Source organism: Theropithecus gelada, chromosome 1 (assembly GCF_003255815.1).
Source record: "Theropithecus gelada isolate Dixy chromosome 1, Tgel_1.0, whole genome shotgun sequence".
Lineage (NCBI taxonomy): Eukaryota > Metazoa > Chordata > Mammalia > Primates > Cercopithecidae > Theropithecus > Theropithecus gelada.
In genome coordinates, this window is record NC_037668.1 from 137,677,688 (window position 1) to 137,821,866 (window position 144,179).

The 144,179-nt window shown below is 46.0% G+C and overlaps 2 protein-coding genes across 5 annotated transcripts; one reads left to right on the forward strand and one right to left on the reverse strand.

Annotated features, from left to right (window-relative positions):
* Positions 1 to 4,032: 4,032 nt before the first annotated feature.
* Positions 4,033 to 56,295, reverse strand: SNAP47 (synaptosome associated protein 47). 2 transcript variants are annotated; one of them, XM_025385969.1, is made up of 5 exons: positions 56,044 to 56,295; positions 36,950 to 37,491; positions 25,598 to 26,088; positions 18,035 to 18,159; positions 4,033 to 4,738 (listed from the first exon to the last, which is right to left on the reverse strand). In XM_025385969.1, the coding sequence occupies exons 2-5, from the start codon at positions 37,444 to 37,446 to the stop codon at positions 4,592 to 4,594; spliced, it is 1,260 nt and encodes a 419-aa protein (XP_025241754.1). In that variant the 5' UTR covers positions 37,447 to 37,491; positions 56,044 to 56,295; the 3' UTR covers positions 4,033 to 4,591. The 2 variants fall into 2 exon arrangements, with proteins under 2 accessions (XP_025241754.1, XP_025241745.1); XM_025385960.1 differs by lacking the exons at positions 4,033 to 4,738; positions 56,044 to 56,295 and adding an exon at positions 48,948 to 49,084 and having other exon boundaries at positions 17,673 to 18,159.
* Positions 48,869 to 53,349, forward strand: JMJD4 (jumonji domain containing 4). Of its 3 annotated transcripts, none has more exons than XM_025385980.1 (6): positions 48,869 to 49,435; positions 49,634 to 49,799; positions 50,417 to 50,542; positions 50,761 to 51,028; positions 51,410 to 51,556; positions 51,862 to 53,349. In XM_025385980.1, the coding sequence occupies exons 1-6, from the start codon at positions 49,036 to 49,038 to the stop codon at positions 52,144 to 52,146; spliced, it is 1,392 nt and encodes a 463-aa protein (XP_025241765.1). In that variant the 5' UTR covers positions 48,869 to 49,035; the 3' UTR covers positions 52,147 to 53,349. The 3 variants fall into 3 exon arrangements, with proteins under 3 accessions (XP_025241765.1, XP_025241774.1, XP_025241782.1); XM_025385989.1 differs by having other exon boundaries at positions 51,410 to 51,508; XM_025385997.1 differs by having other exon boundaries at positions 51,482 to 51,556.
* Positions 56,296 to 144,179: the final 87,884 nt, after the last annotated feature.

Here is a 144,179-nt window from a genome sequence, read left to right on the forward strand (position 1 = left end):
TCCCCCTCCAATGCCTGACAACCACTGATCTTTTCACTGTCTCCATAGTTCAGCCTTTTCCGGTGTGTCCCCTAATTCTCACATTGGCTTCTTTCACTTAGCAATATGCATTCACGTTTCTTCCATTTCCTTTCATGACCTGATGGCTCATTTATTTTGAGCACTGAATAATACCATTGTCTGGATGGGCCACAGTTGATTCATTCACCTGCTGAAGCCCATCTTGGCTGCTTCCATGTTTGGACAATTATGAATAAAGCTGCTATAAACATTCATGTGCAGGTTTCTGTGTGAACATGTTTTTAATTTATGTGGGTAAATACCAGGGAGCATGATTGCTGAATCATATGGTAAACTGCCAAACTGTCTTCCAAAGTGGCTGCACCATTTTGCATTTCCACCAGCAATGGATGAGAGTTCCTGTTGCTCCACGTCCTCCCCAGCAACTGCTGGTGTTAGTGTTTTGGATTCTGGCCATTCTAGCAGGTGTGTAGTTGCACCTCCTTGTTTTAATTTGCAGTTCCCTAATGGCATGCAATGTGAAACATCTCTTCAGATGCTTATTTGCTTATATCTTTTTGGTGAGGTGTTTGTTATGGTCTTTGGTACCATTTTTACTTGGGTTTTTTTTGCTAAGTTTTAAGAGTTCAAAATTTTTTTTTTTTTTTTTTTTTTTTTTAGATTTTAGCATTGTTATTAGAGATGGGGTCTGGCTTGGTTGCCCAGGTTGGTCTCAAACTTACGGTCTCAAAGGATCCTCCCCTGTCTCAGCCCCCTGAGTTATTGGGAGTCATGCCTGGCTTCAAGAGTTCTTTTTCTATTTTGGATGAAGTCCTGTGTCAGACGTCTTTTGCAAATATTTCTCCCAGTCTGTGGTTTGTCATTTCATTCTCTTGACAGTGTCATTTGCAGAGCATTAAGTTTTACATTTTAATAAAGTCTAGCTTGTCAATTTATTGTTTCATGGATCATGGCTTTGGTATTATGCTATATCTAAAAAGCCATCACCAAGGGAATGTAAATTAGCCATCAATTAACCACTAGGGAAAACAGTTTAACAATAAATGAGTGAAAAAAAATTTATAAGCCATCACCGTACCCAAGATAACCTACATTTTCTCCTATGATATATTCCAGGACATTTGTAGTTTGCATTTTACTTTTAGGTCTATGATCCCCTTTAGTAATTTTTTTTTTTTGAGACGGAATCTCACTCTGTCACCGACTGGAGTGCAGTGACGCGATCTTGGCTCACTGCAACCTCCGCCTCCCAGGGTCAAGCAATTCTCCCGCCTCAGCCTCCTGAGTAGCTGGTATCACAGGTGCTTGCCAGCAAATTTTGTATCTTTAGTACAGACAGAGTTTCACCATGTTGGCCAGGCTTGTCTTGAACTCCTGACCTCAACTGATCCACCTGCCTTGGCTTCCCCAAATTCTTGGATTACAGGCATGAGCCACAGCGCCCAGGTCCTTTTCATTAATTTCTGTTTAGGGTGTAGGGTCTGTGTTTGATTTCTTTTGCACATGTGTATGTCTAGTTGTCCCAGCACCATTGTTGAAAAGACTGTCTTTTCTGCATTGTGCATCTTAGAAAATGAGTTGACTATATTTATATGGGTCTATTTCTGGGTCCTCTAATCTGTTCTATTATTTGTCTCTCCTTTTACCAGTAACACACTGGTTTGGTAACTGCAGCTTTCTAAGTCTTCTAGTCAGTCTAAGTCTAGTGTCAGTCCTCCAACTCTGCTCCTCTCCTTCAGTATTGAATTGATTATTCTGGGTCTTTTGCCTCTCCACATATACTTTAGAATCGTTTGTTAATATACACAAAATAACTTGCAGGGATTTTGATTGCAATTGCATTGAATCTATAGATCAAGCTGGAAAGAACATGTTGAAAATACTGAGTCTTCTTATCCATAAATGTGGAATTTTTCTCTATTTGTTTCTTCTTTTTTCATCAGGGTTTTGTAGTTTTTCTCATATATATAGAAAGAGTACACATTTTTTTAGACTTGTATGTAAGTATTTTATTGTTTGGGGGTGCTAATGTAGAAGTATTTTGTTTTTAACTTCAAATCCACTCATCCATTGTCGGTATACAGGAAAGTGATTAACTTTTGTATATTTTGAAATCTTGAATAGTTGTTCATTATTCTAGGGGGTTTTCTTGATCCCTTTTTACACTTTCTACCTGAAAAATGTCATTTATGAACAAAGAGAGTTTGTTTCTTCTTTCAGTATCATTAAACTTTAACTTCCTTTTCTTGCCTTGTTCCATCTGTTAGAACTTAAAGTGCTGAAAGGAGGTGGTGAGAGCGGACGTACGGACCTTGGTCGTGATTTTAGTGGGAAAGTTTCTACATTCTTACTACAGTATATCATGTTAGTTTTGAGGTCCAGTGGACAAGGAATGGCCAAGTGACACAAAAGGCCTCAACTGATATTGCAAAGACTTGCTGACAGTGAGAGGTTAGAAACACGGAAGACCCCACCCACACTGTGAGGTCCTGAGAACAGCGAGGGGTCAGGGACAGGGGAGACCCCACCCACACTGTGAGGTCCTGATGAGAGCGAGGGGTCAGGGACAGGGGAGACCCCACCCACACTGTGAGGTCCTGATGAGAGTGAGGGGTCAGGGACAGGGGAGACCCCACGCACACTGTGAGGTCCTGAGGACAGGGCACAGCCTCCTCCAGGCTTGATGGGGGTGCACACGGTGGCTGCAGGCATGGTGAGCTCTTGCTGCCGGCTCTCAGCACTGAGAGGAGGGAGGGGCCATGGTGTCCGCATGCCTTGGGCTGGGCTTGGGGGCCAACACTGGCCTCCTTGGGGTGCCCAGGCTGGGAGCACTCACTCACCTGTGGCCTTAGTGTAAAAACCCCAGAGGGCAAGGTCTCCTTTTGCAGGCTGCTAAGTATAAATCAAATAAGAAAAAGAGAGCAGAAAACAATTTCCCAAATCAAAAAAGAACATCAGAGTGCTGGGCACAGTGGCTCACGCCTGTAATCCCAACACTTTGGGAGGCCGAGGTGGGCGGATCACCTGAGGTTGAGAGGTTGAGACCAGCCTGACCAACATGGAGAAACCCCATCTCTACTAAAAATACAAAATTAGCCAGGTGTGGTGGCGCATGCCTATTGTAATCCCAGCTACTCGGGAGACTGAGGCAGGAGAATCACTTGAACCTGGGAGGTGGAGGTTGTGGTGAGCCAAGATCCAGCCATTGCATTCCAGCCTGGACAACAAGAGGGAAATTCCGTCTCAAAAAAACAAACAAAAAAGATCAGAGCTCCCTGGGCTGTGGCTTTCTAGAGAGGCTGCTTCCCAGTTTTCCTGCCAGGCACCTGCACTGGCTCTGGCAGCTGGCACTGCAGCCCCTAGTCCAGCTACAGCCTCAGAGCAAGACCTCCTGTGGAACTGGGGTCTTGGCAGACATCCTCAGTGAGTGACATCAAGACCAGGCCATCCTGGATTAGGGTGGGCCCTGGACCTGTGGCAGGTGACCCTCTAAGAGAAAGGGGAGGGGGACTTGAGGTGCACACATCGGGAACTGGCCATAAGAGGATGGGCAGAGACTGGAGTGTGCAGCCACGCGCCCAAGGCGCCTGAGCCACCAGGAGCTGAAGGAGGCCGTGCGGGGTGCAGGGTCCTCCCCAGAACCTTTGGAGAGAGCACACCTGGGATACCTCAATGTGGGGCTTCTGGCTGCAGAGCTGCGAGGGTGTGTGAGGCTCACTGAGCAGCCTGGGAAGGCAGCACCACTGGGCATTGGGTGCACCAGCATGGAGGCCCCACAGGCTGGGCCATGGCACCATCCTGGGCCTCACCTCCCATGTGCCCACACCCTTCCTTGCAGCCCTGCATGAGGCATCTGGAAGCAGCATGGCAAAGGGGCACCACCCGTAATGTGACGCGCAGTCCCGCCAGAGGCCATACTCACCTCCCCCAGGGCCTCTGAGGGAGTGGCCGCTGACCCAGACACAAGGCATCAGGTAGAAACATTGGCACCCACCTTCAAAAACCACTCTAAAGCCAGCATTTCCCTTTATTTCTGGATGGAAATGGGGCCATAAAAGCAGAAATCAGTATTTCTGTTTGAAAGGTGCAGTCATGCTAATTTCACTTTTGGCTAAAACCGAGACGATAAAAGAACAGTTGGGTGTTTATAGGATGCCCTCAAAGTGAGCTGGCTCAGTGAGCTGGGTTCTAACTTCACTCACAAATTCATAGTACAGCTAAGAAGGCCAGTCTGTCCATGAAAGGGAGCCAAGACAAGACGAGGGCGGCGCATTGGCCTCTTCCAGGCCTGTGCCAAGTGTCCTTGGGGTCCCGCCATGGTCCACACTTCTGCGGCATCTGCAGAACATGTGGCCGGGTCCTGTCCAGCAACAGGGAGAGCTGAGTGGGGGGCAGGCATAGCGCACACCTATGGAGGCCCCTAGTGTGGAGGTGGCCCCACAGTAGCAGCCCCATCCAGAGGAAGACCACACCGGAGGGCCACAGGCCTCTGCAGCCCTGGCACCGACCCTCAGTCCTCCATCTCAGGGGGATGTGCAGGCAGAGACAGGAATGCAGGGACACTCTGCCCCTAGGTCAGCCTCTTCATCCGCCTGTTGTGCTTGTCGATGGTTAAGGTTGCTCTGTCCACAGCTGCTGCGACGCCATCCAGGGCTTCGTCTTGTCTCTCTAGCTCACTCTCAGCCTCCAGGGCCAGCCCCTTCATCCTCCTCAGGATCTGGGGAGAAGCACAAAATCACAGCAGAGGCTGCCATCTCTGCAAACCCTAGCAGAGACAACATCTCCCTGTCTCACACATCCAAGAGCCTTTGCGTGACCACCTGGGTGATGCCATCTGAGAGCCAGCGGGAGGGAGCCAGCAGCCCAGCACCAGGGTCAGGTCATGGCTCTGCCTCTGCCAGTACAGGCCTGGTGAGATGAGATGCCCACCCCACCTCCTGCCTGGTGCAGTGGCCACACTCTGGCCTGCCATCTCCAGGCTGCGGAGTGCTCTGTTTGGCTGACCCTGTGGGAGCATTGCATGTGGGTGTGGAATTCCTGCCCACAGCAGGGCAGCTGGGGACCTGGGCAGGCAGCTCAGATTTGAGTCCCAGCTCTCGCCTGGCCACTGTGCTCATGACCTGTCTGCACGTGGGTCCTTAACTGCAGATGGAGTGGGAAAGTAGGATTAAAAAGAAACACAAACCCTTTCTCTTGTCTCTAAGTGTGAGATGTTTCATGCACACTGCAAATGATAGAACGAAACTCTCCACACGGTGGAGGGCAGCCAGCACCGTGGGGGTGTGGAAGACAGTCCCCGGCCCATCAGGTGCAGAAGCTGGAGGCACGCATGGCCAGGCAGGTGTCGATGGTGAAGGCTGGATGGGTGGGCCACCCCAGGAACGACAGCACAGAGATGTGTCCCCTGGGTGCAGCGGGGGCGATAAGCTGAGGGCTGAGCTGGTGCTGTGTCTGTGGCTTAACCGGCTGTGTTCTATGAGGAATCTAGGAAGGTGAACCACACTGTAAAGCACTGCTTTACGCACTCAGCCTAGCTCTAGAAGCCTCATACCACCACCTGACAACGGAGAAGAATACACCGGAAAGGAAACTTGAGTGACCCACCACTTGCAATAAATGTCCATGTCCTCTTTCAGGGAAAGTTCTGGATCACTGTTTAAGACAGGAGAAGGAACCCTCAGTGTTCTGTGTCCCCACCAGTTGGACGGCAGTGACCGCCCAGGGTCCAGGGGGTGGTGATTTTGAGGGGAGTCCCTACAGCTCCTCTGGTTGCCTCTAGGAACAGCACACCTGAGCCCTCGGGGAGCGGCCTCCCCATGCTCCGCCCAGTGACATGGCGGGACGCTCAGCGTCCTGCAGGGTTGGGCGACCAGGGCAGGGGATTCAGTGCTCCCCAGCAGCAGGGCGGCCAGCGGTGGAACACATGCAGCTCGGGATTCAGGGTCACAAGCAATGCCCCCGCCCATGGTCCGGCCTTCATCTGACCCATGAGAAACAGTATGGAGGCGGCCAGGACAGAGGGCCAGTCAGTCAGATCCAGCTCCTTCCACGGAACAGTGTGGCTCACATGAGATCACAAATGCGAACAAGCTGTGAAAACCGGAAAGGGCCCAGCCAGGGTCGCTGCTGCGCTGCAGAAGGAGCCCTTTCCCAGCCGAGTGCCCAGCCCCTCTCTGCGGACGGCACAGGGAGTTGAGGGCTGAGGTCACTCACAGGCACACAGCAGAGGTGAAATGAGCCACATGTCCCTTTCCAAATGCAGCCTTCCTGCTGAGATCTTTGTCATAAGACAGATGAATAAATGCCTGACTAGAGCCCCAGCTCTAGACAGCAGGGCTTCTGCACCCTCAGGAGCTGGCAGAAACTCCATCTGTTGAGTCATGACTTAGATCGCTGGATGGGGCTCTGGAAAGTATATGGTGGGGTCAGTGGCTCCAGGAGGACGGGCAGATGACCTCACACAGGAGGTCTTTTCCACCGCCTGGCCCATGATGTCACGTGGCCCACGCCCAAATTGTGCCATGAGAGGGAAGAAAGCTTCAGCCCACCCCTCGCTGGCTCTGCTAACCCGCTCCCTTCTCACCTGCCACTGCTCTCAGTGTGATCCTGAGGACACTGCTGGAACCAGCAGGCACAGTCCTTGGAAAGGATGGCCGGGCTACACACTCACACCGTCCCTGTGCCTACATCCCGTGAGGAGGCCTCCCGGAAGCCAGGGATATGGATCCGCTCGGGCTCTGGTCTCAGTCCCTATGTCTCTCGTCAACCATGCTAAAATGTGATTTAAGTGTATTTAGAATTTAAATGTCCTTCAGGGCCACAGGGCTCCTGTAAGCTGACAGCTGGGGAGATGGCCCAAGCCCCTGCCAGGACCCACAGCTCTAAGGCCTCCCACCAGCCCCTGCGTCAGCCCTGCCCTCTCCACAACCACGGTGTGGAGTGCTATCAGGAGACACCACTATTTGTCTTTTCTGTTAATAACTGCATGTAGAAAACCAGGAAACAAGAGAGAAGTTAAGGAAGAAAACAAAATCTGTCCATAATCCAGACCACTGTTAGACTGGCACCATCAGTGACACGAGTACACTCCCATCTGGCTTTTTTCCCCATTGCTATGTCCATACACTCTTGCGAATAACTCAAATTTGAGATTAAACTACACACACAACTTTGTCTTCTGTTTTTACCATCCCATAGCTATCCTGAATGAAAGCTGAGTTATCGGATATGCAATGTAAGCTGACATTGTTCTAAAAACGTGGCACATTTTACCTCTGTTTCACAGACAGGGAGACCTGCCCCTGGTCCGGAGGATACACTCATTGCACATAGAGATGCTGTGCGGCATGACCCAGGTCACATCCCAGGTCACTGCCAGAAGTCCCATAGCCCTTACAGGTGGTGGCAGGGCCCTGGGACATCCAAGGGAGGCTGGGCCAGGACCTGCTGTGGCTCTCAGACTGGAGTGTCTTCGGCAGGATGACACTAAGGGTAGCGGAATAAGCCGTGTTAATCTGTCTAACCCTGACCCAGATGTTCGAAGGTAAAAATGATAGGGAAAACAAATAAAATCCTGTACTGAACCCAACAGACACAGAGTACCATTTGACATACATCAATGCCAATAATTATTAAACATACATCATATTCTTCTTTTAAACATAGTCCTAGCAAGCCGCCATGAAGGTTATACTACCCACGGCAAGGCCCAGAAGAGACCAGCAACAACTCAGGGATCAGGAGCCACATGGAGACCAGGACCACAGGGAGGCGTGAAGCCCATCCACCTGGGGCCACCTCCACACAGACCCTGAGAGCCCCACACTCCTGTTCACTATCTTCCCCACATGACGCCTGTCCCCCCGGGTCATCTCCAACAGACCCAGGCAGGCCAGCACTCATGTCTGCCACCTTCCCTGCAAGGCTGAGTGGTGTATGCCCTAAAGATGTCTATGACATCTCCCCAGAATATAAAGAAGAAAATAACCTTTTTTTAAAAAAGACACCAAATTCATGCCTTTTTCTAGTGCATAAGAAAGCAGTGGAAATAGCAAAAATTTCCATAGTTTAGGTTTTTGCCTAATAAGCACAGTAATAATATGCACATTTAATTTGTGACCAAGACCAGCTGATCTGCCTACAGAAGTGGAATATTTTATTGTGTACACAGACAAAATAAAGGCTGGCTCCTACTGTACTTTTTGATTTGAAAATGTCTCACCACGTTAAAGGCCTTAAAAGAGAACTCATTCCAAATAGCCTGTTGAGACCCTTGGCCTGCCTGCCAAAATTGCACTTGAAGTTAATTAATAATGCAAACACACAAGAGCGATCTGTACAGCTGCTAGGTCTGCAGACAAAGAACATTCCTGAGCGAACCTTCAAACTGCCAGTGTCCTGGAGTGCGGGTCCAGATTCTTTTTCCTTTAAGAAGGGACTGAAGTAATTATATGGCATCGTGTGCATTCCACATAACAGGGATGGAAAGAATGGAGAATGTGAAGTCTGGCCAAACCCTAGAAACAGTTGTTCCTCTGCGGCCTGGGGTGACAAGCCATCTAGCCATTGTGTAGGATGCTGTCAGCTCCAGGGCAGCCAGTGGCCTCACGGAGGAACCCTCATGGGCTCTGAGTCAGAGGCCAGGTGCAAATCAGACTTCCTTGAGTCCTTGCTACATAAGTAAAGAAACTCAGGAACCGGCCTTCCTTCCAGCCAGTTCGACCTCCATAGAAACCACCTGATTAAAAGTGCTTTGGGTTTTGGGGGAAACAAACTTTTATAAACTTCAAAGAAATAGAGCAGGGAGTGCTTGAAGGACAGTATAATCCAGGTAGGCCCTGGGGCATGCCTGCGAGCCGGACCTGAGAGAAGTGTTCCTAAGAGAAGCTGCGGCTTAGAGCGTCAGTGGATGCCTGGCCAGACCTAGGCCCAGACTCTGTGGTCCTGAGCGGCTTGTGGGACCCGCTGAGGGCGTCAGAGCCAGGAAGGGGAGCAGCCCTAGGTGACTTAGGCAGGCAGCAGGAGGCACAACCTGAACAAAGAAACACAACTGAGTGTGGCCGACACTGCCAGCTTACGGCCTAGGATAGCACCAAAGCCACTTTCCTTCAACACGTCTGTGAGGAGGATGCCCTGGGTGCTGCGGGCCTGGCCGGCTCCCTCGTGCCCTTAAGCAAAGGCTGTTCCGGAAGAAAAGCTTCTGCTTGCTGCCCCGCTAGGAAAGCCTCTGTCTCCATGAAGCTCCTGCAGACTCAGAGCAAAGCATCACCAACACTGTCTGGGTTGACAGTGACATAGGCCAGAAGCCCTGCACAACAAAGACAAGAGCGTTTAGCATTCTCACCATTTCCATTTTGTTTATAAAGACAAAAAATAAATATGGAAAAATAGCCTAATGAAGTAGGGTGGGCCCACCTACCAAGCAGCTGTGTGTCCATGCGCGCACCATTAGGGCAAGGCTGAGTGCCGGGTGCCTGAAGACGTCCTGGGCTTGTGCTTTCGCTGCCACCAGCAGCCCGGGAAGACGCTGCTCCAGAGGCATGCAGGGCCTTGAGCCTCCAAACTCTGCGGGACATCGGCTCTTGTGTCCCACGCGATATGTCTGCTCTGGCTCGCCTTGCAATGCCAGAGTGTGGCACATCACTGCACAAAGCCAAGCATCGATAGCAGTCTGCTGTTAGCTGTGCTGCCCTGGCCGTGTCATTAAGCTGACTCACTGAGGAACTGTGAATTTTCTTGCAGTGAGAAATTAGCAACCATTTAAGAACAGAGCTGGGATAAATCAAGCTGTCTACAACTCAAAATAGTTCTACCAGTTGGGGCCATTAATATGCTGCAGAGAATGTAAAGGGGGAAAATTGGCTCTCACCACAGCCAAGCTCTGGAGGCTGTAAAGAACACTCTCTGCTGCGATCTGTCACACTCGGCACTCGCAGACCACCCTGAGGCCCGCCCGAGTCCCCTCTGCTGCATTCCTGGAGGCCAAGGTGGTCTGTGCACTAGCAGGGGGGCAGGCGCAGGGCCCCCCTCCTCAGGATGCCCCCGTGGCGGTGGGTTGAGGCAATGAGCACGGAGGCCTTGCTGCTCAGAGGGGACTTTCAGTCAGCCGGGCCAGCTGAGCTCATTCCAGGCGCGCACAGGAAACGCTGTGCAGAGCAAGGAGCCGGGCCTGGACTAAATTGTCCTGCCCAAGAGCGCTCCCTGCTCCTAGACCACAGATGGAGATTCCCATTAAGAGAGCCAAGTGCTTGAGGGACGATGAATCCTCACTAAAGTGTTCAGTGAATGTGAACTGAGTGCCACTGAAGGTGCATCTGACACGTGGAAGAACCTCAGTGGTACCCTCAAAATAGGAAACAAACTGAAAACGCACTAAAATGTGGCTCTTCCAAGGGGTCGGCCACAGCCCCACAAAACCCACTTCCCAGCCTGAACCAAAACGGCCAGAGCTGTGGCCAATGAATCTGCTCCCAACTTGCCAGGCACCTCATGCTCTGCCCTGTGCGCTGCGGCCCTGTCCCCCTTGCCTCTCATCTGCACCTTGAGGCGGGACGCTGCTGTGCAGAGGGGACAGGAACAGGGCCCAACACTCAGGGCTGTGACACACAGCTCAGAAGCAACCACAGTGCTGACCCCTGCCATCCAGGGCCACTCTGCAGCCTCACTCTCCCAGTGGGTGATGCCTGGCCCAGTGAACCTGCCTCTGGCATTGCTCTCTCATCCTTCAACACATGGTGTCAACAGCTGCACAAACCTACTTCCCAGCCTGAACCAAGACTGCATAATACCTGCTGACCACATTTAAAGGCTAGCAAATGTATCAAAATGAACAGAACAGCTAGGCAGAGGACCCATACAGAAACAGGCAGCCTGCACAGCACTATAAACCCATGGCCCAGGAGACCTGTGCAGAGCGCTCCACCCACAACCGCAGGAGCCCATTCTCCTCTGCACCAGATGCCTCCATGGGCCACAGGCTGGGAGGTGGGCCACGGACTGGGAGGCAGCCCTCAACAAGCCTAGAGAGACGGATCCACAGCAGGTGTCTCCTCCAACCACAGCAGAGGGAAGCTAGCAACACGGCAAACTGCAGTGTTCACAAATTAAACAACCAACAGGTGATGGAAGGGAAATCAGTAAATTCTTTGAGATGAATGAAAACAAAAGCATGATATACTAAAATAGTCATGTGTTACGTAATGATGTGGATGCATCCTGAGGAACCATGGCTCAGGGTCTCATCGTGGGACAATGTTAGAGCACACATACACACACCAAGGGGGCAGGGCCTGTGGTGCCTGGCTGCGTAGTGGGGCACATCCCCGCAGGCTGCAGGCCTGCACGGCACACCACAGCACCAAGCAGCACAAGTAGCTGGAGCACCACGGTAACCACCTGCACATCTAAATGTGAAGAAGGTACAGTAAACGTGCAGCATAAAGATACGAAATGGCACGCAGTATAGGGCGCTTCCCGTGAGCAGGGCTGGCAGGACTGGACGCAGCCCTGGGTGTGTGGTGAGTGACCGTGAAGGCTTAGGTTTGACTGAACACTACTGTGGACTTTATCAACACTGTGCACTAAGGCTCCACTAAATTTATTTTAAACAGTCTTTCTTCAGTAATAAGTGAGCCTTAGCTTCCTATAACTTTTGTGTATTACAAACTGCAATTTTTTTTAACTCTGACTCTTCTGTAATAAAACTTCATACACCAACACTATATAGCCGTGCCAGAATAATTTTTCTTTATATTGTTATCCTATATGCTGTTTTCTCTTTTTAATTTATTTTATTTTTTACTTTTAAAACTTTTTTTTGGCCAGCGCAGTGGCTCATGCCCATAATCTCAGCACTTTGGGAGGCTGAGGATGGAAGGTTGCTTGAGCCCAAGAGTTCAAGACCAGCCTGGGCAACATAGGGAGACTCCATGTCTACAAAAAAATAAAAAAACAACTTAGGTGGACATGGTGGTACACACCTATAGTCCCAACTACTTGGGAGGCTGAGGTGGGAGAATCATCTGAGCCCGGGAGGCGGAGGTTGCAGTGAACAGAGATCATGCCACTGCACTCCAGCCTGGGAGATAGAGTGAGACCCTGTCTCAAAATAAAAAGTACAAAAAACCTTACTACAAACCTACAGTAATCAAAACAGCGACACTAGACCACAGAATGGAATTAAGTGAGAAACCAGAGATAAACTCATATATCTATGGCTAACGGATTTTCAACAAGGGTGTCAATACCATTCAATGGGGAAAGAATGGCTGGCTTACCAAATGGTATCGGGAAAACTCGATCTGGACACACAGAATAAATCTGGGTCCTCACCTCACTCTGCACACAAACATTAACTCAGAATGGGTTCACAACCTAAAGAGGAAACCAAAACCACAGAACTCCTAAGAAAACATGGGGGTAAAGCTTTATGACCTGGGGGTCTTAGAGCATTTTCCTTAATAAGGGGGATCACTGTGTACCCTAAAGACTTGAGAGCAGGACCTCAAACAGACGCTCACATGTGAACACTTACAGCAGCATTCTCCATAGCAGCCTAAAGGAGGAAAGAGCTCGCACATCCACCAACAGAGGGGTTTTCAGGGCATGGGTCCTGAAAACCACATGCCAAGTGAAATAAACCAGGCACAAAAGGACAAGGGCTGCGTTACTCCCCTGCTGTAAGGAACCCAGAGTGGCAGGCTAGCAGACATGGAAGGCAGAGTGGTGGGTGGGGAGCTGGGGCAGAAACGTGGGTTTGCGTCTCAAGAGAAAGTTTCTGTGCAGGACGATGGTGGTGAATTTCATTAACCCCACTAAATCGTACACTTAAAAATGGTTAAAATGGCAAAATTTGTGTTTATATATTTCACCAATTTTTAAAAAGTGAATAATGAGAAACTCCCCACTGCTATAACACATATTACCTTCCACAGCCAGGGCCTCCACGACACCCAGCACTTGCCCCACACACCTGGCCTTCATTAACGTGACAACTGGGAGGACAGGAAAGGCTCCAGGTGGGGCGAGTCCTCCAAGACTGAAGTCCCACTCAGCACTCGGTCTCTGCTTGACCTATTCAGCTGGTACAGCCTGGGAGCGGCCTTGGGAGGGCTTGTCAGGTGCTGGCCTCCAGCCCTCAGCACGGGTCCTGCACTCTATCCTGCCAGGCCCCTTGCACCGGCAGTTTCCCAGGTGGTTTCTGGGTACCGGTTGGTGTGAGTATCTGGGACCCCAAAGGCTGTGCCTGGTAAGGCCTCCTGCCCCCATCGCTCTGAAGCCACGGGCCCTGCTCAGCCCAGGGTCCTGGGTCCTCCGCAGTCATGCCCAGTGCAATGGGAGTTTGGGGGACATAGGCACAGGAGTGGCTCACCTGCAAAAGCAGAGGGTGTGGGTGGGGGTGGACAGGGTGTACAGAGGTGGGTGAGCAGGCGCTCACTGTCATGAACCCATTAGCCAAAGAGCATACAGGTTAAAAGGGAAGGCGTGGTGTTTCCCTGTGATGCTGCCTGCACCCAGCTGCCATAGGTCTGAGTTACAGGGCACCCTCAAGCCACATGCATGCAGGGCCCCCACACCTGGTCCAGGGTGCCCATGGGACATGGCCTCCTGCTGTGTGGATGTCGGGCTGTAGGACACACTGTCCCCATTCCCAGCCTCTTCTTACGGATCAGCATTTAGAAAGTGCATGCAATGTGGTATCAGGAGCATGATTAATAGGAACTCACAGTGAAGGCACAGATCCCCAAACACACGGCTCAGCTCAGCTCTCCTATCTGACTGGTATCAAGGCCATAAATAAAAACAGCATCACAAAACCTCACAGCCCCCCAAAATCGACCTCCTACCTACGTTGTGGTTAACACATGACATGAACAGCCTCAAAAAGCAGGAAGGCATGGGATGCTGAGAGCCTGAGTGGAAGAGGAGCCTGGCCTCCCCACCCCTCCTCACTCACAAGCAAGGTCCACTTCTGCCTGGCTAGTCTCGGAGGGTGGGTGCTGCATCCAGTGCCCCTGCAGAGCCCAGTCACCTTGGGGGTGGCCAGTCTCATCATCCCCTCTGCCCATAACCTGCTCTCCAACTCGCCTGCTTCACACACTCCCACTGGGGCCAGGCAGGAGAGCGACACTTGTGTCAGGTGCACTCAGGACAGAGCACGGTGTCCATGCAGCTTCTCCTGCCCCCAGGGACTGCGGAGCCCCAAAGTCACATGGGGCTTTTGGCCCCCGACGTGGTCGATGAGCTCAAAGAAGCCAGGGCAGTCATGCACTGATCAATACCCTTACTCCAAGTAGTAGGGAGACACTCTGTGAAAATCATTATCTTACGTTCATTAGGTATGCAGGAAACCATTGATTTTTTTCCCCCGACTAGGAGAGGACACAGATTAATTGAGGGAAGTTTAGATTAGAGACATCAGGGACAGGGAAGTGAGGGAAGCCAGACCAGGAACGGGGGTCCTGAGGAAGATGCAATGCGTTCTCCAGTTCCTAAAAAAGAGAAACATAAAAGGAAAGAAAGAGATGTTACCTTCTGAAGATAGTTTCATAGAAGGCAAGGAGCCCCAGAATGACTTTGGAATGTTCCAGCAAATCACCAGAACTGGTCCACATGGGACATGACGCCGTGGAGTGGGCAGAGGGTTTCTGCCAGACAAAGATGCGAGGACAGAAACACCTGGGTCCCCATATGCCCAGATGCTGCCATCCCACACCCCCACGTGAGCCCTATCTGGGCCCCATGTGAGCCTGGCCACACCCTCAGACTCACCCCCATCCCAGCACTAGGCTTGGCTTCCTGGGAACCCTTTGACTTTGAACGGAATGAGTTGCATGGCTTTCCTGTTACCATGTGCGTTTGCATTTGCTGTTTATGGAGACGTCACAGGCAGTGGCACGCTGGTCGCCCCATGCCATTAGGCAGGAGGCTGAGGTGTCACCCAAGCATCCCCTGGGACCTGTGCCCATTGGGACCGGCCATGGCACATCCGTTCCTATCAGGAACCACGGCAGCAGTGCAGCAGGCTTCTTTCCCACTATCAGGCGCCAGCGAGGCTCCCACCCACTCTCCCGCCAGACCCAGTGTCTGTCTACACTGAGTGTCTACCTCATTCTTCCCTCGGGACAGAGGGACATGGACACAGCAACCCCAAAGCAGGACAAGACAGATGCATGAAATGGAGTGTCCCAGGGAACTGCCCGACACCACCTCCAGTTCTACTGTGTCCAGGCCCCATGTCCATGGCATGGGCTGCAATGGATTCCACAGCCACAAAGAGGAGTAGACAACAGAAGCAAGTCGGGGGCTCTGCCAAATCCACCTCCTACAGCCCCCGGCCCTCCACCCTCCACAGCCACAGTGACACAGTGGCCAGGGCCCCACAGACAGCAAGGCTCGCTGTGCCATCCGTGCCTGTCCTGTGTGATCACAGCCACCCTCTCCTGAGCAACCCCATTTGCAACCCACACTACTGGGACACGTTTCAGCATGATGGCTTTAATAGCATCTGCAACAAAAACCACAGCTAAATGAAGGGGGGTTTCGTGCATTTTTATTTTCCCCAGAAATGTAACTCACTCTGGCTTCTGCTTGAGCTTCGACTGTGCACTAGGAATTATCTAAATAGGAAACACATGTATTGCCTCAAAAAGACAGTCTCCTGTGAAACTAGGCTCCTCCTGCAAGGAAGGGAGCCCACATCTGACCAACGTGCTGCCCGTGCCCCCCAGGCACGCCAGGCCTTCCTAGGCCCTCCCAACCCCATACCTCAGGTGACTGCTTCCTCCCACTCTGCCACTGGCCTTGATGCCCGAGTCCTGAATGTGGAGACTGTTCCTCCCCGTGTTGAGCCACTAGGCTTGCTGGATCTCTAATGATGGCTGCACCCATGCAGCCCCAGGGGAGATGCAGCCTGGACGGCTGGTGGGGAGTGCCACTCACCCTCAGCTCTCTGCAGTCACCTAACCACCTCCCCATCGCTCCCAGGCTTTGAGGTGAAGAACACGCCACACATGGCAGGAGAGTCTGATGTGTGGACACTTGAGGGCCTCTCCAACTACATGACCGCCATTGCAATTAACAGGTAAAATTCCTACTTTTTCATCTTAAAGCTTTGTTCCTACTTCAGTCTAAACACAACCGTGGGTTACAGCGAGCGTCTCGGATGTGGACACCTTTGCGGGGTGTGGGAGTGGGGTATGCTCAGATCCTGCCAGTCTCAGCCATGTGCCCTGAGGCACTCAGGAGGATGGCTAGGGAAGAATCAGGTAAGTCTGTCTTTATAGTATTGGGCTTTCTCAAAAACCCCGAGACCCCTGGGTCTCAAAAACGAGACCCAGGCCAAGAATCTCACTTCTGGAGGCAGTGAGTATATCTGAAGGTGACTAGGAACCTGCAGAGTGAGCTGGCTACACCTACCAGGCAGTGCTGTGTGTGCCATTACCAGAAATGACTAAGTGAGGCCGAGAGGAAAAAGTGACAAGCCGCGTCCACTTGAATTACCCCAGAGCAAAGATCAACACATTTTTCCCCAAATAAGCTGGCCTCAAAAGAGTTTATGCCTACACAGACACATAAAGTAAGAATTGGTTTTTAAAAACAGGCTTAAGAGACAGAGCATCTTTATCCACTTCCTTTTTTTTGTGGCAGCCACCCACAAAACACTCCCTACAAAAACAGGGCCAGGCCTGACAGAGCCCTAGACCCACCTGCCGACTCAGAGGCTCAGGGACAGGGAGCCCACGCCCTGCGTGGACACAGAACTGCAAGATCCAAAGTGCACAGTCTCAGCCCAACAGACAGCTTCGCTTTTTCAAGGAATCAACTGCAAGGGAAGATGAGACGGAAGCTGCACCTGGAGATGAGCTGTGTGCGCGCCACACACCCTGTGGGACACACTCTTCAGTAAGGGCTCAGCAGGTTGGAGCACTGCCTGGATACTGGATGGTGCTGAGGAATGACTTCCTGTTTCCTAAGGCAATAGTGGCAGTATGGTTCTTTCTGAATGGCTCTTATCCTTTAATGATACATATGGAGATATTTACAAACGAAGTGATATGATGACTGGGTACAGCTTCAAAAATTGCTTGGAAAGCCAGCATATTAGCCAGCAACCTTGGGACAAGACAGGAGTATTTACACTGAACATTAAAATTCCAGCCTCCCAGGCACAAAGTGCTGAGCCTTCTTAAGAACCAGTGCTCAGCACAGGAGGGTTGAGTGAGCTATGCACCTGACTGTGCATGCACTCATACAGTGCACACACATAACACGTAACACACAGCAGGCATGTACCTGCATGCACGCACAGTATACAGAGTACACATGCATGCACATGCACAGCACACACAGACACAGAGTACACATCATGTACAGGTATAGTGCCTGCACGCTCCACACACAAGACATACACATACACACATGCCCATGCACAGTACACACAAGGTACACATACAGCACATATACATGCACAGTACATGCAACACATACACCGCATGCACAGCACACACACGTGCATACACATACAACAAACAAGGCACACAGGTACTCACAGTGCAAGTATACACACATGCACATGGACATATACGCAGTATAAGTACATGCATAACATATGTACACATAGCACACATAGTACATATAAATGCACAATATGTGTACAGTACATGCAGACTACACACAGCATGCACATGTACATGCACAGTAAACATACACACCTGTGCACACACACACAGACACGTACAATGGGTGCAGGTGGTAGCCAAGGCAGCTATGTGTGCATACAAATACAAATGTGTCTGAATGTGGTGCATGTTGTGTTCCAGGAAGTGTGTGGACCTGGGACAGACACTGCCCTTCCTCCCTCCCTGCAGCTGCCGAGTGGAGGCCAGCAGCTCCTCCTGGGTGCAAGGCCAATATGGATGACCCAGAGCTTGTTTGTGGTCAGAAGGGTGAGGGGAGCAGCCTGTGGGAAGACTGGGACACAGCGCTGGCTGGCATGGCATTGGGGACATCTTACCTGGGTTAGTTCCTGGGTATCTGCCTCGGAAAGGGCTGGCAGGCTTGTCTGCAGGTGCAGTGCTGTGCCCTCCTGGTCTACTATGGGTGGCTCATGGTGCAGGGTACGGCCCACCAGCCCAGATGCTGCAAGGAGAGCAGATGGTCAGCGGTGAAATCTCTTGGAGGTGCAACAACCCTTGTGTGCTCTGGATGGCGGAGCGTGGTCTTTGAGGCGGTGTTCCTCCTGCCACCACACGCGGGACTGCTTCCTCTCTCGACCTCTGCAAGCCTTGCCTTGCCACCCGGCCCCGAAGGATCAGGATCTGCAACACTGCAAACACATGGTGGCCACTCTGTACCTCTCAGAGTAAAAGCCCTACATCCCAAGTGGGTTTGTTTTGTTTTGGTTTTGTTTTGATAAAGGCTTAAGATTTGTAGTATAAAACACAAGAATCATTGAACTCTGGTGAAATGCACGTCACACACGACTGGGAAACTGCAGTGACATCTGAGCTACTCTGCAGAAGGCTGCGGTTCCGGAGAGCACAGGAAGTGGCCCACAGCCCGGGCCAAGCACAGCCACACGTCTGCGCCACCGAGGTGGGAGGTGAGTCAGAGCTGCCCATGGTCAGGCTCAGAGAGGACCTGGGTGTTTCCACCCTGCAGTGAGCCTCGGGGCTCCAGGCTACCTGCCAGAGGCAGTCTCGCTCCACAGAAGGTGACCCAGTGTGCCTCCTGCAGAGGCCACCTGCCCTTTATTTACAGAGCAGCTTCAACAGCAGCCTTGACACCCTGGGGCCCAGATAAGGGCGCAATGTTGTTTGCTCTTCTGCAGCACAGGCAGCTCCCCCACATCTGGTGTAGCCGTCATTTAGGAGGATGCCAGGAAACAGGCAGGGAGAGTGCAGTTGCAGTGCCAGCTCCCGATGGGGCAGGAAGGCAGGTGGGCGGCCTCAGCATCCCTCCCAGGGTCCTACCTCAGGCAGCAGAGCCTATGCCCTCCTCACTCCTGATGAATGTGGCAGCCCGGGAGCAGTGGCCGAGCACGCCCTCAGAAAAGGAGAGGAAAGGGGGGATATCTGGGAGTGCACTCTTGCTGGGGCTGAGGGCACATCCCCTCTAGCCTATCACCCCCTAAATGATCCTTATAAGCTCACCTTCCAACTCTACCCTCCACAGGAGAGATGCCACTTCCAACACGCCACCCCCGCCAGCCTATCACCCCCCAAATGATCCTGACAAGCTCACCACCCCTGATAGCACCCGGCTGAGCAGAGAAGGAACAGCCTTGCCCAGGGCCACAAGGGACTGAGCACAGAAATGGCCCTAAAGAGGGAGCGGCTCCAGGCCCAGCAGATGGGTGCAGGTGCGAGTGGGGAAGTTGGGTGAGACTCAGGTGGGAAGTGAGGGGCTCCTTTCACAGACAGTACCAGCGGGACAGATCGCCCAGAAGGCTGTTTTCCTGTCCCACTCTTCAGAAACAGAATCTGGTTGCAACCAACCACAACAATTTTACAACGTAGGTTTGCAACACACAAGCTGTATATGGGTGCTCTCTGGGGAGCTGCGGCCCACTACTGTGCTTCTCTGAATTTGTACATTACCCGTGGGAGCCCGCAGGCCCTGACATGAAGCTGCTCACTGAGGAGCCCTCTGAAACGCTGAGCCATAGTGCACAGGCCAAGCTAGGCTGGAAGACACAGCCACAAACTCAAGAGGATGCGTGCCCCTGGTGACCTGAGATCACAGGGTGGCCCCCATCCACCTCGCAGCACCAGCACAGCCTAGGCCACAGGAATGGAGGAGCATAAACTGCCCAGCCTGTGCTGCACCAGTGCCCCCTTCCTCCAAGAGTCCCACACCCCACTCTGCCCTGCCCAAGGCTCTCGTAGTCTGGTCTGCAGTGTGCTGCCTGCAGTGTGCTGTGTGATGGTCTACAAGACTGCTACGTGCTCGTGCCCCGGATCTGACTTGCTGGGTGTTGGGAGCTGAAGGACCATGTGCTTTCCTCAGCATCTTCTTGAGCTGCAATTCCCTGGCTACGACATCGACTTTAAAAAAACAAAACAAAACAAAACAAAAGCTATTTATTTTGTAGAGATAGCATGTCCCCAGGTTGGTATCAAACTCCTGGCTCAAGTGATCCTCTTGCCTCCACCTCCCGAGTAGCTGAGACCACAGGCATGCAGCACTACAACCTGCTAACTTTTGTGTTTCTGTTTGTTTTGAAATGGAGTCTTGCTCTGTTGCCCAGGCTGGAGTGCAGTGGTGCGATCTCAGCTCACCACAACCTCCGCCTCCCAGGTTCAAAGGATTCTCCTGCCTCAGCCTCCCAAGTAGCTGGGACTACAGGCGCACATCACCACACCCGGCTAATTTTTTTATTTTTTGTAGACACAGGGTTTCACCATATTGGTCAGGCCGGTCTTGAATTCCTGACCTCGTGATTCCGCCTCTGCCTCCCCAACTGCTGGGATTACAGGTATAAGCCACGGCGCCTGGCCTAATTTTTGTATTTTTTTATAGAGACAGGGGCTTGCTATGTTACCCAGGTGATCCTGTCTTCTGCACCCAAGTGATCCTCCCACATTGGCTTCCCAAAATGCTGGGCTGCAGGCATGAACCACCGTGTCCAGCCCACACAGGCTCTTAAGGGCAGAGCCCCTAGGCCTCCCTACCTAGGACATGGCTTTCATTTCAGCACCTGAGGCTGCGTGACAGGGACACTCAGGCCGTTCTGGAATTTTAACAAAAAGGACTTTGCTTAAACACTCAGAAGGCTGGACAAAGCGCTTAAGCGTCAAGCCACAATGTTTCTGTTGGGTGTGGCGGCTGGGGTCCTGGTGAGGCTGCATCCCGCCATCTCCAGAGCCACAGTGCTCGTGGAGCTGCTGAGTCACGCTTTTAACATTTCTTCCAGGAAAGCTTAATGTGGTTCTGTAAGGATGGTGTCTGTCTTGGGGTCATGAGTGACTGCAATTAAACAAAAGCATCACAGGTGGGTTCACAGCAAGAGGGGTGGGGTGACTCGACCGTCTGGGAGTTACCTTGCTGGCCTGGGGGTGTAGGAAGCCAGCCCAGGAAGAGCCCAGGGCACACTGTGGGCTGCAGAATGTCTGAGTCAGCTGGAAAGAGGGTGCCCTGAGGCCAGAGGCCCCTGTGCAAAACACAGCTCCGTCTTCACTGCCAGTGCTGATGAGGGGCTGCCTGCACCTGCCTGGGAGCGGGGATCTTGGCTGCCAGCCTGTCTTTCCCCAGCAAGCCCCTTCCCTCAGTCCTGGCCTCCAACACTCACCTGTCACCCAGGAAAGGCCTCTGCTGGGCCTGGTGGGCCTGTGAAGCTAGCACACAGGTAAGGACAGCATAGGGAGCTGAATGAAGGAGACAGCAGCTTGTGTGCTCCATCTCCCACTCGACTGATACATGCACGCAGGTGGGGGCCGAGCAGCTTCCTCTGATAGGCTCTAGGCCAGCTGACGGAGTAACCCCAGGCTCCCCAGTCAGCCCATCCTGGGCCCGTGGTGCCACGGCAGGCTCCTGGGTGCTTCAGCTCCAGTGGGAACTTCCCTGCCTCAAAAGACGCCTGGCACTAATGACCTGCAGAGTCAACCTCAGCCACCCCGATGCTCTGGTCCTTTACTAACTGCCCACTCCACGTGCCAGCCTCCTGCCCTGTCCTGCTGCTGGTGCTGTTGCGCAGACAGACACATGGACCAGGGAAGCAGAGGTACAGGAAAGGCTGTCATCAGACAGCTGCAAGCCCAGGCAGGCCTTAGCCCCAAGACAGGCAGTGAGTGACAAAGAAAAAACTGAGTAAACAAACAGCCTTCAAATATGCTGTGCACAGCAGGGTGAAGCTCACGCCTGAAATTCTAGCACTCTGGGAGGCTGAGGTGAGAGAATCACTCGAGCCCAGGAGTTCAAGACCAGCCTAGGCAACACAGCAAGACCCCCATCTCAAAAAAAAAAAAAAAAAAAAAAAAAATTAGCTGGGCATGGTGGTATGTGCCTATAGTCCCAGCTACTTGAGAGGCCGAAGTTACAGTGAGCTATGACTGCACCACTGCACTCCAGCCTGGGTGACAGAGTAAGGCCCTGTCTCTAAAAGAAAAAAATAAATAAAAAGAAAAAGAAAATACTGTGCATGTCCCTTGGTAGGATGTGTGGGAAGGAAACCTCACCCTGTGGCCTTCCTCCCAAACCACAGCCCAGGCTGACTGCAAGAAAATTTGAGACGGAGGCTGCTGTGCAAGCCCTGGCCCGGCCTCCAGAAGGCCCAGAGACACGTGAGGAGGGTGATTGTGCGGCCCTGGGTGCTCCTCGAGGCAAGGACGAGTGTCTAGAATAAAATAAAATTTGCGTTCAGCACACAGCCCTGCAGAGGTCTCTGGAAAGGCTCCCTATCCTGGGTGTCCCTCCCTGACAAGCGCCCATCCAGCGTCGTGAGGCTGCCACCCTGTGGCCACATGTGCACCAGCGCTCACCCCAGAGGCAGAGATTTCTAAGACATCCGTCATGGTTTCCACCTCCAGGGAGCCCACAGTTTCCAGCTGAGAGCAGTAAACACAAGGAAGCTGGCACAGATTCCCTGTGCCGACGCATGGACAACAGCAGCAGGCAGCAGGCAGAGGCAAGACCTCAGAGCCGCGAGTGCCCCACACACTACTGAGCTCCCAGCAAATGGGGCGCCGCCTTCTTGCTAACACAGCACCAGGCAGGGCACTGCACGCTCCAACGCCTGCACGGAGCCTCTCCAAGAACACCCTCTGGAGGCACAGCTGCCCCATGAGACCAGCACCTACCTGGACAGGCCAGGTTGCCCATAGGGGTGAAAGTGAGCACGGAGAGGGGGCACAACAGTCCCCCACAGGAGGCATAGTCCATCTCACACATGCGGCAGGTCCCTGTGGGACGATGTGCTGCGTGTGCCACGTGGCAAGATGGCTGCCCCAGGTACTCGAAACACCACGGGCCAGGTGCAGCCGTGCAAGTGAAAAGACGGTGCTCGCTGTGGCTACAACCCGCACTCAGGTGACCTAAACTAAGGGGGCCCTCCTAGCCGAGCAGGAAGGATGACGCCATCAGTCCTGAATCCTGAATGCACATTGAGGCCCCCAGAAAAGGTCATGATTCCCCTCTAACCTCAAACAGCACAGGTTGCAGGAACCCACTTACAAACACCAGCCCGCAGAACACAGGAGTGCTGGCCACCACGGTGCAGCCAGGTTGGCGACATGGCAGGGCCACTAAACACACTGAGTGCTTCTCTACTGGGACCCTGGAGAGTAGTCCTGAACTCCACAGAATGTCACAAACTTCCTGCCTGAAGCCATACCCAGGGATCCCTCTTCAGTCCCCACACCACCAGGACAGTCCCCAACTCCACAGCACGTCACACACCTCCTCCCTGAAGCCATGTGCAGCAGTGCACCTGTGCCATTCACCTTGAATGTGGGTGAAGACCTCTACTTCCTATGCTTCTGTAGCCTGTCTCCCACGAGGACACTCGGGTTCGGGCCTGCACTTCAGTGACAGCAGCTCATGGTGACCTTTGATCTCCCCACCTTGATCAATGGATTTCGTTACATGTCACACCGTGTGCTCCATTCCATAGAGGTCAATGCCTGTCTTTGCAACCCCTGACTTTAAGGCATACACAGGAAGGTGGTAGGTTCTCTGTGATTCAACCACATGCTGCATATCTAAGGTGTGCACCTTTCGTTTTTAGGGTGTGTGTTCAGCCCTGCGGCTCATGGGACTCAATCTGTAATTATGTGTATTTCTTTCTGAAACTTGAAGCCATTTGGAATAGAAAGCAAAACATTTTCGTATTAGAGAAACAGGTTATGGGAACTGAAATCTTTCTCTCAAGAGAAAAATTAGAGAAATTGAAAGGGTAGCAAATATCTCTTCCTTTTAACAGACATCTGGCAATCAAAATCCCTAAGAGCACAGCTTTACATGCTTTACATACAGACACACCTTAGAGTGTGGATGTCCATGTCACATACATGCACAATACATATGCACTGGTACACGTGTACATCATATGCATACATGCATGCGTATTAGCTATAATGCTAATATTAGAAAATGGACTCTTTTATGACATTGAGATTTCTTAATCAGAGCTTGAAGACAAACTGCAGGGGAAAATTCGTGGATTTTACCATAGCAAGATAAAAGATTCCTGTAAGGGAGGAAGAGAGTCTAGAGGAAGTGGCTGCAGCTTCTAAGCCAGCCAAGGCTGATGGTCCAGGATAGTAGGAAAGTCTTGCACATCTGTCAGGGAAGAAAGCATATGAGGAAAGAAGAAAACACAACACGCCATCCATAGAGCAAAACCTGCAGGGCCAAAACAAATACAATGCATCAGAGGCCCCACCTCCTAACCAAAGAAAGGGTAAAGGCAAGAATAACACCAAGGGGCCACCAGCGTCCCATCAGACAGGCAGGACCATGGTGGCTCCTAGCACATGAGCCTCGGTCCTGTGCCAGGGAGGAGGTGGGCCAAACGTGGGGGACATGCCAAGACGCAGGGTGTCTGCCCCTCAGTCCGGCCCCGAGGACAGGACAGCTGAGTGTTCACAATCTACAACGGAGTCTGCAGGAAGGCACCGTGGCCACTCCACACATCTGAGAATGCCACAAACACACAGAACCACACTGCACAGTTCTCAAACACACATATCCTTAATAGCATGTCTGGGCGCCAAGCTGGGAAAACCTAGATTAAACGTCCAGGGAAGCAGGAGTAGGCAAAGTAGGGGTGATGGGAATGGCCCCACCAGGGGAAGTGAGATGGTGCCAGTCACAATCCTGAGGTGCTGGTTCCCACATCAAAACGAGGGGAGATGAGAGAGACAACAGCAGGAGCTTCCTTTTGCTCTGATGCACTCATTCTGAAAGCCCTTACTGTGTCGTAGAAGGTTCTGCATCACCATAACTGAGCACCTGAGACTGGGTAATTTACAAAGAACAGAGCTTTAGTCAGCTGACAGTTCTGTGGGCTGGGAAGTCCAAGGGCATGCCCTGGCTTCCACCAAGGACTCTCGTGTTGTGGCAGAGACACTCAAGAGTGGAAGCAGACATAGGCAAAGAGACAGAATCAGAGGGGCATCCTGCCTCCTAACAACTCACTCTTGGGAACTAATGCATTCCCAGAACTCATCCAGGCTTCCCAGAGGAAGCACTCACTACCACGAGAACATCACTGAGCCACCCAGAGGGCAGAGCCCTTGTGACCAAACACCTCCTAGCCCTGCCACACTAGGGACCAAATTTCCACCTGAACTTCGGTGAGGACAAACTGTATCCGAAGCATGGTACTGACCTGCTTTGGAATCCATACACCTATCAAGTGTATAGTTAACTCTCAGTGATTTCAGATTCACAGATGTCAAGTACAAGAAAAATGGTCTGGAATTGTTTTCATGTATAAACAAACGAGCTGTCTCTAGCAAGCTGGAGGCCAGCAGCTGCTCTAGGTGACGCATCTGTTAGGCATTTCCCACAGGCGTGCTGAGTCTGGCTGTAATTTTAGAAGTCTGTGCACGCGCTCACTGCCTTGTCGGTCACTAACCTGCATGCCAGACTGAGCAGCTCTTCTCTGCGGGGGAAGAGGTTCTTGTGCTTCTGAGCACCAACGCATCTTCTAACAGCTCCATCTTCTTGCTGAATTGCACTTCTAAAATGGGGATAACCTCTGGCATCTTGGCAGATATCAAACGATAGGCCATGTCTGGCTTTCCAATAAACCGCTGGCGGATGCTAATTTCATAAGGTGAGTAGACCTTGATGTCATCCACGTCCTCTCTTTCAAACCTGTGCATGAGCAAAGAACTGGAGTCATGTATTTCCAACCCAGACACAAGGACAGTGAGCCTCCCTGGCTTAACGTGAGACTCTGTTCTGTGGGAAATAATGGCAGGAATTTTTATCAGTATCCTTTCTTTCCCAAAGGGTTCACAACTGGTCACAGGGACACCTTCCCTAGGCTTTGTTTCCGGTGGCGTCTTCCAAAGCTTGGAGCTAAAGGGCCACCAAGCAGGAGATTCCAGTTCTGTCAGCAATCTGAAAAAGCAAACAAAACATGGAAAACTGGATCAATTCATGTTTAAGGAGTAATACCTTTTTTTTTTTTTTTTTTGAAAACTGTTTTAACCTTTGTAAAGCATGTTGCCATTTTACTGTACTTCATTTCCACATGCACTCCATGAAGCAGGAGGCACAGGGACTTTTATCTCCAGTGTGAGAAGAGAAAGCTGGGGGCCAGGGCAGTGAGAACATTCATCCACAGATGCAAAGCCAACCAGCAAAAAAACAGCAAAAATGCACACCTTCTGCCTAGAATATCGCTCTGCCCACACCATGCTGCCTTGACGGGTCATCTTGATTCAAAATAAAACCTGTACTTACTGTCTAGGGAGCTATCTAACAGACCTTTCTGCTGTGATGGAATGTTCTACATCTGCGCTGTCCATACCGTAGGAGGCACATGTGACAACTGAAGCTCTGCCTAACAGGCTCCTTCCCCCAGCCTCGGCCAGACCCAGCATTAGAGTGCTTCCCCACCACCCACACTCTAAACGCCCACTCTCATCCGCATGCTCCAGATTCCTGTTGGTGCCGACTGCACCTCCTCCTCAGAGTACACTTTGTACCCTGTCTTTCAGCCTCTGCTGGAATTGGAGTCTAGTTGAACATCTACAGGTGTGGGGACAGGAGCTGAGGAGAACCCAGCACGTCTTGCAGGATGAATCTACTTAGACTGGGAGGAAGGGCTGCCTCTACTGGCCAGGAAGTTTCTGCAGCCTTCAGGGACTCAGCATCCCCAGCTTCTGCAGGCTGCAGTCACATGTCTGCACTGGGGTTCTCAGGGTCCCGTTCCATCTCGGTCACGCCCTCAATGTCACAACAGATGCCATGCGCAGTTAGAATTCAGCCACCTGCAGCAGGAGACTCCAGATTCTGTTTTCAGAAAGCTCTGTCCTGCAACTACAGGAGCTAAGGGCTTCCCTTGGGGCAGATCCAGAAATGTCCAGGCTGTTCCTGAAGCACCCTGAGCTCATTTGTTTCTTTCCCCATGCTGCCCAGAGGGGTGATTGCGTCAGTCAGGATTCTCCAGATAACAGAATCAGTGGGTATGTCAGGGGGAGGGAAGGATGGGCTTATTTGAAGGAATGGCTCCCATGGTTGTGACACTGCACCTAAGCTAACTGCCATGGGCCAGCCTATTAGAATTATTAGCAAGATTACAGGGGGAAAATCATGGCTACTTTCACTAACTTCCGGTTGAACATGGCATTTCCTTCCATCCTGAATGTAGACAGCTTGAGTATTAGTCGAACCTTTGTCTGTCACCAACAGAAATCTCATCACATTAGTTATTGCAGATCTCAATATATCACATCAACCCCTGCTTTAAAATAACTGCAGTTACTAGACCTGCCGTTGGCTTCAGTATCTCATACATCAATAGGAAGACATCATATGACCTCAGCCTGCACTTATTATAGGCCGTTCTTAGTCAAGATTATGTATTATTATCCAAATTAAAACAAAAGGTGCACAGTGAGTTTGCTCACTGGCATTTGGGATTTTGATGAAGGTAGATGAGTGAGCACTCCGTGGCTTCCTTGCCCTGACTTACCTCTAAGTGACTGTAATATTTGTGGTGCAGTAGATGGATGTGAAATGTCAAAGTGGTAGCTGCACCCAAGATGGTCTGTTTTAGTTGCCAAGAGCAACACTCACACGTTTTCTTTTACAGGGATGACTCCTAGCACTATAGTGAAGGTCTAGGGATGAACACGGAGATTTCTGGTTCCAAAATCATACTATAGACACCAGCTGGCTCCACTCCTCCCACTGAAAACCAGAAACAAAGGCACAGCACCAGCAATATCCCAGAACTCAAATGTGAGAATGGGATGGCCTCTGGGGCCACAGAGAAAGGAACAATTCCGAACAGAGGACTAAGGGAATTGACCTTCCACATCCGAGACACTCCTCACCTGGATAAAGTTCCCCTGACTCACAGTCTCTTATCTGGAAAAAAAGAGATCGAGGTGAACAACCTGCTTCCCTGCCTTCTTGGGCTCCCTGGCAGGAGGCATGCTCCTACCTCAACCCATAGGAAGCACTGCCAAGGAAGAAACGGCCCTAAGCACAGCCAGAAACAGTGGGGCACGGCAGGACCAGGACGCTCAGCCCTGGGTGCTGTGCACAGTAACTGGGCCTAAGGAGACACCTAGAGCAGCTGTTGGGCAGTACTACACCACGGGAGGTGTAATCCCCAGGACCCCATGCAAAGGCCCTCGCCAGCCTCTCCACACGATTGGGACATCCCCTCCTAGACCTACCCCATTTCAGACAGGCAGCGCCCTAACTGTTTGCTGGAAACACACGTGGGCAGAGGCACCACTATCAGGGCACTGCTGAGGATGGTCGGAGGCTTCTGAGCAGACAGAAGGACAGGCAGGAGCCTGATCTAAATGGCTGGGGCCGGGTCCAGAAATATTCTGTGTATCAAAGTGGCACCTGGTCATGCACAGGGGATTTTCTTTTCTTTTTTTTTTTTTTTTTTTGAGACGGAGTCTTGCTCTGTCACCCAGGCTCCAGTGCTGTGGCACGCTCTCAGCTCACTGCAAGCTCCGCCTCCCGAGTTCACGTCATTCTCCTGCCTCAGCCTCCCGAGTAGCTGGGACTACGGGCACCCACCACCATGCCTGGCTAATTTTTTTGTATTTTTAGTAGAGACGGGGTTTCACCATGTTAGCCAGGATGGTCTCGATCTCCTGACTTCGTGATCTGCCTCCCTCGGCCTCCCAAAGTGCTGGGATTACAGGCGTGAGTCACCGCGCCCGGCTGGGATATTCTTAAAGGTGACTAATTTGCAAATTAGATCTTTTTTTTTTTTTTTTTTTTTTTTTTTGAGGCGGAGTCTCGCTCTGTCGCCCAGGCTGGAGTGCAGTGGCCGGATCTCAGCTCACTGCAAGCTCCGCCTCCCAGGGTTACGCCATTCTCCTGCCTCAGCCTCCCGAGTAGCTGGGACTACAGGCGCCCGCCACCTCGCCCGGCTAGATTTTTGTATTTTTTAGTAGAGACGGGGTTTCACCGTGTTAGCCAGGATGGTCTCGATCTCCTGACCTCATGATCCGCCCGTCTCGGCCTCCCAAAGTGCTGGGATTACAGGCTTGAGCCACCGCGCCCGGCCATGCAAATTAGATCTTAAAGGAAACTGATATTGAAAAAGAAGAAGAAAAATCATACTCATACCTAGGAATCTCAAAACTGAAAGGGAACTGAAGGTCCTCTGGGCCAGTGTCCAATGTGAGTCACGTTACACAATCCAACAGAGATGAGAGACGCACTACTCATGTGATAACTTACTAGGCTTTCAACAACTGTATATAGTCAGAAATGTTGCTTTTATTAAGCCAGATTTTCTTTCCTATTATTTTACCACTGTTGATAAAAAACAAAATAAAACAAAAACAAAAAACCCACACTCCGTAATATATTTTAAGAGATTTATTCTGAGCCAAATGTGAGGACCATGACCAGTGACACAGCCTCAGGAGTCCTGTGAACATGTGCCCAAGGTAGTTGGGTTACAGCTTGGGTTTATATGTTTTAGTGGGACATAAGACATCAATCAATGCATTGGTTCAGTCTGGAAAGACGGGACAACTCAAAGCAGAGGCTTACAAGTCACAGGTAGATTCAAAGATTTTCTGATTGGCAATTGGTTAAAAGATGGTTTTCCCCTGGCGTTGGGCCGCTCAGTGGCCCAGGTTCTCCTCCAATTGTCCTAGACAAACTCCATGTCGTTCTGCCAGTTGGTGGCCTGCAGGCGAGCTGGTGCCTGTCGGTGCATTCCTGTCACCTTTAGTTAAGAGTTATTATCTAAAAACCTGGAATCCCAGCATGGGCACAAAGTGAGACTCCATCTCTACAAAAAAATTTAAAAACTAGGCTGGGTACGGTGGCTCACACCTGTAATCCCAGCACTTCAGGAGGCTGAGGTGGATTACTTGAGGCCCAGGAGTTTGAGACCAGCCCGGCCAACACGGCAAAACCCTGTCTCTATCAAAAATTCAAAAATTAGCTGGGCATGGTGGTGTGTGTCTGTTATCCCAGCTACTTAGGAGGCTGAGGTGGGAGAATTGCTTGAACCTGGAAGGCAGATGTTGCAGAGAACCGAGATCACGCCACTGCACTCCTGACTGGGTGACAGAGCAAGACTCCGTCTCAAATAAAAGAAAAAAGAAAAGAAAGAAAAGAAAACTGGCTAGACGTGGTAATGCATGTCTGTGGTCCAGCTATGTGGGAGGCTGAGGTGGGAGGCTCACTTAAGCCCAGGAGTTGGAGGCTGGAGTGAGCTGTGATTGCGCCACTGCACTCCAGCCCAAGTGACAGAGTAAGACCCTGTCTCAAAAAGTAAAATAAATAAAAACCTGGAATCAACTGAAAGGAGTGTCTGGGCTGGAGATAGGGGGAGGCCAAGGTTGTTACGGAGATTAGGTCTTATAGGTGGCTGCACTGAGAGATAACTGATGGCAAGTGTTTCCTATTCCAACCTGCAGGAGGAGGAGGGCATAATGAGGCATGTCTGACCCCCTCCTTCTTTTCATGGTCTGAACTAGTTTTTCAGAATTACTTTGGAATCCCCTTGGACAAGAGGGGATCCATTCAGTCAGCTGGGGTGCTTAGGATTTTACTTTTAGTTTATACAACTAAAGGACCTAGTTTAGCTTTCTAAAGAAAAAGGTCTCAAGTGACAGCCATCAGTTATTTTAGGCAGTCTTGGTCAGCTTTCCTCTCCAGGCAAAATACTTTTGATTCCCTCTCACAGGTTCTGGTTTTAGTCCTCTCAATTTCCTGTGACCCCCTCATTTCCTCAGTGTTCCCCTCAAAGGCCTACAATGCTCCTGTGCCTCCTGAAGGAGCAGGGCAGGCCACCAGCTCTGATCACAGTGCTGTGAGGTGACCTGCCAAACACACAATGACATGGGTACACACACTTTAAAAATCTCTATATCCAGCCACTTCGGAAAAAAGCATGGAGGCTCCTCAAAAAATTAACAAGGAACAGTTTTGGAAGTGCTGGAAAGGGGAGGGCGTGGTCCCTTTAAATGATATGGAAGAGGGGAAGGGAAATGCTGGGTAGAGGAGGGCATGGTCCCTGACTAGGGCTCCATCCTCACGGACAGACAGGCAGGCATTTTTGTTTTCCTGCCCAAATGCATTTCCCAAGACCACCCTGGCCTGCCACACCCCCATCTTGTGCCTATAAACACCCTGAGACCCTAGCAGGCAGACACACAGGTGGCCAGACATCAAGAGGAGCACATCAGCAGAGGGACACAAGGGTGGCTGGATGTTGACAGGAATGCACCAACAGGCATCAGCACAGCTGCAGGCCACCAACGGGCAGAATGATGTAGAGTTTGGCTGGGGCAGTTGGAGGAGAGCCCAGGCCACTGAGTGGCCCAACTCCAGGGGAAAACCATCTCCCTTTGGGCTTCCTCATCTGCTGAGAGCTACTTCCACTCAATAAAACCTTGCACTTATTTTCCAAGCCGACGTGCAATCTCATTCTTCTGGTACACCAAGGCAAGAATCCCAGGATACAGAAAGCCCTTTATCCTTGCAACAGGATAGAGGATCTAATTGAGCTGGTTAACACAAGCCACCTACAGATGGCTAAACTAAAAGAGCACATGGTAGCACACACCCACTGGGGCTCCAGGAGCTGTAAACATCCACCCCTAGATGCTATCGTGGGGTTGGAGACCCACAGCCTGCCCGTCTGTATGCTCCCCTAGAGGTCTGGGCAGCAGGGCACTGAAGAAGCCAGCCACTCCCCCTGTCGAATGCCCTGTGAGGGGGACAAGGGAACCTTTCCTTTTCAGAACCACCATGATTCCGCAATCCTGCTTGTGGGTTTACACCTGTTCCACGGTGGGCAGGCCTGTGTAAAACTGCCTGCGACGTGAGGAAGCTGAGAGGCTGCAGAAAGAAGATGACAGACCCCGTTTCTTAGAAGGAAGCATCTAACAGCGACTTATGGACAGGAAGGCAGGTCTGTGTCTTGGGCAGCGGTGAGATGAGGCAGTGGATCCCACACCATGGCCCCCAGACCCAGGGCTTCTGCACCACAGGGGGCATATGTGTAGGACAGACCCCGTAGGAAAAGAATCCCATATGAACCTGCCCAAGGGCAGGGTATGTGGTAAGTACCTGCCCTTACACAAGGAACAATAAGTGAGGTAGAAATCTTAAGAGGCATCCCCAGAATTGGGGTTAATCAGATGTTAACAAAGCCGATTAGCATCCAAGATAGAGTTGCTTTAGCCTCCACAATAGCCAAAGGAAATAAAACCAGTATCTCAAAGCGACACCGGCACTCCCACGTTCACTGCATTGTGCTTCACTATAGCCAAGGCATGGAAACCACATGTCCATCCACAGACGAATGGATTGAGAAAATGGAACAGTACTGACTCCAACTTAAGAGAAAAGCTTGTTTACTTGAATTTAATTATTGCTTTGCTTGAGTCTGTAGATTATTAAAAATGCCTTGGGAAAACAGGACCTTCAACAGAAATAAAAGAAAATACACCAACCAACAACTCTGGGAACCAACAACTCACTCTGGGACTCAACAACTCTGGGAACCAACAGCTCGGGAACGGGCTGATCAGCCTGATAAGAACAGGCTGATGGTGCCTGCAGAAGGCCACAAAGCATTGACCAAGAAAGCAAGAATTGACTGCCCATCTGAGACTTTGCAGGTTTCACAAGGGTGCTTTAATCATTTCCCCTAATTTCCCTTAAAAACCCCTGATCTGTAGTCACAACTCAGGGAGGTGGTCTTTGAAAACGAGTCTAACACCCAGAGGTTGCTGGCTTCCTTAATAAAGCTAACTTTCCTTTCACCAAAGCTCATCTCTTGGGTTTTGCTTTCAAGCAATGAGTGGCCGAGAACTGAGTTCGGGTACAAAAATATAGTGTCTATACGCCATGGAATTTTATTCAGCCATAAAAAAGAAGGAAATCCTGCCATTTCACCAAGATGGACAGACATGGAGCACATTATGCTGAGTGAAAGGCGCCAGACACAGAGACAAACCCTGCATGACGCATGTGGGACCTCAAGAAGCCAAACTCACAGAAGCAGAGAGAAGGGCAGATGTGGGGCGGGTGGAGAAGCTGGGAGAGGGTGGCCAAGGGCCACCTTTGGTTACAGGATGAACAAGCTCTGGGCAGTAATGACATGGTAGCTGCAGCTCTCCATACTAATAATACACTTGAAATCTGCCAAGAACACAGATCTTAGGTGTTCTCAACACTCTCAAGGAAAAAAAGAAAAAGGGAACAAAATGACAGGCATGTGAGGTGAGAGCTGTGCTCATGGGCATGACTGTGGTGGCGACTTCACAGTGGGTACAAACATCGCAGCACCAAGCCACATGCCTGAAACATACACAGGTTTTCTCAGCAATACCTCAATAAAGCTGCAAAAATTAATTATACTTAAAAACAAAGTCTTTATATAATTGGCCCCAATCTTTCACATTGTTTCTGACCTGCTTTTCAAAATCCTGTGTCAGATTTGTCTTGCTTGTGTCTGTTCTGTTTCTTGCATGTCCTGGAGGCTGGGAGCCCTGCCTGTGGGCCTGGGGAAATGAGCCGGGCACCAAGCGATGGACCTGTCCCTTCTGGAAATGCAGTGGGTTACCCAAAGATGGGCTGAGCCAGAGAAACAAGAGTTCCACCCACAGCACCAGCATCTGACCTAGTACCTGGGCCCCTTTAGTGCTCCCTGACCACTGTGGCCTTGATTGTGAGGTGAAGAGCCTGCCCCGTGTCTCCCACTCTCATGGGACAGGCCGTCCTATGTTCACCTGCGTCGGCCTGCACCACCATGTCTCTCTCCTGCTCAGCAGCTGTCTCCCAGGAGTAGCCCGCCACCCTGCGTCAGCCCCACCACCTGTCCCACCACCCATCCTGGCCACCACAGGCCCCGTTGCCGGCCAGGCGTGCTCTCAGCTGATCCTCGGCACCCCCATTCTCATGTGCCAAGGAGCATGTCAGAGTGAGGCCCTGTGCCTGCCTGCATTCGTGTCTGGTTCGTTCTTAGCGCTAGTGCTCAGAGCTCTTTCCCGCCAGGCAGGAGGACTGAGGTCGTCAGCCTGGCAGGACTGCAGGTCGCTTGCCTTGGCAGCCTCCTCCCAATCTCCCTCTACACAGTCTCTGGGCGCACACAACGCTAGCACGGATGCCAGGTGGCCACGTGGAAACTCGGCTGGGCACAGAAAAAGATGCTCCTTCTCCATGGCATTTGTTTTGTCTGTGACTGGGAGGAGGACGACACCCCAGGAAGAAGGGAAAGCCACACTGTGCACCCACAGCCTCCGCTCCAGGACCACAGCACCCTCACCTATGGCCAGGGCTCAGTCTTCTGCGAGTATCCCCGGACCTCCCCCTGCAGACACTCTCAGGGTCCAGCCCTGGGACACCCCTCAGCAGCGAGTCAGGGCAGGGAGGAGCCAGAGTGGAGGCACCATGGGGAGGGCTCCAGAATCCCACGGGCTGGAGGGCAGAGGGCTGGTCCCAGCTCACCAGGGCAGGGACCTCACCAGGAGGCCGGGACGGTCACATTAGTGTCCACAGAGCAGGGCCACGAGGCCCAGTCGTCAAGTACTACTCTGCACGTGTCTGTGATGGTGTGTGTGTGTGTCCATGAAATTAAATAGAAATTGGTGGACTCCCAGGAAAGCAGCTGGGCCTGTAATGCGGGCAGGCCCTGTGCAACCTGCTGAAGACCTTAAAAGAACAAGAACTGATCCGAGCAACAGAGTCATGGCCTTGGGCCTATGACTGTCCCTGGGGCTCCAGCTGCTGGCCCCCTGCAGACTCTGGCCAGGGTAGAACACACACCTGCCAGCTACACAGAGGAGCTGGGACTGTCGGGGGCTCTGTCATCTTCCGGCTCCAGTCTTGTGCCAGCAAAGCTTTGACTGAAAGGATCTCCTCTTAGTCAAGTAGAAGATGTGACCTCAGTCCAACTAACCCGCATGCTATATTGATGCACCAATATGACCCCACCTTAGGGCTGAAGGACAGTGGCCAATGCTGAGGCGGGGTTCCAGGGACACAGAGGTTCTGCCCACTGCAGCTGTGGGTGCTGGGAGGAAATTCTCACTTTCCTCCAAATAATCACAAAACGAGAAACAACACGCTTCAAAACGACTTTTCAAGAAATAATAAAAATAATTGAAAGCATTTAAAAACCTGAGCTATGTGTACTGAAACACACACACACAGATGACACACACAGACACAAACACACAGACAACACACAGACACACACATAGACACACACAGACGCGCGCGCGTGCACATACACACGTGCTCTCAAAGACGTGTCCTTAAAAAAGGGGCAGAGAGCAATAGAGGACGGCAAACTCAACACACACTTCTCCAAAGACAAAGGAAACAGACAAACACAGTGGCATCCTGACACTGAAAAGGGGGCAGACTGGCAAATCCAGGAAAGCGGACAGTATGACAGCAGTGGGATGCTGAGAGATGACGCAATTAGGATGCCAGAGCCCCATGGGGTGACGAGGAAGGAGTACCAGCACCCTCCCAGCACGGGCAGGAAGAACCAGGAACACGCAGGCAGAAGTCCATGTGGCACTGCACTGGGAGACCCTCGGCTCCCAGATGGACCCACCCAAGTGGGCACCCCTGGGTCCCAGAAGAGGGACTGGACGGAACCTGAGGGCAGAGGGAGTGAACCTTCTACCTGAGCCAGAAAGCAGCCCTCCAAGACTCATGCTCCAGACAGGAGACCCCAGGACGAGGAACTGAGGGTCCCAGTAAAGCGGCCGGGGCTGATACCTCAGCCCCACACACACCATCTCAGGAAAAATGACCGCGACAAAAAAGACAGGCAATAAACAAGCACCTTGAAAACCCAGAAACCATAAGCAAAACAAGACTATTAATAATATCCAAACAGAGAAGATGCTCAGGCCATGATGTAAGACCCAAAGGTTTTTCCAGGAAACTGGAGGACCACGAAAGAGTTCTAAGAAATTACAAGTACAAATGAAAAATGGTAGGAAGATAAAAACCAGAAACATACACTAGAATAGCAACACTAAAAGAAAGCCAAATAAGAAATGAGTACCCAAACAGAAGACAGCAGGACTCAGAAAGCAAAAATGGGACTTGGAAAAAGAAAAGCATTCTTAAACAAACTGAAGAAATTTTCTGGACATACACTAGGATTTTCATACTAAGAAACATAACAGGAGAACATAGCTCATGAACAAATGGCAGACGCTGACAGGAGACACCTCACTCACAGAGACTGTCACCCAGACCGACCTCAATCCACCCTCTGTGACCTCAGAGGCCAGGGCCCATCCCCATTACCACATAGGAGCCACAGACACTGACAGGGGACACCTCACTAACAGAGGCCATCATCAAGATAGACCTCACTCCACCCTCTGTGACCTCAGAGGCCAGGGCCTATCCCCATCACCACATAGAAGCCAGAAACAGGAGTGTATACAGGAGGTCACAGCACAGTCTCTCCTTGCTGGGTGTGGACTCAGCATGGTGCAGTGGAGAGCAGTGGTGCCAGGCACCCAGTGAGCCAGCACTCACTCGGATCTCACTGTGTGTTTCCAGCAGAGCGCACAGTGTATTCACAGCCTCGGTCTCCGAGTGCTGGATCTTACTGTGTGTACCCACTAAGCATGTACAACAGGTGCACAGCCATGATCTCAGAATGCTGGATGTGGGCAAATATGGTGCAGTGGCCTGGAACGGTGCCTGGCACAATGAGCCTCTGCACACGTGCATCTTACTCTGTGTGTGCCCTGCAAAGTGTACACAGCAAGCCCACCTGTCCGCCACCTCTAGGTCTGACTCCATCTTGTCCAGGCCTCTCATGACGCTGTCCAGCTGCTGGCCCTGGTGGTGCAGGACCCTCGCCGTGTCCTCCAGGCGTCTCTGGGATCCGGCCATGAGTCCCGTCAGCTCCTTGCCCCGGGTCCTGGGGCCAGACACGTCTGCCACAGCTCCAGGCTGAGACAGCAGCAGCTCCCTCCAGAAATGCTCAATGATGCTGAAGACCACATTTCGACTTGGCCGCAGGGAGCTGAACCAGTGCTTGGCATGGCCCTTCTCCAGGATGGTGATGGAGCTGAAGATAAAATGAGAAGTCTCCTTCTTGATCTCAACTATGCTGGAGAGGGGGAAGCTGACCAGAATCTCTCCAGTGCTGTCAGTCATGAACGTGAGTGACGGCAACGTTAAGGACAGTTGTCCAGCAATCCATCGCCTCTCGGGCTCCAGGTAGTAGGTGCATGGCCAGGCGTGGATGCAGATGTCCCTGCTCATCTGTTCCTGGGTCTGTCTGCGCCAAGGTCCAGGCCTCTTCTGCCTCTGAAGGAGAAGAGACAGTAACACTGTGCCATCACCCGTGGACTGGAGACACAAGCAACCATGAAAGGATGCCACCTCCCCTGCAGCTCTGGGCTCACACAGGCTGCAGCACATGGCTGACTCTCTATCCACCTATGGCTGCAGGACAAAGCCCTTGTACCCTCTCGGCAGGTGAAGGAGGAGCAGCCAGAGCAGGAGGGCTGGTTTGGAACCAGGACCCCTGAGTCCCAGACTCATGCCCATCCCCCAGGCAGAGGGTTCATACTGTCATCTCCCTCACCACACTCTATGTCCCTGCACCCAGCAAAGCCACACTAATTGGATCAGTGTCCACTGCTGGACGAAACTTGAGGAGGACATCACTGGAGACTTCGCCAGGGCCCTGGGCCTTAGACCTCAGTCCCAGGATGTACTCTCAGACCGTTCCAAGGAGCTCTGTCTTTTGGCCGTGATGTTCCCTTTAGACGCACATTCCCCTTCAGAAACTTCCATTCATCAACTTCATTGCATAGAGAAAACAATCCTGCAGACAAGTGCTTTCCCTTCTCATAACCCCAGCTAACCTTACAGCGTTCTACAGAACTGAGTAGTAACACGTACGTGTACTAACTTATTGTATGTATGTAGTTTTACATAGCTGCAAGCAATGAAGGTGTCCTATCATGTTTTCACATCTACATTTATCAGTACAGTTTGGAAAGTCTTGGATGATAGATTTGAACGAACCCTCATGGAACATGCAGCCCAACTCTCTCATCGTACAGATAATATAAGGTTAAGGGCCTTGTGCAAGTTAATACGAGGGCCTTGTGCGAGATCCAGGCACTAGTGCAGGACTCTGCCAGGGTCAGAGCCAGGCCGGCGATGCCTAGCCAAGGTTCTGACAGCAGAGAGGGGTCCAAGGGTAGAGTGGCATTTCTCCCACTTCTCTAACAGAATTTCACTGTAACATGACTTTACTTATACAAACAGGACAGCCAGCCAGTGTAATTCCCCCAGACATCAAAAAGTGTGGGCTTTCCACGGCACGGCTAGAGGCTGTGGCGTCCTCCACTTTCTGGCAGCACATTCATGAGTCCCACTGTGTGCCAAATGCCCTGCTGGGCACCACCTACCCTGATCTGGTCCCTGGTTCCTGCAGCTCATACAGTTTACACTCTCAAGAGCCAGGTCTTTCATGCAACTGCTGCACTAGACACCATGTCCCCAACACAAGACTAGATAAGACACACTGAAAAGCCACACCTGCATTTGAAGAGACTGCATCAAATGGGACCCTAACTATAGGATATATGAGGACGCAGCCATCTGAGAACACACAATATGCTATCACACGCAGACCACAGGGTGCACAACCACTGCAGGGAAGGAGGTGTGGCTGGACTGTGGTGGCTGCCTGGCTAGTCTCCCCAGTCCACAGCTTGCCCGTGTGGCCACAGGCAGAGCCCCCACCCAGCTTCTCCCACATCCGCCCTCCCTCCAGGGCATGGCACTCAGCACATGGAGAGTGCTGCCTGCTCATCTGGTTGGAAGTTGTGAGGGAGAAGGGCCCCATTTCATTCATTACCCTCCTCAGCAATAACCCATCACTGAGTGAATGGGATGGATGTTTGGGGCTTTAAGATGTCTGTGCAGCTGGGCCCCTGGGACATGGCTGAGGGGGTGGCCTTGACTGAATGCCCTGTGACCAGACAGATTCGGTCCCAATCAGGCTAATCAATGAGAAATCCTGCTGGAAGCCTAGACAGGACGAGACTGGGTGGATATGGATGGGATGCAGCTCTCCTTACATCCCTGTGTGTCCATGGCAGCTTCGGCCCAGACTGTTTTCCAGAATGCCTGCGTGGCAAGCAGCCTGGGGCCGCGACTGGTTTCTCCCTCTTGGCCAGAGAGAGGATGCGAGTTGGGTACTAAGGATGCCGTCTCCTCTGCGGGCAGAAGTAAGCAGGCTTGCCTTGCGGACATGCCCATTACAGCATGAGGGATTTCCTGAACCCGGGGCTCTCCAGCAGGGACGCAGATCTACCACGTGTGTAGCACCCACCTGGGATCCAGGCAGACAGGAAGCCCACTGTGCCGAGACGGCCGAGACCATGAAGGCTGGGGCCCCCTACAGGAAGGTGGAAGCCATCTCAGACCCACTGCAGCCCCTGGGTGATGCGTATGACATCTGCAAGGCCACTCTGCTCCAGGGTGTGGGTCCTTCACACCAGACTGCTCTCTGATGCCAGTAAATATTTAGGCAGCAAACGCCACACACCAACTCTCAGCTCACAACACCCTAAGATGTTTCTATTCGGGGACGTCAAGACTTTGTACAAATTTTATTTCATTTGGAAAGTAAGCATATGAAAAGTTCAACATTAGGAGGTCAGGAAGATGGCTGCACCTGGGGAGAGGGGAAGGCCCTGCAGGGGCCTCTATGGGGCTGCTTCTGTCCACCCGGTGCCCTGGGTGCACTTGTGATTTTGCAGGCTCTGTTTTGATTCGTTGGTATTTCTGTACATAATGGTTCAATAAAAGGCTTACTGGATGTTTATAATAAACAACAGAAAATCACATTAAAATTAATAAACGCATGCATGACAGGGGTACCAGAACTAATTTCAGCTGGGTGCTACAATTCCAAGAGCATTTGAAACCACTGCCTCATGCAAAAGCCCAGGGAGAAGAGCACAGGCCACACAGATCCTGGCACACTTCCTCTCACCAGCAACACAGGTGCAGAGTCAGGGCAACCAGCTCCACCCGAGTCTGCGGGCTCAGGCAAGTGAGTGAGCCCCTCCCTCCTGCCCCTATCCCTGAGCAGGGCTGACAGTTGTGTGGCCCCACAGCCTCATGAGGTCAGGCAGGGCACTCTCAGGTGCTCGGCACAGCATAGCCACTCCCTGAGGCAGGACTATCCCTGTGAGCTCCCAGGAGCACCCACAAGCACTGGCTTGGCCTGGCAGGCAGGAGTGCCTAGAGCCTGCCATTGTCTTGAATCCACCCGTTTCATGACTGCCAGGGCGTTGCCACACCCAGGATCTGCCACTGGTCTCTCTGTTTTTAGTATCTGAACAGAGCTGGCCACAGACAACACCTAACCAAAAAAACTCACACACAGAAGGATGAGGAGGAAGGAGAAGAGGGGGAGAGAGGGAGAAGGGGAAGAGAGGAGGAAGAAACTTTACTCACAATGTGCTCAATATATACAAAAGTAAGGGGTCACATTAAAGTGAAATGACCCAACTCCTTCATAGCACAATGAATCTAACTTCTACACTGATGTGGCTCAAGTGTTCCACAAATATCTCCCAGTACTCCTCTTATATCTCTGTAGAAAGGTCAGGACTGAATTTCCCAGACACTCATACATGCCAACCAGCTGTCGGTGTCCACTCTGTACATTAGTACAGATCGCCAGCTCTCATCGGTCGTGTGAACTAATCACTAATCACCAGTACAGCCAGCCCGCCACATCCTTGGGCTCCACATCCGTGTATTCAGCAACCCACAGGTCAAAAAATACTCAGAAAAAGAGCTGTCCCTGCACTGAACATGCATGGACTGTTTTTCCTATCTTTATTCCCTAAGCAACACAGCACCAACTACCCCCACAGTATGCCACCATGGCAGGCTTGTAAGTGACAGAGATGGCATAAGGCTGACGGCAGAATGTGCAGAGGGGACACGTGATACCACGCCACTTCACCCCAGGGACTTGGGCATCTGCAGGAAGTCCTGGGACCAAACCACAGGTACTGAGGGTTGACTATACCTGAAATTAGGAGAAGCCAAAAAGGAAGCTGCCATATTAAGTAACAGAATTCTATCATCAACACAAAATAAGATACGAGACTTAGAAATAACAAAAATGTCAGGGTTTGAGGGACCCTGTAGGCAGCTTATCATGATGAAAGCTCAAAGAACCCAGGGCACCTTGGCTGACCATGTCTCCCAACTCCAAGAAAGCAGCTCTTAAGGAGGCACAGGACACAGTCCAGGCACCAAGGGAGGTCCAGGGGAGCAGACACATAGAGACATTCAAAGGCCCGCAATGATGACACGGCCTCTGACTGCCACTGAGCAGTGAAGGGAGCAGGTGCCACAGAACCTTCTGGAAGACGCTGCAAGGCCTGGGACTGCCGGGAAGGGGAGGCTTCTGCACTCTCGAGGAACACGCAACGCAGGGATAGCAACAGGCCAAGGCTAGCAGTGACCACAGCACCCAGTCACAGAGGAGAGCCAGGGCTCAGGGAGGCTGGAGCCCACGGGAGACCGAAGCCCACGGGAGACCTTGTGAGAACCTGTCTCAGCCAGACTGCAGGGAATCCCAACATCAACACACACAAAGCACCTCACACCCTCCCTGCCCAGGAAGGCTCTGGGAGATTTAAGACTGGCCTCTTCCTCTGGGGAGGGCCTGACAGGTGGGCTCACAGCACACACCAAGGGCCTGGCACATCAGTGTCTGGCACATACCAAGGCCAAGCAGATCCACGGGTGGGCCAGAGCTGCTCTTCCTAGGCGATACCATCTGTCACCACCAGGTGGAGACCAGAGGGAGCCCTAGGCAGCAGGTATCTCACTGCACCTTCTTCTGCAACAGGGGAACACTCACCTGAGCACCCCACATGGCCCCTCAGGAGACACAGAAGAGGGCGCCAAGACCTTCAGTACCATGGCCAACCGAGCTACACCCCAGCACCCCCCGGGTCACAGCAAGGGCCCAGTGGGCCATACACAGCACCTGCCCCCTCCAGGGCCACCTGTTCCCCACCAGGGCCATGGCGAGGGCCCGGCAGGCCACACACAGGACCCATGATGCTGTTCTGCCACAGCAGCTGCAGGGCCACCCAGCAGGTTCTGGACTATGGGTACACAAAGATGTCTGCTTCTCAGAATTAGGAGGAGGATAAACTATACCAACTCAGTCATGATCCTCAAAGTCAGGCAAGCCAGTACCCACAGGAGGGGCCGTGGCCCTCCCTGCTTAGCCCTGGAGTTGCTGTGCCTGTGCTCCTGGCTGAAGAGGCTGCCCAGACCTCAGCCATACCTGGCCTTCGAGGGGAGGGACCACACCTCTCCACCACCACCTCCATACAGAGAGCTAGACACGGCATGGACAGTGAACGTGTGCTAACCGTTGCTAAGCAGGCATGGTTGGGAGGTATTCCAGGAGTGTGGAGGGAAATTATGCACAAACTTCCTGGAGAAATCCTGTTACTGGTATTGCAGCACAGTTTACAGCTCTGGAAACATCACCTCACCTTCTGGACCTGTTTACCCACTGTTAAAATAACCAGAAGACCTAAGGTCACCAGCTCTAAAATGTCTCAAATTCAAAAAGAAAGCTGGGCATGCTGGTGTGCACCTGTGGTCCCAGCTACTCAGGAGGCTGAGGTAGGAGGATCACTTGAGCCTGGGAGGTCCAGGCTGTGGTGAGTCGTGATTGTACCACTGCACTCCAGCCTGGGCAATAGAGTGAAATTCCGTCTCTTTAAAAAAAGAAAAAAAAGAAAGAAGGTAAAAAGACCAAACAACTAGGACATGAACAACCAAGGCTCTTCTCATTATCACATTTTAAACAATAAATACAAGGAAAGTATTCAAGTTTGACAACAACCCAGGAAGAAGCCAGAAGAGAAACTTGTAGCCATGCTTTTCCAATTGCAGGTTTCCAGGGCTTCGTTCCCAGAAAACCTTAGCCAATGAAGATGCAGTGCAAGGACAGAAGTGAGGACACCCCACGGAACATCAGAAGCAGCCCAATCTTGGACACGACCCCCACGCTGGCCAGCCATTCCCCTACCCGACGACACACCTGGCCCCACACAGAGGCCATGGGAGAACATGGTCCCTGTTCACCTCCAAGGCCAGACCCTCCTCCTGGGGCCCTGATCCCACCCTCTCTCTCTCAGCCCCAAGACCTCTCCGGCCCTCCCATGCCAGGCACTGCACTCTCCGTGAAGGACCATGCATTGTCTCCATCACAACTACACAGCTCTGCTGGGGTGGAATGAAAGTGGCCACACACAAGACACCAACACAGGGTGTGCTGCCTCACGGGACCTCACTTACAAAAACGTGGTAGCTGGACCTGGTCCCTGAGCCGAGGGGCCTTGCTGAGAGTCACTGAACCCTGGTTCCCTGGCCACTACCCTCTCCAGGTCTCCAACCCTACTTCCATGAGCGCCTGCATCCACTCTCCTTGGCCTTGGCCTCCTCATGTACCTGACTGCACAGGGCACAACCTCTCCTCCTTGCACCCTCTTTTTCCAGGTGAGACAACACAGGCCAGAAACTCAACATCACCCACAAGCCACTACCTCCCAAACACCCACTACAGCCAGACTCCCTCACGCTTCAAACTTGGACCTCTGATCACTCACTGATCTGCCCCAACCCCAACGGGCACCCCAACTTCACAGTCCCTCCCCCATCACCCACTGGGCATTTGCCCCCACCCCTAATGGGTACCCCAACTTCACAGCCCCTCCTTCAGCTCCTCCCCTATCACCTGCTGGGCATCTCCTCCCACCCCTAATGGGCACCCCAGTGTAGCAGCACCAGAGTCGGTTCCTCTTTCAGTAAAGGCACCACCGGCCCAGGACTTCTGACTCCTCTCTTCCTCCCCCTCACAAACATGCCATGAGCATGTCCTGGCAGCTGTGTCCCCGCCTTCCACCCCAAGACCACGCCACTGACCTGGCACAGGTATTGTCTGGGCCAACCAGCACAAGCAACACACTTGGGGAAGGAGTCGTAGTCACAGGGACTCACTCATCACACACTGCAATCTGTACAATGGTTCTCTTTCAGTCTTTCCATCATATGTGTGACCCCTGAGTGATACTCAATATCCAGGAAACAATCTACTTTTAGTTACTTTCCACAGTTCTACCATCCAAGGCAGTCCTCCCTCTCTCCACACCTGGACAACCTCTCAGGCAACCTCCTGACCTCATGCTGTCCCCATCACCCACTCCCCCTCCAGCAGTCAATGAGACAGTCATTGAACAGAATTAGAATATGTCACTTCTCTGCCCAAAGCCCTTCCCTGTGTACTTGGAATGGGATCCAAGTTCCTCACCACAGCCTCCTGGGCTCTGCGGGACGTGTGGCCTCCCCGCCCTGGCCTTCCCCTGCCCTCTGCTCCCAGCAGCCTTTCCATGCCAGGAAGTCTCATTGGTGGCTCCACTCCTCAGGTCTTTGTTCAGAGGGCTTCCTCACCTTCCTAAGGCACTGTCACCAACCACGGCCCAAGCAAAACTCAAGAGAGCTGGTATTTTCATGACTGTCACACTAGAGAAGGCAACTGTCATGGGAGGGCCGCAAGGCCCGCTGTACACCATAGGCACCCAGTGAATTTGTGCTGAGTCGACCACAACCACACCACATGGAAACAGGGCTGTGCCAATGCCCTCCTGTACCACACAGTTCTGCAATTAGGCTAAGTCCTGGAGCCCTCACGGTGTCCCTGCCTGCTGCAATCTGCAACCTGCCTCCTCCAGTGCAGGTATGGGCCTGGAGACCCATGCTGACCCTGAGAACACACAGCTGAATCCTCGAGGGAGGTCATGGCCAGGGGCCCAAAGGTGTCTGCAGCCAACCCACACAAGTGACGCTCTTGAGGAGGAAGTCTGCAGCACAGGGATGGCTCAGCACACAGGACAATCTGTACAATGGGTCTCTTTCAGCATTTCCATCACTCAAGGATCCCCTGAGTGAGGCTCAGTATCCAGTAAACAACCTATTTTTAGTTAATTTCCACAGTCACAGAACAAACATCTTGCACACTTTCCACTAACTCGCGACCAGGAAGCTCAGTGAGAACAGTGGTGGCTGTGTGTGCCCACAGGGGCGGTAGGGTGCAGCCAATCTTTCCAGGCTCCCCTCCCCTCCTCCCCAGACCCTCTTTCCACTCCCTCAGAGGTTCTCAACTCTAGCCATAAGGTGCAGATACGCTCATTGGAGCTGTTTGCATTCAACACAGTGACAGAGGAGCACACATTCGGCACAAAGTGTACTGCATTTTCTCCAAAGTGCTGACTTAAAAACCCTCCTGGCCAGGCACAGTGGCTCACACCTGTAATCTCAGCACTCTGGGAGGCTGAGGTAGGAGGATCACTTCGGCCCAGAAGGCAGAAGTTGCAGTGAGCCAAGATTGTACTACTGCACTCCAGCCTGAGTGACAATGGAAGACCCTGTCTTAAAACAAAAACAATAAAAACAACCTAATGGAGTACTGTGTGGGGCCCAAGAATGTGGATTTCTTGCCATTCCCAAGCGATCCCAGGGCTGACCTAGGGGGCTCTGGGTGACACAAGCCTGTGTTCCAGTTCCATGAGAGCTGATAACACTCCAGGCCTCTTTTGTATACAGCAGTGACACTGACCCCAGGGGGCACCCTGCGGACCAGGGACCAAGGTCGATTAAGGTCAATTTAATTGTCAATATTGAGGTCAGTATGTGGCAAGATGCTACAGCATATTGTCAAGTAAAAAACAAAAGGCTAAAAGCAGCAAAAGTTTACACATATATATTATACACGATGGAGAAAGAGACTCTGTGTATGTGTGTGTGTGCGCACATGCGCGTGAACGTATAGGCAAGGACTGGGGGGACAGAAGAGCAGAGATCGAGAATGAAGGAATGAATGAATGTGAAGGAACGTGGAAAAGCCGGCTCTGCACCAGGAAATAAAAACCGGTCATCTCAGTCAGGCGTGGTGGCTCACGCCTGTAATCCCAGCACTTTGGGAGGCCAAGTCGGGCAGATCATGAGGTCAGGAGTTCGAGACCAGCCTGACCAACATGGTGAAACCTGTCTCTACTAAAAATACAAAAATTAGCCGGGCATGGTGGTACGCGCCTGTAATCCCTGCTACTCAGGAGGCTGAGGCAGGAGAATCACTTGAACCTGGGAGGCGCTACTCAGGAGGCTGAGGCAGGAGAATCACTTGAACCTGGGAGGTGGAGGTTGCAGTGAGCCAAAATCGTGCCATTGCACTCCAGCCTGGGCGACAGAGTAAGATGCCGTCTCAAAAACCAAACAAACAAACAAACAAAGCAAAAAAACCCACTCGTCTCTGGATGGAACTGGAGGTGATTCTTTCTCCGCACTGTAACTTCTCCAGACATTCTGATTCTCTAGTGTAAAAAAAAAAAAAACCAATAAACGATTGCATACCGTGACCACACAAGTCACAATGGGGCTGACCAGGAAGGGACCATAGCACACATTGAATCACACAATCCCCAAAACAACTCTCCACCTCCTGTCCCTGCCCCCATATCCCACCTTTACCTGGACTCAGACTCCCAAAACTCACTTTCCTCCTAGTCCTCCCTCCAACTCCTCAGACCTTGGTCCTCCCTCTTCTGCTCCTCCCTGTTCTCCTGGGTAAACCTCACACCCCTTGGAAAGAGTCTTCCAGCAAGGCTGAGCCCCAGCACTCCTAGAACCTCCCATATCCCCACTCATAAGGGTAAATAAAACATTTCCATTGCTTCATAAAGGGAAGGCAGGTGCCCCTCTCTCCCTTAGCATGCCTGTTTGGTCTGGAATGAGACAGCCCAGTGTCCACATTTTACAAGACACAGTCACGGTCTGATGGCCCCTAGACTGTCATCAGACCTCCAAACCTAACTCAAAGGCCTCTTACTGTGTGCAAACCAGCACAAGCTGCCTCTCCTTTCTCTGCGAGAGATGAGTGGTTCTAACTGCTCCTCCTTCCGTCTCCCTGTCAAGATGCCTGGGAAATGCTGCCCAGACTCTGCACTCTCTCACAGAGCGCCTATGCGCACACAGCCTGCCAGGCTTCACGGGCAATAAATCTGCTATCTTCCCCTCTGCATCCATGTGGGTAGGTCTGAGCTGATTTCTCCAGCACACCAAGACATACATCACATAGGGTCCCCCTTGGCCCCCACTTCTGTGTCCTGGCTGAAAATCACAGAGTACCCTGACCCCTCTGTGCCCCAACCACAGGTTTTCCCCACCAGGCTTCAACTCAATCCAGGACCTTGAACATTTCCAGGCATGGAAGAAAGTATCTAGGTTTACTACAAAGAAAATGACCTTGGCCCTGAGCCAAATTCCTGAAACCTTCCTATAAACTGCATAACCCATCCCTCTTCCAAGAGACAAACCTAGGCAGGACATCCCTTTTCCCTTACTGCCCATCTCGAGGACTGCTGCAGCCCACTCTATATGAAAGTTCCCCTAACAAAAGTTCTAGGCAGGGCCTGGCGCAGTGGTTCACACCTGTAATCTCAGCACTCAGGGAGGCTAAGGCAGGAGGATCGCTTGAGGCTGAAGCAGGAAAATTAGTCAAGCCCAGGAGGTGGAGGTTGCAGTAAGCTGTGATTGCGCCACTGCACACCCTGTCTCCCCCCCAATGCCCCACCAAAAAAACCGCCCTGGGCTCACCATGCATTTAGCACTTCTTTCTTTGGTATCCCAACTGGTCCCACCTGAGGACAGTGTGGGAAACTCCCTTGCCGCCACTTTTGGGGTAACTCCAGTTGTAAGCTCGGCAAAACACTGCTCATGTCACTACTCCAACGTCCTCCCATTTCAGCCCCGCTCATGTGTACACAGCCCCAAATGCCTACCCACACTCCCACCACACCTTCATTTCACACCCTCCCTCATTCCCCACCATCTTCTCCAGACACCCGTCATCCCCTGGGGCCCCTTGCCATGCCCTCCAGGTCCTCTGTGGGCCCCATTCTCCCATCTAGGTTACCCTGCCCCCTCCAGCCCCCTCCACCATTTTCCTCCAGGTCCCCACCATCCTCTCTAGATCCCACTGTCCCCTCCAGGTGCCACTGATCCCTCCAGGTCCCCACTGTCTCCATCCCCTCCAAGTGCTACCGTCCCCTCCAGATCCCCACCGTCCCCTCCAGGTCCCCAATGTCCCCATCTCCTCCAAGTGCCACCGTCCTCTCTAGGTCCCCACCGTCCTCACCAGGTCCCCACTTGTCCCCATCACCTCCAGATCCCACCATCCCCTCCAGGTCCCCACTCTCCCCATCCCCTCCAGATCCCACCATCCCCTGCAGGTCCCCACTCTTCCCATCCCCTCCAGGTCCCAACTCTTTCCATCCACTACAGGTCCCACCGTCCCCTCCAGATCCCCACTGTCTCCATCCCCTCCAAGTGCCACCGTCCTCTCCAGGTCCCCACCGTCCCCTCCAGGACCCTACTATGTCCGCCAGATCCCACCATCCCAGGGCCCCCCAGCTCTCCCTCTGGGTCCCACCATCCCTGGACGCCCTCGCACCACCGCACTCCCACCCCTAGAACCGCCTCTGTCTCCGCCCCTCTTCCAGCGCAGCCCGCATACTCCCCACCCCCCGGGGATGTGGGAAGGAGGACTCGGGGTGTCAGCCACAGCGCGCGGACTGAGCCGAGGGAGTACGCTACGGCTTGGGCCGGGCCCCAAACAGACCACCGCTGTCGCTCACCTGGGAAAAGCCAGACGTGACCCACAGGCGTTCGCGGCGCCTCTACCCCTCGGCGCCTGCGCAGTGAAGACCGCGGCGAGCCGCGCGCATGCGTGTAGGGCCGAAGGCCCAGGGGCTGGTCGGGCGGAAACGCGGCGCTCTCTGTCTTCTGGTTTCCAGGCTGGTCCTTACCGTTTCCGCTCCGGCGGAAGTGAGGAGGAGGGTCCTTAGACCCGTGCGGAGCTGGATGGACCGCGAGACGCTCGCCCTTGCTGACCGCCACTTCCGAGGCCTGGGGGGTGGTGTCCCCGGCGTCGGCCAGGCTCCGGGCCGGGTAGCCTTCATCTCGGAGCCGGGCGCCTTCTCCTACGCCGACTTTGTGCGGGGCTTCCTCCTGCCCAACCTGCCCTGCGTGTTCTCCAGCGCCTTCACGCAGGGCTGGGGCAGCCGGCGGCGCTGGGTGACGCCCGCGGGGAGGCCCGACTTCGACCACCTGCTACGGACCTACGGTGGGGCGGTGGGCACAGACCCGGGGCGGGGAGGACAGGCCGGCGGGACCCAGGCCCAGGAGGCATCTGCCTAGAGAGGGGCACCAGGGAGGGTGAGGGGGGCCAGGCGCGTGGCCCTGGAGAGTTCCTCTGCAGACGGTTTGGAGTGAGGACGGGGCCCAGGGAGATGGCATGGACCGTCCCTGACTTTCATTTCAGGAGACGTGGTTGTACCAGTTGCAAACTGTGGGGTCCAAGAATACAACTCGAACCCCAAAGAGCACATGCCTCTCAGAGACTACATCACCTACTGGAAAGAGTACATCGAGGGGGGCTACTCCTCTCCCAGGGGCTGTCTCTACCTCAAAGACTGGCACCTGTGCAGGTAATGGGGTTTGGGACGCACCGAGGCGCTGCCTTCCCTAGCGCTGCGGGAACCCAGAGGCCTTTCTGATGAAGGTGGCCCCTGGCTGCACAAAAAGGAGCTATTTTTCCCCATGAGGCACTTTAATCTGTTTAAAAGAAACTGGATTGTCTTCCGCATGGCTGCAAGTGTTCTTCTTCGGGAGATCAGTATGTTTTTTTTCTTTTTTTCTTTTTTTTTTTGAGATAGATCCCCTCAGCCTCCCTAGTAGCCGGGATTACAGGCATGCACCTCCACACCCGGCTAATTTTTTTTTTTTTTTGAGAGACTATGTTTCGCCATATTGCCCAGGCTGTTCTTGAACTCCTGAGCTCAAGTGATGCATCCACCTCAGCATCTCAAAGCACTGGGATTATAGGCATGATCAGTACTTTTTCATAAGCAGAACCATTGTGGTCAGACTGCCCCCACCCCACTCCCCCACCAGCAGCTGGCTCAGAGTAGGTGCTGGGGCTCTTTGGGGGCTGCAGCCATCTGAAAGCTCCACTGAAGCCAAGTGATCTCAGTTGCCCCACTCATGCTGCCCTAGTCCTCGTGCCTCACGTGCTGTCGGTGGTGCCCTTGCGCCCTCCTCACAGGGACTTCCCGGTGGAGGACGTTTTCACCCTGCCTGTGTACTTCTCATCCGACTGGCTGAATGAGTTCTGGGACGCACTGGATGTGGATGACTACCGCTTTGTCTACGCAGGGCCTGCAGGCAGCTGGTGAGGCCACAGATGTGGAACCCAAAGGGACCCGGTGACGGAGCAGACCGGGAGGCTCAGGGTGGCAGGAGGGGTCTGCTTGGCACAGGCTTCACAGTGGGTGCCATTCCTTGAGACCAAGGGGCCACCCCTCCTTCAGCTGGACCAGGCCTCTGGGGTGCCAGACAAAGCCCATACCAGCCCCTACGGGCACGAACCAGGCGCTCTTGCTGCTGCAGGTCCCCGTTCCATGCTGACATCTTCCGCTCCTTCAGCTGGTCTGTCAATGTCTGTGGGAGGAAGAAGTGGCTCCTCTTCCCCCCAGGGCAGGAAGAGGCCCTGCGGGACCGCCACGGCAACCTGCCCTATGACGTGACCTCCCCGGCACTCTGCGATACGCACCTGCACCCGCGGAGCCAGCTTGCGGGCCCACCCTTGGAGATCACGCAGGAGGCGGGCGAGATGGTGTTTGTGCCCAGTGGCTGGCACCACCAGGTGCACAACCTGGTAATGTGCTGCTCTCCTGCCCCCTATCAGGGGCTTTCCTGCAGGAAGACGGCAGCACCACCTACCCACTCTCCCAGCCAGAGTGGGGCTGGAATGGGGTGGCTCATGGGTGAGGCTGACCCTTACACAAGGTGGTGTCACTGAGGCCTAACCTCTGTTTCACCCTCTCCCGGTCCCTGGGTCTACTTGCTCTGGGTTCACTGGCTGAGGTGGTCCGAGCCCACCACCCACTTCCCTGCTGAGCAAGCCCTGCTGGGAGACAGGAAGGCCTTCTTGGCTGCAGAGGGCTGGACCCCACAGTGGGTTCCTGGTGCAGGAGATGTGGGCTAGTTGGGGGCACCTGCCATGGGCTCAGGCCTGCCTGTACTGTGCCCCTTCCAGGACGACACCATCTCCATCAACCACAACTGGGTCAATGGCTTCAACCTGGCTAACATGTGGCGCTTCCTGCAGCAGGAGCTATGTGCCGTGCAGGAAGAGGTCAGCGAGTGGAGGGACTCCATGCCTGACTGGCACCACCACTGCCAGGTGGAGCAGCTGCGTGTGGAGGCTATCAGTGCCAGGTCCCTGGGAGGCCTGCAGGCTCAGGGCGGGTGTGGCTGTCAGGCCGAGCTGTGGGTAGGTGCCGGCTGTGACTGTGGGACAGCCTGGGCTGAGCCCTGGGGGAGGCTTTCAGGCTGCGTGGCTCAGATTCCTTTGGTCACTGCCCGGCTTCTCAGCACCTCTGTCTTATTGGTCCCCTCTTCGTCCTTGGGGACTGGGCGCATGTCAGATCCTTTGCAACTTGGACTGTGTCCATCGTGTCAGCTCACTGGCCTCTTCCCTCTGCCCAGGTCATCATGAGGTCCTGCTCGGGCATCAACTTTGAAGAGTTTTACCACTTCCTCAAGGTCATCGCTGAGAAGAGGCTCCTGGTCCTGAGGGAGGCGGCCGCTGAGGACGGTGGTGGGTTGGGCTTCGAACAGGCAGCCTTTGATGCTGGACGCATCACAGAGGTGCTGGCCTCCTTGGTTGCACACCCCAACTTCCAGAGAGTGGACACCAGCGCGTTCTCAGTGCGGCCCAAAGAGCTGCTGCAGCAGCTGAGGGAGGCTGTTGATGCCGCTGTGGCCCCATAGCACCTGTCTTGAGGACAGAAGGATGGGTGGATGAGAGGCAGCCTCCTGCTCCAGGGCCCTTCCAGAAATAAAGACTGCCCTCCCTGTGACCTGGGGCCCATCCCTGTTGAGGCTCGTGGCCTGCCTGTCCATGGCCACTGCCTGGGTGCCTGTTTTCAGGTGAGGCCCAATGAGGTCAGGGACCCAAGAAGGGATGTGGCCTTTCTGACCTGCAGCAGGCCTGCTGGGAGCTTGGAGATGGCGCCATGACCTGGCTCTTTTGGGGGCCCTGCCTCCTTAGGCCAGGATGCCTGAGCTGACAGGAGTCTGTGTCTGATGTGCCTTCTCTGGAGGCTCCTCTCAGCCCAGTCCCCTCGTCTCAGGCCATTGGGCCACCCCTGGCTCTGCCCTGTGGGCTCAGGAAGAGGTTGGAGCAGCGCTGGGCAAGCTCACCAGGGCCTCCAGGCAGGACTGGGTTGGCCTCCATCACCTCCAGGTGATGGGCTGTGGAGCCAGTGGCCAGGGCCTTCCTCTGGGTACCCAGAGGGGAGAGCTGGGCTGGGCTGGCCTCTGCCACCTCCCTGCCTTTGGAGTAGCCTTCGCAGGGCCTGGAGAGGCCACGGGTGTGGGGGTGGAATCCCATCTGCTGCTGAATCCTCATTTGGGCCTGAGGGGCTGTGCCTGCTGTGCACTCACAGCTGGGTCTTCGCAAGGATGCTGTTCTCAGGAGTGGTGGGTCTCCGGCCCCTCTTCACACTGGGCATGATGGAGGTGTGGGCGGACTCGTCCAGGCCGATCAAGGCACAGCGGTGAGCAGTGGAGGCCTGTCGTGGGGAATGGACTCTCGTGGGATCCTTCTGCAGAGGATGCCCCAGGCCTGAACTCCCTAGTGGATCCACAGTTAGTGGAGACTGGCACTCTGCCAGCCCTGTCCTTGACCCAGAGTGCAGCACTTTTTCAGTTGGCCCCTGGTTGGCTGCCCCACCCCAGGAGGGGAGGAGTCATCTGAATCCGCAGGGATGGCATGTGCCACAGCTGTGTGCATTGCCTGCCCATGGCATCCACTGGGGCTGCTGGCACTTGTATAGGATGGAAGCCCCTAAGAAGGGCCGGGGTTTCTGTCTGCTCTGTTCAGTGAATCATGTGAAGTGCCTGCAAAAGCAGCTTTACACTTTACACAGTAGGTGCTTCGTATGTGTCTGTCCAGTGAATGAGCTCCAGCCACCAATTTTCCAGGGACCTGTATGCTGGGCCCCCCTGCTAGCTCCCAGGGACCCCTGGTCTACACAGAAATGCCCTGAGACATCATCCGGCCTCCTACAGATGGAACTGGCACTGCCCAAACCACAGGTGGCAAAGGTGCTTTGTGGGGGAGGAGGGGGAGGTAGCAAATATGCGTGACTGCAGACTTGCCAGAACCAGGCCCAGGCTGAGTGTGGGCGTAGCACACCCTTTTAGCCCTTCTAGTAACCTCTGAGCTTGGGCCTCTTGGCACCTACCACACAGGCTGAGGCCAAGGGTTGGGGTATGTGCCCTGGGCACTGCCAGCAGGCAGCTGAGGTGCCTCTGCCTGAGCTGGGGCTCCCCTTTGAGCAGCAGGTCCAGCACCTGCAGGGGAGGGGCACCACCAGGTGGTGGGCACCAGGTGTCCTTCAGCTTCTCTCATGATGAGGGCAGCACTGAGGACCCCAGGGCAGCCCCCAATGCGAGCTGGCAGCTCAAGGTAGCACAGGTCGCAGCCCATTACCATCCAGGCTGCGTGCGTGGTCCTGCACTCCTGAACTGTGTGTGAAGACCCTCGTGTTTCTGCAGTCAGGAGGCAGTGCACAGACACTCCCGAGAGCCCTGCTAGCCTCAGTCACTCTTTCTTAAAGCAAGCATTGAGAATCTCAGGCCGGGGCTGTTACAGGTGCAGCAAAGCAGCAAATGCTAGAAGCTCTGTGGGGGAGATAGAGCCCTCCGCAGGGCAACGGCTGAACTGCAGCTGGCATCGATGACTCCATACTCAAAAGACCATGGACTCCTTTTGCCTACCTCACTCCAGGTTGGCAAAACAAAACAAAAATGCTGACACCAGGGCCAGGTGGGTGGTGGGGCAGCCGCTGCGCAGAGTGTGGCTAGACAGCAGTTTGAAGTGTCAGGCTGGATGCCCCTTTCCCAAGTATGCTGCCCTGGGATCCTGTCCAGGGTTGGGGAGGCATGTTGTCAGCACATGTGAGGGTCTTCGCAGAGTGAATCGCACCTCTGCAAGAAGCCTGAAAGGCTGCATCACCCTGAGAACCAGCCTCCTGGAGTGCGAGGTGAGGAGCTGCAGATGTGTGGCAGTTAGGCCCTGCCCTTTGCGTGTCATCCCTATCAAGTGTGAGAAAGGACAGGCAGGCTGCAGCTAACTGGTGCTCCAGAGGAAAGGGGTCAGATAAACAATGCAGATGCTCGACCTAAGGCTACGTGTTTGCTGCACAAAGATGGATATACTTGCAAGTGTGGGGACAATGGCTGTGTACCCCACCATGCCTGGGTGAGGGCGTGCAGTGGCCGAGATTCCTTGGGGAGTGGGACCTGTGGGCCCCCACAGGAAGGCTGGAAAAGTCAGGCCCTGCTGTGGCTGCACAGACTCTAGCCTGGGAGGACACAGAGCAAGGGAGCATGATGGGGCCTATGGGTGCCTGCCCTGCCCTGAGCTTGCAATTGTGAGTGGCTGGAATCCATGGAGGCAGAGACAGGAGCCCCAAGTCAAGTCGTTGCTGGCTGTGGCGAAGCCAGGTTCTATGCATCCAGAGGGCTGTGGCCTCCAGAGAAGGTGTCTCCCCCAGGGACCAAGACCATCCTCATGCTTGTGCCCTTCTGCCCACTGAGCCAGCAGAAGGGGCAACTCCTTGGCCAGCTACCCTGAAGCCCACATCCCAGGTCTAGGGCATCCCTGATAGCCACATCCAAGGCCACGTCCTACCCTTTGTTCATCCATGCTCCAGAGTGTCAGCCTCAGCCCTGTCCCCCATCCACCACTGTGGGTGGTTGTGGCAGGTAATGGTGCCAGCGTCCCACCCAACTGCAACTACCAGCTGTATCTTGGATCCCCAGGCAGACAGAAGGCAGGCCCTGGTTTCCAAGTCAGTGACTCCTTCCACTGGCGTAGAAGGCTTCGTTTCCAAGCCCTGGCTTCACAGGCTTCCCTCCCACCTGTCCAGGGAAGGGGAGAGGGGATGTGGGGTGGGGAAAGACATCATCCTCAGAGTTGCAGGGCTGATCCAGGAGACCCTGGCCTAGCCCAGGTGGTCAGTCATGTGGTCAATGCCAATGGCTACGACCTTGGGCCACTAGAGGAGCATGGACAGTCCTTTTCCCTAAGCCCTGGGCCTGAGCTTGGCCAAGGGTAGGGAGCAAGATGTCCAGTGTCCTGTGGTCTGTACCCCCAAACTCAGCAGCCCTGGAGGCAGGAACTCCAGGGACCTGGGCCTCTCCTGCCTGGGGGCTGACCCCAGAAGTCCCCTTCCACAGGCCCCAGTTACCCTCCCACTGCAGGCTCTGACCTACAGGAAAACAGCTGGAGCTGGGCTCCTACCCTGTTCCTCTGGGAGAGCCAGACCCTGTCCTGAAGCTAGAGGAAAATCCACGGGTAGAATCCTGCATAAGCACACCCCAAATAGACCCCACCTGGGGCCCCACGCCCCAAACAGACCCTGCCTGGACCTCTGGCCCCGCCTAGGGAGCCGGAGGCCGGTGGATCCTGGCCTTCCTCTGCAGCCTGCCAGCCGCTCCCCTGCAGGAAGGCACCAGAGTGTCCACCCCCGCGGCCCCACTCAGAGATGCGTGCCTGCTCCCATTGGAGGCCTTCGGCCCCAAGGCAGGGCCTGCCTGCTCCCTAGACCGGTCCCCTGGCCTCTGCCCCGTGTCGGGAATCGGGGTCTTGGATATTACCTTCAAATCCGGCCAGCTTCCCGCCACAGCGAAGGAGAATCGGACGCCCCGTGCCAGGGACTTGCAGCAGGGACGTGGGCCAGGTCCTCACTGCCTTTGCTTCTGGGACCCTGTGAGGGCAGGAACCGGAGTCTTGCCCTCATGACTTTGGTTGGCGGCAGTGCCAGGTGGGAAGTTTCCGGTCGGGCACTGTGTGGGGGCGGGAGGGGACAGGCGGGGAGGAGGCGGGATAGGGAGGGGAGGGGCGGGAGGGCCAGGTGGGGCGGGGATGGGAGGGAGGCGGGGAGAGGATGGGATGGGAGGGGCAGGCAGGGCGGGCCGCGGGGGCCAGGATGACCCTGGGGCTTCCCTGGCTTCAGGTGCCTTCTGAGCAGAGCTGGGCCCGCTGCCCCCTGGTGGCAAGCACGGGCCCTGCAGCCCCAGCTAAGAAACCCAGTAACAAAACCCTTCCCTACCCTTGTGTCCCTGGGGTCCAGGTGTCTGAGGAAGGGGGGTTAGGGATTTCAAGTTTGAGGTGTAAATAAAAAAAAATGACCACGGCAAGTCTCAATCATTTTAAGAGGTTTATTTTCCAAGGTTAAGGATGTGCACAGAAAAGAATACAGAACCACAGGGAAAATTGTGGTCCATGGTTTTTCCAAGGAGAATCTGGGGACCTCAACATTTAAAGGGAAAAGGGTGGGTATTGGGGATTGAGGAAGAAATTTTGAAAAGGGTGTGAGTAAATAAGAGGCAAGTGGTTGCATCCTTTTGAGTCTTTGATCAGCCATTCAATGAATACACAATTTACATGTGGGGGGCGGGTAGAGAAATAGTCACTTACACATTTGTCTAGCTTGGTGAATCTGCATTTTTACATAAGATAAACATAGGGCAGAGGAAGCAATCAGATATGCATATATTTCAGGCAGAGGGATGACTTTGAGTTCTGTCCTTTGTTGCATACCTGTGAATATAAGCTATCAATGTACATTGTCAGGGTGAAATGAAACAACTGTTTTTGGGTAAAAATCTTGGGGCCCACAATTTGTGGGCAAATTGTGAGAGAGGTGCGATGCTTTTTTTTTTTTTTTTTTTTTAAATCTTTGTAGCTATCTTATTTAGACACAAAATGGGAGGCAGGTTTATGTGACCCAGTTTCCAGATTGACTTTTCACTTTGGCTTATTTAGTTTAGGGTCTTGAGATTTACTTTCCTTTCATAGGGGCAAGAGGGCCCTGGGAAGATCAAGGCTAGCTTCCAGGTTCCACAGAATGGAGTCACTGAGGGTCAATTGTAGGATAAGAGAGTGTGGAAAGTAGATAAGTTCCTCTTCAGAGCTCGTCTTAGTTTAAAAATAAAATAATAGACACTAGAAATAATAGCTTCTTAGTCTAAAGCCCCCTATCAACTATTAGTTCTTACACTTTAGCCCAGTTAGTTGCTTTGCCTTAAGCAAAGCATGTCCGGCATGTCCAGACAGGCCCTTGCAAGTCTTAGTTCATAGCTTATTCCCCTTCCTTATTTGGAAATGTTATTGCTTCTTTAAAGCTTTCATAAGCAATTTTCTCTCCTTTGTTCTCCCTTGCACTTATCTATTTACGAAAGTTTCAGGTTGTTAGCAAATCAGGTTCAGTTTAAGATTGTGAGGTCCAGCTTCAGCCAATGGATGCAGGACACAGCAGAAAGACGACCCAAATGTGTAAGGGATAAATATGTCTGCTTTTCCTTTGTTCAAGTGTGCTCTCGTCATTGTTCCATCTGCAAGGAGCACCCTTACTGAGAGAAAGTAAAAATGGCCTTGCTGAGAGAATTAAGTTTATGTTCGAGTGCTATTTGTTTGTGGCACTGGGGAACAAGCATTTCTAACAGGATACTGGAATCTGAACAAGGCAGGGCATGCACCAGGAAAATAGAAAACCAGAAGGAGGTCTTGGGCAAGAGTGAAACCTCTCACACTCCTACCCACCACCCCCCAAACTTTACCCCCACTTTGCTCCACCCTCCATGTCACCACTCAAGGTCAGACCAAGTCAATGACTCAAACTCCACATTTTGTTGTTTGAAGAGGAAGCGCAGTGATGGCAGGGGCTTCAAGAAAACCCTGTGCAGGATCTCCTGCCTAGTTCAGATCCACCTCACACACACACTTGTCAATGAAAAGAGTCAAATTCTGTAAAATATTTGAAGACATTTGTTCTGAGCCAAATATGAGTGTCCATGGCCCATGACACACCCCTCAGGAGACCCTGAGAACATGTGCCCAAAATGGTTGGAGCACAGCTTGGTTTTATACATTTGGGGAGATATGAGACATCAATCAAATGCATTTAACATATGCGTTAGTTTGGTCCAGAATGGCAGGACAACTTGAAGTGGGGCTTCCAGGCTCTAGGTAGATTTAGAAGTTTTCTGATTGGCAATTGGTTGAAAGAGTTATTATCAATAGAAAGGAATGTCTGGATTATGATAAGAGGTTGAGGAGACCAAAGTTTGATCATGCAGATGAAGCCTCTAGGTAGCAGGCTTTGCAGAGAATAGATTGTAAATATTTCCTGTCAGGCATAAGGTCTGTGCTAATGTTAATGCTGGAAGGTATAATGAGGCATGTCTGACCCTCACTTCCCATCATTGCCAGAACCAGTCTTTCTGGTTAACTTTGGAATGCCCTGGCACAGAAGTCCATTCAGATGGTTGGGGGACGGTTGGGGGCTTAGAGTTGTTAGATACGAGTTCTAAATTTCTTTTCAAAGAATATGTCAGTATGTTCAATTCTTTGCCTTCTACTTTTAAACTTAACTTTCTTGTAAAGCAACTTTTTTCAATTACCTATTCCACCCTGACTCATTCTGATCACCTGCTCCATCCTACATTCCGATCACCACTCCACCCTAACTCATTCCAATTACCTGCTACCTACTCTGCCCTGACTCCTGCCAAAGCACTCACCCCGTCATTCTCTTTAAATTAGCTAATTGGAATTAGTTTAGCCTGTGTAGTCTAACCCTAGCCAATAGGGGAAAGACACAGCAGCAGGGCCTACGTGCATTAGGGATAAGAACCCCTTCCCCTCCCTTGTCCACGTGTGCACTCACCATTGTTCCATCTGTAAGGGCACACCCTTCTATATAGAAGTAACTTGCCTTGCTGAGAATTAAAAAGAAAATTTTATATTTGAGTGTTATTTCTTTTGCTGCACTGAAACTTTATATATAACAATTTGGGGGCTTATCTAGGATTACATCTCCCTTTGGGGACAGTCTCTGTTTCTCTCTCATGAGGAAGTGCACCCTGCCCTATTGTAGAGGCCTCGAGGGTGAGAAATCAAGACCCACCCAGTGCAAGGAATAACTTGAGCTCTCAGCAGCGTGAAGAAGAAGAAGAACAAAGAAGAAGAAGAAGAACAAAGAAGAAGAAGAAGAAAGAAGAAAGAAGAAGAAGAAGAAAAAAAAAAACGGCCAGCAACCTAGCTTAAAGGATCCTCACTCTATGCACTGACCAAGGAAAGAGAAGCTGCGGGAGCTGGTGAAGTTCTTCCTTGGTGGTCAAATTCTGGCGGGCTAAATGTGTGTGTGCGTGAATGATCACAAACAACACCGCTTGTGGTGTTGTTCGTGTGGATGGTGACAAGTCCTGCTGGACAGAGTGAGTAGGTCCTCTCTGTGGTTCCATAGCTACATGGCTTAGGTGGATCCTGCCATAGGATTTACACTGGTATGCCAACACTAAAAAGGGCCTGATTCATACCTTGGGGGAGCAGCCAGAGAGGACAGCGTGAGTGGGAAGTGTGCAAAGGACCTTCAGAGGGGGAAAGGGGAGAAACAGGTCAACCTTCCAGGACAGGCAAGACACTCCCTGGTTTGAGGGATTGAGCCTTCTAGGACAGGCAAGACACCCCCTGGTTTGAGGGGTTGAGCCTTCCAGGACAAGCAAGGCAAGATGCCCCCTGTTTGAGTGGTTGAGTCTTCCAGGACAGGCAAGACACCCCATGGTATGAGGGGTCAAGCCTTCCGGGACAGGCAAGGTGAGACACCCCCTGGTTTGAGGGGTTGAGCCTTCCGGGACAAGCAAGGTGAGACATCCCTGGTGTTGAGGGGTTGGGCCTTCAGCTAATTTCAAGGGTTGAACCTGAAACACATCCCCTCCCCCAGCCTTTCCTTTCTTCTTGGGGGAAGAAAGAGTAGCTCCATTCTCGTAGGTCCCTACCCTATGGGAAAAGAGAGAGAGAGAGAGAGAGAGAGAGAGAGAGACAGACAGAGAGACAGAGGAGAGAAAGACAGAAGAAAGAGACAGAGGAGAGAAAGACAGGAGAGAGGAGAGAAGAAGAGAGACAGAGGGGAGAGAGAGAGACAGGAGAGAGAGAGAGACAGATAGGAGAGAAGAGACAGAGAGGGAGTCAGAAAGAGAAAGTCATAGAGAAAAAGAGATAAAAAGAAAGAGAAAAATAGTAGTAAAGAAAAAAACAGTGTACCCTATTCCTTCGAAAGCCAGGGTAAATTTAAAACCTATAGTTGATAATTGGAGGTCTTCTTCATGACCCTGTAACACTCCAATACCACCTTATTGTCAGTGCAAACAAGGGCGTAGCCCGAAAGCACTAAGGCCACTGACAACCTGTAGCTTTCCTATAAAAAATCCTTAACCCAGTAACCTGCAGATGGCCCAAATGCATTCAATCTGTAGCAGCAACTGCTTTGCTAACAGAAAAAATTAGAAAAATAACTCTTTGAGGAAACCTCATTGTGAGCACACCTCACCACTTCAGAACTATCCTAAGTCAAAAAAAAAAAAAAAAAGCAAAAAAGCTAGCTTACTAACTCAAAAATCTTAGAGTATTGGGGCTATTCTGTTAGGAAAAGATGATTTATCATTAACCACTGAAAATTCCCTTAACCCAAGAGGTTTCCTAACAGGGGATTTAAATCCTAATTACCACACAAAGGTCTGACCAGACCTAGGAGGAACTCCCTTCAAAACATGACATAGATGGTTCCTCCCAGGTGATTGAAGGAAAAAGACACAATAGGCATTCAGTAAGTGATAGGGAAACTCTTGTAAGAGCAGAGTTAGGAAAACTGCCTAATAATTGAGCTGTTTGAACTCAGTCAAGCCTTAAAGTACTTACAAAACCAGGAGAACCATCTATACCAATTCTAAGTTAATTTGGACTAAACAGGGTCTTATTAATAGCAAAGAATAATTGAAATTCCAAACTTAGAAGGTTTTCAACAAAAGTAAAGTTTGCTAAAAGTTAACAGTTTAACATGTATCATCCTAACTTCTAATCTCGCGGCCTTAGACAGTCCAGTACACAGACATGAAGGAAGTTCACTTTGAAAAACAATGGTTATCATCTTTGTGGGGGGAAAAAAAGGCAAGGGGGAGAATTTATGTAAAAAGAATGTTATATGGTAAATTCTTGTCCTAAAATAACTGGTTGTTAAAAAAAAAAAAAGGATGTTTGTGACAAGTCAGAAAATTGAGGCATGTCGAATAATTATCTGTGAAAGCTGTGGGGAAAGAAAAAGGTTGTAAAAGGAAATTTATGCAAGAAATGTTGTATAATTTAAAAGTAATTAGGCCTCCTAAATGTAAAACCATTGAAGAAACAGTTTATGTGCAAGGTGTGTAAGGAAAGTAAAATATACTTTTGGCAAAAAGATTATAAGGAGGCATAAGAATGTGAATTTTTACCTACACTAAAAGGTCTAAAAATATATATATATTGTTTTAAAGGTTTAAGCAAGTTTTAAAACATTAATTGTAAGGAAATTCTGTGTGTAAACATATTAGCTAAAGTTAAACAGGTATCCAGTTTTTCTGTAAACTGGACATTAAAATAAAAGCACAACAGGTTTTTCTTAAAGCACTAAACTGCTCTTTAACAACAATTATAAAAGGTTAAAAAGAGTCTATAAAAATCTTACCTTGTGGTCAGACATTAAAAATTGGATCAATATGTCTACAAGGTTTTATTAAAATTAAGTTTAACATTAATAACAAGCTAAATTTCACCTTTATATTAGTGTACCTGGTATAAAAATCATACAGGAAGCATTGTTAAATATAAAATGGTGTTTGACTTTTTTGGTCTATAAACTAATAAAAATAGGTGCTAAAGGAAATTTCTCAGAAGACACCAAAGACTGTAAGATCCACTGTTGATGTCCCCACATTTAAAACAAAAGGTCAATTTCTTAGAAATTATATATATGGTTTATCTTCCACTTTCCTTTCCCTCAAAAACTAAAAGTCTTTTAGCACAGGTACCACCCCTAGAATTTCCGGTAAACCACCGCCAGCCTGAAGATCATATACTCATCAAAGAGTGGAAAGAAGGAAAACTCTAGACAGCCTGGGAAGGACCTTGTGCTGCTAACCACCAAGACTGCTGTTCATTCAGAAAAAAGGAATGGACTCATCACACCCTGAGTCAAGAAAGCACCACCCCCTCCAGAATCGTGGGCCATAGTCCCAGGGGAAAACCTTACCAAACTAAAGCTAAGAAAAATTTAGCTCTTTCATCTATTCTATTACTCTTTCTTCTTTCCTCATTCTATTGCTGGCCATCTAGTTATTAACATAACCAAGTCAATTTCACCTCAAACTACGGCATTTAATGCTTGCCTTGTACCCTGTGGGGACTTGCCAAGTCAAAAACAGCTCTCTACCTCAAAAAAGTACCTCTGTCCCTCCTGACTCTCCTCAGACTGGACATTAGTAAATTGGGACCATTTAATCCAGGGAGATTTCAATAAAGACCCCAGTGTCAACCAGGAGTCTTGCCCCCTGATGCAGAGCTTTTATGCCGTAGTTGGTCCAACATTCTGTAAATCACTAAAAGAGCAAGGATAGACTGTCCCAACCAGTTTTTGTAATTTCCTAAAACCATACATTCATTTTACTAAAGGGATAGCCCCCTCCTGTCAGCTAAACCAGTGCAACCCTATACAGGTTATTATTTTGAGCCCCCAAAGTTCTCCCCCTTTTCTAAGCAGGTTCCTTCTTTTTTTTTTGAGATAGAGTTTCACTCTTGTTGCCCAGGCTGGAGTGCAGTGGCTTGAACTCGACTCATTGCAACCTCCGCCTCCTGGGTTCAAGCAATTCTCCTGCCTCAGCCTCCCAAGTAGCTGGGATTACAGGCATGTGCCACCACACCCAGCTAATTTTGTATTTTTCATAGAGGCAAGGTCTCACCATGTTGGCCAGGCTGGTCTTGAACTCCTGACCTCAGATGATCTGCCCACCTCAGCCCAAAATGTTGGGATTACAGGCGTGAGCCACTGTGCCTGGCCTCAGGTTCCCTTCTTTAAGCCAATCTTATAGTATGGGGGCTGAGGTTTCAGGGACAGACCCTAATGGATTCTTTGAAATGCATTTCTTTGATCCCCCGCCTCCTGAACCTGCCTCTAAACCTTTTTCCAAAACCTCTCACAACGGAACCATTGTTCTTTCTCCATATAACGACAAGACCAAGATAGCGATGGTAGAAGTTAAAGACTTAAAACAAACTTTGGCAATTGAGACAGGATACCAAAATGTAAATGCCACTGAATCAAATATTCTGTCCACACGTTAAACAAAAGCAATTGTTATGCTTGTGTGCACAGCAGGCCAGAGGCCCAAATTGTCACCTTTCCACTAGGATGGCCCTCCAGTAAACCAGGCATGGGCTGCATGGTAGCTCTTTTCCAAGATTCTACAGCCTAGGGTAACAAGTCGTGCCAAGCTCTCCCTCTGCTATATCTCGAAATCCGGCACCCTGTGGGTCAGCTCCTGAGGGCCATCCAGCTTTCATCTCCCAACACTAAGTTCACTTCGCGTCTCTCATGACAGACAGGAAAATTAGCATTCCTTGGAGACCTGAAAGGATGCAGTGAGCTTAATAATTTTCAAGAGCTTATCAGTCGGCCCTTGTTCATCCCTGAGCGGCTGTGTGGTGGTGTTGTGGTGGACCTTTACTGGGTACTCTGCCAAATAACTGGAGTGGCAGTTGTGCTTTAGTCCAATTGGGCATCCCTTTCACCCTGGCATTTCATCAACCAGAGGAAAGAAAAATAAGACATCTTAAAGAGAGAAAAGCCCCTTCTAAGTCTTTTGGCTCTCACATCTAGACACAATTAAAGACCCACCAGGAATAATGGATCCATTTGAAGCCCAAAATCAAATAGCTGCAGGATTTGAGTCAATATTTTGGTAGGTGACAGTTAATAAAAATGTAGATTGGATAAACTACATCTATTACAACCAACAGTGATTTATTAACTACACTAGAGCTGCTGTTAAAGGAACAGCTGAAGAATTAGGGGCTACTAGCCAGATGGCTTGGGAAAATAGGATAGCCTTAGACATATTAGCAAAAACAGGAGTTTGTGTCATAATTAAAACTCAATGTTACACCTTCATCCCAAACAACCCTGCCCCTAACAGAAGTATAACAAAGGCATTACAAGGTCTGACTGCTCTGTCCAATGAGTTAGCCAGCAACTCAGGGGTAAATGACCCCTTTACAGGATGGCTAGAAAAAATTAAAAAAAAAAAAGAAAAAGAAGTAGTTCGGTAAATGGAAAGGAATTATAGCCCCAATTCTTACTTCCCTCGCAGCCATACTAGGTGTACTTATTCTTGTCAGGTGTCATACCACGCATCCATAGGTAGATGCAGAGGCTCATAAAAATGGCACTTACTAAAACCTCCCTTAACTATCCTCCACCTTATCCAGAGAAGCTTTTTCTTTTAAAAAATCAAGCAAAACAACCAAGCCAAGACATGTTAAAAAAAAGTTTAAAAACAAAGCTGTAAGGAAGTACAAGGGGAGGGATTGTTAGATATGAGCTCAAAATTTCTTTTCAAAGAATGTCAGTATGTTCAACTCTTTGTCTTCTACTTTTAAACTTAACTTCCTCGTAAAGCAACCTTTTCCCAATTACCTGCTCCACCCTAACTCATTCCAATTATCTGCTACCTGCTCTGCCCTGACTCCTGCCAATGCACTCACCCCGTCCTTCTCTTTAAATTCGCCAGTTGGAATTAATTTAGCCTGTGCGGTCTAATCCTAGCCAATAGGGGAAGAACACAGCAGCAGGTGCCACATGCGTCAGGGTTAAGAACCCCTTCCCCTCCCTTGTCCAAGTGTGCGCTCACCATTGTTCCATATGTAAGGGCACACTCTTCTATATAGAAGTAACTTGCCTTGCTGAGAAAAAGTAAATTTTATATTCGAGTGCTATTTCTTTTGCGGCACTGAAACTTTATATATAATAGTTTTATTTACACACTCAAACCAAATAACTAAAGATTTGATAGCTGGATGGATGAAACTTTGGAGTTCATGGGCAAATAATTACCAGATGCTGGAGTGTAAACTGGCATAAGGATTATGGAGTGCACCCATCCTATGAACCTGCTGTTTTATTGTAGTCTATATACTAGAGCAGTGTTTCCAACTGTGTAATACGACCCGTTGAAGATTCACAAATTAGTTTACTGGGTGAGAACAAACATCTTTTAATAGGTTCGAACAGTGTTAACATTAATTTTCTGTCTGTCAACAATTTAAAGTACAAGACAGACACAATTCTAAAGCTTTGGGATGCACCTGCAAAAAGCAGATGTGGGTTCCATAACCGCAGTACCTTTCACTAACAAAAAGAACTGTAGCTAAAGGTGGATATCACCTACTGCTGCGCCCACATGGCGCCTCTCCATCCTCCCCACAGCGTCCCAGTCTGGGTTTGATAAAGACGCGGAATCCAGCTGGAAGCAGTGGCTCACTTCTGTAACCCCAGAACTTTGGGAAGCTGAGGCAGGTGGATCACAAGGTCAGGAGTTCAAGACCAGCCTGGCCAACATAGTGAAATCCTGTCTCTACTAAAAATACAAAAATTTGCCGGGCGTGGTAGTGGGCGCCTGTAGTCCCAGCACCACAGAGGTTGAGGCCCGAGAATCGCTTGAACCCGGGAGGCAGAGGTTGCAGTGAACCGTGATTGCGCCACTGCCCTCCAGCCCAGGGGACTAAGCGAGACTCCGTCTTCAAAACAAAACAAACAAAAACAAGCGGAATCCACCCTGCTGTCCCATGGAGAGCGCAATCCTCACCCTCAGGCCACAGGACACTGCAGCAGAATTGACTCCCTGAAGTTAACACATTTCCTCCCTGGGTGGGCCGGACACCGCAGAGGCGTGTGGGAAATGTAGTCTCTCTCCAATGACGCCGCCAGCACAGGACCAAGGGAAAAGAGCTTCTGGGTTCCTTCCACGCATGCCCTGCCCCACTCCGCCATCGCTCCTGGTAAAATTGAACCCTGCAGCTCTCTGGACTACTCCGCAGGTCTGGGGTGGGGTTGGGCGTCCCTGAAGTTGGCTGCCAAGGCGGAAGGGGAGACCACCAGCCTTGGGGGTTCCTGGGTGGGCGTACTGGGCTCCCTTGGTTGGAGCAGGCAAAGGGACGGATTTGAGGCCGTGGGGCCTAAAGCATAGATGTGGGGCTGGAGTGCGGGGCGACTGGGGTTGTGCTGTCCCCCGTTGCGTCGGAGGCTGTGCTCCCCCGGTGGGCAGATGTGGCCTCTGGTCTCAGAAGAGGGTTCCAAGAGGGCGCGGCCAGGGTCCACTGGAGATGGAAGGGATATTGAGGGCTGGGAGCTGGCCGGTCTCCCTAGGAAGGAAGGAAATCCTCCAGTGTGAAACTGTTTACACTGAAAATCTGCTGTTCAGTGTAGTCACCTAAATGGATGATTTTAGCTAGATCTGGGTCACTTGCTAAAACTTTTCCATCAGCATTTGCTGCTTCACCTTGCATTTTTATGTTATGGAGACGGTTTTGTTCCTTGAACCTCACGAACCAACTTCTTGCTGGTATCTTCTGCAATTTCTTCATCTCTCTTGGTCTTTATAGAGCTGAAGAGTCTTGTATCCAAACCACTCACTCTTTACCTGTATCAGCAATAAAACTGTTTCACTTTCCTGTACTCGTTTGTTCACTGGAATAGCGTATTTCCTTTCTCATTGCACTCACAGCTTGGCTAAGTGGTGCAAGAGGCCTAACTTTTGGCCTCTGTTTTTGACATGCATCCCTCAGTAAACTTAATTATCTCTGGTTTTTGATGTAAAGTGAGAGATGTGCGACTCTTCTTTTTACTTGAACACTTAGAGAGCATTATACGGTTATTAATTGGCCTCATTTTAATGTTTTTGTGACTCAGGTGAGGAGACCACCCCCTCATATCATCTTATGCCCAGTTTCTGCCTCCAAAGAAAGAACAAGGAAAAACTAAAAGGCAGAAATGAAATCCACAGGCAGACAGCCTGCCACCACACCCTGGGCCTGGTAGTTAAATATTGACTCCTGACCTAAGGGTTATGTTATCTATAGATTACAGACATTGTATAGAAATGCACTGTGAAAATCCCATCCTGTTTTGTTCTGATCTAATTACTGGTGCATGCAGCCCCCAGTCACATACCCCCTGCTCGCTCAATCACAGCCCCCTCACATGCACCCCCTTAGAGTTGTGAGCCCTTGAAAGGGACAGGAATTGCTCACTCCGGGAGCTCGGCTCTTGAGACAGGAGTCTTGCTGATGCCCCCGGCCAAATAAACCCCTTCCTTCTTTAACTCGGTGTCTGAGGAGTTTTGTCTGTTGCTCGTCCTGCTACATTTCTTGGTTCCCTGACCAGGAAACAAGGTGATTGGCGGATGGTCGAGGCAGCTCATTGGGCGGCTTAAGCCTGCCCTGTGGAACATCCCTGCAGGGGACTCTGATCAGCCTGAGTGACACGGATCCTGAGCACTCCTGGGTAGGCATCTGCCCCATTGGGACACCTTGCCAGAGCAGTGTGTGACAGGCCCCCATGGAGGATCAACGCAATGGCTGAACACCAGGGAGGAACTAGTACTTGGAGTCTGGACATCTGAAACTTGGTAAGACTAGTCTTGAGACCTTGCCCACTCCTTTTGAGTAGAAGTGTGGCCTGATCACCCACGGCATGCCTTTATTGGCACTTAGGTTTGGTTTTGGTTTTGGTTTTGGTTTTGACTTGGTTTGAATTGCTTGACAGGACTGGTCTTAGGAACTTGCCCACTCTATTTAGTGGAAACATGGCCTGATCACCCACAGTGTGCATGTACCGGCACTTTGGTTTTCGTTTTTGACTTGACTTGGATAGCTTGATACTTTGGTTTTGGTTTTGACCTGGCTTAGATTTCCTGATACTCTGATTTTGGTTTTGGTTCTGGTTTGGTGTAAAGTGTAAAAGTGTGTGTGTGCCCTTTTTACCCTTTGTTTTGTGGTGTGCGTGTGGTGTGAGCATGGTGTTTTGTCTCGAGGAAACGTGGGTCAGGCACAAAGTAAGCCCACCCCACTAGGAACTATGTTGAAAAACTTCAAAAAAGGATTTAAGGGAGACTATGGAGTCACCATGACACCAGGAAAACTTAGAACTGTGTGTGAGATAGACTGGCCAGCATTAGAGGTGGCTTGGCCATCAGAAGGATGCCTGGACAGATCCCTTGTCTTGAAGGTATGGCACAGGGTAGCCTGTAAGCCAGGGTACCCAGATCAGTTCCCACATATAGATTCTTGGTTACAGCTAGTTTTAGACCCCCCCACAGTGGTTAAGAGGACAGGCAGCAGCAGTACTAGTAGCAAAGGGACAGTTAGTTAAGGAAGGTTCTTGCTCCACCCGCTGAGGGAAGTTGGCCCCAAAAGTCTTGTCCAACCCAACACCAGAAGAATTGTGGCAGGAATTGGTACCAGCAATACCCCCTCCTTGTTGGGAGGAAGGGCTCTCCCATCCCTGAGCCCACAGCACTTACACCTCCACCAGATAACCACACCCCTAGACCACCTAGAGTAGACAAGAGAGGAAGTGAAGCCGTGGGAGAAACTCATCCCTTGGCAGCTTGCTTATGGCCCAAGACAGCAAATCAAATACCCCTGAAAGGGCAGTGATATACTGGGGTAGATGAGGACGGTCACATGGTGGAAAGGCGTGCCTTTGTGTATCAACCTTTCATCTCTGCTGACCTTCTCAATTGGAAAAACAATACTCCACCTTACACTGAAAAGCTTCAAGCTTTAATTGACTTGCTCCAAACTATTACGCAGACTCATAATCCTGCTTGGGCTGATTGCCACCAGCTGCTCACGTACCTCTTTAATGCAGATGAAAGGCGAAGGGTGCTCCAGGTGGCAACTAAGTGGCTAGAGGAGCACATCCCAGTCGATTACCAAAACCCCCAAGAATATATAAGAATTCAACTGCCAGGAATAGACCCCCAATGGGACCCGAACGAGGGACCAGACATGGAGAGGCTAAGGTGGTACCCTGAGGCATTAATAGAAGGTCTAAAGAAAGGGGCTGAAAAGGCTACAAATGTAGTGGTCTCTGAGGTCATCCAAGGAAAAGAGGAGAGTCTAGTGCAATTCTATGAAAGACTGTGAGGCTTACCTTTTGATCCAGATAGCCCTGAAAATCAGCACATGATTAACATGGCCTTAGTCAAAGTGTGGAAGATATCAGGAGAAAATTGCAGAAACAGGCTGGGTTTGTGGGTATGAATACCTCACAGTTACTGGAAATAGCCAATCAAGTGTTTGTGAATAGAGATGCAACAAGCCGCAGAGAAAGCCGTAAGGAAGGCTAATGCCAGGCTAGGCAAAACGCCGACTTACTGGCTGCGGCCATTAAGGGAATTCCCCTGAAAGGAGAGGGAAAGGGGGGTTCTGGGAGGAATACCCAGTCTAATCACCCATGCTTGCAACATAACCAATGCGCCTATTGTAAGGAAATTGGAAAAGTAAGTGTCCCCAGCTGAAGGAAAAGCAAGGTGGTTCAGAACAAAAGACCTCAGATAAAGATGACGGAACTTTGTTCAGTGTGGCTGAAGGGTTATTGGACTGAAGGGGACCGGGCTGAAGTGCCCCCAAGGAGCCTGCATTCAGGATTACAGTTGGGGGCAAGGACATTAAGTTTTTGGTTGATACTGGTGCTGAACATTCAGTAGTGACCACCTCAGTTGCCACCTTATCCAAGAAAACCATTGATATAATTGGAGCAACAGGAGTTTCCACTAAGCAGGCTTTCTGTTTACCAAGGACCTGCTTGGTTGGGGGACATGAGATAGTTCACCAGTTCTTGTACATGTCTGACTGTCCCTTGCCCTTGCTGGGAAGAGATTTGCTTAGCAAGCTGAGATTCACCATCTCCTTTACAAAACAGGGCTCTTTACAGCTAAAGTTACCGGGAACAGGAGTTATCATGGCCCTTACGGTCCCCCAGGAAGAAGAATGGAGACTTTTTCTAACTGAGCCAGGCCAAGAGATAAAACCAGCTCTAGCTAAGCGATGGCCCCGAGTATGGGCAGAGGATAATCCTCTGGGACTGGCGGTCAACCAAACCCCCGTACTCATAGAAGTTAAGCCTGGGGCCCAACCAATTAGACAAAAGCAGTATCCAGTTCCCAGAGAAACTCTCAAAGGAATCCAGGTTCATCTCAGGTGCTTGAAAGCCTATGGAATTATAGTTCCTTGCCAGTCTCCATGGAACACCCTCTTCCTGCCTGTCCCTAAGCCAGGGACCAAGGACTACAGATCAGTCCAGGACTTGCTCTTGGTCAACCAAGCTACAGTGACTCTGCACCCAACAGTTCCTAACCCTTACACATTGTTAGGACTGCTGCCGGCTGAGGACAGCTGGTTTACCTGTCTGGACTTAATAGATGCCTTCTTTAGCATCAAAATAGCTCCTGAGAACCAGAAGCCATTTGCTTTCAGTGGGAAGATCCAGAGTCAGGTGTCACTACTCAGTACACTTGGACCTGACTTCCCCAAGGGTTCAAGAACTCCCCTACTATCTTTGGGGAGGCCCTGGCTCCAGACCTGCAAAAGTTTCCTGCTAAAGACCTAGGCTGTGTCTTGCTTCTGTACGTGGACAACTTTCTGCCAGGACACTCCATGGCAGTCGGGTGTGCAAAAGGGACTGAAGCCCTGTTTCAGCACCTGGAGGACTGTGGGTATAAGGTGTCCAAGAAGAAAGCTCAGATCTGCAGACAACAGGTACGCTACCTGGGATTCACTATTCAGAAAGGGGAGCACAGCCTGGGGTCCGAAAGAAAGCAGGTCATCTGCAACCTACCGGAACCTAAAAACAGAAGGCAAGTAAAGGAAGTCCTAGGAGCTGTGGTTTTGCAGATTATGGATTCCAAACTTTGCAGTACTAGCCAAACCTTCATACAGGGTTACAAAGGGGGGCAACCGGGAGCCTTTTGAATGGGGGCCTCTACAACAGCAAGTCTTTTGTAAGTTAAAGGAAAAACTTATGTCAGCCCCAGCCCTAGGACTACCAGATTTGACAAAGCCCTTTACACTTTATGTGTCAGAAAGATAACAAATGGCAGTTGGAGTTTTAACCCAGACTGTGGGGCCCTGGCCAAGGCCAGTGGCCTATCTCTCAAAACAACTAGATGGGGTTTCCAAAGGCTGGCCCCCATCTCTAAGGGCCCTGGCAGCAATAGCCCTGTTAGCACAAGAAGCAGATGAACTAACCCTTGGGCAAAACCTGAATATAAAGGCCCCCCATGCTGTGGTAACTTTGATGAATACCAGAGCACATCATTGGCTAACAAATGCTAGATTAACCAAGTACCAAAGCTTGCTGTGTGAAATTCCCCGCGTAACTATTGAAGTCTGTAACACCCTAAATCCTGCCACCCTGCTCCCAGTATCAGAGAGCCCTGTTGAGCATAACTGTATAGAGGTGTTGGACTCAGTCTATTCTAGCAGACCTGACCTTCAGGACCAGCCATGGGCATCAGTAGACTGAGAGTTATACGTGGATGGGAGCAGCTTCATTAACACACAAGGGGAAAGATGTGCAGGATATGCAGTGGTAACTTTGGATGTTGTCATTGAAGCCAAACCGTTGCCACAGGGCACTTCAGCCCAGAAAGCTGAGCTCTAACTCAGGCTGTAGAACTCAGTGAAGGTAAGACTGTAAACATCTACACTGACTCTTGAGATGCCTTTCTAACCCTCCAAGTGCATGGAGTATTGTATAAGGAAAAGGGTCTGTTAAACTCTGGGGGAAAGGACATAAAATATCAACAAGAAATTCTACAATTATTAGAGGCAGTGTGGAAACCTCAGAAGGTGGCAGTCATGCACTGCAGGAGACACCAGCAAGCCTCCACCTCAGTGGAGGAAACTCTCGAGCTGATTCAGAAGCTCGAAAAGCAGCATCTACCCTTTACCAGGTATCGGTAGTAGCCCCCTTACTCCCTCAAACACCTGACCTGGTACCTACCTATTCTAAGGAAGAAAAAGACTTCTTCCAAGCAGAAGGGGGGCAAGTAATAAAAGGAGGATGGATCAGACTGCCAGATGCTAGGGTAGCTGTGCTGCAGTTGCTAGGAGCCCCAATCATATTGGCTGTGCATGAAACCACTTATCTAGGTCAAGAGTCACTTGAAAAATTGTTAGACCGGTACTTCTATGTCTCACACTTGCCAGCCCTTGCCCAAGCAGTAGCACAACTGTGTGTTACTTGCCAACAGCACAATGTGAGGCAAGGCCCCAGCATTCCACCCAGTATACAAGCTTATGGAGCAGCTCCTTTTGAGGATCTTCAATTGGATTTCACAGAAATGTCGAAATGTGGAGGTCACAAGTATTTGCTGGTTCTTATGTGTACTTACTCTGGGTGGGTGGAGGCTTATCCCATACAAACTGAAAAGGCCTATGAGGTAACCTGTGTGCTTCTCTGAGATCTTATTCCTAGGTTTGGACTGCCCTTATGAATCAGCTCAGATAACAGGCCGGCGTTTGTGGCTGACTTGGTACAGAAGACAGCAAAGGCATTAGGAATCACTTGGAAGATATATGCCTACCGACCTCAGAGTTCTGGAAAGGTGGAGCGAATGAATTGGACCATCAAAAATAGTTTAGGGAAAGTATGTCAGGAAACAGGATTAAAGTGGATACAGGTCCTTCCTATGGTATTGTTTAAAATTAGATGCACTCTTTCTAAGAAAACAGGATACTCCCCCTTATGAAATACTGTATCATAGGTCTCCTCCTATACTACGGGAGCTTCCAGGCACTTCCCGAGTTAGGTGAAGTTGAATTACAGCGACAGCTACAGGCTTTAGGAAAAATTACACAAACAATCCCAACTTAGGTAAATGAGAGGTGTCCATCAACTTATTCTCCCCAGTTCACCCTTTCTCTCCAGGTGATCATGTGTGGATCAAGGACTGGAATGTAGCCCCTTTGAGACCATGGTGGAAAGGACCTCAGACTGTCATCCTGACCACCACCATGGTTGTAAATGTAGAAGGAATCCCAGCCTGGATCCACCACAGCCATGTGAGACCTGCAGCCGATGAAACCTAGGAGGCAAAACCGAGCCCAGACGACTCCTGCAAAGTGACTCTGAGGAGGACGGCAAACCCTGCTCCAGTCACACCTGGAAGCTGACTGGTCTACGCACGGCAGAAGCATGAGGAGAATCAATGTAGGACTCATTTTCCTTATAATTTGGACTTGTATAGTAAAAACTTCCACTGATTTTCCCTGCACGGAGGACTGCTCTCAGTGTATACATCAGGTTACCGAGGTAAGGCAACAAGTTAAAACAATCTTTCTGTTCTATAGTTACTATGAATGCCTAGGAACTTTAAAAGGAACATGTTTATATAATGACAGTACAAGGTATGTAGCCCAGGAAACGACTGACTGGATGTGTGTTATGACCCTTCTGAGCTTCCCATGTCCACAGTTTTTGAAATAAGATTAAGGACTGAAGACTGGTGAGGATTCATAAATGATACAAGTAAAGTATTAGCCAGAACAGAAAAAAAGGGGTGCCCAAACTCATAATCTTGAAATTTGATTTCTATGCTGTCATTAATAGCAGTAAGTTAGGAAGGGAATGTGGCTCTTTTAGTTGGGAAAAAGGCTATATGACTGAAAATAAGTACGTTTGTCATGAATTAGGACTGTGTGGAAATGAATGTGGATACTGGTCATGTGTCATTTAGTCCACTTGGATAAAAAGTGAAAAGGATCTAGTCCACCTTCAGAAAGGAAAAAATGGCCCTTCTTTACTAAAGGACAATGTAACCCCTTAGAGCTAGTAATAACCAATCCCCTTGATCCTTACTGGAAAAAAGGAGAGTGTGTGACCTTAGGAATCAATGGGGCTGGACTGGATCCTCGAGTAAATAGCTTGGTTCGAGGAGAAGTTTACAAACGCTCTCGTTTACAGACGCTCTCCTGAACCAGTGTTTCAAACTTTCTCTGATGAACTAAAAGTACCAATACCAGAAATTCCAGGAAAAACAAGAAATTTGTTTTTGCAATTAGCTGAGCATGTAGCACAGTCTCTCAGTGTCACTTCATGTTATGTATGTGGAGGAACTATAATGGGAGATCAATGGCCATAGGAAGCCCAAGAATTAGTACCTACAGACCCAGTTCCTGATGAATTCCCAGCTCAAAAGAATCACCCTGATAATGTCTAGGTCCTAAAAGCCTCAATTATTGCACAATATTGCATAGCTAGATAAGGAGAAGAATTTACTGACCCCGTAGGATGACTTAGTTGTCTGAGACAGAAACTGTATAGTGATACCACAAAAACAGTCACTTGGTGGAGTTCAAATCAAACAGAGAGGAATTCATTTAGCAAATTCCCAAAGTTCCAAACCGTGTGGACCCACCCAGAGTCCTACCAGGACTGGACAGCCCCCACTGGATTATATTGGATATGTGGGCATAAAGCTTATGCCAGATTACCTGACCAGTGGGCAGGCAGTTGTGTTATTGGCACTATTAAACCATCTTTCTTCCTACTGCCCATGAAAACAGGCGAACTCCTAGGTTTCCCTGTCTCTGTTTCCCACGAAAAGAGAAGCATAGCTATAGGAAATTGGAAAGGTGATGAATGGCCCCCTGAGAGAATCATACAGTATTATAGGCCTGCTACTAAGGCACAAGACGGCTCATGAGGATACTGGACCCCCATTTACATGATCAACCAAATCATATGGTTACAAGCTGTCTTAGAAATAATCACCAATAAAACTGGCAGAGCGTTGACTATTCTGGCCCATCAAGAAACTCAGATGAGAAATGCTGTCAAAATAGATTGGCTCTTGACTACTTGCTAGCAGCTGAAGGAGGGGTCTGTGGGAAATTTAGCCTTACTAATTGCTGTCTACAAATAGATGATTGAGGGCAAGTAGTTGAAGACATAATTAGAGATATGATAAAACTGGCACATGTGCCCATGCAAATGTGGCATGGATTTGATCCTGGGGCCATGTTCCCAGCGCTAGGAGGATTTAAAACTCTTATAATAGGAGTTATAATAATAATAGGAGTCTGCCTACTGCTCCCTTGTTTGTTACCTGTACTTCTTCAAATGGTAAAAAGCTTCATCGCTACCTTAGTTCACCAAAATGCTTCAGTACAAGTGTACTGTATGAATCACTATTGATCTGTCTTGCAAGAAGACATAGGTAGTAAAAATGAAAGTGAGAACTCCCACTAATAAAATGAGTGAGAGTCTCAAAAGAGGGGAATAAGGGAGGAGACCACCCCTCATATCATCTTATGCCCAATTTCTGCCTCCAAAGAAAGAAGAAGTAAAAACTAAAGGGCAGAAATAAAATCCACAGGCAGACGGCCCGGCGCCGCACCCTGGGCCTGGTAGTTAAAGATCGACCCCTGACCTAACTATAGATTACAGACATTGTATAGAAATGCACTGTGAAAATCCCTGTCCTGTTTTGTTCCAATCTAATTACCAGTGTATGCAGCCCCCAGTCATGTACCCCCGTGTACCCCCTGCTTGCTCAATCACGACCCCCTCACATGCACCCCCTTAGAGTTGTGAGCTCTTAAAAGGGACAGGAACTGCTCACTCAGGGAGCTCAGCTCTTGAGACAGGAGTCTTGCTGATGCCCCCGGCCGAATAAATCCCTTCCTTCTTTAACTTGGTGTCTCAGGAGTTTTGTCTGTGGCTTGTCCTGCTACACAGGGAATCAGGGAGTTGAAGGGAGAGAGAGGCAGGGGAATGGCCAGTCCATGGAGCAGTCAGAACATGGACAACATTCATCACTTAGGTTTGTTGTTTTATATGAGAGTGATTTGTAGCACCCTCCACTCAAACAATTATAATAGTGACATCAAAAAGCACTCATCACATTGGCTGGACACGGTGGCTCACGCCTCTAATCCCAGCACTTTGGGAGGTCGAGGTGGGTGGATCACCTGAGGTCAGGGGTTCGAGACCAGCCTGGGCAACATGGTATAACCCCATCTCTACATACAAAAATTAGCTGAGCGTGGTGGCGGGTGCCCATAGTCCCAGCTACTTGGGGGGCTGAGGCAGGAGAATAGCTTGAACCCGGAGGCAGAGGAGGTTGCAGTGAGCCGAGATTGTGCCACTGCACTCCAGCTTGGACTCAATCTCAAAAAAAAAAAAAAAAGAAAGAAAAGAAAACAGTACTGATCACAGATCACCATAATGGATATCATAACAGTAAAAAATCTTTAAATATTGTGAGATGAAATGAGTACATGCTGTTAGAAAATGGTGCTGATAGACTTCCCCACATGGTTGCTAAAAACCTTCAATTTGTGGAAAACTCAGTATCTGTCAATCCTAGTAAAGTGAAGCACAGTAAAACAAGGTTGTATTGCTTTGATTCCATTTGAAATTCAAAGTCTTTTTTTGGAATTATGTGAAGAATGCCCATGGTAGTTTGGTGGGAATAGCATTGAATCTATAAATTACTTTGGGCAGTATGGCCATTTTTGTGATACTGATTCTTCCTATTCATGAGGATGGAATGTTTGTCCATTTGTTTGTGTCCTCTCTGATTTCCTTGAGCAGTGGTTTGTAGTTTTCCTTGAAGAGGTCTTTCATGTCCCTTTTTAGCTGTATTCCTAGGTATTTTATTCTCCTTGTAGTATTTGTGAATGGGAAATCATTCATGATTTGGCTCTCTGCTTGTCTATTGTTGGCGTATAGGAATGCTTGTGAGTTCTGCACATTCATTTTGTATCCTGAGACCTTAAGTTGCTTATCAGCTTAAGAAGCTTTAAGAAGCTTTTGAGTTTTCTAAAAATAGGTTTTCTAAATACAATCCATGAATAGACAAGTTGACTTTCTCTCTTCCTATTTGAATACCCTTTATTTCTTTCTCTTGTCTGATTGCCCTGGCCAGAACTCCCAATACTGTGTTGAATGGGAGTAGTGAGAGAGGGCATCCGTGTCTTGTGCCAGTTTGAATGCTTCCAGCTTTTGCCCATTCAGTATGATATTGGGTGTGGGTTTGTCATAAATAGTTCTTATTATTTTGAGATATGTTCCATCAATTTGTAGTTTATTGAGAGTTTTTAACATGAAGGGATGTTGAATTTTATTGAAGGCCTTTTCTGCATCTTTTGAGATAATCATGTGGTTTTTGTCACTGGTTGTGTTTATGTGATGGATTACATTTATTGATTTGCATGTGTTGAACCAGCCTTGCATCCCAGGGATGAACCCGACTTGATCGTGGTGGATAAGCTTTTTGATGTGCTGCTGTATTCAGTTTGCCAGGATTTTATTGAAGATATTTGCATCGATGTTCATCAGGGATATTGGCCTGAAATTTTCTTTTTTTGTTGTGTCTCTGCCAGATTTTAGCATCAGGATGATGCTAGCCTCATAAAATGAGTTAGGGAAGAGTCCCTCTTTTTCAAATGTTTGAAACAGTTTCTGAAGGAACATTACCGATTTTTTGTACCTGTGGTAGAATTCAGCTGTGAATCCATCTGGTCCTGAGCTTTTTTTGCTTGGTAGGTGATTTGTTACTGTCTCAATTTCAGAACTTGCTATTGGTCTATTCAGGGATTCAACTTCTTCTTGGTTTAGTGTTGGGAGGGTGTATGTGTCCAGGAATTTACCAATTTCTTCTAGATTTTCTAGTTGATTTGTATAGAAGTGTTTATAGTATTCTCTGATGGTGGTTTGTATTTCTGTGGGATCAGTGGTGATATCCCCTTTATCTTTTTTTATTGTGTCTATTTGATTCTTCTCTCTTTTCTTCTATGTTAGTTTAACTAATGGTCTATCTATTTTGTTAATCTTTTCCAAAAACCAGCTCCTGGATTCATTGATTTTTTTGAAGGGTTTTTCATGTCTCTCTCTCCTTCAGTTGTACTCTGATCTTAGTTATTTCTTGTCTTCTGCTAGCTTTTGGGTTTGTTTGCTCTTGCTTCTCTAGTTCTTTTAAGTGGGATGTTAGGGTGTTGATTTGAGATCTTTCTAGCTTTCTGATGTGGGCATTTAGGGCTATAAATTTCCCTCTTAACACTGCTTTAGCTGTGTCCCAGAGATTCTGGTATGTTGTCTCTTTGTTCTCATTGGTTTCAAATAACTTCTTGATTTCTGCCTTAATTTCATTATTTGTCCAGGAATCTTTCAGGAGCAGGTTGTTCAATTTTCATGTAGTTGTGTGGTTTTGAGTTTCTTAATCCTGAGTTCTAATTTGATTACACTGTGGTCTGACACACTGTTGTAATTTCAGTTCTTTTGCATTTGCTGAGGAGTATTTTACTTCTAATTATGTGGCCAATTTTAGAGTAAGTGCCGTGTGACACTGAGAATAATATATATTCTGTTGTTTTGGAGTGGGGAGTTCTGTAGATATCTATTTGGTCCACTTGATCCAGAGTTGAGTTCAAGTCCTGAATATCCTTTTAATTTTCTTTTCCTTTTTTTTTTTTTTAAGACAGAGTCTCACTCTGTTGTCCAGGCTGGAGTGCAGTGGCACAACCTCGGCCCACTGCAGCCTCCATTTCCCAGGTTAAAGTGATTCTCCTGCCTCAGCCTCCTGAGTAGCTGGGATTACAGGCACCCACCACCCGCCTGCTAATTGTTGTATTTTTAGTAGAGACAGTGTTTCACCATGTTGGTCAAGCTGGTCTCGCGCTCCTGACCTCATGATCTGCCTGCCTCATCCTCCCAAAGTGCTGGGATTACAGGCATAAGCCACTGCACCTGGCCATATCCTTTTAATTTTGTCTCATTGATCTGTCTAATAGTGACAGTGGGATGTTAAAGTCTCCCAGTATTATTGTGTGAGAGTCTAAATCTCTTTGTAGGTTTGTAAGAACTCATTTTATGAATCTGGGTACTCCCATATTGGTTACATGTATATTTAGGATAGTTAGCTTTTCTTCTTGTTGAATTTATCTCTTTGCCATTATATAATGTCCTTCTTTGTCTTTTTTGGTCTTTGTTAGTTTAAAGTCTGTTTTGTCAGAGACTGGGATTGCAACCCCTGCTTTTTTCTGCTTTCCATTTGCTTTGTAAATTTTCCTCCATCCCTTTATTTTGAACCTATGTGTGTCTTTGCACATGAGCTGGGTCTCTTGAATACAGCACACTAATGGGTCTTGACTCTATCCAATTTGCCAGTTTTTGTCTTTTAATTGGGGCATTTAGTCTATTTACATTTAGGGTTAATGTTATTATGTGTGAATTTGATCCTGTCGTCATGATGCTAGCTGGTTATTTATTTTTTCACACTAGTTGATGTTGTTTCTTCATAGTGTCATTGGTCTTTACATTTTTGTGTGTTTTGCCATGGCTGGTACCGGTTTTTCTTATCCATATTAAGTGTTTCCTTTAGGAGCTCTTGCAAGGCATGCCTGGTGGTGAGGAAGTCCCTCAGCATTTGCTTATCTGAAAAGGATTCTATTTCTCCTTCCCTTATTAAGCATAGTTTGGCTGGACATGAAATTCTTGGTTGAAAAAAGTCTTTTCGTTAAGAATGTTGAATATTGGCCTTCACTCTCTTCTGGCTTGTAAGGATTTCTGCTGAGGAATCCCCTGTTAGTCTGATGGGCTTCCCTTTGTAGGTAACCTGAACTTTCTCTCTGGCTGCGCATAACATTTTTTCCTTCATTTCGACCTTGGAGAATCTAATGATTATGTGTCTTGGGGTTGATCTTCTTGTGGAGTATCTTAGTGGAGTTCTCTGTAATTCCTAAATTTGAATGTTGGCCTGTTTTGCTCGGTTGGGGAAGTTCTCCTGGATAATATCCTGAAGTGTGTTTTCCAACTTCGTTCCATTATCCTTTTTGTTTTCAGGTACTCCAATCAGTTTTAGGTTTTTTTCTTTTTTCTTTTTTCTTTTTTACATAGTTTCATATTTCTTGGAGGTTTTGTTCATTCCTTTTTATTCTTTTTTCTCTAATCTTGTCTGCCTGCCTTATTTCAGCAAGATAGACTTCCATCTCTGATATTCTTTCTTCTACTTGATCGATTGGGCTATTGATACTTGTATATGCTTCACAAAGTTCTCTTGTTGTGTTTTTCAGCTCCATCAGGTCATTTATGTACATCTCTAAACTGGTTATTCTAGCTAGCAACTCCTCTAACTTTTTTTTAAGGTTTGTAATTTCTTTGCCTTGAGTTAGAACATGCTCCTTTACTTCAGCAAAGTTTTGTTATTACCCTCTTTCTGAAGCCTACTTCTGTGAATTCATCCAGCTCATCCTCTGTCCAGTTCTGTGCCCTTGCTGGAGAGATGTTGCAATCATTTAGAGAAGAGGCACTGTGTTCTCTTCTCTAACGCTGAGTTAGATTGTTTTTATGTTGACTCTTTCTCATCTTCATGAGTTTGTCTAGTTTTGATCTTTGAGGCTGCTGACCCTTGGATGAGGTTTTTGTGGTACTTGTTTTGTTGATGCTGTTGTTCCTTTTTGTTTTTTTTTGTTTTTCTTTCAATAGTCAGGTTCCTCTTCTGTAGGGCTACCGCAGTTTGCTGGGGGTTCACTTCAGCCCCTATTCATCTGGTTTGCTCTCACACCTGGAGATGTCACTCGAGCCTGCAGAACAGCCAAGGTGGGTGCCTGCTCCTTTATCTGGAATCTCTGACCTTGAGGGGCACCGACATGATGCCAGTAGGAAGGCTCCTGTATAGGATATCTGATAGCTCCTGTTGGGGGGGTCTGACCCAGTTGGGTGGCACAGAAAGCAGGAACCATTTAACATAGCGCTTTGGCTGTCCCTTGGTGGAGGAGGTTTGCTGCACTTGGGGGAAACCCACTCATCTGGGCTGCCTGGATTCCTCAGAGCTAGCAGGAGGAAAGACTAAGTCCGCTGGTCAGCGGAGACTACGGGCACCCCTCCCGCTAGGGGCTCAGGTCCAGGGAGATCAGAATTCTGTACCTAAGCCCCTGGGTGGAGTTGGAGTTCCTGCAGGGGGGCCCTGCAACTACAGTGTTGGCAGCTGCCCCTCCCCCAAGGATCGCAGATGGCTTAGATGGCAGACAGCTGCAGCAGTGGTGATGGCTGCCCCTCTCCCTGGGAACTCAGCAGGCTTAGGCCAAGTGGCTGTTGAGAATCTGTGCAGCTCCCTGATTGAGACCCAAGGCCCCAGTGGGGTGGGCTCCCAAGTGGGATCTTCCGATCGGTGGGTTGCACAGTTTTGTGGAAGAAGCACCGTTTCCCAGGGAGGGTAGCACTCTCACTCACCACCTCCCTTGGCTGGGAGTGGGGGCTCCCCTGCCCCTTGTCACTTTCAGGTGGGCTGCCGCACCACACTGCTCTTCTTTTCTCTGATTGGGTCATGCCAGCCACCTAGCCAGTCCTAATGGCAGAATCTGGATATTTCGGTTGCCTGTGCAGGATTTGCATGTTACTTTGGATCTTTTCAGTGGGAGCCTCCAATTGCGACTGCTTCTAGTTGGCCATCTTGGCACCCCTCCCCCCCACGCTTTTAAGTTTTTTATGTTATAAAATCTGACTGGACATGGTGGTTTACGCCTGTAATCCCAGCACTTTGGGAGGTCGAGGTGGGTGGATCACTTGAGGCCAGGAGTTTGAGACCAGCCTGACCAATATGGTGAAACCCGTTTCTACCAAAAAATACAAAAATTAGCCAGGTGTGGTGGTGCATGCCTGTAGTCCCAGCTACTCAAGAGATTGAGGCAGGAGAAACGCTTGAACCTGGGAGGCGGAGGTTACAGTGAGCCAAGATAGCACCACTGTACTTCAGCCTGGGCGACAGAGTGAGACCCTGTCTTTAAAAAAAAAAAAAAAAAAGTCTATTGTCTCTATTTAATATTTTCTATCTGTGTCACACGTACATTTTCTGTACTCTAGACTTTGCTTCAGATTGTCCATCTCATTCTCTCTCTCTCTCTCTCTCTCTTTTTAACTACACCAAGTCAAGTCTTTCTTCCACAGGAGCAATTCATACAGAATAGCAATATGCAAATTATGGCTACCATGCCAGATTTAGCCCACTTTCTCTTTTTATATGACCTATGAGTGCCTTTCTTGGATTATTGGTTGTAAGTTTTTTGAATTTTTTTTTTGTTTGTTTCTATTTTTAAATTTTTATGTGGAGACAGGATCTCACTATGTTGCTCAGGCTTGTCTCCAACTCCTGGCCTCAAGTGATCCTCCCTCCTTGGCCTACTAAAGTGCTGGGATTACAGGCATGAGCCACTGCACCTGGCCTGATGGTTGTTTTATGGTTCATCATATTCATGTTTGACTTATAGGCTACCTTCAAGTAGTATTATGCCATTTCATATATACTATACAAACTTTATGAGATGCTTCCCTTTAGCTCTTCCCAGCTTCCATGCTTATCATACTTTTTACTCCTACATGTTATAAACTCCACAATACTTTATTTTCTTGCTTCAAAGGGTCGGTGACTTTTTAACGAGGTCAGAAATAAGATCAATGTATATGTTTACTCAAATATCTACCATTTCCATTGTTTTCTTTATTTGTATTCACCCAGATTTCTGTTATCTTTTTTTTTGTGTGTGACAATTTTATCATTGTACACCCTTGGTATGCTTATCTCTACGTTGTTCTTTTCTGTAAGAGGTTTAGATGTCCCCAAGGCTATGATTCTTCTGATAACAGCTGCAAATTTGGGGGTCCCCAAGAAAACCCACAGGTTCGGTAATCCTAGAAGGCATTAAGAACTTAGAAAAGGCTTTGTACTCATAGTTATGATTTATTACTATGAAAAGATCAACTAAAATTAACCAAGGAACAGGGTGCATAGGGCAGGATCTGTGAACCACTTGGCACAAATTTCAGTTGTTTGCTCTTAGTGGAACCTCTTGGTCATTGTCTGTTTCTGCCAACAATACATATCAGCACCCACAAGACATTGACAACACAAGGATCTCATTTGAGTCTGTGTTCAAAGTTTTTATTATGGTTTGGTTATGTAGACTTGCTGACTACATGTCTACATGTTGGTTATGTTGACTACCAGTATGTCTGCCCTTTTATGAAGGTACCCTTTAGGAGGGCACCCATGTGACCTCTTGTGAGGTCATAAGAGTTGAGACCTTTAAGCCAGTAGGATTGATGGTCTTATAAGAAGAGGAAGAGAGAGATCTATCTATCTCTGCTATGTGAGGACACATCAAGAAGGCTATGTCATCTGTAAACCAGGAGGAGAGACCTCATTAGGAAGTGATTTGCCTGGCACCTTGATCTTGGACTTTTCAGCCTCCAGAATTGTGAGCAACAAAATTTCTGTTAAGGCCGGGCGCGGTGGCTCAAACCTGTAATCCCAGCACTTTGGGAGGCCAAGACCAGCAGATCATGAGGTCAGGAGATCGAGACCATCCTGGCTAACACGGTGAAACCCTGTCTCTACTGAAAAATTAAAAAAAAAAAAACTGGCCGGGCAAGGTGGCGGGTGCCTGTAGTCCCAGCTACTCAGGAGGCTGAGGCAGGAGAATGGCGTAAACCCGGGAGGCGGAGCTTGCAGTGAGCTGAGATCCGGCCACTGCACTCCAGCCTGGGCAACAGAGTGAGACTCCGTCTCAAAAAAAAAAAAAAAAAATTCTGTTAAGTCACCCAGTCTGTGGAATGTGTTATGGCAGACACAGCTGACTATAATACAGGGAGGAAGGGCCAGGTTTTAGGTGAACAGAAATATAACCTACCATACACTGTCTATTCTTGTTTAATTTTCCACATAAGTGTTCTTCTGGCTTATCAATATCTGAGAGTGTGTTGCTTTCATAGGATGATATTAAAGCACTTCACTGACTTAGGGAGAATTGGCATCTTTATGATGTAGACTCTTCCTGTTCATAAACATAATATATCTTTTTACTTGCTTAATTAGCTTTTGTATCCCTCACTTTTCCCCCTGCCACCATTTAGTTCTATACTAATTTTGTTAAATGTACTGCTAGGTGTGTTGTCTTGTGGTTGTAGTTTGAATGTTATTACATGTATGAAGACTTTTGTAGTCTGTTTATACATTGAACTTTCTTTCTTTCTTTTTTATTTTATTGAGACGATCTTTCACTCTTGTTTCCTAGACTGGAGTGCAATGGTGTGATCTCAGCTCACTGCAACCTCTGCCTCCTGGGTTCAAGCAATTCTCCTGCCTCAGCCTCCCTAGTAGCTGGGATTACAGGCATGTGCCACCATGCCCGGTTAATTTTTGTTTAGTAGAGACAGGGGTTTTCCATGTTGGTCAGGCTGATCTCAAACCTGCGACCTCAGGTGATTTGCCTGCCTTGACCTCCCAAAGTGCTGGGATTACAGGGGTGAGCCACTGCACCCAGCATAGTGAACTTTCTTATTTGGAATAGTTTTCGGAAGATTCTCTTGGGTTTTCTAGGTTTAAATTATATGCAAATCATAGTCTTTCTCATTTTTGTTTCTCTTCATTTGAGTTGAACATTACCTCTTGTACAATGGTAAATATTTGTAGAGTTGGAGCATATGTGTCTTCCAGTATTTCCTCATTAACTATGAAGCTGCTCTTTGGGTCAAGATATGTCCATTTTAACATGTTGAAGAATGTCATGTGTCCTTTTTTATTGACTTTTTATTACAAATGGGATGATATATTTAAATATATCTTCTCGATGTCTGTGTGATCATAGGACTTTTTTTCATAAACCTGTGAATATTATGAAATATATTTATAGATTTTATTTCTTCTCAGTTGTCATGGTCTATTTCTCTTCCTCTGTTGATAAATATCAGTGTTTCCTCAGATTCTGTACTTGCTCTTTTTGTCCTTTCAATCTCTTAGGTTCTCTTTGAGCTATTTTATTCAAGCTGCTGGCTTCAGCTACCACTGAAATGCTGTTGCTTTTCAAATCTTTACCTTGAGCTTAGATCTCTCTCCTGAGCTCTAGATTGTGAATCGTTTCCAGATGAACATCCCCACATATCTGACTGCAGAAACTTCAGATTGTGTATCCAAGATTATTTTTGCTTTTCCTTATCATGTTCTTTGTTCTTTTCTCAATTTCAGTTTACAACATCAGTATCTACCTAGCTGGTCATGAGACAGCATGGAATTGAACTCCACTTTTCACCCTCAGCACAACAAATTAGGTCAGAATTCACCGTTTGCTTTTGCTTTTGTTTTCTTTTTTTCAAGATTAGTTTCCTATTCTGTACTTTTATTGGCCTGTATCCTGGTATAGATGGCCATGTCTCACCCTGGTTTCTTCCCCTCTGACTCTCTCTTTAGTCCTTGCCCTATCTCCTGGCAGGGAATGACTGTGGAAATGCAAATCTGAGCAAGTACCTTACCACATTTTATTTACCTTTATTACTTGTATCCTGTGTTTTAGGAAGTGGGTGATTACTTTTATGTGAACACTTAGCAGTTTTTGTTTTTTTTTTAATGTAGTAGGGAAACATAAGGATGCCTGTGAACATAAAAAATACTTTATAAGTAATTTTTTAACATCAGTGAGCACATGAAGTTTCTTTTGTTGGAATTAGGTCAAGTATTTAAATGCAGAATCACCTGATAATCATGCCTTGCATACCTTTGTCTCTCATCACAGCTGAGAAACACTCACTCAGGCATGGTACTCTTTGTAGTTCCATTTATACTTACGACTTTTTTTTTCTTTTTCTTTTTTTTTTTTTGAGATGGAGTCTCGCTCTGTCACCAGGCTGGAGTGCAGTGGTGTGATCTCGGCTCACTGCAACCTTTACCTCCCAGGTTCCAGTGATTCTCCTGCCTCAGCCTCCTGAGTAGCTGGGATTACAGGTGCCTGCCACTATGCTCGGCTAATTTTTGTATTTTTAGTAGAGACAGGGTTTCACTAAGTTGGCCAGGATTGTCTCAATCTCTTGACCTTGTGATGCACTTACCTTGGCCTCCCAAAGTGCTGGGATTATAGGCATGAGCCACTGTGCCTGGCCCTATACATATGTCTTTGTAACAGATCTTAAGCACCTTGGAGGAGCAGAATTATTATTATTATTATTATTTTTTGAGAGGGAGTCTCGCTCTGTCACCCAGGCTGGAGTGCAGTGGCGCAATCTCGGCTCACTGCAAGCTCCAACTCCCAGGTTCACACCATTCTGCTGCCTCAGCCTCCCAAGTAGCTGGGACTACAGGTGCCCACCACCATGCCCAGCTAATTTTTTTATATTTTTGGTAGAGATGGGGTTTCACTGTGTTAGCCAGGATGGTCTTGATCTCCTGACCTCGTGATCTGCCTGCCTCAGCCTTCCAAAGTGCTGGGATTATAGGCGTGAGCCACCGTGCCTGGCAGGAGGAGCAGAATTTTTATCTTGACTTTATCCCTGGCAGCAGGGACAATTCCAGATCTGTAAGGGAAAGTGTTTAGTAGAACTTTTCATAATTAGTAAATTAGTAGCAGTATGCTTCTACTGTCAGTTTTCTTTTTCCCATCATAGAGTAAAAAGCAGGCTATATCTCATGTAAGACACATGCACACACACGAGTGAACAACACCAAGACTTTGTGTTCTCATGATGCAACAGTGATGTGAAGATAAGTATGCCACGTATTCTTAAAATAATCTAGAGGAAAGAAAGTGTTATCAAGAAAATTATGAGAGAACATATGTTCATTGGAGATACTGGTCTTTCTGACTCTGGGGTGGCAGAGACAGAAGAAAATCTGCATGTGTGTGGACCCATGTAGTTCAAATCCGTGTTGTTCAAGAGTCAGCTGTAATTAAATGATTACACTCGAGGCTATTTCTACCATGATTTTTCTTTCTCACACCATATAGACTACAAAGCAAGCTACATCTTATATGACATATATATGAGACACACAGAGAAGAGTGATCTCCATGATTCTTGTTCTTGTGACCCAGGGCTGGTGACTTGAGGAGAAATATGCCATTACAGGAGTTGGTGTCCTTTGAGGATGTGGCTGTGGGCTTCACCTGGAAAGAGTGGCAGGACTTGGATGATGCTCAAAGGACTCTGTACAGGGACATGATGCTGGAGACCTACAGCAGCTTGGTGTCCTTGGGTGAGTGAATATCACAGTAACTCCCAGGAGCAAGTGCTTTCTTCTCTGCTAGTAAGTATATGGACACGTATACAGTTTAATGTTATTTAATTATAATATTCCAGTCCATGAGTAACGTGTCAGCCCCCTCTAATGAAAGGTTCAAACTGGCCCCTTCACTGCATGGCTCCTGAATCCAAGCTGTTGTCATTCTTCAAAGGACCTGATTTCACAGTTCCCAGGTTCACGCCATTCTCCTACCTCAGCCTACCGAGTAGCTGGGACTACAGGTGCCCGCCACCACGCCTGGCTAATTTTTTGTATTTTTAGTAGAGACAGGGTTTCACTGTGTCAGCCAAGATGGTCTCAATTTCCTGACCTTGTGATCTGCCCGCCTGGGCCTCCCAAAGTGCTGGGATTACAGGCATGAGCCACTGCGCCTGGCCTAGTCTCACATTTTGTATTAACAGGGTACCACATTACCAAACCTGAGGTGATCTTCAAGCTGGAGCAAGGAGAACCTTGGATGGTAGAGGACACCAGAGCCTTCCAGGTTAGTGATAACATATAGTGCAGGGAGATGGAGAAGAGCAAAACCCAGCAGATGTTGACTTTTTAAATTTTTTTTTTTTTTTTCCAGACAGGGCCTTGCTCTGTCACCCAGGCTGGAGTGCAGTGACACAATCTCGGCTCACTACAACCCCCACCTCCTGTACTCAAACAATTCTCCTGCCTCAGCCTCCTGAGTAGCTGGGATTACAGATGCCTGCCACCATGCCTGGCTGAATTTCTTTCTTTTTTGGAGAATTTTTTTTTTTTTTTTTAATACTTTAAGTTCTGGGATTCCATGTGCAGAACGTGCAGCTTTGTTACATAGGTATACATGTGCCATGGTAGTTTACTGCACCCATCAACCCGTCATCTATATTAGGTATATCTCCTAATGCTATCCCTCCCCTTGGCCCCCACCCCCTGACAGGCCCTGGTGTGTGATGTTCCCCTCCCTGTGCCCATATGTTCTCATTGTTCAACTCCCACTTATGAGTGAGAAACATGCAGTGTTTGGTTTTCTGTTTTTGTGTTACTTTGCTGAGAATGATGGTTTCCAGCTTCATCCATGTCCCTACAAAGAACATCAACTCATTTTTATGGCTGCATAGTTTTCCATGGTGTATATGTGCCACATTTGCTTTATCCAGTCTAACACTGATGGACATTTGGGTTGGTTCCAAGTCTTTGCCACTATTGTGAATAGTGCCACAATAAACATACATGTGCATGTGTCTTTATAGTAGAATGCTTTATAATCCTTTGGGTATTATACCCAGTAATGGGATTGCTGAGTCAAATGGTATTTCTAGTTCTAGATCCTTAAGGAATCACCACATGGTCTTCCACAATGGTTGAACTAATTTATACTCTCACCAACAGTGTAAAAGCATTTCTATTTCTCCACATCCTCTCCAGCATCTGTTGTTTCCTGACTTTTTAATGATCACCATTCTAACTGGTGTGAGATGGTATCTCATTGTGGTTTTGATTTACATTTCTTTAATGACCAATGATGATAAGCTTTTTTACATATGTTTGTTGACTGCACAAATATCTTCTTTTGAAAAGCATCTGTTCATATCCTTTGCCCACTTTTTGATGGGGTTTTTTGTTTTTTTCTTGTAAATTTGTCTTAAGTTCTTATAAATTTGTTTTAAGTTCTGGATATTAGCCCTTTGTCAGATGGATAGATTGGAAAAAATTTCCCCCATTCTGTGGGTTGCCTGTTCACTCTGATAATTGTTTTGCTGTGAAGAAGCTCTTTAGTTTAATTAGATCCCATTTGTCAATTTTGGCTTTTGTTGCCATTGCTTTTGGTGTTTTAGTCATGAAGTCTTTGCTCATGCCTATGTCCTGAATGGTATTCCCTAGGTTTTATTCTAGGGTTTTTATGGTTTTAGGTCTTACATTTAAATCTTTAATCCATCTTGAGTTAATTTTTGTATAAGGTTTAAGGAAGGGGTCCAGTTGCAGTTTTCTGCATATGGCTAGCCAGTTTTCCCAATACCATTTATTAAATAGGGAATCCTTTCCTCATTGCTTGTTTTTGTCAGGTTTGTGAAAGATCAGATCATTGCAGATGTGTGGTGTTATTTCTGAGGATTGTGTTCTGTTCCATTGGTCTATATATCTGTTTTGGTACCAGTACCATACTGTTTTGGTTACTGTAGCCTTGTAGTATAGTTTGAAGTCAGGTCATGTGATGCCTCCGGCTTTGTTCTTTTTGCTTAAGACCTTTGTCTTGGCTCTATGGGCTCTTTCCTGGTTTCATATGATATTTAAAGTAGTTTTTTCTAATTCTGTGAAGAAAGTCAATGATAGCTTAATGCGAATAGCATTGAATTTATAAATTACTTTGGGCACTATGGCTATTTTCACAATATTGATTCCTCCTATCCATGAGCATGGAATGTTTTTCCATTTGTTTGTGTCCTCTCTTATTTCCTTGAGCAGTGGTTAGTAGTTCTCCTTGAAGAGGTCCTTCATATCCCTTGTAAGTTGTATTCCTAGGTATTTTATTCTTTTTGTAGCAGTTGTGAATGGGAATTTGCTCTTGATTTGACTCTCTATTTTTGGTGTATAGGAATGCTTGTGATTTTTGCACATTGATTTTGCATCCTGAGACTTTGCTGAAGTTGCTTAAGGAGTTTTGGGCTTAAGGAGTTTAAGGAGTTTTTGGGCTGAGATGATGGGGTTTTCTAAATATACAGTCATGTCATCTGCAAATAGAGATAATTTGACTTCCTCTCTTCCTGTTTGAATACGCTTTCTTTCTCTTTCCTGATTGCCCTGGGGAGAACTTCCAATACCATATTGAATAGGAGTGGTGAGAGAGGCCACCTTTGTCTTGTGCCGATTTTCAAAGGGAATGCTTCCAGCTTTTAGCCATTCAGTATGATATTGGCTGTGGGTTTGTCATAAATAGCTCTTATTATTTTGAGATGTGTTTCATCAATACCTAGTTTATTGAGTGTTTTTAGCATGAAGGAGTGTTGAATTTTATCAAAGGCTTTTTCTGTATCTGTTGAGATAGTCATGTGATTTTTGTCATTGGTTCTGTTTATGTGATGGATTATGTTTATTGATTTGCATATGTTGAACCAGCCTTGCATCCCGTGGATGAACCTGACTTGATCGTGGTGGATAAGCTTTTTGATGTGCTGCTGGATTTGGTTTGCCAGTATTTTATTGAGGATATTCACACCGATGTTCATCAGGGATATTGGCTTGAAAGTTTCTTTTTTGTTGTTGTTGTGTCTCTGCCAGGTTTTGGTATCAGGATGATGCTGGCCTCATAAAATGAGTTTGGGAGGAGTCCCTCTTTTTCTATTGTTTGGAATAGTTTCAGAAGTAATAGTACCAGCTCCTCTTGGTAGAATTCAGCTGTGAATTCATCTGGTCCTGGGCTTTTTTTGGGTGGTAGGCTATAAATTACTGCCTCAATTTCAGAACTTATTATTGGTCTATTCAGGGATTTGACTTCTTCCTGGTTTAGTCTTGGGAGGGTGTTTGTGTCTAGGAATTAATCCGTTTTCTAGATTTTCTAGTTTATTTGCATGGAGGTGTTTATAGTATTCTCTGATGGTTTGTATTTCTGTGGGATCAGTGGTGATCTCCCTTTTATCATTTTTTATTGTGTCTATTTGATTCTTCTTTCTTTTCTTCTTTATTAGTCTGACTAGCAGTCTATTTTGTTAATCTTTTCAAACCCAGCTCCTGGATTCATTGATTTTTTTTTTTTAAGGTTTTTTTTTGTATCTCTATCTCCTTCAATTTTGCTCTGATATTAGTGATTTCAGTCTTCTGCTAGCTTTTGAATTTGTTTGCCCTTGCTTCTCTAGTTCTTTTAATTGTGATGTTAGGGTTTCAATTTCAGATCTTTCCTGCTTTCTCCTGTGGTCATTTAGTGGTATAAATTTCTCTCTAAACACTGCATTAGCTGTGTCCCAGAGATTCTGGTACGTTGTGTCTTTGTTCTCATTGTTTTCTAATAACTTATTTATTTCTGCCTTAATTTCTTTATTTACCCAGTAGTCATTCAGGAGTAGGTTGTTCAGTTTCCATGTAGTTGTGTGGTTTTGAGTGAGTTTCTTAATCCTGAGTTCTAATTTGATTGCACTGTGGTCTGAGAGACTGTTTGTTATGATTTCCATTATTTTGCATTTGCTGAGGAGCGTTTTACTTATGTGGGTGATTTTAGAATAAGTGCTGTGTGGTGCCGAGAAGAATATATATTCTTTTGATTTGGGGTGGAGAGTTCTGTAGATGTCTATTAGGTTCTTTTGGTCCAGAGCTGAGTTCAAGTCCTGAATATCCTTGTTAATTTTCTGTCTCATTGATCTGTCTAATATTGACAGTGGGGTATTAAAATCTCCCACTGTTTTTGTGTGGGAGTCTAAATCTCTTTGTGGGTCTCTAAGAACTTGCTTTATGAATCTGGGTGCTCCTTTATTGGGGGCATATATATTTAGGATAGTTAGCTTTTCTTATTGCATTGGTCCCTTTACCATGATGTAATTTCCTTTGTCTTTTTTGATTTTTGTTGGTTTAAAGTCTGTTTTATCAGAGACTAGTATTGTAACCCCTACTTTTTTTGCTTTTCATTTGCTTGGTAAATTTTCCTTCATTCTTTTATTTTGAGCCTATGCGTGCCTTTGCACGTGAGATGGGTCTCCTGAATACAGCACACTGATGGATCTTGACTCTTTATCCAATTTGCCAGTCTGTGCCTTTTAATTGGTGCATTTAGCCCATTTACATTTAAGGTTAACATTGTTATGTGTGAATTTGATCCTGTCATTATGATGCTAGCTGGTTATTTTGCCCATTAGTTGATGCAGTTTCTTCATAGTGTCGATGGTGTTTACATTTTGGTTTGTTTTTGCAGTGGCTGGTACCAGTTTTTCGTTTTTATATTTAGTGCTTCCTTCAGGAGCTCTTGTAAGGCAGACCCAGTGGTGACAGAATCCCTTAGCATTTGCTTGTCTGTAAAGGATTTTATTTCTCCTTCACTTGTGAAGCTTAGTTTGGCTGGATATTAAATTCTGGGTTGAAAATTCTTTTCTTTAAGAATGTTGAGTATTGGCTTCCACTGTCTTCTGGCTTGTAGGCTTTCTGCAGAGAGCTCCACTGTTAGTCTGATGGGCTTCCCTTTGTGGGTAACCTGACCTTTGTCTCTGCCTGCCCTTAACATTTTTTCCTTCATTTCAACCTTGGTGAATCTGATGATTATGTGTGTAGGGGTTGTTCTTCTCAAGGAGTATCTTTGTGGTCTCTGTATTTCCTGAAATTGAATGTTGGCCTGTCTTGGTTGGTTGGGGAAGTTCTCCTGGATAATATCTTGAAGTGTGTTTTCCAACTTGGTTTCATTCTCTGCGTCCCTTTCAGGTACACCAGTCAAACATAGGTTTGGCCATTTCACATAGTCCCATATTTCTTGGAGGTTTTATTCATTTCTTTTCCTTCTTTTTTCTCTAATTTTGTCTTCACACTTTATTTTATTAAGTTGATCCTCAATCTCTGATATTCTTTCTTCTGCTTCATTGATTCGGCTATTGATACTTGTGTATGCTTCACAAAGTTCTCATGCTGTGCTTTTCAGCTCCATTAGATCATCTATATTCTTCTCTAAACTGGTTATTCTAGTTAGCAGTCCCTCTAACCTTTTTTCAAGGTTCTTAGCTCACTTGCATTGGGTTAGAATAGCTCCTTTAGGAGTTTGTTATTACCAACCTTCAGAAGCCTACTTCTGTCAATTCGTCAAACTCATTGTCTATCCAGTTTTGTTCCCTTGCTGGTGAGTTGTGATGCTTTGGACGAGAAGAGCCATTCTGGTTTTGGAATTTTCAGTGCTGGTTTTTCCTCATCTTTGTGGATTTATTTACCTTTGGTCTTTGCTGTTGGTGACCTTCAGGTGGAGTTTTTGCATGTTTGTTCTTTTTGTTGATGTTGATGCTGTTGCTTTCTTTTTGTTAGTTTTTCTTCTAACAGTCAGGCCCCTTTGCTGTAGGGCTGCTGGAGTTTGCTGGGGGTCCCCTCCAAACCCTTTCTGCCTGTGTATCATCAGCAGAGGCTGCACAACAGCAAAGATTGCTGCCTGCTCCTTCCTCTGGAAGCTTTGTCCCAGAGAGGCACCTGCCAGATGCCAGCTGGAGCTCTTCTGTATGAGGTGTCTGTCAACCCCTGCTGGGAGGTGTCTCCCCATCAGGAGGCACGGGGTTCAGGGACCCACTCTTGGAGGCAGTCTCTCCCTTAGCAGAGCTCGAGCACTGTGCTAGGAGATCTGCTGGTCTCTTCAGAGCTGGCAGGCAGGAACGTTTAAGTCTGCTGAAGTTGTGCCACAGCTGCCCCTTCCCCCAGGTGCTCTGTCCCAGGGAGATGGGAGTTTTTATCTATAAACCCCTGACTGGGGCTGCTGCCTTTTTTTCCAGAGATGTCCTGCCCAGAGAGGAGGAATCTAGAGAGGCAGTCTGACTACAGCAGCTTTGTGGTGCTGCGCTGGGCTCCACCCAGTTTGAACTTCCCGAAGGCTTTGTTTACACTGTTAGGGGAAAACCACTAGTCAAGCGTCAGTAATGGTGGATGCCCCTCCTCACATCAAGCTCAAGCTCAAGTGTCCCCGGTCTACTTCAGACTGCTGTGCTGGACCTCTCATGCTGGTATTTTTCTCATTCTTCTGCTTTAAGGGAAGGTTTTCCTAGATTGGCTACTTGTAGGTGCAGGAGAGGGTTATTTGTCTCTCAGCTAAGCAAGAAGCACAGCAGTCTGGTGTTTTTGAAGTGCTTTCATGAAGAGATTAAAAAAAAAATGTTAACTTTGAACTTCACTTCCAAATAGAAATCTGAGTCCTTTGACATAAAATGCTGAGTACACTTCACTTTGGGATAGCTTATATTTGAGAAGCTGTTTTCCAAATTTAACGTGTAATATGTAGGTAGATATATAATTTTAGAGAATGGACATCACTATTGGAGATACAAATTTGAGTCTCAGGAGGTTAAAGCTGGTATTTAAAGCCACACTTATGAAGGAGGTCACCTAGGGAATTGATAAGAATCTGAGAAGTACAGCACTTAGAATTGTGTATACAGCATCAGAAATCATGAAACTGAGGAGGACCCAGTATAAGGGTATGCAAAGGGGGTGGTCCTGAAGTTGGGAGGAGAAGAAGGGATTTCTGGGTATCACATTTTGCCTGCTTAGTTGTGAGGCAAATAATCCTCTCCTGCACCTACAAGTTGCTGATCTAGGAAAACCTTCTCATCTTTAAAGCAGAAGGATGAGAAAAATACCAGCATGAGAGGTCCAGTGTTATAAGAACAAAATAGGTAAAATGAATAGGTAATGCAAATGGCAAGGCAAAAGCGCTTAGTTGAAAAATACAAGACACTAAGTGAATTTTTTTACTAAATATTTCTTTTTTTTTTTTTTTTTTTTGAGATGGAGTCTCGCTCTGTCACCCAGGCTGGAGTGCAGTGGCCGGATCTCAGCTCACTGCAAGCTCCGCCTCCTGGGTTTACACCATTCTCCTGCCTCAGCCTCCCGAGTAGCTGGGACTACAGGCGCCCGCCACCTCGCCCGGCTAAGTTTTTGTATTTTTAGTAGAGACGGGGTTTCACTGTGTTAGCCAGGATGGTCTCGATCTCCTGACCTCGTGATCCGCCCGTCTCAGCCTCCCAAAGTGCTGGGATTACAGGCTTGAGCCACCGCGCCCGGCCTTTACTAAATATTTCTACATGAATTTAAAAGGCCAGGCTCAGTGGCTCATGACTGTAATCCCAGCACTTTAGGGGATGGAGTCAGAAAGATCATTTGAGGCCAGGAGTTTGAGATCAGCCTAGTAAGATAGCAAGACCCCATCTCTACAAAAAATCCAGCACCAAAAACCAAGTGTCATAGTGTATGCCTGTAGGCGCATCTATTTGGGAGGCTAAGGTGTAAGGATTGCTTGAACCCAGGAGATTGAAGTTGTAGTGAATTATGATCTCACCACTGCACTCCAGTTTCGGCAACACAGCAAGACCCTATCTCTCTCTCTGTCTTTTTTTTTTTTTTAATTTTATTTTTTAAAAAGCAAGAAAAACAATTTAGCGTTAGATAATCTATTAGTGTAATTAACTCAATAGGAAAAGAATCGACATACTTATAAAAACAGTACCCATTGATTTTTATAAAATCTTATGGCACTAGGATAGAAAGTTATTTACCTTAGCTGGGCACGGTGGCTCACGCCTGTAATCCCAGCACTTTGGGAGGCTGAGGCAGGCGGATCACAAGGTCAAGAGATCGAGACTATCCTGGCCAACATGGTGAAACCCCGTCTCTACTAAAAATATAAAAATTAGCTGGGTATGGTGGCGGGTGCCTGTAGTAGTTCCAGCTACTCAGCAGGCTGAGGCAGGAGAAACGCTTGAACCTGGGAGGCGAAGGTTGCAGTGAGCTGAGATCATGCCATTACACTCCAACCTGGGTGACAGAGTGAGATGCTGTCTCAAAAAAAAAAGAAAGTTATTTACCTTTAAATGAGCATCTCATAGGAAATACTTATGTGTGGTTCATATGTACGATTTTTTTTTATTTATTTCAGCTGTCCACATAGTTGATGACATAATTGAGAGGAGCCAAGAAAGTCACAGTAGACATTTGTGGCAAGTTGTAATTACCAAAAGCAAATCATCAGTTGAGAAGGGAGTGGAATCAGGAAAAACATGTAGTTTGACTTCAAACCATGTACTAGAACTGATTAGAAATAATGGAAACTATTCAGGAATGAGACCTGAGGAGTTGAATGTATTTCAGAACATGCTTCTTTCTGGTGATCCTGATGAAATGCAAGCTGGAGTGAGACCTGATGCTTACGATTTAACTGGAACATTTCTCGGAGGTCATGAGCATCTTAGGATCACAAGATTCAAATTGGACTACAGTGTTTTGAATACAGTCGACTGAGGAATGCCTTCAACGTGGAGGCTATATTAACACATAAGAGTGTTTCTATGGGAGAGACCTCTTGTAAATGTAATAAATGTGGGAAAGCCTGTAATGAGTCAGCTCCTATTGCTCAAGAGCTAACTCAGGTAGGGAGGAAAACTTTTGAACGTCATGTATGTGAGAAAATATTCTGTAAGAAGCATAAACTCACTGAACATCAGAAAATACACTCAGGAAAGAAACCTTATAAATATAGTGAATGTGAGAAAGCCTTCATTATCAAATCATGTCTTACAAAACATCAGAGAACACACACAGAAGAGAAACCCTATGCGTGTGCCATATGTGAGAAATTCTTCTGTCAGATCAAATCCAAGCGTTTATCAGCAAATCCACACACAGGGAAAATCCTGCGAATATAATGAATGTGGAAAAACGTTTTGGCAGCAGTCAGCACTCAGGGTGCATCAGAGAACTCACACAGGGGAAAAACCCTATGAATGTAATGGATGTGGGTTGACCTTCTACCATAAGTCAACCCTCACTATCCATCAAAGAACTCACACAGGTGAGAAGCCATTTGAATGTAAATAATGTAGGAAAAGATTCTGCCGGAAGTGAACCCTCCTGGTACCTCAAAGAACTCACAGAGGTGAACAACCGTATGAATGTAAAGAATGTAGGAAAACTTTCTATGAGAAGGCAAATCTCAATGTACCTCAGAGAACTCACACAGGGAAAAAACCCTATGAATGTAACGAACGTGGATAAACGTTTCATCACAAGTCATACCTCAGAGTGCATCAGGGTTTTCATACAGGCAAGAAACCCTATGAATGTAACGAATGCGGGAGAACCTTCTATGAGAAAGGAATCCTCACTAGCCATCAGAGAAGTCACACGGGGGAAAAGCCTTACGAATGTAATCAATGTGGAAAACCCTTTGGCTGGAAGTCAAGCCTTAGGTCACATCAGAGTATTCACAGAGGGCAGAAAACCTATGGATGTAATGTATGGGGTAAAAGCTTCTACCAGAAGTCAGACCTCACTTGATGTGAAATAATTTACACTGGGGAAAAACCCTATGAATGTAATGAGTGTGGAAAATCCTTTGGCTGGAAGTCAAGGCTCAGCCAACATCAGAGATCTCACATAGGATAGTAAAACCTATGAAAGTAATGAACGTGGGAAAATATTTTGCCTAAGGTCAGTCATCACTGGACACACAGAACTCACATAGAGAAAACCCTGTGTAATAAATATAGAAAAAACCGTTTGCTTGAAGTCACAGCTTAGCAGACATTAGAGAAGTCACAGAGGAAAGAAATCAGATATTGTTCTTCAAAAAGCATTCCCTTTTATCTAGGACACAGACTTTGTGTACATTTCTGAGCATTCCAGTGTTGTGGTTGGGACCATGTAAAACAGAGTTGTATAGGATAATATGGATAGAAGTGATGAATGTTATTTACAGGCTTCACAACAATAGTCTTGATGGTCCTTCCTGATTTATTATGCCTTGTAGGACTGAAGTTCAGCTGACCCCCAGAGTGACCAGGGAGCCGTTAGTTTGGACCTCGTCACTGATTTAAGAAAGGAGGAATTAAATAGTGTAGAGATCTTTCCACCTCCACTCCCAAGAAATTCCCCTTTGTGCTTGAGAGATCAGGTATTTAAAGCACATGTGTGATTTGTTTGCTTTACACTACAGCCCACCCTAGTAATTTGGAAGTTTCTGAGAGAAGTTACTGTCTTCTGGCAAAGCAGTCATTATAGCACCGATGGCATCACCCTTTCGTCAGCCCTGGCCCTGGTCTATGATTCGCACCTGCTAATCAGGCCACATCTTGTCTGAGATCCACCTGTGTTTCTACTCCCACCAAGTGGTGGCACACCTGTTCCAATATCCAGGCTCCCCTGAAGCCCCAGTGGCTCCTCTTCCACCTATGCATAGCGACCTTCAGGGACACAGAATCCAACCCTAGACCTGCAGAGAAGCAGTGGGAGAGGACAGATTTCTGAACTTCCAAAGGAAAGATGGTGGAATTGAACCAGAGAGTCTGTCTTGCTCCCTGTGGATCAGGACCTGATGGATCGAGACTTCTCTTTGTCCATATGACAGTGCTGTGGAATTTCGTTTATTTATTAAATCCTGGATTGATAACCTGTGATATTATGGCAAAAATTAGGAGATTTGAATGTAGACCAAGTGGTTGATATTACTATTAACAACTAACTTTAATATATTAAAGGTATATGTCTTTATATATGATATATATCATATATAAAGTTTATATATATAATATGTATATATAATTTATATATATAATATGTAATATATAATATGTAATATATAAACTTTATATATGATATATATATATATATAAACCAGATGTCTGTTTATAACAGGTGCACCCTAATGCATGAAGAATTGTCTGTATTTTTGCAAGTTTATTGAAGCAGAAATTAATGTGTTAACCGCCTTTGAATCCATTAAAAAGATGTTTGTTCTTACCCAGTAAACTAATTTGGGTGTCTTCAATGGATTATCTTAGTTGGAAAAACTGCTCTAGTGTCTATGATGGGATAAAATAGCAGAGGCAGAGTCATGGGGGTAAACCTACCCCATAATTCTTGAGCCAGTTCATACTCCATGTATCTGATAAATTTTTACCCATACTTTGAAATTCCATTGGTCCCATTTCACCCAAGCTTTACTTAGTTCTTTTATGAAATAGACTTGAACTTTGCTTTTCCTTCCCTGCTTTAGACAAGGAGTTCCACATGAATTTCTCATAGTTTCCACCACCACTTTTCCTGTTCAAAGGGAAATGCTGGCTGGGTGTGGTGACTTACTCCTGTAATTTCAGCACTTTGGGAGGCTAAGTTGGGAGGATCCCTTGAGGTTGGGAGTTTGAGACCAATCTAACAACACAGTGACTCTGTCTCTACAAAACAAACACACAAACAATTAGGCATGATGGTGCCTGCCTGTAGTCCTAGCTACTCTGGAGGCTGAGGTAGGAGAATCGCTTGAACCCGGGAATTGGAGACTGCAGTGAGCTATGATCACACCAGTATACTCCAGTCTGGACAACAGAGTACGAACCTAGCTAAAAAAAAAAAAAAAAAAAAAAGAAAGAGGGATAGGGAGGGAGGGAGGGAGGGAAGGAGGGAGGGAGGGAGGGAAGGAGGGAGGGAAGGAACTAAAGGAAGGAAGGAAAAATGCTGAGGTGGAGTCATCCAGGTTTATGTGATCTTGACTTTGGTGCAGGTTAGGTTGAGGCTGAAAGGCTTTGTATTTTGTCTTCTTTCATAAGGATTGCTAAAATCTCTCTTGATGGGTCTTAGTGTTCTTTCCACAAAAAGGGAGAGTCTAATACACATTTGGAAGTGTTAAGTCCACCTCGAACATAAAGGAAAAAAGTGCAATTACTTTTCTTCCCCTAAGAAGGTAAAGTGGTCACAGCCAAGAGGAGGAGGCTCAGAGATGACTGTTAGGTGTTTACAACACTAGCCTTGAATTGTAATGTTCAGTGTTCCAGTTTTCATTTCTTTTGTTAAAATTATTTTTATTTGGCTTTTGATACTATTGCAACTAAAATTGTTTCTTTTATGTATTGTTCATTTTTTATGTCAAGAAATACAATTAAATTTGTATACTGATCTTGTATCCTGTTGCCATACTGAACTTTATTCTAAGGTGGTGAATTCCTTATGATTTTCTAAATACAAGATCAGGTCAAGTGCAAATAAAAATAAGTGTACATAATACTGGCCAGGCACAGTGGCTCACACCTATAATCCCAGCACTTTAGGAGGCCGAGGCAGGTGTATCACTTGAGGCCAGATGTTCAAGACCAGCCTGGCCAACTTCATCTCTACTAAAAATACAAAAATCAGCTGGGCATGGTGGTGTGCACCTGTAGTCCCAGCTACTCAGGAGGCTGAGGCACAAGAATCACTTGAACCCAGGAGGTTGCAGTGAGCTGAGATCATGCCATTGCATTCCAGCCTGGGTGACACAGTAAGACTCTGTCTCAAAAAAAAAAAAAAAAAAAAGTATAATAATCCTTTCCAAAATAGATGCATTTTGATTTTGCTTGTTGCCAAATTGTCCTGACTAGCACCTTGATTTTGTACAATGATAACTAGATGTGACAGTGGATATATTGCTTTTTATGTTAGGAAATACTTACATAGGCTTTCACTATTAAGGATGATGTTAGATGTGGGTTTTTCATGTACTCTACCAATTTGACTGTATCCTTTTCTATATCTACTTAGCTGAAAGTTTTTATCGTGAAAGAATGTTGAATATTTTCCAACCACAGCTGTGATCCCCAGCTAGTGATCAGGTCCCTGCAAGTCAGAAAGGGAAGGACAGGACCCCAAGCTTGCAACCCCATCACAATCACACAGCACAAGAGATTATAGAAATACCAGTTAGTAAGAGGTGTATTTCACCCAGTAGAAGACAAACTACAAAGAAATCAGCCCATCTTCAAAACTAAGATCAAGATTGATCACAGGATTTCTGAGTGACTTTCTCAGCCAGGAGACTGCCCCTGTTAAAGATTCAGTGGTAGAAGGGAGCAATTAGGAAGTAACAGGTACTGACCATCTACTGGACCCCCAGGGAGCTGTTCCAAGAGGATAAAAAGGCTGAGCACCTGTCAGCCGCCACCCAGCACCAGCTGCAGCTGCAGCAGAGGTGAGTGAGGAACCCTTACATGCCATCCCTCCACAGGAATGTGCCCCAAAGAGGTCCCTTCCTCCTGCTCCACATTCTGTGTGTCTGCACACCACTGATGCTTCTTCTTCCCACTCTTCATTTCCCCATCCCACCCTTCTACCCCATCCCTTCCTACACAGACTGAAGCAGGAACTAGAAAAGTGTAGGTCAAGCCCCTGCCCAAGTCCAGAGCATGCAAGAGGTAAGGATGGCCCAGTAGGAGTGAGCAGAGAACTGAGCTCCTGAAGGGGACGAGGCAAGAGGGCAAGGAGGGTCCTCAGAGAATGGTCTGCACGGAGGTATGGTTCTACAGAGACGCAGCCGAGAAAAAGGTGTTGAGGCAGGCTGATGGAGCAGAAGGGTATGGCGAGGGTAGGGAAATACGTGGAGACCCTCAACCCTGATGCTGATCTAATGAAAGTTAGTCCCCAGCCCCTAAGAATTTCTGAGGAGAAACCTAGTGTTGCCCATTGAGCAGGGCCTGATTCCCTCCTAAGCTGGGAAGACACACCGTGCCTTGCCCTTATTCCATGGGGCTGCAGGGAAAAAAGGCAGTATTTTGCCACAACCTACCTCATCTGAGTCTGTTTGTGGTGGCGTAGCTGGTAAGCACAGTTCCTACATGCAGGCCTCTGAACAGAATGAAATGGCCTGACTGCCTCTTGCCCTGGACAAAGTTATCGCTGCAAGTGCTCAATAAATGCTTACCTATACTCCAGGTCTCTACACTACTCATTTCTGGAACCCAACAGGCTGTTCTGGGCCCCCAAGCATAAGGATGCAGTCCTGAGACCCTCTAACAATGGGCCTAGGATGTTTGGATCAGTGATGATTTCTTCCATTCCTGCACAGACTCCCAGTATTATTACTTTTTAAAATAAAATTAGGGAGCTGGGATTCAAAGCCAATCAGGTTTCATGCTGTGGTCCCTTCTGGTTCACTGAGAACATGTAATTTGAGACTGCATGTATTGTGTGTTCTGATGGACACACATGATGGAACAGACACTTGTTAAATGTAGTATGTTAGAAATCCTCAGTGTGCAGGGAGTCATTCAACTAGCTTAGTCATTCAACTAACTTAAATTTGTGTACATTTGAGGCATATTATAAATCCATGGAAATGCATTGACACAATTAAGGTCATGATGTACTCCAAATTCTGTGTTTATGTATCTTGATACATTAAATTAACATCTGAGAGGTATCTTCCCTTGATAGGCTTCCACAGTAGGTAGGCAGGTTACACTATGGAACTGGGGACAGGGTCCCTGGAGATAGTAACTTTTTCCACAGAAAAGTAAGAATGTGGCAAGGATGGAAACTCCTTCAGTCACTCTGGGATATTAGGCAACAAACCTAAAACTTGACCTTTCAGCTTTGTAACTATGATGTGGTGTTAATCATTTCTGTGTTATAAATGAACTGGCAGTACGCTACAAAAATATATCAAGTGGAGATTAGAAAATATATAAATGTAATGACTACTAAGATATATTTAAAAACAATTTCGGCTAACCCATGATTACAAGTAATTTATAGCCTTGGTTTATTATTATGATAGAAGAAAAACATAAATGATTAGTTCAATTGATGAATAAGATGCCTTCATAAAAATTCCAACTACTCATAATTGTAGGAACTCATGAAAACTAGAAATAGAAGGTAGCTTCCGTCATACATATTGGTGAAATGTTTAAAGCATATTTGGCTGGGAACAATTCAAGTATGCCTAGTATATTCAGATACAATAGATCATCATACTTTAAGTTTTAGACTGTGAAATAGATAAAGGTATAAAATTTATGATTATGCAGTTAAAAGAATCTACAGATAATTTGTAGAATGGCTAAATGAGTATAAAAGCTTGCTAAATGTATGTCAGTATTTTAAAAATCAACTTTATGTCTTGATATCAGGGCAGGGGACCCAAAATAAATACATTGAGGAATCTACAGTATATTGAAAAAAGAATACAGTATAGCCATGACATTAAAGACAGGTACCTGGTGAGGATAAGCATCTCAGTCAAAGCCTGCCTCACAGGGAAGGGTCACAAGAGGTTGGGCATGGGCTCTAGTTTTTCTTTCTTCAGGGTTGTGCTGGCTTGTACTTCCTCTCTCAGATCTGGAACTACCAGTGTGTGCACAGAACACCTCAGATCCAGGGGTGTGTATCCTGTAGTGTAGACCTAACACTGAGATGAATAAATAGACCTGTGGAGTTAAGGAGACAACAGTTATTTAAAAGACCCTTGTCTTTTAGATACTTATAAGTGACAGAAATTGCATTTATTATTGCTGTTGTTGCCTGTGCTTTTGAGGTCATATTCAGAAAATTATTGCCCTGGCCATTGTGTTGCAGCTTTCTGTGCCACCATCCCCCGCCTTTTTTTTTTTTTTTTTTGCTTAGTCATTTTATAGTTTCATGTCTTATTTTTAAGTTTTTAATCCATTTTGAGTTGATTCTTTTTTAAAAAAATTATTTTTTGAGACAAGTCCTGGCTTTATCACCCAGGATGGAGTGCAGTGGCATAATCTGGGCTCACTGCAACCTCTGCCTCCTGGGCTCAAGAGATTCTGTCATTTCAGCCTCCAGAGTAGCTGGGACTATAGGTAGACACCACCATGCCCAGCCAGAGTTGATTCTTGTGTAAGCATTGACCTAAGGATAGAATTTCTTCTGCATGTGAATGGCCAGTTTTTGTAAGTTGGTTTATTGAGGAAACCGCCCCCCCCAAACTTATTTTGTGTTCTTTGTAAACTTGTTAAAAATCAGTTGGTTGCAGATATGTTGATTTCTTTCTCTCTCTGTCTCTCTCTTTTTTTTTTTTTTTTTTTGAGACAGGATTTCATTCTGTCACCCAGGCTGGAGTGCAGCGGCATGATCTTGGGTCACTGCAACCTCTACCTCCTGGGCTCAAATGATCCTCTTTCCTCAGCCTCCCAAGTAGCTGGGCCTACAGGCATTTACCACCATGCCTGGTTAATTTTTGTATTTTTTTTTTTTGTAGAGACAGGATTTCTCCATGTTGCCCAGGCTGGACTCCACCTGCCTTGGCCTTTCAAAGTTCTGGGATTATAGGCATGAGCCATCATGCCTGGCCTATGTGGATTTATTTCTATGTAATCTTTTTATTGTGTTGGACATAGTGTTTGTTTTTATTCCAGTACCATGCCATTTTGATCACAATAGCTTTTTTTTTGAGACAGAATCTCGCTCTGTCGCCCAGGCTGGAGTGCAGTGGCGCGATTTCGGCTCACTGCAAGCTCCGCCTCCTGGGTTCACGCCATTCTCCTGCCTCAGCCTCCCGAGTAGCTGGGACTACAGGCTCCCACCACCGCGACCAGCTAATTTTTTTGTATTTTTAGTAGAGACGGGGTTTCACCGTGTTAGCCAGGATGGTGTCTATCTCCTGACTTCGGGATCCTCCTGCCTCGGCCTTACAAAGTGCTGGGATTACAAGGCGTGGGCCACTGCGCCTGGCCTTGATAGCTTTTTAATATATTTTGAAACATGTAGGATGATGCCTCCAGCTTTGTTCTTTTTGCTTAATGTTGCTTTGGTTATTTTTTATTTGTTTTGGTTTTCTACAAATTTTAGGGCTTTGTTTCTATTTTTTCTACTTTTTCTATTTCTATAAGGAGTGGCATTGGAATTTTCATTGGAATTGCATAAAATCTATATATTGTTTTGGGTAGTATGGATATTTTAACAATGCTAATTCTTGCAACCCATGAACATGGGATGTCATTCCATTATTTGTGTCATCTTTAATTTTTAAAATTTATGTTTTATAGAGTTCAACAAGGACATTGTTCATTTTCTTGTTTAAATTTACACGAGTGTTTTTTAATGCTATTGTAAATGGAGTTGTTTTCTTAATTTCTTTTTTAGGTAGCTTGTTGTTAATGTATAGACATGATTAGTTTTGTATTTTGATTTTATGTCATTCATTTTTACTGAATTTGTTTTGTCTTTTAACTCTTGTACAAGAGGAATAATTGTGATACTCACCACTATGAAAACACTAATATTGTGTAATGGTAGAATTTTAATTTGACCATCTACGTCCTTTTCCAGTGAGTTATATGCTTTCATATATTTTCATGTTACTAACTATTGTCCTCTTTCTTCAGCTTGAAGAATCCCTTCAGCATTTTTTGCCAGACAAGTCTAGTGGCAATACACTCCCTAACCTTTTATTTTGCTGAGAAAGTTTCTCTCCCCTTCATTTTTGAAAGACAAGATTGTGGAAAATATTATTCTTGATCGGCTTTTTTTTTTTTTTTTGATTTTGATTATATCATCCCACTCCCACTGATCTTCAAGATTTTTGCAGAAAAATATGCTGTAGCCTTCTAGGAGTTCACTTAAACAACAAGCCACCTTTCTCAATGCTTTCAAATTTTCACTTTGTCTTCATTTTTAACAATTTGACTATGATACGTCTTGGTTGGGTTGGTCTCTGTGGATTCATCTTATTTGATGTCCTTCAGGCTTCCTGGATGTGGATTTCTATTTACTTTCCCAAGGCTGAGAAGTTTTCTGCCATTATTTCTTTGAATATCTTTACTATCTTTTTCTCTTTCTTCTTTCTATCATATGAATAATGTGTAAGTTTTTCAACTTGATAGCATGCCAAGAGTCCCTTAACCTACCTTTACTCTTTCATTTTAAAAAGTGTTTGCTCCTCAGATTGGATGATTTCCAGTGACCAGTCTTTGAGTTCACTCATCCTGTCTTTGAATTAGTCTGCTGTAAAACATGTCTATTAAATTTTTCAGTTTAGTTATAATATTCTTCAACTCTATAATTTCTCTTTGTACTATTTTAATACTTTCTATCTTTTTTTGTAAAACTCTCAGTTTCTTCTTGCATTGCTCTCCTGATCTTGTTGAACACCTTTGAGACCATTATTTTAATTCCTTGTTGTGTAAATTGCATAGTTTCCTTTCACTAGGGTTGGTTATGGGACATTTTTGTCTTGTTCCTTTTTTGGAACATCCTTTCTTGTTCCTTTATTTTCTTTGACTCTCTATGTTAGTTTCTGCACATTATATAGGGAAACTTCTCCACCTCTCTTGTCACACTGACATGAGAGAAAACTTTCAGCAGTTTATGTGGTCAGAGATTCTAAGGTACCTTTCATATTTGTGCTTGTCTCTATGTTTGTTGGCTGCCAGGAGAGTAAGATGTATCACATTCTATCATTACCCCCAAGACAGTAATGTTTCTACAATTTCTGCAGTTAAATTCACATGATACCTTGTGATCCTGGGGAGACAGTTGTGGAAAATGAGCCTGTTGTGTGGCTACCTCTGCTTTCTTCTGCATAGGGAAACTCAAGAATGCAAAGCCAATTCACTGCCAATGATAGGTGATTAAGGCTACAGTCTCTTGGGGGAGCCAAAGAAGTTGTGACACTTGGTGTGTGGACAAACTACAGAAAGAATAAGTAGAACTAGATTTATCACTGTGGTGAGCTATGAGGGAAGACTCAGAAAGATTTCAGGGTCTGCTCAGGCTGCTAAAGGTCTGCTATTTGCCCCTTTCACCCTGTGATGCAAATTAATTAGAAGCCAGGCCATCAAGTTGCCACTGGAAGAGTTTGTTGTTAATCTCTTCCCAGGAGAAACAGGGAGCTGTGCCTGTTAGCCCCTTCTCTGCACTACCTATGAGGGTTGTAGCCCTTGGAAGTGCTTGCATACCAATTTGATTCCACCCCTTTTTGTGAGACTCACACTTGCCCTGTCTCCTGCACTTTCAGAGTTTGGAGGTTTAGAATATAGTTTCTGAAATGGAAAATGTAAATATTGAAGCACTTAGCACATGTACCATCCAGGAGGAACTGGGAGATCTCGAGTTATTAGTGGGGTAAGATGGGGAGCAGGGCTCAAGAAGTGGTGGGCTCCTACTCAGGCTGCCAGAGGTTACTATTTGTTGGCCCCATTATCTTCCTAATGCAGAACAGGTAGAAGCTCATTTGTCAGCATCAGCAAGCTTGAACATCCCTTCTAGGGAGACACTGATACCTATGAGTTTTAAGCCCTTCATTGCCCATATCTTGGGAGATAAAGCCTTTCAAGTACTAGTGTGATCATAGAAAACTGCCATTTTGTTTTGTTTTCTATATAGACTCATGGATCTTAGTCTCTTATACTCCCAGAGCTAGATAAATTAAGAGCCGAACCATGGGGAATTTTACAGGTTGGCTCCCATATATATGGTCCATACCCTACATTTCTCAGTGTGTTGCAAGAGTGTTGGGGATTCCTTTCCAACTGTATGTTGTAGTGGCTAGGGCAGGCACTACAGTGCCCAATTGTGTTTTGGTATTTTCTGCTCATGTACGTTTTTTTTCCAGATTTCCACTGCTTGGGAGTCTTAACTTATTTATGAGTTTCTCTCAGAGGGAATTGAGCCTGAATAGATGTGTATTCGTTGTATTCGTGGGTAGAAGGAGAGTTGGGAGCTTTGTCTTTGGCCGTGTGACTGTTGCCTCCTTTTAACATTGACCTTTGAATTGGGTTAACTCATTTGCATTTAGCGTTATTATGATGTGGTTGGATATATATCTGTCTATTGCTCTTAAAGGCCACTTGCAACATACAATTTATTTTTACATTTATTTGGATCCATCTGGATTTTGTGCATATTCTGGTTCTTGATCTTTGTCAATTATTATGATATTAGAGTTTCATAATATACATTAGTGCCAGGTAATGATAGTTATTCCTATTGCTTTTATAATTCACAAATGTCTTGGCTGATTTTATATGTATATTTAACCTTTCAGATGCATTATAGTGTTTTTTGTTTTGATCTCTTCTTCCATAAACAAAGCATGTTGACCTTTTGATGTCATAACAATATATTTATAGATTAATTTTAGGGAAAATGATTATCTTTGAAATGGTGAGTTTTGTTTACCTATACACATAATATCAAGTCTTTTATGTCCCTCTGTAAATTTTTATCTCCTTATTCTATGTATTTCTTTTAAAAATATGCACATATGAAATACCACCTGCATATTGCCTCCAGGGGCAACTGGAGATTCTTAATCTCACACCTGTAGGCAGTCAAAAGTTGAAATTGTGAATCTTATACTTGTTTCCAGTTCACAGGTAAAATAGTGACATATAACTTTGTCGTTTTCTATTTTTTCTATTTACTATTAACTCTTTTATTTTTTGTTAACTCTTTTCTATTTACTTCCTTTGGTCTCATTTTCATTTAAGCCCTTTTTGTCCTTGGCTCTAGAAGTCATTTACTTTTTTTTTTCCATAGGAGAGTGAGTTTAATTCAGTTTCTAATAGTAGTAGGTTATTTTATTGGTAAATTATGGGCATTTGTTTATTAATAGCTGTTTTAATTAATCTTTGTGCTAGTCCCCTCACACAAGGGGTAATACAACATCCCACTGCTGTTAAGACTCCTGCCACAATTATGAGAGATGTAAGTATTAAAGCTACCATGCCTTTCCATTTTTCAAACCAACCTTCTAGCCAGCCTTTTAATTCCAGCATTTTCTGTCAGGTCATTGGCTAGAGTTTCTAGTTCTGGTAAAGCTTTTGTGATGGTCCCATCTGGGGCAGTATTGTTGGGAATGAAAGTACAACATTTCCCACCCAGAATAACACATAAGACCCCTTTTTTCTGATAGTATTATGTATAGTGCAAGCCTGTTTTTCCAGGCCATTCAGCTGTGGCATCTAACTGGCTAGCCACCCCTTTGAGGGCATCCTGAGTACATCTGAGAATCTCTGTTGATTATAATAGATATAGTTAATCCAATCCACATTCTTATTAATAGTTGACCACCAGAAGAGTGCTGACTCAAACCCAGCAGCTATTTGGTTTTAGGCCTAAATTCATTAGGTACACCTCTAGGGACTCCAGTTGAGTTAACATATATATTGGGATTAAAAGAATTTGTCAAATCTCTCTGGTTTCAGTGTCCATGTGTATTTTTGGGTATCCAGCTGGACTAAAGCAGAAGTCCTAGTCCAGTTGGATGGTAACAGGTTATGGAGGTTCCTTTTCCCACAATACCACCAGGCATCAGCCTGGGGTGTATGGAGAGCTGAGTAATTGCCATTGCTTGGCTCACCAGTGATGTTTAGGTAGAAGTAGGTAGGCAGAAGTTGAGAGTTCTCCCACAGGCTTATTGAACTCTTCCCCCTGCCTGGAGAGGCAAGAGGAGTAGTTCTGAGGAGAGAGAGAGACCCTCTCATATTGTTTTATACTCACTACCTGTTTTAAGAAAAAAACAAGGAAGTAAAATCAAAGACAGGCAGCTCGGTGCCAGGCCCAAAACCAGGCCTGGGCCTGCCTGCCCTAAACCCAGTAGTTAAAAATCAACTCATAACTTAGAAACTGATATTATTCATAGATTCCCGGCATTGTATAAAAGAACGTAGTGAAACTCCCAGCCCTGTTTTATTTCTCTCTGACCATCAGTGCATGCAGCCCCTGTCACATACCCCTTGCTTGCTCAAATCAATCGTGACGCTTTTATGTGAAATCTTTAGTGTTGTGAGCCCTTAAAAGGGACAGGAATTATGCACTCGGGGAGCTCGGATTTTAAGGCGGTAGCTTGCCGATGCCCCCAGCTGAATAAAGCCCTTCCTTCTACAACTTGGTGTCTGAGAGGTTTTGTCTGCGGCTCGTCCTGCTACAGTTCATATTCCCTATAGAGAACAAGGAGATTGCTGTGGAATCTGAGCTCTGGAATGCGGGAAAGAGCAATGACAGACTCTTACAAGTCTTACTTCCCCATGCATCCTTGTCCTGGTATAGAGCCAACATACAGTGCAGTCCTTTAGGATGGGTATTACATCCTAGGGGAAATGGACCCACCTGTGCCCGAGGTCATCCCACAGCAGTTACTCTTGTTGAGGGCTTGTATCAAAAATTTGACCCATTTGACCCAGGCATTTACATCCCCATACCCTGTCTCAATTTCTAAGGTTTGCCTTAGATCCTTTACCTTAGTATTTTTTCCTTTTAGGGTCATTATCTGGTGAACTAAAGTGTTTATTAGGGTCTGAGGTTGGAGTAGTCCCAGGAAAATGGGAGGTTGAGTTCTTGATTAGTTTGAGAACAAATAGCCCTAGGGGGTCTTTCCCTGTGATTTCTGCCCCTCACCCATATATCCGAGATGCTACTTTTGGTTCTTGGTCTACAATGACTGGATTGTCAATGGTGATGAGTATAGAATTACATTTTAAATTCTGGCAGTTATTTGGCAGGGAACCCTTGGAAAGATGTAGTTTATTCTTTAAGAGTCTCCAGCTCGGAGTTACTTATTCCATGTTTACTGTTCAACCCTGAAATTGGGTAGTCCACTATACATCATCCCAGCTGGGGCAGGGTGATGCCCTACTGTAACATGTATTTGGTTCAGGGAAAAGATGTTTGTCTGCCTGTGAGAACTGTCTCTGATTTTCTAAATTCCCACAAGTTAAAACCTGGCAGGTATCAAATCTTATAGTCTGAGGTGCACATTATTCACCAACCTGGTTGGGTAGGGAAGAGTCCCCCTGCCAGTTTCCATTTTGACCTTCTGCTCTTGTATGTAGCCCATCCCAGCCATATTAACTTCCAGAAATGGGGCCAGCCCATGTTTTCCTTTTAGATTTTTCCTAGAGTTAACTTTAAGGGGTCCTCAGGTGACCCATGTACTTTCCACTGGTGTTTTTCCTTGCCTTCTAAGGTCCCTTTTACCAGTCCCTTGACTTGAGTATAGTGAGTCAACCTTTGTTCAGCTGTTTGCACATCCAGCCATCTTAGTGGTCAGGAGCCCTTGATAAGGAGCTTCCCAGCTTGGGTGGAGCTTATCTTCTTTCCAAGTTTTAATCAGCACCAAGTCACCAGGCTGAAAGTGGTGAACCGTGAACTCAAGAGGCAGAGTTTGAGTCAGAAGTCCTTTTCACTTAAGGAATGTCAGGGTGGAGGATATGGCCAGTATATAATTTCTTCAGAATTGATTCTTGGTTTCCATAGTAGGGAGATCTGTAGCTCTGCCCAAATACTAGAGCCCATATAATAACTCATGGGGGACAATACCAAGGTTTTCCTTGGGGCTTCCTAATCCTAAGGAGTGCTATTGGGAGATATATGGTTCAAGGTACTTTAGTTTTTAAGATTAGTTTAGTGATAGGCTTTTTGAGAGTTTGATTTATTCTTTTTACCTTTCCAGATGAATGGGGATGCCAAGGGGTGTGATAATCCCATTTAATTTGTAAACCTTCCATAACTCCCCTTAACACCCTTGAAATAAAGTGACTCCCATTGTCTGAATCAATATTTTCCACCAGGCCAAATCTAGGTACAATCTGTTTTGGTATTATTTTGATCACATTCCCAGCAGTGGCTGTTGGAAGGGGAAAGGTTTCCACCGAGCTGGAAATTACCAGATTGTATATTACCAGTAAATACTTTAGTCTTCCTACTTTGAACATTTCTGTGAAATCTACTTGAATGCTTTGAAATGGCCTTAGTCTGGAGGTCTTCCTCCCGTGGCCCGTTTTTTAATTACCTTTTTGTTTATTCTTTGACAAGTTACACAACTTCCCCATACTTGTTTAGCAAGAGTATACATCCCTATATTCCCATAATTCCTAATGTTATAGGAGGCAGAAAAAAATTATTTAGGTAGACAGGATAAAGTGAGACCCTGGCAGGAAACTTTCCTTCTAACAGAAAAGCAGCTTAGAAATTGCTTCCTTTCTAACCTCATGCAGTTCAAAGAAATCACTTCTCTTCTAACAAATGGCAGCCTGAAAGTTCAGGCTGTAAATCACAGATAAACAGCTCAAGCACAGAAGGGGGTGGGGGGTGGGGTTGGGGATGAAGTCTCCTGGGTAATCAACAAACTTCACACTTATACAATGGGCCCCAGTAAAAACAGTGGGTCTTAATAAGCACATTCCTTTCCCTTTAGGCACACAAAGATAGGGAAGCTCAAAGCAGACTGTAGCAGGGAATGCCTGCAGCTGCAAGATGTCTGGGAACTGACACAGAAACTCTCCCTCCCAGATAAGAACAACAGAGACTAAAAGCCTGCCTACATAATCAAGGAATTGGGTAAAGGCTGATAGAAATTTTGCTTTATACAGATAGCACACCTGGTCCCAACTAAATCGTTGGGCCCTAGGAGGACAAGACATTCCCTCCTCATGAGCCTCCTCCTCACTAGCCTGTTTATAAAAACCCTGACATTTTTACTAAAACTTGGCAACCCACTTGGGACTCCCCCGCTGCAATGGAGAGATGTTCCCCTGCCCACGAAACTCCTGATCCAAACCCATTCCATGTGCACGCGCATCTGTGACGCTGATCTCCCTGGCCGTGAGACCAAGAACCCTTGCAACCACCCCAGACAGCAAGGCTGCCTCAGTAAGTATTGCATCACACAGAGCCTGGGGTCCTCAGTGACTCCCTTTATGTAATATACACATTCATTCTTTTATTAGGACTTTACACACACTAGCTCTCTCACACTGTCCCCCTTTATCTTTGCTGTCTGCCTGGGCTCTGCAGCTTATGTCACCTCCATGCCTGCAGCTGCACTCTCTCACCGGCAATGTCAGCTTTTAGTTCCAAAGTTAACCTTTAAAAGGCCTTGCCCTGCTGAGTCCTCCGGATTTAATCCGGAGTTGTTGTTGTTTTTTTCATCTGATCTCTGAGCCTCTGCGGGAAGGCAGAGAGTTTTTTCTTTTTCCTTGTTAAATCTTGAATGCGTTTGACACATTTTGGGTTCTAAGAGTTGACTCTTTGATGTTTTTTTTTTTTTTTTTTTTCTCTGAGATGGAGTCTTGCTCTGTTGCCCAGGCTGGAGTGCGGTGGCAAGATCTCTGCTCACTGCAAGCTCTGCCTCCCAGGTTCACACCATTCTCCTGCTTCAGACTCCCAAGTAGCTGGGACTACAGGCATCCACCACCACGCCCAGCTAATTATTTTTGTATTTTTAATAGAGACGGGGTTTCACTGTGTTAGCCAGGACAGTCTCGATCTCCTGACCTCATGATCCACCCGCCTCGGCCTCCCTAAGTGCTGGGATTAGAGGTGTGAGCCACCACACCCAGCCTGATCCCTTTAATTGTTAGTTCCTTGAGGTCCTGCATTTGGGCCTGGTCCCTGGGATCATTATTATCCCATTTGGGATCAACATTTGGAAATTTCTATTCGGCTAGCAAGACTCCCTCTCTGGGAGGGTATTGCCTTTCCCTGATGGTCGTGGCTGCTCACCTAATCATTCCCCTTTCTTCTCCTGTGAACGGGATATTTATAATAGACTTTATTTTAGCCCAGGTTTAAAAGCTGGGTCCTAGGAATTGGTCCAGCTGGTCTGCTAAACCGAGGGGATCTTCTAGGAGTGGTTTCATTTCCTTCTTAATATTCCTAACTTTAGCACTTGTAAGAGGAGCATTTACAAAGCCAATGTCTCCCTGTCTCATGGGCACTTCCCCAAGAGGGAACATGCTGGATGCCTGCTGTGTGGAAGGGATAGGGAAGTTCTCAATATCCTTCTTACACTGTTCTAATTCTTGCCTTAAATTTGGATAAGGATTCAAAGGAGCAGTTGGTTTGGCTCCCCCATGGTCTCCGGGTCTGTCTTCCTCTAACCCTCCTGCTGCCCCTTGATCTTCCTGTCCCTTTCTTTGTGAGACATATGGAGGGGCAAGCATGATAGGGGGTCCCATGGCTTTTCACTGGGTGAGGCTCTTTACTAAGCTCTTTTTCTTCTTTGAGGTGGAACATGCGGGCTAATTCCTTGATCTAGCAGAGAATGTAACCTTTCTCTTCTTGTGAGAATGGGGTTTTGTTAGTCACGTAGAGAATTAAAGCTTGGCACACTCAATCCTCATCTGAGCCAAACTTAGGCCAGAAGACTGAAGGCTTACAAATGTCTTTCCTTTGTCCCCCAGTGCTAGAATTTCTGTCTTCCATTTTTGGCCAGTCTCTGTGTCTGAGTTTTTCCTGTGTACTCAACTGCACTTACAGGAGGCTTCTTTCATAGTCATGTGTACTCAACCTCCACTTATTGGAGGTTTCTTGCACACCCCAAGACAGATGAATCACTTCATCTGTCTCTAGCCATTTCCCTCTCAGGAGAACGGAACTGCAGATTGGGACTCCGCACTTGCTTTATATCTAACATTCAGCTTAGTCACACACACTCAACCTCCAAAAATGCACCACCACCAAGGCAGTAGTTAATAGTCCAATTTTCCTACCTTGGCTGGTGCATGAGTTTGCCTGGTTGCCCAGTGCATGAGTTTGCCTGGTTGCCTGGTGCCTGCTTTTCTCTCTTTGTCACCTCTGCTGCCTCCTGAATAACAGTCTTGGGATTGTCTGTTTTCTGCATAGAGCTGGAAAGCCTGGAAAGAGCAGGCCACCTAAATTGGGTGGGATACATCTCCCCTCTCAGCCAGAGTCCCACTCCAAGCAAGCAGAGATCACAGATGAGCCCCCAGGTTTGTGAGAAAAATGTTCACCCATTCAAACTCAAAAGAATGGACTTACAGGCATGAAAAACAGTGAAAGTGAGACTTTTAATAATGGTCTTGCAAGATAGGGGGTCTGGTAGGCAGGCACACCCAGGGCAGTCATAACAGGTAATTTATCTCCTAACATGCAAGTCCCCCAGTTCCTCACTGGTCGAGTACTATGCGGTTACAATCTTCCCGGACGTCGCCTAAGTTTAATTATCCGCCTTATAAGATTATATCTTGGTCCTCTTCCCTACTTAAGTTTCAGTTTTCCAATAGTGAAACTTTCTTCCCTTCTATGGGCTGACCCTTCCTCGACATTTTGTTCACCAATTTTGACCTTCTAGGTGCATGAGCAGTGTGGTTTGTTATGTTGGCAGACTGGCTGCCAGTACTTAGATTTATCATACCTTGAAAATGGTCCATTTAAATGTTTTCTCCCATGACAGAGGTGCTTGCTTCACTTTCACCTTCTTCCATGATTGCAAGTTTCCTGAGGCCTCCCCAGCAATGCAGAGCTGTGAGTCAATTAAGCACCTTTTTGACTACTACTACCTAGTCTCAGGTAATATCTTTATAGCAGTGTGAAAATGGACTAATACAGACACAGACAGCTTGTGAGGTCCTGAATCTCTCACCTGGATGCATTCAACAGTGTGACTCTCATATGTGGTTCCAGCCACAGGTGGAATGGCAAATTACTTCTGGAACCAGCTCACAGGGTTAATAATAATTTTCATTCCTGAATGCAGCCAATAGAAAATATTTTGACCTTGGCTTAGAATAACAGGCAAAATTGTTTGTCCACCATGAAGTCCTCACAGAGGATTGTGACTCTCACATCTACTATATAAAGCCCTCAGGTGGTACAGAGAGTGGCACAAGACTCAGCAAACAGTTGAGATTCGACTCCTGTATTCACAGTCAGCCAACAGTAAGGATTGTTACCTAACCACAGACATAGCCAATTGGTAAGGTCCTAAATTTCACACCATGATGCAGTTGACCATTGAACTTGTGATTATCATACCTGGATCTGGCCACAGGTAGAATGGTGCCTTATTTCTGGACCCAGCTCACAGGCATGATGATGACTCTCATACCTGGACCCAGCTAATAAAAGAAATTTTTACGCTCATACTTGAGCTTATGGAAAATTATATAATCATGTACATTCAATCACAAAGGTTTTAGAGGGTATTGTTACCCTCACACCTACCATATAAAGCGCTAAGGTGGTAGAGAGAGTGTTATAACAGAGCTTAGCATAAAAGTGAGGTTGTAACTCATAGCAAGACACAGACTACAGGGGGAATTAAAGCTCTCATTCGTGAATGCAGTCCACTCTTGAGATTGTGACTCCCATACCTGGACCAAACTCACAGCTGGTGTTGACACTCATATATCTGGATCCAAGACATGTATGAAATTGTGACTCTCATTCCTGGACTTTCCTGGCAGTGGGATTGTAACACATACTCTTGGCCAGGGATTAGGTGTCAAATTGATATATGACAGAGCCAAGCACCTAGCTGATTTGATTCTCCTTCCTGGGGACAGCCCACAGAAGGTACAGTGAATCATTTCTGGACTCAGCTAACAAAATAATGACTCTCCTACCTGGACCTAGCCAGCAGAAAATATTGTGACTCTCACAGCTAGGCTTTGGTCAACATGTAAAACATGAGGTTCAAATCTGTATGAATGTCACAGAGAGAATTGTGATTCTCACATATACTGTTTAAAGCCATCAGGTGGTACAGAGAGTGTCATAACAGAGCCTAACACATTGGTAAGATTGTGGTTCTCATATGCACAATTAACCAATAGTTAGGAGTGTCACCCTCATACAGGGACACAGCTCACTAGTGAGGTCCTAAATATCATACCCGAATGCAGTCAGAAGTTGGAATTGTGGCTCTCATACACGAATCTGGCCCACAGGTAGCATGGTGACCCTCAAACCTGTATTCAGCACACACGTGATGCTGGGACTCTCCTACAAGGACAAAGTTTACAGATGATATTGGGGCTCTCATGCATGGATCTAGTCCATCATTGAGACTGTGACTTCTGTTCTTGGAACAAAATCTTGGAGATGTTGACTTTCAGACCTGGACCTGGGACGTGTGGCATTTTAACACTCATACTTGAACCTTATCACAGGTGGGATTCAGATACATACCTTTGCCTAGCACCTAGGTGATCTGACTTTTCTATGTGGGCCCAGGCCACAAGTGGGATTGTGATGTATAAAAGAGGCAAGTATCTTGGCTCTTTGGCTCTGCTGCCAGTGCCCAGATGACTGACAGAATTGTAACGTATACCTTGGCTCTTCACCAAGTTAATTTGATTATTTTTTCTGGTCTCAGCCCAGCGAGATTGTGACATATACCTATGTCCACCATCTAGGTGATGTGACACTTCTGCCTGAACCATGCCCACAGAGGGGATTGTGACATGTAGCCGGACCCAACACCTAGGTAGTTTGGCACTCCTGCCTTGGCCCAGCACATAGAAGTAATTGTAAAATATACTGGGCCCAGCAACAAAATGATGTGATTCTCCTACCTGAGCATTGCCCATAGAAAAAATAGTCATGTATAGCTAAGTTCATCACCTATGTGACTTGACTGTCTTACCTGGGCCTAGCCCACAGGAGATGTTATAGAATATGTCTAAGCCTAACATTTTAGTATTTTTTTTTCTCCTTCCTGAACTGTGCCCAATGAAATAATTGTGAAGTATTTCTGGGTCTGGCACATAGGTAATGTGACACTTCTGCTTTGGCCCAGGCAACATAGAAAATGATGAAATACGTGTACGTCCAGCACCTAGGTGATTTTTCCCCTGGGTCCAGTCTACAGGTGGAATCACATACATTTGTACAGGACATACATTTGGGCCCAGCACCTAGGTGATTTAGCTCTCCTAACTGGGCACTCTCCATAGGCGGTATGGTGACTCATTTCTGGACCCAGCTCACAGGTACAATAAATACTCGCATACCTGCATAAAGCCAATGGGAGAGATTTTGACTCTTGTAGCTAGGCCACAACAGCTAAGATTGACTCTTGTAGCTTAGCTTAACAACAGCTAAGATTAGGGGTCTCATACATGTATAAATGTCACAGAGAGGATTTTGACTGTCACGTATACCATGTAAAGCCCTCAAGTGGTACAGACAGTGTCATACTAGGGCTTGGAACACGGGTGAGATTGTGACTCTCATATGCACACTCAGACAACAATTAAAATTGTCACCTCTACACGTGAACACAGCAAGCTGGTGAGATCCTGAAACCCACACACCTGGATGCAGTCATCAGTTGAATTTGTAACTATCATACGTGAAGCTGGCCACAAGTGGGATGGTGATGCATTTCTGCACTCAGCTTACAGGTGATGATAATAATGAATAATAATGAATCTTATACCTGCACCCAGGCAATAGGAGAGATTTTGACTTTCATACCTGGGTTTGCAAGCAACATATATAATCATGCATCTTTACCAGTATGAAGGGTTTAGAGAGGATTGTGACTCTCACACCTACCATGTAAAGCCAACAGGTGGTACAGAGTGTCATAACAGGACCCAGCACACAGGTAAAATTATAATTCTCATATGCACATTCAGCCAAAAGTTAGGATTGTCACCCTCAAACATGAACATCGCCCACTTGTGAGGTCCTGAATCTCACATGAGGATGCAATTGACAGTTGAAATTGTGACGTGCACATGAAGCTCTGGTCACAGTTGGGATAATAACTCCTTTATTGGCCAAATTTATAGGCAGGATGATAACTCTCATACCTGGACCCAGACAATAGGAGATATTTTAACTCTCATACCTGGGCTTAGAAAACCAGAAAAATCATGGGTCCATATTAGCATACAAATCTCAGAGAGTACACTTATAAGTGGGAGCTGAACAATAAAAACATCTGGACACAGGGAAGGGAACAACACACAGAGGCCTGTTGCGGGGAGCGGGAAGGGAGAACATTAAGATAAATAGCTACTGCTTGCAGGGCTTAATACCTAGGTGCTGGGTTGATAGGTGCAGCAAACCACAATGGCACATGCTTGCCTATGTAACAAACCTGGACATCCTACATATGTATCCCAGAACTTAAAATAAAATAAAATTTAAAAACGTCTCAGAGAGTATTTTGACCCCCACCTCTATCATATAAAGACCTCAAGTGGCACAGAGAGTGTCATAACATATTAGAGGTGAGATTATGCCTCTAATATGAACATTGAGTCAATAGTGAGAATTGTCACTCTCACACATGGACACACCTACTGCTGAAATTTTGAATTTCACACTTAGATGCACTATATAGATGGTAGCATGACACTTATATGTGGATCTGGTACACAGATAAGATGATGACTTTCAGACCTGGATTTGCAGACCTGGATTCAGCACGCCTGTGAGGCTGCTACTCCCCTACCAAGAAACAGTCCGCAGGTTGGCGTGAGGCTCTCATCTGTGAATCCGGCCCGCTGTCGAGATTGTGAATGCTGAACTTGAAGCAAACTCACAGGTGGTGTTGACACTAATACCTAGATCTCAGTAATGTGTGATTGTGACTCTAGTTTCCATGCTTTGCCTCAAGTGTGATTGTGACATGGTCTCTTTCTCAGTACTTGAGTAATTTGTTTTACTGTGCCCCAGCCAACAAGTGATGTTGTGACATTTGACCGATCAAGTATCTAGCTTATTTGACTCTCCTGCCTTGGTCCAGTCCTCAGGTTAGATTGTGACATATACTTCGGCCCAGCATATAGATGATTTTACTCCCGTGCTTGAGTCCAGCCAGGTATGGTGACTCATTCCTGGATTCAGTTCACAGGCACAATGATGACTTTTATAAATCGACCCTGCCAGTAGAAGTGATTTGAATGCCAATAGCTAGACTTAGGGCAACACGGCCCTCATACATGTATGAAGGTCAGATAAAACATTGCAACTCTCATGCATACCATATAAAGCCCATGGGTGGTATGGACAGTGTCATAACAGGGCCCAGCACACAAGAGAGATTGTGACTCTAGTATGTGCTTCTTGCCAACATTCAAGATTATCACCTTCGCGCATGTACACAGCCTACTAAGTAGGTCCAGAATCTTACATCCAGACATAGTCAACAGTTGGAATTATGACTCTTAAATTTAGATCCAGCCACAAGTGGGATAATGACATCTGTCTGGACTGAACTCACAGATGCAATGATGACTCTCATGCCTGAAACCAGACAATAGAAGAGATTTTTGACTCTCATACCTAGGTTTAGGCTCACAGGTAAGATTGTGGGTACATACCAGCCTGAAAGCTTCACAGAAAATTGTGATTCTCACACCTGCCACACAAAGCCCTTGGTGGGTAGAGAGTGTCTTCACAGGGCCCAGAAAACAGGTGGGACCATGACTCTCATAGGCAACCAACTGTAAGAGTTGTTAACCTCAAACATGGACACAGCCAACTGCTGAGGTTCTGACTCTCAGAACCAGATGCAGCTGACAGTTGGAATTATGAATATCATACTTGAATCTGGCCACAGGTAAGATAGTGACTCAATTCTAGACCCAACCAACAGGTGCAATGATAACTCTCACACTTGGATCCAGCCAATGGTAAAGATTTTAACTCTTGTATTTTGGTTTAGGGCAAGTTATGTAATCATGGTTTCTTATGAGTACAAAGGTTTTATAGAATATTGTGACTCTCAAACCTATTGTATAAAGCCGTCAGGTGTACAGACAGTATCATAACAGGGCCCTGTGCACAAGTGAGCTTGTGACTCTGCACATTCAGTCAACAGTTCCAATTGTCACCCTCACACATGGACACGGCCCACTGTTGAGGCTATTAATCTCAAACCCAGATGCAGACAAAAGTTGGAATTGTGACTCTCATATGTGGATCCGGTCCACAGGTAGGATGGTGGCTCAGACCTGGATTCAGCACACCTGTAAGGTTATGACTCTTCTACCATGACACAACCAACAGGTAGTGTTGAGGCTCTCAACCATGGATCCAGCCCACCACTGATATTCTGACTTCTGTACTTGGACCACATTCACAAGTGGTGTTGACACTCATACCTGAGTCTGGAACATGAGTGGAACTGTGACTCTAACTTTTGAACCTTGACACAGGTGGGATTGTGACATTTTCTTGCCCAGGACCTGAGTGATTTGACTTTTTCACTGTGGCCCAGCTAACAAATGATCTTGTAAAATATGACAGTTCAAGCACCTAGATTATTTGACCCAGCTTCCTTGATCCAGCCCTCAGGTGGAACTGTGACATACACCTGGGCTCAGCATATAAATATGTGACTTTCCTGCCTATGCTCAGCCCACAGTTGGAATTGTGACATTTATCTGGGCCCAGCATCTAGGTTATGTAACTCTCCTGGGCTCTGCCCACAGAGGGTTTGTGACATATACCAGGATCCAGAGCTTAGGGGATGTAACCCTTTCATCTGGGCCAAGTTCAGAGGGTATTGTGACATATACCTGAGTTCAGCACCTAGGTGATTTGACTCACTTTCCTGGTCCATTTCACAGGTGATATTTTAACTCATTTCTAAGCCCAACACACAGACATCATGTCTCTTATGCCTGGACCCAACCAGTAGGTGGGACGCTGACAATCATACCTAGGCTTTGGGCAATAGGTGAGATCATGAATTTCATACCTGCACTAAGGTCATAGCGAGGATTGTGACTTTCTTGTATATTGTATAGTTTCCTAGTGGTACAAAGAGTGTCATAACAGGACCCAGCACACAGGTGACTTGAGTATGCACTTTCTGTCAATATTCAGGTTTGTCACCTTCACACATGTACACAACCCACTGTTATTTTTTTATTTTTTTTTGAGACGGAGTCTTGCTCTGTCGCCCGGGCTGGAGCGCAGTGGCTGGATCTCAGCTCACTGCAAGCTCCGCCTCCTAGGTTTATGTCATTCTCCTGCCTCAGCCTCCCGTGTAGCTGGGACTACAGGCGCCCACCACCTCGCCCAGCTAGTTTTTTTTTTTTTTTTTTTTTTTGTATTTTTTAGTAGAGACGGGGTTTCACCGTGTTAGCCAGGATGGTCTCGATCTCCTGATCTTGTGATCCGCCTGTCTCGGCCTCCCAAAGTGCTGGGATTACAGGCTTGAGCCACTGCACCCAGCCAACCCACTGTTATTAATCCCTTGTCAGATGTGTAGTTTGAAAATATTTTTCTCCCATTCTGTGGGTTGTTTTATTTTCACTTTGTTGATTGTATCTTTTGCTGTGCAGAAGCTTTTTAACTTGATGTAATCCCATTTGTACATTTTTGCTTTGGTTGCCTGTGCTTGTAGGGTATTGCCCCAGAAATGTTTGCCAAGACTAATGTCCTGGAGATTTTTTCCCCAGTGTTTTCTTGTAGTAGTTTTATAATTTGAGGTCTTAGATTTAAATATTTAATCCATTTTATTTCATTTTTGCATATGGTGATAGATAGTTGTCTAGTTTCATTCTTCTGCCTATGGGTACCCAGTTTTCCTAGCACCTATTAGTTGAAGAGGCTGTCATTTTCTCAGTGTATGTTCTGGCACCTTTGTCAAAAGAGAGTTCACTGTTGATATGTGAATTTGTTTCTGGGTTGTCTGTTCTGCTCTATTGGCCTATGTGTCCGTTTCTTTGCCAGTACCATACTGTTTTGGTTACTATAACTCTGTAGTATAATTTGAAGTCACATAATGTGATTGCTTTGGTTTTGTTCTTTTTGCTTAGAATAGCTTTGGCTATTCTGATATTTTGATAGGCATTGCATTTAATCTGCAGATTGAGTAGTATGAACACTTTAATAACATTGATTTTTCCAATCCATGAACATAGAAGATTTTTTCATGTTTTGGTTTACTCTTTAATTTCTTCATTAGTGTTTTATAATTTTCATTTTACAGATCTTTCACTTATTTGGTTAATTCGTAGATATTTAATTTTATGTGTGGTCATTTTAAATGGGATTACTTTAACATTTTTTTTCACATTGTTCACTGTCAGCATATAGAAATGCTACAGTTTTTTTTATGTTGGTTTCACATCTTGCAACTTTACTGAATTTGTTAATCAGTTCTAACAGTTTTTCTTCAGAGTATTTAGAATTTTCTAAATATAAGATTATATAATCTGCCAATGAAGATAATTTGACTTCTTCCTTTTCAATTTAGATGCCATTTATATCTTTCTCTAGTATGACTGCTCTAGCTAGGCCTTTCAGTAATATATTGAATAACAGTGATGACAGTGGCCATCCTTGTCATGTCCCAGATCTCGAGAAAAAGGCTTTCAGTTTTTCCCCATTCACTATGATATTAGCTATGGGTCTGTCATAAGTGGCCTTTGTTATGTTGAGGTATGTTTTTCCGATCCCTAGTTGTTTAAGGGTATTTATCATGAAAGGATGTTGAAGTTTGTCAAATGCTTTTTCAGCATCAATTGAAATAATCATGTCTTTTTTTTTCTTTTACTGACCACTTTATTTTATTTTTCATTATTTTAATAATTTTAGGGGAAAAGCTGGTGTTTGGTTACATGATTTCTGAGATTTTTGTCCATCACCTGAGCAGTGTACACTGTACCTAGTGTGTAGTATTTTATCCCTTATCCCTCCCACTCTTGCCCCTGAATCCCCAGAGTTTATGATATCATTCTTATACTTTTGGATTCTCATAGCTATTAGATGTTTGCTTTTTTTATTCCTGAGTTCCTTCACTTAGACTAATGGTCTCCAACTTCATCTGGGTTGCTGCAAATGCCATTATTTTATTCATTTTCATTTCATTTCGCCATTCCATGGTGTGTGTGAGTGTGTATATATGTGTGTGTATATATATATGCCATATTTTCTGTATTCATTGGTTGGTTGATGGGCATTTAGGCTAGTTCCATAATTTTGCAATTGCAAATTGTGCTGCTATAAACATGAATATGCAAGTGTCTTTTTTTCACAATATGATTTTTTTCCTCTAGGTAGATACCCCATAGTAAGATTCCTGGATCAAATGGTAGCTGTACTTTTAGTTCTTTAAAGAATCTTCATACTGTTTTCTATAGTGGTTGTACCATTTTATATTTCCACCAGCAGTGTAATGTTCCCTTTTCACCACATCCACACCAACATCTATTATTTTTTTTATGTTTAAATTATGGCCATCCTTGCAGGAGTAAGGTGATATTGCATTGTGGTTTTGACTTTCATTTCCCTGATAATTACTGATGTTGAGCATTTTTCATATATTTCTTGGCCATTTGTATATCTTTTGAGAATTATCTGTTTATGTTCTTAACCCACTTTTTGATGAAATTCTTTTTTTTTCTTGCTGATTTGTTTGAGTTCTTTGTAGATTTTGGATATTAGTTCTTTGTCAGATGCACAGTTTGCAAATATTTTCTCCCACTCTGTGATTTGTCTATTTACTCTGCTGATTATTTTTTGGCTGTGCAGAAGATTGTTAGTTTAAGTAAATCCCATGTATTTATCTTTGTTTTTGATGCATTTGCTTTTGAGTTCTTGGTAATAAACTCTTTGCCTAAACCAATGTCCAGAAGACTTTTTCTGATATTATCATCTAGAATTTTCATAGTTTCAAGTCTTAGATTTAAGTCTTTAACCTATCTTGAATTGATTTTTGTATAAAGTGAGAGATGAGAATCCGGTTTAATTCTTTTACATGTGGCTTGCCAATTATCCCAGCACCATTTGCTGAATAGGGTATCCTTTCTCTACTTTATGTTTATGTTTTTGTTTATGTTGTTGAAGATCAGTTGACTGTAAGTATTTGGCTTTATTTCTGGGCTCTCCATTCTGTTCCATTGATCCACATGCCTGTTTTTAGACTAGTATCAAACTATTTTGGTAGCTTTAGCCTTGTACTACAGTTTGAAGTCACGTAATGTGATGCCTCTAGATTTGTGTTTATTGCTTAGTCTTGCTTTGGCTATGCATGTTTCTTTTTTTTGTAATTGTTTTTCCTAGTTCTGTGAAAAATGATATTGCTAATGGGAATTTCATTGAATTTACGGATTGCTTGACAGTATGGCATTTTTACAATATTGATTCTACCCATCAATGAGCACGGGATGTGTTTCCATTTTTCAGTGTTGCTCTAATTTTTTTCAGCAGTGTTTTGTAGTTGTCCTTATACGGCCCTTTCACATCCTTGCTTAGGTATAGTCCTAAGTAATTTTTTTTGCAGCTGTTGTAAAAGGGGTTAAGTTTTTTATTTGATTCTCAGTTTGGTTGCTGTTGGTGTATAGCAGTGCTACTAATTTTTCTACATTAATTTTGTATCCTGAAACTTTACTGAATTCATTTACCAATTGTAGAAGCTTTTTGGATGACTCGTTAGGATTTTCTAAGTATACAATCATATCATAGGCAAACAGCAACTGTTTGACTTCTTCTCTACTGATATGGATGTCCTTTATTTATTTCTTTTGTCAGATTGTTCTGGCTAGAACTTCCAGTACTATATTGAGTAGAAGTGATGAATGTGGGTATCCTTGACTTGTTCCAGTCCAGTTCTCAAGGAGAATGTTTTCTTTTCTTTTCTTTCTTTCTTTTTCTTTTCTTTTTTTTGAGACGGAGTTTCGCTTTTGCTGCCAAGGCTGGAGTGCAATGGCACGATCTTGGCTGACTGCAACCTCCACCTCCCAGGTTCAAGCAATTCTCCTGCCTCAGACTCCCGAGTAACTGGGAATACGAGCATGCACCACTATGCCCAGCTAATTTTGTATTTTTAGTAGAGATGGGGTTTCTCCATGTTGGTCAGGCTGGTCTCGAACTCCTGATGTCAGGTGATCCCCCCAACTCGGCCTCCCAAAGTGCTGGGATTGCAGGCATGAGCCACCACGCCCGGTTCTCAGGGAGAATGTTTTCAACTTTTCATCATTTAGTTGGCTGTGGGTTCATTATAACTGGCTTTTATTATCTTAAGGTATTTTTATTCTATGCTGATTTTGCTAAGGGTTTAAATTATAAAAGGATGCTGGTTTTGTCAAATAATTTTTTTACATTTATTAAGATGCTCATTTGATTTCTGTTTTTAATTCTATTTAATGTGGTGTATCACATGTATTGACTTATGTATGTAAAACCATCCCTATGTCCCAGATATGAAACACATTTAATTTTGGCGAATTATCTTTTTGATATTCTGTTGGATTCGGTTAGCTAGTTATTGACTCAGAATTTTTGCATCTATGTTCATCAGGGATATTGTCCTGTAGTTTTCTTTTGTTTAAATGTCCTTTCCTGGTTTTGGTATTAGGGTGATGCTGGATTCATAGAATGATTTAGGGAGTATTTCTTCTGTCTCTGTCTTTTGGAATAGTGTCAGTAAGATTGGTACCAATTCTTTTTTGAATGTCTGATAGAATTTAGCTGTAAATCCATCTGGTCCTGGACTTTTTTCTTGTTGGTCCTGACCCTTATTTATTACTGTTTCAATCTTGCTACTTGGGATTGATCTTTTTAGTTTCTGTTTCTTTCTGGTTTAATCTAGGAGGGTTGTATATTTCCACGAATTTATCATGTCCTCTAGGTTTTCCAGTTTGTATCCATAAAGGTGTTCATAGTAGCCTCGAATGATCTTTTGCATTTCTGTGGTATCAGTTGTAATATATCCTATTTCATTTCTAATTGAGTTTATTTGGATCTTCTCTCTTCTTGGATGCTCTTGCTAATGATCTATTGATTTTGTTTTGTTTATCTTTTTTTTTTTTTTTTTTTTTTTTTTTTTTTTTTTTTTTTTTTTTTTAGTTGGAGTCTTGCTCTTTTGCCCAGGCTGGAGTGCAGTGGTGCGATCTTGGCTCACTGCAACCTCCACCTCCTGGGTTCAAGCAATTCTCTTGCCTCAGCCTCCTGAGTAGCTGGGATTACAGGTGCCTGCCACCACACCAAGCTAATTTTTGTATTTTTAGTAGAGATGGGGTTTCACCATGTTGGTCAGGCTGGTCTCGAACCCCTGACTTCATGATCCACCCACCTCAGCCTCCCAAAGTGCTGGGATTACAAGTGTGAGCCACCGTGCCCGGCCCTTGTTTATCTTTTGAATCAGCATATATATATATGTGTGTGTGTGTGTGTATTTTTTGTGTGTGGTTTTTTGTTTTAATTTCATTTAGTTCTACTCTGATCTTTGCTATTTCTTTTCTTTTGCTGGTTTGGGTCTGGTTTGTTCTTGTTTCTCTGTTTCCTTGAGGTAAGAGCTTAGACGGTCTACTTGTGCTCTTTCAGACTTTTTATGTAGGCAATTAATTCTGTGAACTGTACTGTTTGCTGTATTCCAGAGATTTTGATAGGTTGTGTCACTATTATTGTTCAGTTTAAAGGATTTTAAAATTTCCATCTTGATTTTATTATTGACCCAAAGATCATTCAGGAGTAGATTATTTAATTTCCATTTACAGTTTTGAGGATTCCTTTTAGAGTTCATTTTCAATTTTATTCCAGTGTAGTCCAAGAGAGTACTTGATTTAATTTTGATTTTTTAAATTTATTGAGGCTTATTTTGTGGCCCTTCATATGATTTATCTTGGAGAATGTTTTACATGCTGATGAAAAGAATGTATGTTCTGCAGTTGTTGGGTAGAATGTTCTGTAGATATCTGTTAAGTCTCTTTGTTCTAGGGTATAGTTTAAGTCCATTTTTTCTTTGTTGATCTGTCTAGTGCTGTCAGTGCAGTGTTGAAGACCCCACTATTATTGTGTTGCCATGTCTCAATTCTTAGGTCTAATAGTAATTCTATTATAAACGCAGGAGCTCCAGTGTTAGGTGCATATATATTTAGAATTGTGATATTTTCCTGCTGGAATAATCCTTTTATTTTTATATAATGCCCCTCTTTGTCTTTTTAAACTGTTGTTGCTTTAAAGTCTATTTTGTTTGATATAAGAATAGCTACTGCTTGCTTTTGATTTCCATTTGCGTGAAATATCTTTTTCCACCTTTTTACTTTAAGTTTATGTGAGCCCTTATATGAGTCTCTTAAAGACAGCAGACACTTGATTGGTAGATTTTTATCCATTCTGCCATTCTGTATATTTTAAGTGGAACATTTAGGTCATTTACATTCAACATTAGCATTGAGATATGAGGTCCTGTTCTATTCATCATGCTAGTTGTTGCCTGAATATCTTGTTTTGTGTGTGTGTGTGTGTGTGTGTGTTATTGCTTTATAGGCCCTGTGAGATTAATGCTTTAAAAAGGTTCTATCTTGGTGTATTTTGAGATTTTATTTCAAGATGTTGATCTGGCCCCATCTCTTCCTACATAAGTCAGCTGTGCTATATGAAATTGCATCCAAAGAAATAAATCACATTTCAAAATGTAATGGCCTTTTGAAATATTGTATTTTAGACAATCTCTGACACTAAGCTTTTTCATTGCTAACATGAAATAGTTGTATGATCAATAATATACTTATTAGCATTTATATATCTGAACAGATATATTTAATTCACATGTGAAGAATTAATGTGCTAGCCCAGATCAAATGGACTCATTTAACTTCCATTTTAGTCACAGCCATCTCACTGGCATACAGAGGTAAGCAGAGGAGGAGAAGAATAACAAGCCCTAATGAGTAAGATCTATTTTCACAAGTAAATTCCATCTCCAGATAAAAAGGAATGGGAACACCACACATCATTATTCTACTGCAACAGGCAAAATCTCCAAGGCTGGCTGACAGTGTTCAATTGCTTCTAATAAGAGCCAGATATTCCCAAAACTTTCAATTATATTTGCAGATATTTTTTAGATTGGTTCACAGTAATTAAATGGCTCATATAAAGTTGTAAAATTATATCAAAAATAATACCACAGAAACTTTTATTGTGTATATATTAAAGTGAATGGTTCTATCTTGAAAAGGTATATGAATGGTTCTAATCTTGAAAAGGTATGTGCTGAAGATTGCCCTCAGAGAATGGTGTTACAGTCAGCTGGAATCGCTCAACTCACAGGCAAGATGAGTCCCAGTGATGTCAGTTGCTCTAGAGCTCAGCACATTAACTTTTCTTGGAAATGTCAACATTATAAGCCAATGATTCCTTAAGCAGCCCTTTGTCTTTACTAACTAAATACTAAATTATCAAGCATTTCAACTTGAGTAATTGGAACTTTCTTGTTGAGAAACAGTTAAGAACTTTGCCTTGGTCAGGTACAGTGGCTCACGCTTGTAATACCGGCACTTTGGGAGGCTGAAGTGGGCAGATCATGAGGTCAAGAGATTGAGACCATCCTGGCCAACACGGTGAAACCCCGTCTCTACTAAAAATTCAAAAATTACCTGCATGTGGTGGCACATGCCTGTAGTCCCAGCTACTTGGGAGGCTAAGGCAGGAGAATTGCTTGAACCCGGCAGGCAGAGGTTGCAATGAGCCGAGATTGCACCACTGTTCTCCAGCCTGGCAACAGGGTGAGTGTAGGGAGACCCCCTGAAACTATTGCTATGGAATAAAAGATGAAATGCTCCTGATTATTGTAAATATAAAATTGCATGCATGCAGGATTGTGCAAAGACAATGCCAGGTTGAACTGCCAGAATGAGCCAACAGCGCGTGATGTGCTTCCCCCTGCAGAGAGCCTATGAATGGACGTGCAGTCAGGGAGGTTTCACATCACCAAGATTCCTATCCCAGAAAAGCAGATGTTCATAGCTCTGGGAATGGAATGTGACCCTTGTGGAGAGCCTATAAATGCACGCATGAGGGGCATCTGTCCATATGGATAAGATAGGGCTATAAATGCCCTCATCTTGCCACAGCTCTTCTAGGCGTCTTTAGGGTTAAGGCATACTCCCTTCTGAGAATTTCTGGTCTAACCGGTTGTCTAGCTTCACATCCTGTTTCTATGGATTGCTGGTAACCAGCTTTTCTACACCTGTTACTGCTGATTAATATCTTGGTAATCATAGGTTATGGAAAGACTGTGTTTCTGTTTTAAGGCTCTGTTAGAAATTACTGATGCACACACTATATTTTAAATTCTTATCTCTGTATACCGTACTTCTGCATATAGATATTATGTTAAAGAATTACTTCATCCCCAAGTGACCATTTCACCTCATAATCAAATGACCCTAAATCCCTCACTAACCTACCCCTACCCTCACTAAACTTAATAATAAATGCTGGTATATCCAGTACATTGGTGGCACTGCAGGACCAGAAGGAGGTGACCACCCTGGACCCAGCTTTCACTGTCTTGTGTATGTCTATTATTTCTCAACCTGCCGATCCACCTGGGAACAAAGAGAGAGCCCTGTTGCATTGCGGGCTGCTGGCCAGATCCTGCAATAGGTGAGACTCCATCAAAAAAAAAAAAAAAAAAAAACTTGGAAACTCATGGTTCTTTGTTTGAAATACTGTGAGGAAAATTCATAAAGAGACAGTTATAATTTTCCAAGAATAAGAACCAAAGAATCGATTATGTTTGAAAACATTATGTATTTGGGTAGTATGTTAGATGTAACAATGATATATTTCTCACAATTCTGTGGTTAGCATGGGTGTTCTTTTGCAGGGCCTGGATGGGCTCAACCATGTGTCCACAACCTTCTGAGAGTTAGACTCAGTTGGGACAGTTAGATCTCTCTGTATGTTGTCTTTAATCTTTAAGAAGGCTGGCCTCCTTCACAGGATGCTGTGAATGTTCCAGAAAGACAAGCCCTAATGTGCGAGTAACTGTCAAATATCTGTTACTGACTCATGGACCAAAACAAGTCACATGGCTAACCCCAAAGTAAATGTAAGTGTGATGGTCAGTTTTATGTGTTAACTAGGCTATATCACTCAGTTATTTACTCAACATGAATCTAAGTGTTTTCATGAAGGTATTTTGTAAATATGGTCAACATGTATAATCAGTGGGTTTTAAGTAACGGAGACTACTTTGAAATGTGCATGGCTCTCATTTAATCAGTTGAATGCCTTAAGAGCAAAACGCAGTTCTCAAAGAGCAGAATTGTGCCTCTAGACTGTAGCGTTAACTCTTGCCTGAGTTTCCACCCTTATCAGCTCCTGAAATTGCATAAATAAAAATTTAATTCCTTAAGATAAATCACTCTCTATATGTCCTGTTACTGTGTTTCTCTCAACAATCCTGACTGATGCAGTAAAGAGCTATACAAGAGAGTGGATAAGGAGAGGCATAATACATTAGGGTCAATAGTGTGACAATGTACTACAGTTTGTCCTTGGGCCCTGTATTTCTTTTTTGTCCTTCAAAATAGTTTTCAAGATGGGATTCGACATGTAATCAGTATGCTAGGAAAATTGCTGTGAGAGATGGTGGGGAGAGAGCCAGAAAAGGCACAGAGAACCTTCAGATATGATCCAGCTCTGAAACCTGTGGAGGAATCGGGAAGGATTAAGCAGGAGGAATTTCAGATCATAGCACAGTTCTAAGAAAGATGTTTTCAGGCCAAAGAGGAGGCTTTGAACCAAATTGCTTATCTGAGGCATCCTGAGATTCACAGGAATAGGACTCCATTAGTGATCCTGCTGTTGAAATGGGAAGCATAACCTTGCACAAAAGTAGTGGTGAATCAGACGGGCCATAGCTGAAGTTATCACCCCATTATACTCTCCATGGAAGAAGATCTGAGTAGTGCATCTGTCACAACCCACGTGATTCATGCTCCTTTCATATTTAGAGTACTTTTACTGTCTATCAAGAATGTCAGTCTCGTTCAATCATGGCATCAGGCTTTGAGTCCATACTTTATAATCTACTTCAGGCCCAGTTGCAATTGAGGTTCTTCTGATTATGGCTTATCTTTATCCAGAGATCTGAACAAAGGGAAAATTTGTGTGCTCTCATTTACTTAATTTAAAATGGTTCTTCTGATTTTGTCTTATCTTTTCCCAGAGATCTGAACAAAGGGAAAAGTTGTGTGCTCTCATTTACCTAATTTAAAATGGTGAGACAGAGACATGGAACAGCAATAGACACTATTGTGGTTTGGATATATGTCCCCACCTAAATTTCACATTAAATTGTAATCCCCATTTTTGGGGGTGGGTACTGGGAGATAATTAGATCTTGGGGGTGGGTTTCTCATGAATGATTTAGCACCATACCCTTGGTACTGCTGTCACGAAAGTGAGTCTTCATGAGATCTTATTATTTAAAAGTTTGTAGCACCTCCCTTATCTCTCTCCTGCTGCTCTAGCCATGTAATGTGTCATCGTCCCCTTCACCTTCTGCCATGACTGTAACTTTCCTGAGGCCTTCCCAGAAGCTGAGCAGATGTCAGCCTCATACTTCCTGTACAGCCTGCAGAACTGTGAGCTACTTAAGCCTCTTTTCTTTATAAATTACCCAATCTCAGCTATTTTTTTTAATAGCAATGTTAGAATGGACTAATATAGACACTTGTTTTCAAAAAGAGAATGAATAGGGTCCTGGTTGTGGGAAAAATGGAGTTGCAGCATTTCTTCCACTGAATACAACTCTCAAAGCTAGCAGAATGAAAGCACAATTCAAGAAATCTGAAAAGTAACTAATAGCTGGTGGATTAAGGAAGACCAGAATTCAAGTTCAAACAAATCAATGGTAAGTATTCTGCATTTCCTTTCCTGTGGCATCCCCCAGGAACTAAGAAGTAAAAAGTAGAGAGCAAAAAGAAAGAAGTCCTCTAGTTATTGTGCAAAAAGTGGGTGGAAAATCATGTAACTCTCAGAGTATATACATTCTCTTTTTTTCTTCTTCCTTTGTTCTTGAGAACTCTAACCCTTAATTAATCCCCTGGTGATGAAGCAACTACTAGAAATAAGAAGCTTAAGGACTGAAAACCCCGAGGGAGCTAAAAACATCCTCCTGCTCAGTAGTGCTGCCATAGCAAGAGGGTGTGCTGCTTTTGCTTTTTGTCCTCATGCTTCCTAATTCTAGATGGAGATAAAGTTGCAAAAGTCCATAACCAAACCTCAGATACTTAGCTAAAGCACTAAAATAAGCAGTCCTAAGGCGCAAGAAAGAGCCAGAAAGTTTGTGGGGAGACAAGAACTGAGAAAAACAACTTTATAACATTATTTATAAATTTTTAGGTCTATCCTTAAGTTATACATGTGTAGATATTATACACCACTGCCCAGATTTGAGACCAATTGGGCAGCAAAAATGTGTAGTAGATTCAAATAAATTGTAAATAATTTACAAATGGAATTGGCACTGAAACTACAGCCTACAGAAGGCAGGTCAAAACTTGTGACCCTAACCCAGCCAATTCAACTATCTCCTAAAGAAAAAGTTAACATTTTCCACAGGATGTAAACAGAAGCCAGAAAAAATTTTAATATTTAGAATTTTCAAGATACAACCCCAAATTACAAGACAAATAAAGAACCAGAACAGTTACAATTCACATAGGAAAAGAAACCAACGCCGATGCCAACATGACACAGATGTTGGAATTATCTTACAGCATGCAATTATGGATACTCTTGAGGCCAATGAAAAAATAGAAATTTTCTGTAAAAAGATAGAATATTTAAATAAAAATCAGAGAAAATTTTAGAGCTGAAAACATGACAAAAAGAAAAAATAACTACTGGATGATCTCAGTAGAAGAATAATGGCAAGAAAGAAAATCAGGGGGCTTGAGGATACACCAATAAAACTTATTCAATTGAAATGTCAGAGAAAAAGTACAAAAATGTCAATAGAACCTCAGGAACTTATTAAAAAAATAGGACTAACATTTGTATCAGTGAAATCTGACAAGAAAAGATAAAATGCTGAACAATATTTCTGAAAAATACCTAAATTTCTCCAAATTTGATGAGAGACTTAAACCTACACATTAAAAAAATCATAGCAAACCTCAAAACAAGAAATCCACACTCAGGCATATAATAATCCAGTTACTGATAACTAAAGACAAAGAAAAATGTAGAAATCAATCAGCAAAACAGTAACACATTATCTTTAGGGGAAAAATGACACAAATAGGTACAGATTTCTCATCAAAAATTAGACTCCAGAAACAACGTTTTTTAAAGTGATGAAAGAAAAAAATCTTGTCAACTTGGAATTCCATATCCCTTAAAAATATCCCTCAGGAATGATAAAACAAACACGTTTTCAGATGAAGATAAACTGAGAAAACTAGTTTCCAGAAGACTTGCTCTAAAACATTTGCTAAAGCAAATTCTTCAGAGATGGGAAATGACAACAGAAGGAAATTGAAACACCAGGAATGAAGAGAATAAATGTGGTAAACATCTGGGTAAATATAACAGACTATTCTTCTTCACTTGAGTTTTTCAAAATATGTGTGACAGTTGAAAGCAAAAAATGTAACACTACTTGATAGAGTTTTTAATGTAGGTAGAAATAATATATAAAACAACTATAATAATTATAAGAGGGAAGACTAAAGGCACCTATATGGGGTAAGACATCTACATTCCATTTAAAGGAATAAAATACTATTTTAAGTGGACCACCATGAAATGGTTAAGTATGTACATGGGTATCTCACAGTGACCACTAAAAAAAGATATATTAAAATATGCAATAAACAAAATAAAATAAAAATATGTTCAAATAACTTTTGAAAGTTATTCAAATCTTTCAAAAAGGAAAGAAAAGAAATATAAATAAGGTATTATTAGTCCATTTTCACACTGCTATAAAAAATGCCTGAAAGTGGGGAATTTACAAAGAAAAGAGGTTTAATTGATTCACAGTTCCACATGGGTAGGGAGACCTCAAGAAACTTACAATCTTGGCAGAAAGCAAGTGGGAAGCAAAGACCTTCTTCACATGGTAGCAGGAGAGAAGAGTGAGTGAAGGAGAAACTTCCCAAACACTTATAAAACCATCAGAGCTTGTGTGAACTCACCCACTGTCATGAAAACAGCATGGGGGAAACCACCCCTGTGATCCAATCACCTCCTACTGGGTTCCTCCCTTGACATGTGGGGATTATGAAGATTACAATTTAAGATGAGATTTAGGTGGCGACACAGAGCCAAATTATATCATTCCACCCTGGGCCCCTACCAAATCTCATGTCTTTTCACATTTCAAAACCAATCATGGCTTTCTCAGTCCCCAAAGTCTTAACTCATTTTAGCATTAACTTTAAAACCCACATCCCAAAGTCTAATCTGAGAGAAGACAAATCCCTTCCACCTATGAGCCTGTAAAATCAAAAGGAAGTCAGTTACTTCCTAGATACAACACTGGCTGCTTTCATGTCTGGAGTTGAATGTCTGTGGCTTTTTCAGGTGCACGGTGCAAGCTGTTAGTGGATCTATTATTCTGGGGTCTGGGGGATGGTGGCCCTCTTCTCACAGCTCCACTAGGTGGTGCCCAAGTAGGGACTCTGCATGGGGGTTCCAACCCCAGGTTTTCCTTCTGCGCTGCCCTAGCAGCGGTTCTCCATGAGGGTTCCACCACTGCAGCACACCTCTGTCTAGACATCCAGGCATTTTTATAAATCCTCTGAAATCTAGACAGGAGCTCCTAAACCTTAATTCTTGTTTTCTGCACACCAACAGGACCAACAGCACATGGAAGCTGCCAAGGCTTGGGGATTGCACCCTCTGAAGCCATGGCCTGATCTGTACCTTGACCCCTTTTAGCCACAGCTAGAACACCTGGGATGCAGGACACCAAGTCCTGAGGCTGCACACAGCAGGTGGGCCTTAGACCTGGCCCATAAAAACATTATTTTTTTTCCCGTAGGACTCTGGGCCTCTGTTGGGAGAGGTTGCTGTGAAGGTCTCTGACATGCCCTGGAGATATTACCCCCCACATTGTCTTGGCAATTAACATTTGGCTTCTCATTACTCATGCAAATTTCTGCACCTGGCTTGAATTTTCTCTCGCATTGTCAGGCTGCAAACTTTTTAAACTTTTTTGTTTTTTATTTATTTTTATTTTTTGAGATGGAGTTTCACTCTTATTGCCCAGGCTGGAGTGCAATGGCATGATATCAGCTCACTGCAACCTCCAACTCCCAGGTTCAAGTGATTCTCCTGCTTCAGCCTCCTGAGTAGCTGGAATTACAGGCATGTGCCACCACACCTGGCTAACTTTGTACTTTTAGTAGAGATGGGGTTTCTCCATGTTGGTCATGTAGCAGGATGAGCAGCAGACAAAACTCCTCAGACACCGAGTTAAAGAAGGAAGTGGTTTATTCGGCTGGGTGCATCAGCAAGACACCTGTCTCAAGAGCTGAACTCCCTGAGTGAGCAATTCCTGTCCCTTTTAAGGGCTCACAACTCCAAGGGGGTGTATGTGAAAGGGTCGTGATTGACTGAGCAAGCAGAGGGTACATGACTGGGGCTGCATGCACCGGTAATTAGATTGGAACAAAACAAGATAGGGATTTTCTCAGTGCGTCTCTACAATGTCTGTAATCTAGAGATAACATAACCGATTATGTCAGGGGTCGATCTTTAACTACCAGGCCCAGGGTGTTGCGCCGGGCTGTCTGCCTGTGGATTTCATTTCTGCCTTTTAGTTTTTACTTCTTCTTTCTTTGGAGGCAGAAATTGGGCATAAGATGATATGAGGGGTGGTCTCCTCCCTTAGTCAGGCTGGTCTCAAACTCCTGACCTCAGGTGATCCACCCACCTCGGCCTCCCAGCGTGCTGGGATTACAGGCATGAGCCACAGCACTTGGCCAAATTTTTAAAACTTTTATGCTGTGCTTCCCTTTTAAACATAAGTTCCAATTTCAGATCATCACTCTCAAGTTAAAAGTTCCACAGATCTCCAGGGCATGGGAAGGATGCTGCCAGTCTCTTTGCTAAAGCATAGCAAGAGTGACCTTTGGTGCCAGTAAGTTCCACATCTATATCTGAGACCTTCTTATCCTGGATTTCACTGTCCATATCACTCCTAGCATTTTGGTGAAAACTATTGAACAAGTGTCTAGGAAGTTCCAAACTTTCCCACATCTTCCTGTCTTTTTCTGAGCCCTTCAAACTATTCCAAACTCTGCTTGTTACGCAGTTCTAAAGTTGCTTCCACATTTTTGGGTATCTTTTTAGCAGTCTACTGCTACCAATTAACTGTATTAGTTGGTTCTCACACTGCTGGAAATAACTGCTCAAGACTGGGCGATTTATAAAGCAAAGAGGTTTAACTGACTCAGTTCTGCATGACTAGGGAGGCCTCAGGAAACTTACAATCATGACAGAAGGTGAAGGGGAAGCAAAGACCTTCTTCATATGGTGGCAGAAAAGAGAGAAGAGTGAGTGAAGGAGAAACTTGCCAAATACTTATAAAACCATCAGATTTTGTGAGAACTCATCCACTATTGTGAGAACAGCATGGGGGAACCAACCCCATGATCCAATCACCTCCCACTGGATTTCTCCCTCAACACATGGGGATTGTGGGGATTACATTTCTTTCTTTCTTCCTTTTTTTTTTTTGAGGAGGAGTTTCACTCTTGTTGCCCAGGCTGGAGGGCCATGGCGCGATCTTGGCTCACCACAACCTCCACCTCCCAGGTTCAAGTGATTCTCCTGCCTCAGCCTCCTGTGTAGCTGGGATTACAGGCATGTGCCACCATGCCCTGCTAATTTTATATTTTTAGTAGAGACAGGGTTTCTTCATGTTGGTCAGGCTGGTTGCGAACTCTCGACCTCAGGTGATCTACCTGTCTTGGCCTCCCAAGGTGCTGGGATTATAGGCATGAGCCACCACACTTGGCCATTGGGGATTACATTTCAAGATGAGATTTAGGTGGGGACATAGAGCCAAACCATATCAAGTGGTAACCAAAAACAAATAGTAAAATAGTAGCTATAAATACAAAAATGTTATTAATTACATTGAATGCAAAATGCAAATTAAGCACATTAATTAAAAGATAGAAATTATTAGAATTAATTTAAAAAATATAAATCAACTACTTTCTACATGAAACTCATTTCAAATATATAAAATAGATTAATAGTAAGGTAAAAGAAAAGTTATATCAAGTAAAAACTAATTGAAAGAAAGCTGGAATGGCTAACAATATCAGATAAGCAGATTTCATAACAAAAACAATTAGCAGGGATAATAAAGAATATTTCATAATAATGCATGCATCAATTCACCAAAAATAACATTTCTTAATGAGTTTGCACACAAAACAGAACTTTGAAACACATAAAGCGAAAACTGCCAGAACTAGAAGAAAGAAGTATTGTGTATATTGTGCATTCACAACAGTAAATGGAGACATCAATACTCCTCTCAGTAAAAGGAGACAGAAAAATCAGCAAGACTATAAAGAATTAAACAGCACCAGCTACCAAAGTGTGTAGCTTACTTTTATAGAGCATTACATCCACCAACAGCAGAAATCATGTTCTTTTCAAGTACACATAAAACATTTTTCAAAATCACTCGTGGCTGACAGCCACAAACAGAGTTTTACCCACATATTTATTGACAGCAAGCCAGTGATAAACATTGTTTCTGTAGATTATAGATTAGCTGAAAGCATTCCTTACGGGAAACAAAGGGATGGGCTGAAACAAAGGGATGAGCTCTGGCTAGTTATGTGCAGAAGGAACATGTCTTTAGGCACAGATTGCTCATGCTATTGTTTGTGGTTTAGGAAAGCCTTAAGTGGTTTTCCACCCTGGGTGTGCCAGGTGTTCCTTACCCTCATTCTGGTAAACCCACAACCTTCAGCATGGGCATCATAGCCATCATGAGTGTGTGACAGTGCTGCAGAGATTTTGTTTATGGTCAGTTTTGGGGCCTATTTATGGCTAGATTTGAGGGCCTCTTCCCAACATGTTCATCTTTTTTGTTTTTGCAAGACCATAAAAGCAAAGGCAGCTTTATCACGGTGAGCTATTTCTCACAGGAGTCAGGATCCACATCTGCAGGCTGTACAAAGAAACAACACAGATTAAAAGCACAATCATCATTGAAATCACAGAGCTTCCAAGTGTTTTTATCTATTTTAATGGGTTACTAGATGCTAATCTGTCTGCAGCTCCTTCAAGTACTCCAGTTCCTGGCATAAAGGTCAGGTGTGTCTGGGCTGCTTTAAATATTTGTTTTTTTAAATTTTGCAATATTCAAAGACAAGTTTGTAGAGTGTACTTCTAGATGCTTTGTTTATTCTTTCCGAAATTTTGATCTTATTAGGAGCCATTAATAGTTTCCACAAATCCTTATGTTTAGCTCTCAGAGCGGGCCATATCATTTGAGGTTGAGGTACCACTATACCACCATGTTTCCAGATAATAGGAACTCTTGCCGTACTTCTTATCATTTCTACCATCTGACCATTTTTTTAGACCAGCTGAACATAGTGTGGCCATGGCACACAGACTGTGAGGTGCAATTCAAGCTAACATCCCCTTAGGGAACCAATCAATAATGATTCCATAGGAATCATTGCACAGCACCTCTGCCTGTTCTACAATGCAATCTTCCCAAACAAGTATGTTCATTATTTCTGGTCAGGTCCAATTCTGTTTACAAATAGGTTTTTGAGGGTGGTATGCCTCAATTATAGGAGCAGATTAATTATGGTAAATACTGAGATCAGAAAGCCTGTGTAAATGTGTCATAGAGTGATTACATCCAGGCATTATTGCCAGCCAAGATTGATAGCGAGAGGATAGGCAACTAGTGGCCTTTCCTAAACATATAGGCGGATGTTCAAATCCTAAAGAAATAGTCATAACAGTTCCTTCCTTGTGTGGGTGAGATGGGCCTATATCATCTGTAGGACCAAGCATCCAAGAGCTATCATTAATGTATACCTCCACTGGGGGGTCCAGCCAAGTTACAGGCCATAGAAGTGGTGGAAAAGGTAAATATGCCCAATAAGTATAATTGTTCTCTGTATCAATCCTTGTTAAAGGAATACTCATGGCAATGGTGATCACTGCTGTCAGAGCTATCATTAATTACTCATTGTGACTGGTTGTCCCACTTTCCCTAGGTTTTCTTCTGCCATCTGTGACAACTTCTTGATCTGTCCCCAGGTAGGTGGCTGTGTTTGACGGGTGTTTTTTTGTGACAGTTGGGGTCCTCCTCAGTGTCAGTCTTGACATGGCTGCAACCTGGGGGTCCTTGGGATCTTCCCGGAATCTCTTCCTCAGCATCTGGCTCATGATAAGGTTTCAGGTGTCTTGATGGTATCCAAATCGGCTGTTGATTTGGTCCTGGAGAAACACAAGCATAACCTCTCCCCCAAGTTATTATTTTACCTATTTCCCAATGTTTTGTTATCAGATCTCTCCACCAAACCAGTTGTTCTGCTTCTGTCTTTGCAACTGGTTTCTGTAGATGCTATTCATCTGCTGCTAACATCTGGCCTTTAGGCAGGCTCAAAAAATTTAAAGTTAATAATGCTAGATTCAGTTGCATATGGGGTGTGCCATAGTCCCTCTTTTCCCCCCTCTGCTTTTGCAACTGCTGTTTCAGGGAGAGATTTATTCTTTCCACTATGGCTTGTTATTGAGAATTATATGGGGGTACCCGTAATGTGTTTAATATTCCATATAGAGAAAAATGTAGCCAGAGCTTGGCTAGTATAGCTTGGGGCATTATCTGTTATAATAGAAGCTGGAATGCCCATCACCACAAAACACTGCAAAAGGTGATGTTTAACAGAGGCAGAAGACTCTCCTGATTGGCATGTATCCCAGACAAAGTGAGAAAAGGTGTCCACACATACATGTACATAAGCTAGTCTCCCAAACGAGGGAACATGTGTGACATCCACTTGCCAAAGAGAGTTAGGTTCCAATCCTCGAAGATTGACTCCTCCTGTAAAAGATGAGGAATGTACCATTTGGTAAGTTGGCAAGTTGGGCATCGCTGGATAATAGATTTAGCTTCTTTCCAGGTAATTCTGTATCTGCGTTTGAGACCAGCGGCATTAACATGGGTTAAATTGTGAAAGTGTCTAGCATTAGATCAATCAGCCATTTGATTCCCTTCAGTTAAAGGTCCTGGAAGAGGTGTATGAGCCCTAATGTGAGTGATGTAAAAAGGGTGCATTCTACTTCTAACTGCTGTTTGCAATTCGGTAAATAAAGTCATCAGTTGTTCATCTGTATGAAATCATAACTAAGCATTTTCATTTAACTGTGTGGAATGAACCACGTATGAAGAATCAGAAATCATATTAACAGGCATATCAAAAGCAGTCAATACCTTAATTACAGCTACAAACTCCACTTTTTGAGCTGAAGTATAGGGTGTCTGAAAAACTTTACTTTTTGAGCCAGAATAAGAAGCTTTCCCAATTCTAGACCCATCCGTAAAAACATTCTCAGCACCTTCGATTGGTTTAAATTTAGTTATTTTAAGGAGAATGCAATTAGTTAATTTCAAAAATTGAAAAGGTTTGTTTTAGGAAAATGATTATCGAGAATACCCACAAAGTCAGCTAAATGGATTTGCCAAGTAAGACTATTTATAAAAGCTTGCTGTATTTGTGCTTTCATGAGAGGGACAATAATTTTTCCAGGATCATATCCATGTAATTTAACAATTCATGTTCTCCCATTACCTATTATAGTAGCGATTTGATCCAAATAAGGAGTCAGAGTCTGTGAATTAGCATGTGGAAGAAAAAGCCACTCTACAAGATCTTGCTCTTGAAAAATAACATCAGTAGGTGAATGCTGAGTTGGAAAAATTAGCAAATCTAGAGCCTTTTCTGGATTTATTCTATTTATTTAAGCTTTATGAACTTGCTTTTCAATCAGCTGTAACTCTGTCTCAGTTTCTTTTGTTAACTGCTGAGGGCTAGTTAGTCTAGGATCTCCTCTAAGGATAGAAAATAGATAACTCATTTCATAGGTAGGAATGCCTAGAGCAGGTCATATCCAATTAATGTACCCTAGTAATTTTTGAAAGTCATTTAATGTTTTCAATTGATCCCTACATATGGTTATTTTCTGTGGCACAATGGGAGTGTCATTTACTAAGGTCCCCAAGTAGGAGTAAGGAGTAATAGTCTGAATTTTGTCAGGAGCTATAATTAAACCAGCACAAAAAACAGAATTTTGCAAGTGATCATAAAATTGGAGTAATATTTCTCGAGTGGGGGCAGCACAAAGTATATAATCCATATAATGAATAATGTAACAGTGTGAAATTTTTTTACGAGTAGGTTCAATTGCTTGCCCTACATACCTCTGGCAAATTGTTGGACTGTTTAACATGCCTTGTGGCAACACTTTCCAATGAAAATGCTTAGCAGGCTACAGGTTGTTTACTGCAGGAATTGTAAATGCCAACTGTTCACAGTCTTGCTCAGCTAAGGGGATAGTAAAGAAAGAGTCTTTTAAATCTATGATGATTAAAGGCCATTTTTTTGGAATCACAGCAGGAGAAGATAATCCTGGCAATAATTTCCCCAGGGGTTGTATAACTGAATTAATGGCTTTAAGATCTGTCAACATTCTCCACTTACCCAATTTTTTCTTAATTATGACAACTGGAGAATTCCAAGGGGAAAATGTTGAGGCTATATGTTCATTTTTTAGTTGTTCATTAATGAAGTCCTCTAAAGTCTCCAGTTTCTCTTTACTTATTGGCCATTGCTCTATCCAAATTGGCTTATCTGTTAACCATTTTAAAGGTATAGGTTCTGGAGGCTTAACAATGGCCGCCATCAAAATGATATCCTAAACCTTGGCAGAAACTTTGTCTTTCCACTTGAAGAGGTTCTTTCAAACCTTGCAATTTTTTTCCTAGTCCCATACCAGGGACATACCCCATTTCACGCATCATATGTTGACTTTGAGGGCTATATAATTGTTCTGGAATTAGAACTTTCGCTCCCTGTTGTTGTAATACATCTCTTCCCCATAAGTTTATAGGTACAGAAGTTATAATTGGTTGAATAGTCCCAGGTTGCCCATCGGGCCCTTCACAGTGCAAAATATAACCACTTTGATATACTTTAGGGGCTTTACCAACTCCAACTATGTTAAATTGAGCAGGTTGAATTGGCCACATGGACAGCCAGTGCTGTAGAGAAATGATTGAAATGTCCGCTCCTAGTTCTACCAAACCTTTAAATTTCTTTCCCGGAATAATTATTTCACAGGTAGGACATTTATCAGTAATTTGATTCACCCAATAAGCCACTTTGCCTCGTTTATTTGTGCTTCCAAATCATTCTGTTCATTTAATTTCACTTTTCCCCATTTCTACATACAGCACAATCGGGAGCTGTACTATATGCTTTCCTGGCTTTGCTTTCCAGGGAAGAGAAGTAGATACAACAATTTGAATTTCCCCATTGTAATCTGAATCAGTGCCTCCGGTATGTACTTGCACTCCTTTTAAATTTAAACTAGACTTGTCTAGAAGTAATTCTGTTGTCCCCACTGGCAGGGGTCTTGGAACTTTTTGCGGGGGTTCCCCAGGCAGAAGGCTCACAACTTTTGTGCCGCATAAATCTACTGCAGCACTATGGGCTGTGGTGGGGGACAGACATTGTACAGGGGTGGGGAAATGGTCTGAGCCAGAAATGCCCTGGTTTGGAAAGGGGCCCGGAATGGACCCTTCATGGCATTTCCCGGAATCGGGTTCTCATCTTTATCAAACTTAGAGTGACACTGATTAGCCCAATGATTTCCTTTTCTACATTTTGGACATATTCCAGGCTCAGCAGTTTTCTTTTCTCCCTCAAGTGGTGGACTGACTCACTGATTTTTTTCTATATTCTTTTTTTGTATGACCGTGCTTCCCACAGTTAAAACAAGTTCCAGGAAATGGAGTGTTTCCTTTACCCACTTTCAGTCCTGCCATGGTTTGTGCCAAAAAAGTAGCTTTATGCAAATTACCTCCAATACCATCACAGGCCATGATATAATCAAGTAAATGTGCTTTCCCTCTAATAGGTCACAGAGCAGACTGGCACTTGGGGTTAGCATTGTCAAAAGTTAATAACCACAACACTATATCCTGAGCAGTTGAATCTGCAATCGCCTTTTTAAGAGACTCCTGTAACCGAGCTATAAAATCTGTGTACGGTTCTTTTGGTTCCTGTTTTACATCACTAAAGGAAGGGTATTGTTCTCTACCTGTAGTGATTTTTTTCCCCTATGCTCTAATGCACACTCCTCTAAGCTGTTCTATGGCATCATTCTGCGTGACCACTTATGCATCTAAACCAGCCCAGCTGCTGACCCCCAAAAGTTGGTCTGCAGTTATATTAATTTGAGGTTGGACCTGGGCATTGCGAGCAGCCTGAATGGAAGTTTCATCTGCCCACTAAGTTTTAAATTGTAAGAACTTAGCAGGAGTCAGACAAGCTCGAGTAAGAGCATCCCAGTCAGTAGGAACCATCCGACTGGAAACAGCAACATTCTTTAACAGTCCCATTACAAAAGGAGAACCTGGTCCATATTGATTAATAGCTTGTTTAAATTCTTTGAGTAATTTAAAAGGAAAAGGCTCAAATGTGGCTACATTTCCCTGTTGATCTGGGGGGTATATTCCAACAGGGAACTGCCAAGCCTCTACATCACCCTCTCATCTAGCTTGCTGAATTCCTGCCTGAGTAGAACTGAGAGCGGTCGCTCAAGGTGCTGCTTGAACAGTCACTGGGGCAACTACTTTTCACCCAGTGTGC

What these genes read in the sequence shown, in the direction of transcription:
- JMJD4 (XM_025385980.1), top strand. Translation starts at nt 49,036, where the DNA reads ATGCGTGTAGGGCCGAAGGCCCAGGGGCTGGTCGGGCGGAAACGCGGC. An exon ending in CCACCTGCTACGGACCTACG is followed by an intron (nt 49,436 to 49,633) that starts GTGGGGCGGTGG and finishes CTTTCATTTCAG; the next exon opens with GAGACGTGGTTGTACCAGTT. An exon ending in ACCACCAGGTGCACAACCTG is followed by an intron (nt 51,029 to 51,409) that starts GTAATGTGCTGC and finishes TGCCCCTTCCAG; the next exon opens with GACGACACCATCTCCATCAA.
- SNAP47 (XM_025385960.1), bottom strand. Translation starts at nt 37,446, where the DNA reads ATGAGCAGGGACATCTGCATCCACGCCTGGCCATGCACCTACTACCTG. An exon ending in GACCTAGAGGTGGCGGACAG is followed by an intron (nt 26,089 to 36,949) that starts GTGGGCTTGCTG and finishes TTGCTTTTTCAG; the next exon opens with ATTGCTGACAGAACTGGAAT. An exon ending in CTGCTCAGTCTGGCATGCAG is followed by an intron (nt 18,160 to 25,597) that starts GTTAGTGACCGA and finishes CTCTCCTTGCAG; the next exon opens with CATCTGGGCTGGTGGGCCGT.